General features: G+C 53.3%; 1 protein-coding gene and 1 pseudogene across 5 annotated transcripts; both read left to right on the forward strand.

Moving 5' to 3' along the window:
- The first annotated feature begins 22,808 nt into the window (after positions 1 to 22,808).
- GDPD5 (glycerophosphodiester phosphodiesterase domain containing 5) lies at positions 22,809 to 119,703 on the forward strand. Of its 5 annotated transcripts, none has more exons than XM_059930785.1 (17): positions 22,809 to 23,562; positions 58,286 to 58,368; positions 70,372 to 70,548; positions 84,177 to 84,280; positions 88,150 to 88,243; positions 88,893 to 88,952; positions 103,444 to 103,542; positions 103,849 to 103,942; positions 104,314 to 104,459; positions 108,343 to 108,425; positions 109,545 to 109,695; positions 110,249 to 110,467; positions 111,100 to 111,257; positions 111,497 to 111,644; positions 112,920 to 113,002; positions 115,810 to 115,922; positions 118,731 to 119,703. In XM_059930785.1, the coding sequence occupies exons 3-17, from the start codon at positions 70,432 to 70,434 to the stop codon at positions 118,877 to 118,879; spliced, it is 1,818 nt and encodes a 605-aa protein (XP_059786768.1). In that variant the 5' UTR covers positions 22,809 to 23,562; positions 58,286 to 58,368; positions 70,372 to 70,431; the 3' UTR covers positions 118,880 to 119,703. The 5 variants fall into 5 exon arrangements, with proteins under 5 accessions (XP_059786768.1, XP_059786771.1, XP_059786770.1 ...); XM_059930787.1 differs by lacking the exon at positions 22,809 to 23,562 and adding an exon at positions 39,037 to 39,100; XM_059930786.1 differs by lacking the exon at positions 22,809 to 23,562 and adding an exon at positions 57,876 to 57,938.
- On the forward strand, positions 67,436 to 68,381 carry LOC132370559 (protein SET-like; annotated as a pseudogene).
- Positions 119,704 to 125,149: the final 5,446 nt, after the last annotated feature.

Genomic DNA, 125,149 nt, shown 5'->3' on the forward strand with positions numbered 1-125,149 from the left:
TGAAAAAGAACTCAAGGCTTGGGAGCTGGAGGGGGAAGGGGATTACCAGGGGCACAGCTGACCAGTCTGGGCACCCAAAGTAGACACAGGGGAAAGGGAACGAGCATTTATTGATGCCCGCTTTGTACAGGGAGCGCTTTCATTCTCTGTTAACTCCCATATCCCTGCTGTGAGGCAGGCATTTTAATTCCCAATTTGCAGATCAAGAAACTGAGCCTCAAAAAGCCCAGGAATGATAGAGCCTGGATTTGAAGCCAGGTTTCCCTGCTTGGGGTCCGGGGTTCTGTCCGCTGCAGCCAACTGGGGAGTCTCACACTAGCATCACTGATGCCCAGGACCCAGAGTTGTCCAAATCTTGGGCACTGCCTACAAGTCTCTTCTTTGTTAACCCTGCCCAGACCCCAGTGTCAGGGCCACAAAGAAGGGGGATCTGGACAAGTGGTGGCCAGGTCTGACAGAGTCCCAGGATCTAAAGGGGGCGATCTCAAGGGATCAGTGTAGGCTGAAGCTCAGAGACCTGCGGGCACTCCCTCAAGCTCCTGACACAGGGACCCAGCCCTGGAAGACCGGCAGGAGTGGGGCTGAGTGTGAAAAAGGGTCTCAGCTGCAGATCTAGACAAGCCTGGTCCTGGGAACAGGACAGGAAGCCCCGTCATGGGAGCAAGACTGTGAGTCCCTGAGGCTAGGAGCCACCCAGCAGCTTAGTGCGGCGTGTACAGTGAGCGATGGGTCAGTGACAGGCCACAGGCAGGGGCAGCACAGCGCAGAGATGAGGCTGCCTTGATACCAAAGTCCTGACAGGGGGCCCTCTCTGCCTTCCTCCACACCCACAGCACTGGCCCGTCCCCGCGTCCTGCTGGAGGTCTGTCCTGCCACCTGGAGTGGGACTGGGTCTCCCACAGTGTCCTGGGGGAGGGGTGTGGGGGACAAGCAGGCCCAGTGCCCACAGAGCTGGCTCTGCCACCACTGGGCATTTCCAGGGGGTTTTACCAAGGTCCTTCTCGAGACAGAAGGACTTGACAAAGGCATCATGTTGACACAGAATTCCAGACGCTGGCAGGCCACTCATTTTCACTCGAAACCAACTCTTCCTGAGCAACTGTTTTGAGCCAGGCCCTGTCTTGGGAACACAGAAACAAACCAGATCCGCTCCCTGTCCTTAAGCAATGGAGCTCACACAGGGTGCTCAAGGCTGTGACAGAGGGGAGAAGGCAGAGGGCTGCCAGAGCCCATGCAGGGATGGGAGCAGGGAAGACTTCCTGGAGGAGGCTGCCTGGGGTGGAGAAGGAGCTCACCTCAAGCAGAGAAGGCTTGGGGAGCATGAGAAAAGGGAGGTGGCCTCCTCGGGTGCACAATCGATGGGAACACCAAAACCCACAGTAATGAAGATAAGTAATATTTTCATGCAATATTTTAAAAAATGAAAATCAATGCTAAAAAAATAGATGATGAACAAAATATCAACGTTTTAAGTAAAGACAGGATCAGGGCCAACTTCCTGGGCATGCAACCTGTGCAGTCTGACAGGGTGCCACACTTGGTTGCATGTTCTGCTGTTGCCATCTTGAAATTTGGAGTAATTTTTGAAGGAGGGGCCTCACACATCACGTAGCCAGTCCTGGACAAGAACAATAAAATAGTACTGTGTCAAGCCATGTTGGAGCCTGAGCCAAATGAAAAAAAAAAGTGTTTATTTAAAATTTTGATATTTTGTTCATCATGGATTTTTTTGGCATTAACTTTGATTTTTAAAAAATATTGCATGGAAAGGTTATTTCTTTTGATTACTGAGGTTTGGGGTGCCCCTTGTAATTTGCACCCAGGGTGAATGTCTCACTCTCCTCACCCTAGTCCCAGCCCTGAGAGAAGGCGAAGTGTGGAAGGGCATCCCAGGCAGACGGACAGAAGGGCTGTCCAGCAGCTGGAAGCCTGCGGGGCCTGGGGAAGTCTCGGGGGACAGGGCAGCCTCAGGCACGTCCCAGATCCCATGAGCCCTTGCCGGAGATGCACCTGGATATCTTCCCACTCTCAAGTCACTGAGTGCCTCAGTGCCCCATCTGCAAAGTGAGAACAATGGTTCCTTTCAACAGCCTGTCTTCCAGGTTGAGAGACAAAAGAAAAATAAAAGGTGCTGAGTTTGAAACCGGAGAGGCCTGTACGCTAGGAAGTCTGTGCAACAGTTCTGTGTTAGGTGCCGCTGTAGCTCCCACAGGCATGCAGAGGTCGGCTCCTCCAGCCTCCATGTCTCCCTCCTTCCGACCTCCAAGCTCCGAAGACCCCTTCTGCCCTCTCATAGCCTGGGAGGCTCCCCCAGCCAGCCACAGCTTCTCCCTTCCCTTGCCTTCAGTGCGCACAGGAGGGAGAGATCATACTAAGCCCTTTATTTATTCTATTTATTCCTTCTTTTATGCAACCAACATTCATCAAGGACTCACTATGTACCAGGCGCTATTCTGGGTGCAAAGAACACAGGAGGGAACAAACAGGGCCTTCGCTCTCAAGGAGCCTCACATGCGTCTGGAGGAGACAGGCTATACACTAAGAAACAGATCTGATAATTCCAGGTAATGGTAAGCGCTACGAAGAAACAAAAGCCGGTGGTTGGAGGTGGGGGGATGAGTACCTTACAGGGGGTATAACCTGAGAACTGAATGATGAGAGGCTGTACTGTTTTCCTATTGCTGCTGCAACAAATTACCATAAACTTAGTGGCTTAAAACAATACAAGTTTATCCTCCTATAGTTCTGGATGTCAGAAGACTAGAATGGGTCAGCAGGGCTGCGTTCCTTCTGGAAGCTCTGGGGCAAGTCTGTTTCCTTGCCCTTTCCAGGCTCTAGGGGGCTGCCTGCACTCCTTGACTCATGACCCCTTCCTCCATCCTCAATGCCAGCAGTGTAGCATCTTCGTAGCTGCCCCTCTCTCTGACCTCTGCTTCTGTCATCACATCTCTTTCTCTGACCCCCTTCCCCTCCTCCCTCATATAAGGAACCTTGTTGTTACATAGGGCCACCAGGTAATCTCTCTATCTCAAGATCCATAATTTAAGCACATCTGTAGGAGACTTCCCTGGTGGTCCAGTGGCTAAGACTCCTCACTCCCAATGCAGGGGGCCCAGGTTCAATCCCTGGTCAGGGAACTAGAGCCCATGTGCCATGACTAAGAGTTCACATGCCGCAACTAAAGATCTCTCAGCCTCATGCCGCAACTAAAAAAAAAAAAAAAAAAAAAAAATCACACACACCACAGCTAAAGATCCTGCACACGGCAATGAAAATCCCATGTGCTGTGACTAAGACCCGGCACAGCCAAATAAATAAATAAATATTTAATCACATCTGCAAAGTCCCCTTTACCATGTAAGCTAGCATATGCAGGGATTAGGACCTGGATGTCTTTGGGAGCCACTCTTCTGCCTACCAACGAAGCCAACCCCCTGAAAACTTTAGAGTGGAGGAGAGCAACCCAAACAGAGGGAACTATATATGCAAGGGCCCCAAGGCTGGAAAAAACTAAGCATGTTCTCAGAATAGCAAAAGGCCACCCTTCTAGAGAGTAGTGCTCTAGTTAATTTGATTTTTTTTTTTTTTTTTAATAATGTTTGTGACAGGTCTTTTTTTTTTTTTTTTTTTTTTAATTTTATTTATTTATTTTATTTATGGCTGTGTTGGGTCTTCGTTTCTGTGCGAGGGCTTTCTCTAGTTGTGGCAAGCGGGGGCCACTCTTCATTGCGGTGCGCGGGCCTCTCACTATCACGGCCTCTCTTGTTGTGGAGCACAGGCTCCAGACACGCAGGCTCAGTAGTTGTGGCTCACGGGCCCAGTTGCTCCGCGGCATGTGGGATCTTCCCAGACCAGGGCTCGAACCCGTGTCCCCTGCATTGGCAGGCAGATTCTCAACCACTGCGCCACCAGGGAAGCCCAGTTAATTTGATTTTAATTCACTTCATCCATGGGGCCAATCTCACCCCTGTAGATGAATGTAGTGTGTTCCAGGAACCCTGAGCAGCCAGGACAGCCTTTAGAGAGCATTCTCTTGGCACGTAAGGTCATCTCCTCTCTCCCCCTGCTTCTAGCTGGCCAACCCTTCACATGCTTAGAACGAGAGCCCTGCATGTTTGAGGAAGGTGCCAGCCCGGGTGCCCACCTGGATCTGGGGGCCAGATTGACTGTGGTCGAGGAGTGGCCCCAGCCCCTGGTACCTGCATATAATTCTGCTCTTTCTTCCCTGCTGAAGGCCAGGATTGTGTGGCTGAGGGAGGATGGGAGCAGGAAAGGCTGGACCTCGAGCAGTGGCAGCAAACTTCAATGGCCATATTGTTAGCTCTGGGCTGCAGTGGGGAGGGCGCCAAGGTCTGGCTGAATGAGGCATCTGTGCTTGCTAGGTCAGGATGCCCAGGTCAGGGGTTCTCCTGGGAGATGCCTCCCACCCCCACCTCTGCCCAGACCCTGCCATTTGGCTTCCTTAGGATCCCTTGTATTGATCCCTCAGGGACCACAGATATCACTGGCTGGCTAACTGTGCCATGGGCTGTTGGTTGGTGGCCTTTCCTGTTAGATTGTAAGGTCTCTGAGAAGGCCACCAAATCCCAGCATCCAGCCCATGGCTTAGATCAGAGAAGTTGTTCCATAAATGTGTGTAATGAGTGGATGGATGAATGAATGAGACTGTTGCCATTCTTGCTTTGTCTGGTCACCCCTTCCCTGGACCACTGTGCCAGTCTCCTCACTAGCTTCCCTGCCTCTGGTCTTTCCTCCTCCACACCGTTGCCTGGGGATCATTCTAACACACCATCAGTTAAAACCCTCCTGGGGCTCCCTGAGACCTTTAGGATCCAATCAAGCCCCCACCAGCCTTGCCAGGTATTCACCCACCAATTCTCTCCCCTGCCTCTGTGCTAGTCCTTGGTAACACCTGACATTTCCCAGCCTGCATGCCCTTGTACTTGTGCAGAATGCCCTTCCTCCTCTTCTCCCCACCTGGGTGACTCCTACTCATGGTTCAGGCCACAAGCTCCTCCAGGAAGCCTGCCTGACTACCCCCAGCCTTCTCTGGGTTCCCATGGAATCCCCACCCACTCTACTCTGTGCTTCCCAGCACCTCAGCACCAATTATAATTGCCAGTTAACACCTGTGTCTCCCTAACCAGACCCTGAACTCCTCAAGAGAAGGCACTGAGTCTGACTCATGTTTTCATCACAGCCGGGGCCCTGGACTTGGTCAGGCACAGAGCAATCGCTCAGCAGAGGGGTAAGCCCCGCCCCAAGACAGTGGGCTCCCTGTGAGGCCTGACTAGTGGGCCCCTCTGCCCTCTGGTGGTCACTTTGGGTCACTGCACTTTTCTGGGTCCTAGTCATGGGCTTCACTATGGTAATGGACGCTTGAACCTTGGTTCTCAGAATGTGGCCCAGGACCAAAAGCATCAGCATCACCTTGGAACTTGTTAGAAATGAAATTCTTGGGCTCCACCCAGACCTATGAGTCAGAAACTCTGGGGATGGAGCCCCGCAATCTGTTTTAACAAGCCCTCCAGGTGATTCTGATGCAGGCTGAAGTTTGAGTGTCCTTCTCCTAGAAGCCCCAGGTAATGGAGGAGATACCAGGATGCACCTAGTAGAGTTGCCAGCTAACGTACAGGACTCCCAGTTAAAGCTGAATTTCGGATGAACAACGAATTTTTTAGTATAAATACATCTGGTGCAATATTTGCAATTTTTATCTTGAAATTCTTAATTTTTGGACATGGAGCATGGTAGTTTTCACTTTGCACAGGTAGTTAGTCCTAGGAAGGACTCAGAGCTTAAAGGTGGGAGGGGTCAGGGCACAGCAGCTGAGCTGTGCCTCTAAGTTTTCCAGCTCCCCCATCTTTCACATCCCCCATTGCTTCCTTCCCAGAAGAAGTCAAACCTTCATCCCTTCTCCCCAGATTCCGTTACCTGTTTCCTCACTGTCTTGCTGCTTCATTCTCACCCCTTCTGTACCCCCTTCCGCAGAGTGAAATGAAGTCCCCAAAATGTCTGCCCTTGTCACCCTCCACTCAAAGCTTTCCTCTGGGTGTCTCCTTACCACTGCTTTTACGATAACAGCCATCTGCCATCTGGAGCACTGAGTTAGGCTCTTGATTTCATCAGCTCCTGTGTTCTGCGCAGTAATCCTGCCTCTGGCATATGCCCCAGGGTGGGGTGCTATGAGCAGGACCTGACTGCAGCCTTGGATGGAGGGCTGAGTATCAGCTCCAGCTGATGCCCAAAGAAGAGCTGCTGTCTGGGATGCAACAGAGGAGCAGGAGGAGGAGAGGCTCCAGAATGATTTATTAAGCACCTACTATGTGCCCGGCGCTGTTCTGAGTGGTGGGAACACATGATGCAAGAAGCAGGTATAAACCCTGCCTTCAGTGGAATGACTTAGTGGGTCCTGCCCACGTTGATCTCAGGTTTATGCCCTAGACCAGTGCCCTAATCAAACAGGGGAGGATGCTGACTTTTTTTATTTTTAATTTTTCAAAGGCGAGCAGGAGGTTGTTTTATTCTTTCTTGCAGATTTGATTCAAAATTACATTAGAGGGAGTGGGCCGAGGACACAGATTGAACAAGATTGACCTGACCTGACTAATGTTGAAGCTGAAGGATGGGTACATAGGAGATTCATTATACTAATCTCTCTAATTTCATATATGTTTGAAATCATCCACACATTTCTTTTTTAAAAATACAGTTCAAAGTAATATCAAACTTCCAAAATCTCTCCAGTCTAGAATGAGACCCTTCTTTCAGGCTGGGCTTACCTCAGAAACCAGAAACCTGGAGAGCGTGCCGACAAGTTCCTTCTCTCCCTCTATGACCATCTCTGGCTACTACTTGCGGCCGCTTCAGGGTGGAGTGCAGAGTGGGAGAGAGGGCAGAAAAAGCCCTCTTTGCCTGACACAGTTGTAATCTGGCTGGGGACCCTCTGGACATGGTTGATGTCTAAAGTTGATCTTTAACTCATGAGATCTCCTCACCTCCCCCAAAGGGGTCCTCAGGCAGCTGGCCACGGCCTTAGGCAGGCAGGCCCTCATCTGGCCAACAGGCAAGTCAGGCATCCTTTGTGTGGTCTAGCCGGCAGCGAGCCCTTCCCAGGGTAGCCCTGGCCTCCCGCACCCCATTCCGCCTCCCCACACAAACCGTGCTGTTAGACTCTGCAGTGTGTGAGAGGAGTTCCGGTCCCCGTGTCCCCCAGATTCTAGGTGCACATATCATGCTCTCCCAACAGTTCTCTGGCAGTCCTCCTCACTTACAGGAGGGAGGGGAAGCAGAGCAGACTGACAATTCTCCCTTAAAAAAACTGAGTTAACACGGATGGGTGATGGGCGGAGGCCGGCAGGACAGGTCTGGGAACACACCTCCTGCTGGTCCTACAGGATGGTCTGGTCCTACAGGATGGTCTGACCCTCCATTTAGGACGGGGTGGGGGAGGGGTGCTGGGGCCCTCTTGTCTGAAGCTTCTGGAGCCTCTGCAGAGACGCCAGCCAGCAGCACGAGCCTGGTTCCCACCCCACCCTTATTACAGGACAGGAGAACCCTAGACACAGTGAGTCGCAAGAGGCTCCTTCATCGCCTGGATCTGCCTGGCAAAAATCTGCTCCTCTGCAAGGCTCCACTCATGCTCTGCCCCCTCCAGGACGGACTTCCTCCGTGCCCCATGGGCCCCGTTGAGACTCTCCTCCTCCCTGGTGCTCCCACCACGCCTTGTTCACTCCTCCATTAGAACAGTTATTTTATTTTTGATAACTGTCTTGTGTCCTGTGTCCCTATCAGATTGTGATTTCCCTGGGGAGTCCCTGGATGTCTTCTGGTTTATCACTGGGGCCCTGGCATCCAGCACAAAGGCTCCCTGGCACAGAGGAGTGGTAACGCAACAACAGCTTTATGGGTGTTACCCATGTGTCAAGCTTCGCGGGGCATTATCTCATTAACCCCTGCCCCAGCCTAATGTGGTAGGTACTATTATCCCTGTTTTACAGATGAGAAAACTGAGGCTCAACAGGTGAAATCACTGGCCAAGTTCACTTGGGGAGAATGTAGGAGAGCCAGAATTTTACTGAATTTCACTCAGTCCTTCTGAGTGCAGAGCCCCTTGTGCTATTCTGAGTCAGGGCCCAGCCACGCTTGATGGGTGCCTGGGGGGCGACAGGAGTGGGTGGGCACCCTCGGGTCAGCCTGATTGCCTCAGACCACAGCAGGCTGGGACTCTGTGCTTTCTTGGTGGGAGGTGGGTGGGAGGGGGGTCGTTTACAGGATATGCGGAGAGTCAGGGGATTAAATAAAAGGTCAAGACAGGTGTGGAGGCTGCTGACTTCTGAGGCCAGTGCAAGGTCAAGTCAAGATGGAATTTGGACTGTTACTTCCTGCCAGGATGGACGAGCCCCATCTCCTTAATCCCTTAACCAAGGGGTCCCCAATCCCCGGGCCGTGGACCGGTACCGGTTCGTGAGCAGAAGGTGAGTGGCAGGCAAGGGAGCGAAGCTTCATCTGTATTTACAGCCACTCCCCATAGCTCGCATTACTGCCTGAGCCCCGCCTCCTGTCAGATCAGCCGCAGCATTACATTCTCATAGCAGCACAAACCCGACTGTGAACTGCGCATGCGAGGGATCTAGGTTGCATGCTCCTTATGAGAATCTAATGCCTGATCATCCTGAAACCTTCCCCTCTTCCTTGGAAAAAATTGTCTTCCGTGAAACCGGTCCCTGGTACCAAAAAGGTTGAGGACTGCTGCCTTAACCCCTGCCCCAGCCCCTCACCAGACCTCAGGGCCTCCCACCTAAGGCCCCAGCTCAGGAAGCTCCCAGGGCTCAGGGATGGGGAGGGAACAAATGCCTGGAAGTGGGTAGGTTGTAATGGCTCAGGGTCTGGGTATCCACAGGGCCAGCAATGGGTCCTGGCTGGACCAGAGCTCTAGGGTCACCACCTGTCCGGGTTTGCCCATGACCGAGGGATGTAGGACTCCTAGTGCTAAAAGAGGGACAGTCCAGGGCAAACCGGGGCAGTTGTCCCCCTGCAACATCTCTGACCCCAAGACAGCTCCTCCTGCTCATTAGATGATTCTGGGCCCTGGATAAAGGACGCTGGGAAACCCAGAAGGCGTTAGTGCACACAGGGAGGTCAGCCTGGGTGTGGCCCCAGGGGCTGGTGGAGAGAGCAGGGCCAGGAGTCGGAGTGCCCAGGGCTTGAGCCCACTTCAGCCTTGCACTGGCCACTTGCCGAAAATCCCTGAGCCCCCCTTCCTCTTCTCTAAAATGAGGCGGGTAACGTCCACTCGACAGGGCCATTGTCAGGATGAACACGAGATAACGCAGCCAACAGGAGGTATCATTGCAGGATTAAGCTCAACTGCAAATAACAGAATCATTCTGGCTTCAACAAGAGAGTTTGTTTCGGGCTTCCCTGGTGGTGCAGTGGTTGAGAATCTGCCTGCCAATGCAGGGGACACGGGTTCGAGCCCTGGTCTGGGAAGATCCCACATGCCGCGGAGCAACTGGGCCCGTGAGCCACAACTACTGAGCCTGCGCGTCTGGAGCCTGTGCTCTGCAACAAGAGAGGTCGCGATAGTGAGAGGCCCGCGCACCGCGATGAAGAGTGGCCCCCGCTCGCCGCAACTAGAGAAAGCCCTCACATAGAAACGAAGACCCCACACAGCTAAAAATAATAAATAAATAAATAAATAAATTTATAAAAAAAAAAAAGAGAAAAAAAGGAAAAAAAAAAAAAAAGGGAAAAAAAAAAAAAAAGAGAGTTTGTTTCTCTCTCACATAAAAGCTGGAAATAGATGGTTCAAGGGTGGTATGGAGGCTCTGCTTTGTTAAGTCCTCAGGTGTTCAGGCTCCTTCCAGCTCATGGCTCCTCCAACCCTAGGGCGTGACCTATGTCTTCAAAGACCAAGATGGTGGCTAGAGCCCCAACCATCACATCTATGGGAGCTGTAGGCACAGAGAAGGCATTTAAAGCCTTGCAATTGGATGAGCCTGACAAGCAAATGGTTCTGTTGGAGAAGAGAAGCCCAAAGACTGAGCTCCAGGGCTCTCACAACAGGAGAAGAGAAGGAACAAGCAACAGCTCCTGAGTTTCTGGACTTCTCCCAGCCTCCAGACTTCTAAACCCAACTGTATGCCTGACATCTCCACTTGGATGTCTAAGAGACACCTGAGAATTAGCATGTCCAAACTCAAATTCTGTTCCGTTTCCCAAATCTGCTCCTGCTGTCACCTTCCTCAGTGGCAGATCATGGCAGCACCATCCTTCTAGGTGTTCAGGCCAAAAACTTGGAGCCATACTTGACTCCTTTCTTTCTCTCACAACCTATGTTCAGTTCATCAGAAAATCCTGTGGTTCTACCTCCCAAGGACACCCCAGCATCTGATTACTTCACCATGCCTGCTGTTGCCCTGGTCTGAGACACCATCACCTCTCATCTGATGCCTCATTCTGCTCTCCCTGCTTCTACCCTCTCCCCCTTGGTCTGACTCATAAGGCAAATGACTTAGAAGTCTGCAGTGACTTTCCATTTCAATTGGAGTAAAAGTCAAATTCCTCACCATGGGCTCTAGGCCCTTCATGATCTGATCTCAGTGACCTTGTACACCATCCTTTACGTCCTTCCGCCCTGTCACTCCCTCCACTCCAGCCATGTTGGCCTCCTGGCATGAACAGACCAGGCACATCCCACCTCAGGGCCTTTGCACCTGTCATCTGCTTCAGGTTTTTACTTAAATGTCACCTTCCCTGACTACTCTGTTTAAAATGGTAACCCCCTCACCGATACTCCCTACTATCCTCTGTCTATGCTGTTCTTTCTTTTGTCCAAAGTGCGTGTCCTATCTAATATATACCATTCTCTCTCTCTTTTTTTTCTTATTGTCTACCTTCCTCTACCGGAAAGTAAATTTCATGAGGGCAGAGATTTTTGCTGCTGTGTTAGAATGTTACAACCATGCTGAGCACAAAGTAAACACTCAATACAAATGTATTTAAAGAGTGAAGAAAGGGATGGAGCAATGAATAAGTGAAGGAATTGCTCTCCCTGCCCAGGAGGGTTGGGCTGCCCAGAGAGGGCAGTAAAACAGGGGCAGTGATGACCACCATTGTGTCGCGATGTACCCGGCCCTGTGCCAGCTGCCAGGTGTGGCCTGGTGGAAGCAGACATCTAAGCTGACATTCACAGAAGCGGCTGGTAAATGAGAGGATGGAGGGAAGCCCTGGGGCCTGTGGGAGCCCAGAGGCGCTTCCATGAGGTGGTGACACCTGAGCCCTGCCTGAAGCCACACCTTGCCAATCTCCACCCCTCTATAGGCTAAGTCCAACTTGACTTTGAGGCAGCAGTGAGATTGAAGAGCACAGATGTGGAGGGAGAACTACCTGGGTCTGCATATTGGTTTACCAGCTGGATGACTTTGAGCAAATCACATCCTCTCTCCACGTCTCAGTTTCCTCATATGTAAAACGTGGCAGCTGCTGGCCTAGAGCTTGTTCTAAACTCCTACCAACTTTAGGCATCAGTCAAGCCTTGGAGGTGTATCGCTCAGCCCTCCCTTCAAGAGAGAGCTTGCAGGGCGGGGTGTTCTTAGCAACAGCCTCCTGCTGCAGCCCATTTGGGATCTAGGGCAGTGGTCGGGATGAGGTCACGTCCTTCCTGGGCTGCTCCAGCCAATGACTCGGAGCAGCGGGAGAGCAAGGGCCTGGCCATTTCTGCCCAATGGGCGTTTCCTCTAATAGGCAGTTTGTACTCTGGGCTCCCCACCGGGCTGGTGGGACTCTCTCAGAGCTGCCCTGTATTCGCTGAGGCTTTTCCTACTTAATTCTTCCTTCCCTCTCTCCATTCACAGACGGCAGACCTACCTCACAGTCTGAGGGAGGCTCCCTAGAGGAGGAGAAACTGGAGCTGGGTCTTCCAGGTTGGCCAAGGACAAAGGCATTCCATGTAGAGGGTCTAGCAGGGGCCAGGAATGGGGAGCCATGGAAGAGTTTTGTTGTTTTTTTTTTTTCAATCTTCATTTTTGTGTGTGTGTGATTTTTTTTTTAACATCTTTATTGGAGTATAATTGCTTTACAAGGGTGTGTTAGTTTCTGCTGTATAACAAAGTGAATCAGCTATACATATACATATATCCCCATACCTCCTCCCTCTTGCGTCTCCCTCCCACCCTCCCTATCCCACCCCTCTAGGTGGTTACAAAGCACCGAGCTGATCTCCCTGTGCTGTGCGGCTGCTTCCCTCCAGCCAACTATATTACATTCTGTAGTGTATATATGTCGATTCTACTCTCACTTCGCCCTTCCACCACATGTCCTCAAGTCCATTTTCTATGTCTACCTCTTTATTCCTGCCCTGCAACTAGGTTCATCAGTACCATTTTTTTTTTCTTTCATACAGAGTGAAGTAAGTCAGGAAGAGAAAAAAACAATAGTTTTTTAAAGAGTAAATGCTTGGACCAATACCTAGTACACAATACACACTCCAGAGCAGAACCTTTCGGGGGAGGTGGCGGTCTTCGAGGTCCAAACTCTCTTCATAATGATACTAAGGTGTCCTTTGTCTTTTTCACTGGGGTGACATTTCACAGATGATGCAAAAACAATGGTGGTAAAACTGCTGGCACCTCAGGACAAATCTGAGCAGCGGCTCCAAACTGTACTAGAAGTCATCGTATCCTCTGCCACCATGCCCTCACAGTAAATCACTGCCAGTATCACTCGAGAAAGTCATTGATGGGCATTGCCTGGTCGTCCAGTGGTTAGGACTCTGCGCTTTCACAGCCAAGGGCCTGGGTTCGATCCCTGGTCGGGGAACTAAGATCCTGCGTGCCGTGCAGTGCGGCCAAAAAAAAAAAAGAAAAAAGAAAAAAGGAAAGTCATTGATGAAGCGATGAAACATTTAATTCACTCTATATTGATATTTAAATGCACATCTTTTTAATATTCTGTGTGACAAAATGGTAGATACCATAAAGCACTTCTGCTGCAGACTCAAGCACAGTGGTTGTCTCCAGGAAAAGCATTTGTGCAATTATTTGAATTGTGAGCTAAACTAGCCACTTTTTTTATGGAACACCACTTTTACTTGAAAGAAATATTGACAGATATTATGGTTATGCAGACTTGAGTATCTGGCAGACATTTTTCTCAAAAATGAATAAAATCAGTCTGCCATTTCAAGGTAAACTGACAGTATTTGTTGCTAATGATAAAACTCAAGCTTTCTGGGACTTCCCTGGTGGCGCAGTGGTTAAGAATCTGCCTGCCAATGCAGGGGACACGCATTTGAGCCCTGGTCCGGGAAGATCCCACATGCTGCGGAGCAACTAATCCCGTGCACCACAGCTACTGAGCCTGCGCTCTAGAGCTCGTGAGTCACAACTACTGAGCCTGCGTGCCACAACTACTGAAGGCTGCATGCCTAGAGCCCGTGCTCCACAGCAAGAAAAGCCACCACAATAAGAAGCCCGCGCACCACAACGAAGAATAGGCCCCGCTCGATGCAAATAGAGAAAGCCCGCGTGCAGCAGTGAAGACCCAATGCAGCCAAAAAATTAATTAATTAAGTAAGTAATTTTAAAAAAACTCAAGCTTTCAAATGAAAATTAGAATTTTGGAAAACTTGTGTTCACCACTGTGAGCTTTACAGCTTCCAAAAACTTAAAAGACTTTTCTGATGAGATTGGTGGTTATATTAACAAATTTGATTTTTAATATTATATACTGAAATTTATCAATATTTGAAAGATCTGCATGACTCAGTGAACCACTTTTTCTCCCAAATGGCCAATGCATGCTTTTACAAAATCATCCATGGTAAAAGATACAAAGTGCAAAAGAGACCAATGGATTTTAATGTAACTAAGTAAGAAAATCTCATTGATATGGTTTCAGATTTTTTTTTTTATTTGGTTGCACTGGGTCTTATTTGCGGCAGGTGGACTCCTTAGTTGCAGCACGTGGGCTCCTTAGTTGTGGCAGGCAGGCTCCTTAATTGTGGTTCCAGGGCTCCTTAGTTGTGGCAATGCGAACTCTTAGTTGCGGCATGCCTGTGGGATCTAGTTTCCTGACCAGGGATCGAACCCGGGCCCCCTGCATTGGGAGCGCAGTGTCTTATCCACTGTGCCACAAGGGAAGTCCCATGGTTTCAGATTTTAATAGTAACTAAACTTCAAGAAATATTTCAAGATTAAGTTAGTATAAAATAATAGCCACAATTATTTGAAAAGGCCCATAAAATACTCCTCCCTTTTCTAACTCATATCAGTATAAGCCTGTATTTTCTTTGTAAACTTTAACCAAAACAATATATTGCATCTGACTGAATTCAGAAGCAGGTATGAGAATCCAACTGTCATTTATTAGGCCAGCCATTAACATTTTTTGTAAACATATTAAAAAAAATGCCTCTAATTTTTTTTTTAAAGAATGCTTTATTTTTTTCTTAATTAATTAATTAATTAATTTTGGCTGCTTGGGACTTCGTTGCTGCGCACGGGCTTTCTCTACTTGCAGTTAGTGGGGGCTACTCTTCGTTGTGGTGCGCGGGCTTCTCATTGCAGTGGCTTCTCTTGTTGCAGAGCACAGGCTCTAGGCTCACAGGCTTCAGAAGTTATGGCACATAGGCTCAGTAGTTGTGGCTTGTGGGCTCTAGAGCGCAGGCTCAGTAGTTGTGGTGCACGGGCTTAGTTGCTCTGCACCATGTGGGATCTTCCCAGGCCAGGGCTCAAACCCATATCCCCTGCATTGGCAGGCGGACTCTTAACCACTGCACCACCAGGGAAGCCCACCTGTAATTTGTTGTTTTGGAAAATGTAGGTGTTTTTCATTAAGCTACGTTAACATTTACTAAGATTGTTATAACTATTTTAAATTAATTACTTAAATATTTTAAATGTCTCTGTTTAAATTTATAATACTGTAAATACCGATACAAGCCATATAAATAGGAGTTCTTTGGGGTCCTCAGTAATTTTCAGGGTGTGAAAAACAGTCCTGAGACCAAAAAGTTTGAGAACCAGTGCTCTAGTGTTACCAATTAGGATTATTATTCTGCACCAATCAGGATCATACAGCAGGGGGCAGCAGAGGCAGCCAGATGAAGGCATCCCCTTTGCCTTTCTTTAGTGAAAGGTACTGGGCGTCTGCCTGTTGGGTATCCCTCATACCCTGTACTGGAGACACAGAAGTAAATCTGACAAGGAGTTCATGGTCCAGCAGGTAGCAGACCCTGGCAATTGACGGTGGTGGAGCCAGCCCAGACACCCCCCCTCGTGAGCATCAGGAGGTGCTGGTAAAGGTAAGCTTGGCGTTACTGGGATCACGAAAATTCCCATCTGCTGGTGGCAAGGCCTGGTGGGAGGGAGGAAGCCCACAGACTTTGGGGTCCGAGAAGCCCTGAAGCTCCCCGCCCTTTCAAGACTGGAGCCTGAGCAGGGATCCAGGAGAACGGGAAGGGGGGCCCGGTATCACTGACACAGGCATTCCCCGAAGCCGCCCCCAACCCCTCCACCAGGGGAAAGGAGCTGCCACAGATTCCCATCTCAGTCGGACTTTTTCCCTCCCCTTTCACTTTCCACAGCAAGGCTCCCAGCTTCAGGCCTCTGCCTCGGCTGCCCCACCTGGCCCTCCCCTGGCCTCCTGCTTCGCTGAGACCCCAGGCCTGATCTTTCTCACCTGCCCCACCCCCACTAGGGTCCCTCCCAGACCCTGAAGTGGAGGTGCTGCCTCTCTAGCCTTACCCGTTATCTCGTCCGTGCTCACGCTTTTTTTTTTTTTCAATGCTATTCTCGTCTGCTTACATTCTTTTTTTATTTATGTATGTATGTATGTATGTATGGCTGTGTTGGGTCTTCGTTTCTGTGCGAGGGCTTTCTCTAGTTGTGGCAAGCGGGGGCCACTCTTCATCGCGGTGCGTGGGCCTCTCACTATCGCGGCCTCTCGTTGCCGAGCACAGGCTCCAGACGCACAGGCTCAGTAATTGTGACTCACGGGCCGAGTTGCTCCGCGGCATGTGGGATCTTCCCAGACCAGGGCTCAAACCCGCGTCCCCTGCATTGGCAGGCAGATTCTCAACCACTGCGCCACCAGGGAAGTCCTGCTCACGGTTTTAAGTCCTCTCTAAAAGCCTCTACCTCTGCCTCCTCCTCCAGCTGCCACCCAAGCATGCACCCTTTGCAGTACCCTGGGGAGGGCACCCACACCAGCTCCAAGTGCACCCCTTCTCCTGCCTCCACCTCCCCCAGGCCACCCTCAGTCCCAGCCACTGACCCCAGGATGCTTCCATCCTGGCCGTGCTCACCTCTCCTTGCTGCTCACTCTTCGCTCAGTGTCTGATTTCCCCCTCTCTCCGCCTTCTCTGACCAGTCCTTCTCTGGCTCTTTCTGGGCCCCATCGCCTGCCCACCCCTGTCCCTGTGGATTTCCCACTCCCTCCCTGGGGCCGCTGACCCTCTCATCCCAAAGCCTGTCTCAGGCCGTGGCCTCGGGCCTGGTCCCTCTCCTGAGCTCCGCACCCAACTCACTCTCTCTCCCCCTTACCCCACAGAGACAACATCAGCGGCCTACCTCGCCCCCAACTCCGAAAGGTTCCTGACCTCCCACCCCTGCCCCACGGCCAGGGCCCAGTTCAGACCCTCATCTCTCCTTGTCACCTGGACTCTTAAAATAGGTGCCAGCCGGCCTCCCTGCCTGTCTCTTCTCCAGACGGTGATCAGGCTGAGCTCTGAAGAGCAAACCTGACCTTGTTACCGCCGCTTAGACCCTCCCAGGGGTCCCCTCTGCCCTCAGCAAAGAAGCCAAACTCAATGACAAAGACATGTGACACGTCCCCCTGCCACCTCTCCAGCTACGGATGCTCCTGGCCTTTCTGCCTCGGTGCCGTAGAATTGAGTTTGGTGTCAGCACATGCACCATGCTACCTCAGGCCTGGTGACGGAGCACTGCCTCTCCTTCCGTCCCCACCACCTTCAAGGGGCCACGCTTCTCATCTCCATTTTACTCACGGAGAAGCCGAGGCATAGAGGGGAGGTGCCTGGGCCAGGATGCTCGTCTGGCTCCCGAGCCCTCTGCATCAGGCCCCAAGTGTCCGATACCCAACTTCACCTTCAGTGCTGGCAGTTGACTTTCTCCCTCCACCCCCCATACATTCCCCACTGAACACACACTTGGATCCAATCCCACCATCCTTTCAGCCCAGCCAGGGCCTGGATGCTAGGCCCTGCCCATGTGCCTTGGTCCTCCTCGGTGCCCCTCCTTGACCTCCTTTGGCAATTAATCGGGCCATTAGTTTCCCCGGGTGTTCCGGGGTAGGGGTGGCCCCAGCCCCTACAGTCCCACTATACATCAATTGATGCCACAGGGCTACTGGGGGCACCGGAAGGCCAGGGAAGGGGAGAGGTGGGCAGGGCTGGGGGCCAGCAGGAGGCCCTCTGGGTGTTCATGGGCTGGGAGGAGCAAGGCTGGATCTAAGCCAAGCCGCCTCCTCCCCTTCACCCCTCCCCCTTTGTTAACACTCTGGTACCCTCTGGATATAAAGGCCAAACTCAAAGCCCCACCTAACATGGCCTGTGCAGTCCCCTCCAGCTCCATCCTGTTTATCAGACACTCACAGTGGGGCTTATCATGTACCAACACTGCCCTAAGCTTTTATAGAAATTAACTCATTTTATCCTTATAAATAGACTACAAAGTAGGTACTAGTATTATTCTCACTTTACAGATGGGGAGACCGAGGCACAGAGCAATGACAGAGTTAGTGATGGCAGAGCCGGGATTCAAGCCCAGGCCATGTGGGTCCAGAGTCTGTGCTCTAACTGCTCCCAGTGCGACCTCCATTTCTTCCTTCCTGTGTCATTCCCATTCCCCCAAACACACCGAACTTCTCACCCATCACCTGCCAGTTCCCACTTTCATGCCTTTGTGCTCAGCGTTCCCTCTGCCTCAAGTGCCACCTTCCCAGTGAAGCCGGCTCGACCCTGCCCCACCCTCCCCCTGCTGAATCAGGCAGCCTCCTCTGTGTTCGCGGCGCATTCTGTGTACACCGCCACTGCAGAGAGCCCTGGGACTGGGCTCCTTGATGTCAAGGGCGGCTCCTCTCTGATTGTCCCATCCCTGGATGCCCAATATTTGGTCTGGGACTTCATCCAGCCTAAGAATTCTTGGTAAATGTGGGATGAGCGGGGCGGGGTGGTGGGGTGGGGACAGAGAGAAACAAGACTGCATTCCTTGCTCTCTAGAAGCTCACACTCCGGTGGGAACACCAACCCAGAAAGAGCCCAACATCTAAGCAGAGCCCTAAGAGAGGCACAAAGAGCCACATCACCAGCTCCGTGGGACGATGCCGTGCTCCCCACTGGGGGAGTCAGGCAGGCTTCTCAGAGAGGTCAATTTGTGTACTGGGCCTTGAGGATGGAGAGAAGTCCAGTGGCCGGGTGGGGCGCATGCAGGCAGGAGAGTTGGGGAAAGGAATCCGGGCTGGCAGAGGCAGAGGCAGGAAAGCAGGATGTATTGTGAGGGCCAACAAGTTCAGCTGAGCCTATCAACCCCACACCAGACAGTGAGCTGCAGGAGGGCCACGTCTGCCTGCACCAAGCACAGTGCCTACACGTGGTGGGTGCATTGTAAGGATTTGTTGGAAGCAGATCTCACAGGGTGTGAAGCCTTACGCAATTCGGTGGCCCTATTTAAGAAAAAAAAATGTGAAATTGTTAATGTAAATGTAGGCATGAAAGTGAATGTTCATTTGTACTGAGATTGGGAAGGAGCTTGCAACAGAGCTGAAGCTGCAGAAGAAAGTAAGGTCAGAAGAATGTCAGGAGGGCGAAGGTTCTTGGAGCCCAGCACCAGGCTGACAAGGCTAGCATTTCCTGTCAGCCCCGAGGCCCAGGTTCAGAGCCGGCCTCTGAGCCCTCAATCACCCTCAGACAAGCTACCGTGACCATGCCTCTGTCACACTTTGTGAGCCTCTCTGGCCACAAAAAGGCCTGATTCTCCAGCGTCAGGAGACTTTCTCCCCCGGAAGGGTAGTCAGAGGGCAAATGTGGGCGTCTGAGAACTGTGTGCTGGTCACCTCCTGGTAACCTTGGGCACCTCTCTCCAGGGCCTCATGGGTCATGGAGGGTCTGTTCTGAAAGCCTCCTTTTCATGCAGGCATTCTGCTCATCTGACCTGCTTTGGGGGCTCTGTGAGAGCCTCATTCATCTCCCAGTGCTGAGGTCTCACAAGGGCACCAGGCTCTCTGCTGGTGATGGGTGCGGGACGCATAGCCACGGAGGTGCTCCTGGCCCAGTGAGTCCAACAAAACACGAAATGCCTGATTACAGAGCCTTCAAGACGAGAGATGCCAGACCAAAGACAGACTTTCTGGGGGAGTCCGGGAAGGCTTCTCAGAGAAGGAGACACTTGATTTGAGAGATGGAGCATTCATTCAACAATTATTTACTGAGCACCTACTACGTGCCAGACTGTGCTAGGCTCTGAGGATACAGCAAAGAGGAGGACAGACGGGCATTTGCCCCAAAGTTTCTTCCCTTCAGGCCAGCAGGGAAATAGGAATTAACTCAGGAGAAAAGGGGAACATGGTCCCCCAGACAAGCTAGAGCAACCACATGTAGGGGAGAGACTGTATCCTGCTTATGGGTGGAGTTGAGAGAAGTTTGATGTGAGGGGAAAGGGAAGCAATTGGGAGACGAAGCGCGTGGGGTTGGCAGAGAGCAGCAATGGAGGGGCTGGAATACCAGGCTAGGAACCTAGGACTTGATCACGCTGGCAACTGGGAGCCACAGAAGGTTCTGAGCAGAGGAAGAAGTCACAAGGCTTCTTAGCAAAATAGCTTGCAAGCCCTCCAGCTTGCACAGCCACCAGTGCAAGCTTCCTGGGCCAATCTCCCCACCCCCACCCCTGGGCTTGGCCAGGAGAGGGCATCCCTCCCCTCCCCCCACCCAGCTTGGACTTCAGCCTCCAGCTCACCCTCTTCCTTGTTCTCCCAACCAGACTCTAAGGCTGGTGCACTCTAAAGAGGGGATGGGGGGAATTCCCTGGTGGCGCAGTGGTTAAGAATCCGCCTGCCAATGCAGGGGACACGGGTTCGAGCCCTGGTCCGGGAAGATCCCACATGCCGCAGAGCAACTAAGCCCGTGCGCCACAACTGCTGAGCCCTCGTGCCACAACTACTGAAGCCCATGCGCCTAGAGCCCTGCTCCACAGCAAGAGAAGCCACCGCAATGAGAAGCCTGCACACCGCAACGAAGAGTAGCCCCCGTTCGCCACAACTAGAGAAAGTCCGCGCGCAGCAACGATGACCCAATGCAGCCAAAAATAAATAAATAAATTTATTTAAAAAATAAAAATAAAAAATAAAGAGGGGATGGGCAGAGCTCTGGGTCCAGGCCTCATGGAGGACTCCAACCCTTCACACCATTTGCCCCACACTATTTGCCTCTTGTGGGCTTTAAATGTTTTCATGCTACCTGGTTTCCCTACAAAGTGCTATCTTTCCCATAACAACGCCTAGCTTAAAAACTTCCCAGGGCGCCTCTCTGATAACCAGTGAGTCAAGACTCAGGGGCTTCCAGGCTGTGGCCTCAGCAAAACCCTACTGGGTTCAGGGTCATGAGCAAGACCCCAACAGAGTTCTTGGCCTTTAGAAAAAAGTCTGAACTCTCTCCTGTTTGGCTCTGCCTGCCTCTTCCCATCTGTTCTGCTGTCCCTTCTCTGGGAGCTCCAGCTACCCTGAACTTCTTGGGGATTCTTCAACAGGGCAGTGCTCTCCCCCACCTCCAGGGTTTTGCCCAGGCTGGCCTTTGCCCAGACAGAGCACTGTCCATTCCCTGAGGTTCCCTCCTAAGCTAACTAACCCCTACTTCTGGCCTGAGTCTGCCCTGAGGGAAGACTCTCCTAATCCCCCCCAGAATAGGCCAGGGGTCCCCAGAGGTGTTCTTTCAGACTCCATGCTTTTGCACATGCTATTTCCTCTGCCAGGAAGACCCTTCCCTCTACCCTCTGAAGCCTGGTGCCTGCCCAGTTCCTGCCAAGTAGCAACATCTTTATTTCCCTTTTACAGACGAGGAAACAGAGGCTCAGAGGGGTTGAGTAACCTGTTCAAAGCCACATAGCTTTGCCCTAGAATGTTAGTGGTTGTTTTCTTGGCCATGCTGCATGGCATGTGGGATCTTAGTTCCCCGACCAGGGATGGAACCTGCACCCCCTGCACTGGAAGCACGGAGTCTTTTTTAATTAATTAATTAATTTGTTTTTGGCTGTGTTGGGTCTTCGTTCCTGCGTGCGGGCTTTCTCTAGCTGCGGCGAGCGGGGGCTACTCCTCGTTGCGGTGCACGGGTTTCTCATGGCAGTGGCTTCTCTTGTTGTGGAGCACGGGCTCTAGGCGCGTGGGCTTCAGTAGTTGTGGCACACGGGCTCAGTAGTTGTGGCTCGCGGGCTCTAGAGTGCAGGCTCAGTTGTGGCACACGGGCTTAGTTGCTCTGCGGCATGTGAGGTCTTCCCGGACTAGGGCTCGAACCTGTGTCCCCTGCATTGGCAGGCGGATTCTTAACCACTGTGCCACCAGGGAAGCCCCCGGAAGCATGGAGTCTTAACCACTGGACCGCCAGGGAAGTCCCCTGACCTATAGATAGTGATAGTGATGAGTAGATGGAATCCTGTGCCAGCTATATGGTCTTGGGAACATCATTTGGCCTCTCTCTGCTTTGGTGGCCTCATCAGTGAAATGGAGTACCTACTGCATAAGGTTCGTGGTGAGGCTTACAGATAACCTGTCCTCTGCGGCCTCCATTCTTTCGCTCCCCAGACCAATTAGTGGCTTTCACATGGCTCCTGCAGGACATTCAACACTCATTCATTCATACATCAAAACCCTCCAAGACCAGCTCTGTGCCCCGCCCTGTGCTGGGTGCTTGGGACTCAGAGATAAATCAGACACAGCTCCAACCCCAAGGCTCTGGGGGGGGGGGGGGGGGGGGAGAGGGGAGGGGCAGGAGCTCGGAGCAGAACTCAGTACTCTTAGAGCTCGGAGCAGAACTCAGTACTCTTGATGGTGTGTGTGTGTGTGTGTGTGTGTGTGTGTGTGTGTGGTCCTCACACACCTCTGCTCTTAACTTCTTATTTTTAAAACTGACAACGACGCACCTCCCCGCGGATGGGCGCTGGGAAAGGCGAAATGTTGAAGGAAGATCCGCTCTTTATCTTCAGAAACTTGTTTTTCACTACTTCCTGAAACCCGAATATTTCACCGCATCCAAGCTCGCCTCCTCGCGCTGAGCCCTATTAGCTGGGAAGGAGGAGGGTACTGTGAGGGTGTGTCCCACCAGTCCCGAGGGCTCCACTATCCCTGGGGACTCCACTACCCCCGGATAACTCACCTAGCCTACCTCCTAATCCTTTTCCCACCCCGACCCCTGTTCCTACCCCATGACTCCCCCACCCCAGGTCCCAGACAAACCAGCCCTCCCCACCTCTCCCTCCATCCGGGTCCCCAGGTTACCCTCTCCTCTCGCTCAGCTCTTTAAACCATCCTCCCCCTCCATTGTCCTCTCTCGGGCGGCACCTCTCCACTTCTGCCCCGCCCTCTCCGAGGTAGAGTCCACGTTCCGCAGACCTCCGCTCTTTTCCCACTCTCCGATTGGCTCCCGCTGCCCGACGGCGAGGGACCGGGGGGAGGGGATCTGGAGCTCGCCCCGCCCCTTGCCGGTGGCCGGGGTGGGGCGGGGCCTCAGGCTGACCCCGCCCCCACTCGGGCGGGGCCGCGCTGGCAGGCGCTCCGGCGCTGTGCGGCGCTACCTAGGCTCTGCTGGGCTCCGGCTCGACTGTAGCTCCTGTGGGGGTGGGCGGCGCGGGTGGCAGCGGCTGCGGCGCGGGACCGAGCGAGCGGCTAGCGAGCCGGGGGAAGAGGAGGAAGTATAGCCGCGGCCCGGAGCTCTGCAGTCAGCTGCCGCGCCGGGGACCGCCCCATTTTGCAGAGCGAGCCGAATCCGAACCTAAGAAGACTTCCCCGCCGGGCTCCGCGCCTCCTCGCCGGCGCCCTGCCCTGCCCCGCCTGTCCCAGCCCCGGGTTCCGCCGGGACGCTCCCTGCCCCGCGGTCCGGGGCGTGTGGCCGGGACGCCCCGAGCCCCCGACCCTGATCCAGTGCACCGGAGAGGGACGCTCCTGGCCCACCATGCGGCTCTAGGGTTAAGGGCTCATTCCCAGCCTTTCTATAGTGTGTGTTGGAGCCCCCAGCCCTCCGACCGCGGTTAAGGCGGGGTGCCCCCAGCCCCCTGACTGAGTGCAAAGCAGCCCGGACGCCTCCAGACTCTGGTTCCCCGAAACCCGAACCTTCAGCTGCCTCCGATCCGGTGCTTCGGACTTGGGACCGTGCGAACATTCAGGAAACCCCGGCCCGAGTTCAGCGCCCCGTGAGGGGTCCAAGGCGGTCTGGATACTCGGACTGAACCAGACCGGGCTGGTGCTTCGAGTCGAAGCTGCCACCTTCCTGCCGCCCCAGGAGAGGGGCTGAGCGCTTGCCCCCAAGAGAACACAAGAGAGAGCCGAGAAGTGCAGGTGAGAGAGCCCCGGATGCCGGGCGGCCTCCGACCCCATCCCGGCAGCGCTGGGGCCACCTGCGGGTGTGCACTGGGTACTAGCTGAGGCTGGAACTGGCTAGGAGGGGGCGCGGGAAAGGGAGGAGGAAAAGGGAGAAAACGGGCACTTATTGAGCGCCCATTGTGTGCCGTTCCGCGCCCCACCCTTGCGCAAATGGCTCACTACTCCGTGTGATAGAAGGTGGTGTGTGCTGTTAAGAGCGCTTACAGATGGGGAAACTGAGGTTCAACGGGGTTGATTGACCCTGCTCCTTTTACTCTGGTGCTGAGACTGGGGAGGAGTGTTATGCTGGAGAGGGAAAGGAGCAGAGAATGGAGAGAAAAAGAAAGGAAGTGCAGAGCCGCATGGCAGGAGGTGGGGCGGGGGGGTCGAGGTGGGGACCACTGGGGCATCGGAGAGCTGATCCTGAGGCTGGGACGTGGCTTCTCCTAGCCTCTTTCCCTCCCACTCCATTGCCATGTCACCTCCCAGGAAAGGTGACCCAGAGTTGAGGGAAGAAGTGGGAAGCTTCCCAGTTCCACATCTTCCCTCCCTGACAGAGCAGCTGCCCCTGTACCCTGTGTGCCAGACTCCAGTGTCTCTAAGACGCTCCGGAGGTCCTGACACGCTGCTTATCTGATGGGAGAACACACTGTAGAGGTCCCTAAGTCACAGCCCATCAGAACTGCAGGAGATGCGGCCCCTCAGCACTCACCCAGCTCACATCCTTCACATTAGTAAGGGGGACTCTGAGGCCTGGGGACAGGGGGTGCCAATTGCTGAGGTCCTAAAGCAAGTGAGTAGTTGAGCCAGAAGTACACTTGAGAAAACCTTCCCAAACATCCTTCAAGGTGTCCACTCCCCTTCCCAAGTTAGCATCTTCTGGGTGACTGGCTGGGGTTTTCCCACCCCTGATGTGAGGTCTGGGTGACCCCGTATCAGGCTGTTGTGAGAATCTGTGTGCAAGGTGCTGGGACCTGAGGCAGATCAGCAGCCCCATAGCCTTTGGCCCCAACCTCAGGTCTGACCTCAGCCTCTCCTGGGCAAGGGAACCTGTAAGACACCTCTGGTCCAGGAGGGGCGCGGGTTGCACAAGGTCTCAGGGCTGGGGGCACAGTCTGAGGGTCTGGATTCCCAGGCAGGGTCTCCTTCTGCTGCCCCCCTGGGGCTGTGCAGGGAGAGGCGTGTTGTGAAAGAGTGCTTGGCATGGATTCTGTGGGCTCTTGTTCTGGGTGGGGAGGGGGAGGGGATGTGGCCTAGGTAGGAACCCCGGTGGCCTTGGCCGGGACTGGTTAACCCCTGCTGTGCCCAGCTTCCTGGAGTCAAGGGGAAACCACCTTGGAAAGCCCCTGGGAGGTGGGGGAGGGTGGAGAGGTCGGCTGGAGGCTGGAAGCTCAGTCCTGGGGGTGGAGTGTTTGGGGGAACTGGAAGAGAAAGTGACTGAGGGGCTTGGGATTCTCCAGCCTCACCTCCACCATCGTGGGGATTCAGATTCTCATAATAATCCCTGCATCTAAACAAAGCTGCTCTTTGATGAGATAATTTCACACCTGTGATCTCATTTCACGGTGGGGTGGAAAGGACCTGGAACTTGGAGTGAGGCAGAACGGGGCTGGGGAGCCACCTGGGACCTCTTGGATGCATCCAGGGCTCCAAGCCTCACCTGTAAAATGGGGTCAAGGCAGGCTGTTTGTTACCTGCTCAGATAATGGAGCCATCACATCCGGCACACTGTCAGGTGCTAGAGAATTTTTGGTGTTTGCCAAGACTGGGCTTGTTCCTAATGGCTACCTTGTGCAGGAAGCTGAGGGGCAGAGAGGTGAAACCTCCTGCACAGGGCCTTGGAGTTTGCTTCAGGAACTGAGTGCTGACTGCGTACCAGGTGCCCTGGAAGCTACCCAGATGGAAAAAGCATTGTGGTGACTAGCTCCCAATGGGGAGGGCTAAGCGGCACGGGCAGACGGCAGTGAGTCAGACAGACCAGGCGGCGTGAATCTGCTCTGATTCCTCCCACCAGCCGTGTGGTGTTGGGCAAGTCACTTCACTCCTTTGAGCCCCAGCTGCTTCTCTATAAATTAGAATTCCTCCTTTACAAGGTTGCTGTGAGCTTTAAATGAGATATAAATATACAGCACGTGGCCAGATAATTTATTTCCTTCCCTATAAGAAAAGGAAGCTTGGATTTTGACCAGGAAATCTAGAGAAATTCTCAGACTTGCCTTGGATTGGAATGGAGGCTACTGTTGCAGATTCACAGACCTGAGTTTGCTCAGCTGTATGGGTCAGGCTCCCCTATGCTACCTCCCTGGGCCCACAGCCCTCTGGAATCTGCTTGGGGACCCTGGCAAGGGGCTCTGGGTTCTGACCCCTCATCCCAGGGCTGCTGGCTTTCTTTGGGATTGTGGGGAGAGGGTGTTCATTCCCTCTGGCCTCCCTAGGCACAAGGGTGTGGTGAATAATTTATGGCTTCCCTCGCTGCGAGGTGGGCTCAGGGAAATTGATTGCTGTGTGCTCAGCTGAGCTTCTGAACCCCACCAGAGGAGGCAGGTAGTTCCCGTCAGTGCTAGACAAAGTCTCAGATACGGGGGAAAGGGGCGACAGGAAGAAAGTGACCTAATATCAAGCCCAGCTCTCTTACTGGGGTGCAAGGTGGACCCGCAGGAAACAGTGGAAACCAAGCTATAGATGAAGCAGGCTCAAGCTGTGGGCCTCCGATTCCAAATGGGTCAGGAGGGGTGGCAGGGAGAGGCTCTTGGGGACTGGAGTAACCCAGAAGGCTTTATCAAGGAGAAAGGGGTCTGGGCTAAGGCTAGAGGCAACTTGCCTTAGAGAGTAGGGGTCCCGACATCAGTTCAAGGTTGAATTCTGGCTGTGCCACTCACTCACTGTGAGACTGTGAGCAAGATACCTGACCCAGCCAGTCCTCTGCTCCCTCCTCTGTAAAATGAGGGTAGTTACGGGTGACTGTGAGGTCATATATGTAAAGCAGATGGCACGAAAGGTACTTAATGAAAGGGTGCTTCACTGTGAACGAGAACCGTGAGGTGGGCTAATGGTGGGGAAGATGGGATGGTGTAATAAGCAGGGAGGTGGGGAGAACTCTGGGGTGATGACGGTGGATCTGTGGGGTCAGAGAGGGGTGTGGAGAAGAGGGGTGGGTGAGTGACCCGACGGTGGAGGGACTTGAATGCCAGACAGAATTCATATTGCAGAAAGCATCATGGGGCCCCAATTGAGAACCCTCTGTGACTCCTTCTTACCAGTAAGATGGAGACCAGGCGTCTTTGTTGTGCATTTAAGGCCTTGCCCACTGCCGCCACTGCATGGACCCCTGGTCATTGCTCACCACTGTCTCCTAAACACATCATGTGTGGCCCCTTTGTTTATGGGGTTCCTCCGGTCATCCATACCATCCTCGGCTCTGCTCAATTCCACACTTCCACATCAGTCAAGGCCCAATTCAGGTCATAAATCCCCCCAGAAACATTCCTGGATTACCCAACCCTCTGGTCACACCCCCTCTGAATCTTTAACACTTCACAGTACTAGTAATAAACAATACCTACCATTGCATCACATTTTACAGTTTGTAAAATGCATCTACATGCTCATTTATTTTTTTATTTTTTTATTTTTTATAAATTTATTTATTTATTTTGGCTGCGTTGGGTCTTCGTTGCCGCACGCGGGCTTTCTCTAGTTGCATCGAGCAGGGGCTACTCTTTGTTGCGGGGCTTCTCATTGCGGTGGCTTCTCTTGTTGCGGAGCTCAGGCTCTAGGTGCACAGGCTTCAGTAGTTGTGGCACGCGGGCTAAGTAGTTGTGGCTCACAGGCTCTAGAGCGCAGGCCCAGTAGTTGAGGCGCACGGGCTTAGTTGCTCCGTGGCATGTGGGATCTTCCCGGACGAGGGCTTGAACCTGTTTCCCCGGCATTGGCAGACGGATTCTTAATCACTACGCCACCAGGGAAGCCCCTACATGCTCATTTAATAATATTGTGACGGTGATATGAGCAATTGCTAATGCTCTTGAGAACTTATTCTGAGCCAGACACTGTGTTAAGTGTTTTACAGATCCTCTCATTCACAACTCTGGGTGGTAGCTACTGTTACGCCCTGGAAGACGGGGCTCAGAAAGGTACATTGTCTTGCCCAAGGTCACACAGCTAGACAGTGGGGAGTGAGGAGTCAAGAGTGTGCTCTCATCTGTGACTGAACAGACAGCTCAATAGCTCTTAGATGTCCCACCTCTTCAACTCTACCCAGGTACCTCGAGAGCATGCTGCGCAGGTAAAAAGCCTGGAAATGAGCCTTCTTCTCAGGGCTAGGGAAGGGCAGTGCTGGGTTGAGAAGGGGGCCTTGGGCTCTGCACTGGCTGGCTGTGTGACTTGGGGTGAATCAGACCCATGCTGTGGTCCTGTTTCCCCAGGTCTGTGGTGAGGGGGATGGTGTCTGAGCTTCCAGAGCTCCAGCCTTCTGCAGTGTCCTCCGTGACCCTGGAAGGTAGGGGAGGAGACCACAGCCTCAGGGCCAGAGGATGTGGTGTGACGGGCAGCTGTGATTTTTGGCCCGGCCACTGTCTGGGCCAGCAGGCTCTGTAGTTAGCTGCTGCCTCCCCCGAAGGAGGGTGGCGGCCAGGGCTGCTGGCAGCATGGTCATTAGCTGGGCAGAGAAGACCCTGTGATTGGGAGCCAGCTGGGCCAGGCCAGGTTGGCAGGGCTGGAGGCAGGCTGGACCTGGCCACAGTGGGGTCATTGGCAGGGCAGCTGGCTGGGCAGCTGCTTCTCCCTTTGCAGCCTCCAGGGCAGTACCCGCAGGGCACCAGAGCTTTGTAGGCCAAGGCTTGCCCTTCTTCCTGTGGCGGTCATGGGAGTGCAGCAGTGAGGAATCTAGCCAGGCCTGAAGATGCCTCCTTCCAGAAGCTTCCAGGACTCCTCCCCTACAGATCCACAGCCCTCACTCGCCTACTGTGGTCTGTGGGTTGGACTTGTGTAGATGTGCTTCCTTTGCCAGCCAGTCAGAAATAGATTCTCTGCCACCCCAATTCTCCCCTCCGCCCCACAGAGTGCCTAGCAGGGTGCCTGGCACAAAGTGGCTGCCCCCACCCCTACCCAGGAGAGGCAACGCGAGCTGCCCCTTGGGCAAGTCGCTCAACCTTTGTACCTCTGCCTCCTTCTCTATAAAGTGGCACTGGCAACCACAGTGTTGTGAGGGTTAAATGAGACAACGGGCGGCAGGTGCCAGGCCTGACACATAGGCAGGTACTCTGTCAGCGTGAGTCCCCTTGCCGGTCCCTTCAGTAGCTTCGTGATCAAGTGACTCAGTAAGAAGCTGATGGAGGAGCCCATCCAGTGAGGCCGGGAGGGAGGATGTGCCAGGCAGCAAGGAGGGCTTCCCAGAGGAGGACACTTTGCCGCCTGGGGAGGACTCTGTCAGACGGGATTGGGAGAGCTGCCATTCCCACCACCTTCCCAGTGAGCAGGCCCCAAGCTAAGTTCAAGGCAGGGAGCAGGACCGGGATGTCCAGGGACCTGGTTCTTCTCAGGCCTTAGCGGCAGGAATGACCCAGTTGGGAGGAGCCGTCTGGGGTCCAGGTAGCAGATGCTGTGATTTGCTTGAAGATTACTTCAAGGGAAGCAGTGTTCATTTGGTCTCCCTCTCCCCCTGCATACACACATGATTACGTATTACAAAACGTAACATGATGGGAGATTTTGGTCTGCAGGGGAAATAGACATTCAACAAGTAAACACAGATACAAAACTTCCAAATTGTGAAGAGAGCTCCCAAGGCGGGGGCCGGTCCCATCGACGTCTGTAGATGGTGGTAGAGGGCAATGCTCAGATCACAGCCCGAGTGCACACTTACTAGCCATGTGACTTGGGCAAGTGATTTAACCTCTCTGGGCCTCAGTTTCCCCATCTGTAAAATGGGGACAGTTATAGTTGTGGTGAGGATTAAATTCATTATACATGTAAAACACTCAGAAAAATACCCAGCGCATAATAAGCACTCAATGCATATTAGCTGTTGTTGCCTGTATCTCCTAGCAGAGTCTGAAAGAACAGGTGCTCGGGAAGGGCATATGGAATGAATCCCAGGCACAGGGCAGCTGCTCTGTGTAATGAATGAATGAGCGACCTCATCAGGAGGGGAGAACGCAGAAGTAGTGACGACACTGAATGTGACAGAATGTGGCAGAGAAGTCCAGGGGCTGGGTTTGTCCAGTGCTGGGCGGGGAGGGAGTCAGGAAAGGCTTCCTGGAGGTGGTGCTCCTGGCGCTAAGTTGGAAAGTATCATTTAACACGCATCTGCGCACACGCACCCGGGCACCGCTGTGAGGTCAGCACGAGGCATGAGGTCAGAGAGGAGGCTCCTGTCCAGGGTGGCCAGCTAAGAGGAGCGTCTGGGCAGACCCCAGGTCTGCTGGACTCCACAGGCCTCCCTCTTCCCACCACCCCACGCTGTCTTGCCATCTGTGATATTCTGCTGGAGGGCACAAGGAAGGCAGGTGGGAGGAAGTGTGGGCCGAGGTCTGAGAGTCCCAGCTCTTCCCAGGCCTAGAACCAAATCTCCTACAGAAAAGAATAAACAGGCCTCACTCAGAGTTCTTTTATCTTCTTGCTCCCAAACACGCCCACCGGCGGAGGTGGTCTTCCAGCATTAATCCTACAGCTGTTTAGCTTTTGAATGAGTGAACTCTACTAAAGAAAAAATAAAAAGGCTGTGAAGAATTCGCCTCACCCTCCCACCCAGGAGGCTCAAAGGGAAAGTTTTCTTCCACTGACAAGGGAGCCAGGACCCCCCAAGTATCTTAAAGGAGTTCACCTCTGAAGTCAGGGTCCCCTCATGTTGCCTACACTCGTGGCTGGTGGTGGGGCTCCGAGAACACGACCTCGGCCCTTACGTTTTGCCTGTTTTTTGCCCCTCTCGTAAATGGGTCAGAGTAACAAAGCCCTTCTTTCCTTCAAGAGGTGTAGGGTGGGAGAGGTTGTAGTGGGCATCTGGGCCCACGGCTCTCAAATTTGCTGCACACATTAGAATCATCTAGGGAACTTTTAAAAGTTCGGGCAAGACCCAGGCATCAATAGTTTTTAAAGCTTTGCAGGTGATGTCAAAGCACAGCCAAGACTGAGAACCACCTGGCCACCTCCTGCAGCATGCCTCCTACAGCATCCCCAGACTATACCTGCACATCCCCAGGACAGGGAGCTCATTGCTTCCAGGCTGCTCCCTCCTCTGCGGTATTGCTCTCCCTGGAGAAACAGTGAAGTGGAAAGACTTTGCAATCCGATAAACCTGGGTTCCAACACCCCTCTGCTCCCTGCTTGGGTGTCTTCTCTGAGCCTTGGTGTCCTTGTCTGAAAACAGGAATAACAGTAATCTCTCTCTGAAATAACAATAATCTCTCATAGAGACCAAATGGGGCCGTGCGCAGAAAGCACCGGGGCAGTGCCGGACACGCCGGCAGTGTGCAGTAGAAGGTCACAGACAGTGGCAGAGCCTGCTGGACTCAGACCCTGGACCCCCCTGCAGTGCTCTCTCTAGTGCCCCAACCACCTGAGGCTGGCGGGGGAAGGATCAGCACCCAGTCTTGGGGCCCTTCCCATCCCCCTTCTCTCTAAGAGATAAGGCAGCAAGCATTTTGTCTTGCTTGGTTTTGTTTAAATGGCCAAAGAGTCAGGCTCTCCTTAACAATGAAGCCTTGTCTGGATCTGCTTGTTTTTCCAACCCAGACACCCAATTGCGCCACCCACTTGGGGCCCCCATCCCACCTGGGAGAACTGAAGAACGCCAGAGGTTTTTTTTCATCTTGGGGGAGGGTACTGGGGAGACACTGGAGACCTCTGTGTGGCCCTCACCAATAATTGACCCCATTTAACTCAGCTGCCTCTGTTGAAAGCCAATCCAATAAAATTATTTCAAGGTAGCTACCAGGATGGGTTTTGGATGCAGAGAAAGTTGAATTTGAGTCCTGGCTTTGTCACTTACTGGAAATATGACCCTGGGAGAGTCATTTCAGCTTTTGGAGCACCCGTTTCCTCTTCTGTAAAATGCACAAATAGGGCATACCTCCTTGGCCTCCTTGGGGTTTTTTGTTTGTTTGTTTGTTTTTAATTTATTTTATTTAATTTTTTTTTTTGGCTGCGTTGGGTCTTCGTTGCTGCACAGGGGCTTTCTCTAGTTGCGGTGAGCGGGGGCTACTCTTCGTTGCGCTGCATGGGCTTCTCATTGCGGTGGCTTCCCTTGTTGCGGAGCGCGGGCTCTAGGCATGCGGGCTTTAGTAGTTGTGGCGCACGGGCTCAGTAGTTGTGGCTCACGGGATCTAGAGCGCAGGCTCAGTAGTTGTGGCGCACGGGCTTAGTTGCTCCGCGGCATGTGGGATCTTCCCAGACCAGGGCTCGAACCCGTGTCCCCTGCATTGGCAGGCGGATTTTTAACCACTGCACCACCAGGGAAGTCCCCCTTGGGGGGGGGTTTTAAGAAGTGAATGAAGTGCTTGGTGTGTAGTGCACAGTGCCTACCATACAGTGAGCGCGCACACTGGCCGTGGCTGTCCTCACTGAACTCTGCCTCCTGCCCCTCCCTTCATGGCCTGCTGGGCCAGGCCAGGCTGAGACAGTGGAGGCCTGCACGCTTAGTAACGGGCACCCCTGCAAACCGCGATTCTGTAATCATTTGTTCCATGCACATTTAGAGGAGGCTCTGAGGGTGAGAAGGAGACTGTAGAAAGGGGCCACTGGCGATAGTACCTGGTCTCCTCTGCTCTGGCCCCACCAGAGAGGGTATATCGGCCCAGGGTGAGCTGCTCCGACAGTGGGGTGGAGCAAACCAACAAAGGGAGTGCAGCACCTGGGGGCAGTTACCGCCCAGGGCTGCAGTTGCCCTGGAGGAAGGTGTCAGCTGTGTGGACAGAGGCTGCGGCCAAGGGACCCTGTTAACCCAGGAGACCTGGCAGGGGGAATAAAACCTCCACTCTCTTTCTTCCTTCCTCCAGTCTCCCACTGGGGCTTCCCTCTGGGTGAACCTTCTGGAAGCCAACGACACATTAACCCAAGGCAGTCCGTTGAGATCAGCCTCTGGGGCCCCACGTAGAGAGGACTGGGCCCAGAGAGGCAAACGGAAGGCTTTCCTCAGTCAGTCAAAAGCCATGAGGTCCACTGGACTCACCCTCCTTGGGATGCAGTTTAAGGCTCATCTGTTGGTACTTGAGCTTATCCCTTGTAAAAGAGGTCTCAGCCCTCACCCCAGAGATGAACCAAAGCATCCCAACTGCCACATCCTCTCAGGGAGAGGAGTTCTGGGGGCACCCATCTTTCCGTTTCTGCCTCACCAGAGGTGCCTTAGCACCCCTTTGAGATTGGTGCCCAGGCCCCTGGCCACCACGCCCACCACTTGGCCCAGCTCTGCCGTCGCTGGTCCTCAGAGGACCTGGCTGTGAGTTTTTTCCAGCCCGTGTCTCTGTCCCTCTTTGTCTGGAAGCATGGAGTAGCAGTTAGAACACAGGCTCTGAAACCAGACTTTTTTCCTGAAATCCTGATTCTGCCTAATATGGCTGGGGAACTAAACAATGTGGCCCTTAATCTCTCTGTGCCTGGGTTTCCTCATCTTTGGAATGGGTATAACAGAGAGTACCTCATAGGGGTGTTGTGAAGACTGATGAATGAATGAACGGAAAATGCTTAGGACGGTGCCTGGCGAGCAGGAAGTGCCTGGTAAATGACAGCCTTTACCATGATCGCAAATAATACAGTGGGAGCCCAGAACCCACGGTGTGGCCAGACCTTTGATGAGAGGATGGGGACCGTCACCGCCTTCAGTCTAGACTCTGCCCCAGTGATGAGGCTGTGACAGTCCCCCACCGCCTGGCCCCATTATGGACACTCAGCTGTCAGCCATCCACCCCCTCCCCCCAGTCCTCTCCCGCAAACCATGTCCTGTGAGAAGTGGCCTCGCATTCTGTCAAGCTTCAGTGTCCCCATCTGTGAAAGAAAGCAGTTGGACAAGATGTCCCCAAGTTCTGCTGCCCAGTCTGTGCCGGGAGCTGGGGGGAAGAGGACTCGGGTGTCGCTGCCCTGGAGGAGCCCTGAGGCCGGGGGGGGCGGGCAGGGAGTGGCTGGGGCACAGGCCAGGTCTCTTCCTCACAGGGCAGGCCAGGCAGCTCCGAGCAGGAGACAAACGAAAACAGAGGAGGTCAGATGAGAATGAGAGAAATCAGGGGGGGCTTCATGGAGAAGGGGGCATTTGAAATGAGTCTTGAAGGTAGGCTGGGAACTCTACTGGCTCAGATTGGATGGGAAAGGCATCCTAGGATGGGGAAAGGGTGAGTATAAAGCATGGAGGTGTGGCCCTAGGGGCCGCAGCAAGCCGAGCAGCAGCTGCACTCAAAGGTAGAGTGATGTGCTGGCGAAACACTTGGACTCTGGAATCAGGCAGATGTGGGTTTGAATCCTGGCTCGGTTTCTTATTGAATTATTTCTTGTTCTTTGACTGTGGGCAAGTGGCTTGGCTGCTCTGACCCTCCGTTTCCCCAGCAGTGGAACAGGACTAAGCCCTCCAGGGCCGGGACGGTGACTCACAAAGCGCTGAGCGTGGCTGGAGGAGCCAGGCCTCCCCTCCACCCTGTTGCTGCAGAGCAGGCAGGGACCCCAGGGGCCCTCCTTGGCCCATGCCTCCTCCCGCAAATCAGGTGCAGGTAGCTTCCAGGGTGGCCTTGCTGGGGATAGCCTTATCTCCGGAGTGGGGCAAAGGCTACGGGGAGGCTGGTGTCGGGTGAGCTCAGGTGCACAGTCGGACAGAAGATGTCAGGCCACATCGCATGGAAAGCATCGGTGAGGCCCCTGGGGCGTGGCGTCTTGGGGGCAGCAGGGCAGGCCTGGGACGCAGAGCCCTTTCCTTATAGCTGGCCACCACTGAGCACTCCCTCTTCTCCCTGGCGGGAATGCTCGTGGCATCTCCGACAGCTCAGCCCTGGGTGTCTGAGGAGGAGCGGTGAGATGCCCATAGTGGGTGTGGTAGCGCTTTGATCTCGGAGGCCTTCCTGAGAAGGGAGGTGTGTGGGCTTCCGAGTCAGTCCTGGCTTTAAAGCCCAGCTCTACCTCTTTAGAGCAGAGCTTTGAAGACACTGCGCAAGTCACTTAAACTTTCTGAGCCTCAGTTGCCCACCTAGAAAATAAGGACAGCCACACTTACCTTCCAGGTCTGTTTTGAAGCTAAAAGGACATAATGGATGAGATAGCATCTTGTATTTTACAAGCGACTCCATAACCACCTTCATCCTGCTCCCTTTCTCTGTGCACTGTTCATTTCTAATGCTGCCTAAGGAAGTTCTTTCCTGTGTCTAATTTAAATCCACTATGCTGCAATTGGGACCTTCTTCTTCTTGTTGAGGACTCTGCAGAAGCACACTGAGCCCTTTCTCTATACAAATGTGCCCCATCAGTACCTGCAGTGAGTGAGGCAGGCAACAACAGAGCAACTGAGTGTTGGTTTTCAACTTGTGTCTTGGGGGCCCCGCTGTCAATGGCCAAGGCCTCCTGACCAGCATGACGTGGGAGTGGGTGCCTCATCTTGACTCTTTTCACTGTTCTTCCTCTCTGAGTCTTATCCATGCTCTAAAACTGGGACCCTGGGGCAGTGGAGAGAGCCCTGCGCTAGGCCTGGAAGGCCTGGGTCCCAGCACCCACTTGACTCCTGACTTGCTGTGTGGCCTGAAGCCAGTTAGCAACCTCTCTGGGCCACAGTAGGCCTGTGAGGATGTCTGTCCCCTGGGGCCCAGGTGTCTCCAGTAAAGATGAGTGCAGTTCATCTGAAGCCCCTTTTCCTCCATCTCACTTACCTGGGCCCCAGCCACCCTGGGAAGCCAGCAGATTAGGGTCCTGCTGGTGCCGGCGGTGGTAGGAGCTGAGTCCACCTCTCAGGCCAGGGCTCCCAAGGGCAGGTGGCGAGTTTAAGGTTAGATAGATGGGGGATTCCTGGTGGGTGGGGTAGCACCTGCCTCCTCAGCCAGGGATTTTTTTTTTTAATTTTTAATTAGTTAATTAATTAATTAATTTTTGGCTGTGTTGGGTCTTCGTTTCTGTGCGAGGGCTTTCTCTAGTTGCGGCAAGCGGGGGCCACTCTTCATCGCGGTGTGCAGGCCTCTCACTATCGCGGCCTCTCTTGTTGCAGAGCACAGGCTCCAGACGCGCAGGCTCAGTAGTTGTGGCTCACGGGCCCAGTTGCTCCACAGCATGTGGGCTCTGCCCAGACCAGGGCTCGAACCCGTGTCCCCTGCATTGGTAGGCAGACTCTCAACCACTGCGCCACCAGGGAAGCCCCAGCCAGGGATTTTGAGAGCCTGGATTTCCTCCGGCTCACCCAGTTAAACTCATCCAACCAAAGGTCAGTCATGTTTGTTGAGTCCCTCCTTGGAGTAGATCCTTTCCCATGTGAAGTCTCCTTTAATGCCCCACTTTGTGGGTGGGAATCCCAAGGCTCAGAGAGATGAGGCGACCGGCATGTAAGTAGGGCGAAGGAGCCTGGGCTCTTGATTCTGCACAGCCCCCAGGGCACCCGGGCCCAGCCATGCCCTCCGGGTCCTCAGCAGGGTGGAACACAAGGTGGTCAGGAGTGAGGCCGTTTCTGGTCTAGGAGGGGGCCCCATGGGCTGCGGGGGGTTAGCTGGGGCTCCTGGGACTGCCCTTTCCCTGGAAGAAGTTGGCCAAGGAGGTGCAGGGATCAGGAACCCAGGAGTTCTGGGCTGCGGCCAGTTCTGAATGCCCCTGTGAACTTTAGTGTTTGCTTTTGTGGAGGATCAAGACTGATTTCTTGTTGGCTCTGGACACATGATAGTTTACCTTTTATAAAGCACTTTGATATTCATGATGTCACCGAATCCTCCCGGCAATCTGTGAGAGGCGGTGTGGGACTTGTTTGGGAGGGCCGGAGAGGGTGAGCTTTGGAGTCAGACAAACCTAGGTTTAAATTCCAGCTCCCATCAACTCTCTGCCTTCAGACAGGTGAGTAACCAGCTGAGCCTCAGTTTGCTTATCTGTGAAAGGGACAATCGTTCCCTGCAACAAATAGTTAGCTGTCTTGCTGGTTGTGCACATTAGATAAGGTCTGTAACCACTGGTCCAGTGCCTGGTGCAATGTAGTAGTTTTTGTGATTTTTTATTTTTATTTTTTATCATCCACCCCACTTTATGGATGGGAATGTAGAAGCTCAGAGGGGGGAGGTGACTTGCCTGAGGTCACGTGGTGATTTAGCTTCATCCTCCAGACTTCCTGTCTGTGGCCTTTTTTCTCCAACACCTCCTTCTCTGTCCTCAAGTGACCCAGCACCTCATTGATCTATCCAGGTCTTTAATGTGTGACACTGAGGAGGCCTTGTGTCCCCTCCCCCCAGTGCCTAACAGCACTTGCCTGGCACACAGTAGGTACTTTAAAAATGTTTGTCCTGTGCCTGAATATGTTGATGAGTTGGTATAAAAATATAAGAAGTATTTTTTCAGGCAGCTAAGGCTTGTGTCCCTGAGGCTTCCTCTTGCTCCCTGTTCCCTTTAAAAACAACCCTTTAATAGTTTTGGTTGGAAACCTTTGTGAAAAGGAGTGATTGCTTCCTTTCCCTGCACGAGGCCCACATGGTTAAAGTCCCGGGATGGGCCCTGTGAACACTGACTGAGCTGCTGGGACAGCCGAGACCAGCTGGTCCCTGCACCCCGTGGCCCTGGGCTGCTCGCCTGTTCAGCAGCAGCTTCTGCCTTTGTAGGTTCCTGACTCTTCTCCCCCTGCACCTTCATTCTGCTGCCCACAGACCTGCCTCCAGCAGCCCGGCACCTCTTTTTCCTCCCCTCTTGCTCTTGTGTGTGTTTCCTAATTTGCTGCTTCTACCAGCTGGGGACTGAGAAATGGGACAATGGAGCTTATTAGAATTGGTTCATTGATTCATTCATTCATAACTATTCAACCAGCCATTGTTGACCCTGGGTCTTACTAGGGATTCCATCTATCCATCCATCCATCCATCCATCCATCCTGATTGAGGACCTCTGCAGTGGCTTGTGATCAATCAAGATGTGACCACACCCTCCTGGCAGCACACGCGGGGAAATCATGATGTACATAGCAAAGGCCAGCACAGGACTTTACAGTTTATAATCTGCCTCTGCCTGCAGTACCACACTGCATTTTCACAACAGCCCTGAGAACAGCATTATCCCTGTTTTGCAGACAATGAAAGCAGAGCTCAGCAGGAGAAGGTCTCTTGCCCAGTGGCCAGCAGTGAACACAGCATTGCAATGGGAACTCAGGTCTCCAGGCTGGCCTGTTACCTCTTCCCTCCTCTGGGCTCCGTTTGCAAGCCACGTGATGCCCCGTTCATTTACTGCTTCTGTCACAAAGGAGTGTTGTTGGTGGCTTGGGTGGGATCTTCCGCCTCTGGAATGGTCAGCACGGGGGAGTATGCGCTTGCCTCAAACACCCTTTAGTGCGCATACTTGTCCTGCGGTGGACGTGGGCATACCATCTAGTCCCCACTGCCCGGACTAGGGCTCTGGGGAGCCCTAGTTCCCTGGGATGGTTAGGGGTCCCAGGACGCATACAGATTTGGGAAATGTGAGGTCACATAAGTCAGAATGGGACTTCTCCCTTTAATGTGTTGATATGAATGAGGGATCCCTGACAGGTGGCACGGGTGCCACCAGCCTTTCCCAAGCTTGTCTGAACGTGCAGCTCCTTTGTCACAGAGCAGGGTCTGGGGCGGATAGCCTAGAGAAGACACTGGGCAGAGCTGGTCAGCGAACCCTCACTTTCCCATTTTGCACAGAAGCCTCCAGCTAGAGCTTGTTTCTTGCCCAGGGCAGCTTGCCTTTTGAGAGAGGATCCCAGGGAGCACCATTTTGCCCCAGGAAAGAATTGGTAATAATGGGGGAGTTTCAGGCAGCAAGGGGAAGTGGAAAGTGGAGATATTTTGATTCTTTCACCCACCAAACGCACATATCTCAGACATCTACTGTGTGCCAGGCACAGAGCCAGCGTTTGGAAATGCCAAGACGCGTCTGACTAAGAACCTTCCATTTCATTTCCCCGTGCACACTAAGGGTTTTTAAAGAAAGACAAATGCTAGCCTTAAAAGGAAGAAGTGATTTTTTTTCATTGTTCTGGGTCTTCATGGCAGGTGGGTGGGTGACGCAGTTACTTGATTCAGTGGCTCTTTAGTCCCGGGTCCTGAGGGGTGTAAAGGGAGATTGTTCCAGGAACAGTTACCCTGGGCAGGGAGTGCAGATATTGTCAGGAGTGTGGGGAAGCTCAGAAGAGGGAGGAAGGGAAAGAGGGAGGCGGGAGGGAGGGAAGCGGGGGGAGGGAGCACTTCCGGCTCCATCAGCCTGAGCTGGGGGGTGAGGGAGCTGGGGTGAGGCTCTACACAGAAGAACAGAGGTTACCTGGGGGTTGGAGGGGTGGGCAGGCTCTGGCCAGCCGGGGAGGACACTCTTGGAAAAGCAGCAGCCTGGAGCAAAGGTACAAAGGTGTCAACAGGTGGGTTGCACCTTCAGGGCACTGTGAGGAACCTGGGGTGATGGGGGCAAGAGGGAGGAAAGGGGGGACATTGGAGATGGGGCTGGAGAAGCTGGCTGGGGCGGCTCACGAGGGTCCGAACACCAGCTGAGTGGGTGCCTGCATGACTGGGAACACCTTGAGGGCCAGGCCATTCAGCCTAGTGTGCCCAGCACCTGGCTGCTGCCTGGTAGGTTTATGGACTGACTGGACTCTTCCGCTCTGGGATCTTGAACAAGTCCTTCCCTGCTCTGGACCTTGAGTTCCTCATGCTCATAGTCAGGCAAGGTCACCTAGCGTGTCCCTTCCAGCTCTGAAGGGCTCTCAGGAATTCTTGGCATGTATGCAGGGGAGGACCAGACTGTTTCTTCCCCAGCCTCGAGGTCTCCTGGGCTGCCCTAGCTGGGCAGGGGCCAGAGGCTCCCTGGTTGGGGGTCAGACGTTTGCTGGGGCGGAGGTCAGGCTGGCTCTGCTGGAGGAATTCGCTCCTCATTCTCTCTTTCTTTCAGCAGTTAGCCTGCTGAGCTCAGGATGAAGTGCCCTGATGTGCTCACTGATGGCTCTTCTAAGGCCCCAGACCGGGGCGGGGGGGGGGGGGGGGCGTTGAGCCAGGCTGGGGTTGAGGGTTGTGTGCATGAAGCAGCTTGGTGTAGGGTAGGAAGTTCTGCTTCTTCCTTCTGTGTGAAAATGGGTAAGTTACTTGAACTCTGAGCCTCAGTTTCCTCATCTGTAAAATGGGAACAATATTAACTCCCACACTGGGCTTTTGTGCCAATTCAATGAGATAAAATTTGTGAAAGCATATAGTAAACCAACACCCCCCCCCCCCCCCCCCCCCCGCCGCCGTAGTCCTCTAGCCCTCTGGCCCACTCACCCCTTTCCCGGAAGTGCTCCCTGGTGGCCACTCACTAATCTCCACGCGGACTTCTGTTGGGTACATTTTATCCAGGCCACAGCGATAGGAGCCCATGAATTATGTACATGTTGCACATGCAGGCCAGGCCTGCGTGTTTGCATTCCTGTGTCTGTGTGCCTTCCAACTGGAGGAGAAATGGCGCTGCCCCTCTGGTCTCCTGAGCCCTGGGACCAGACACCACCCCTCCCCAGCTGTACCCCAGAGGCCTGCAGAGAGTTGGGTCTGGCTTCTGGGGAAGGGTGAGGGGCATATGTCAGGAACTCCCCCTCCCCAACTTGTCTGTTCTGCTCACAGGCTGGGTCCAACAGGGCTTGTCTTATACAGGGGACTCTGACCTGTATCCCTGGGGGCAGAACAAGACTGTCACCCTCCATCCCTCCACTTCCCAGGAGGCATCAGTGGGAGCGACTCAGATCTCTGGTGTGGATGCTGCTTTATTTCAGCAGGGCCTGGGGTACCCCCTCTGGGAGGTCCGCAGCCTGTCACACAGAGTGTTTGGTCAAAGCCACCCTGCCCAGGATGGGGTGTAGGGCTGGGCTGTACCCAGCCTCCTTTCCCCAAGAGTTCTGAGGGTCTGTCTCAATGCCCTTGTTCCTGAGTGTCTCCCAGATGGTCTGGCCCCACCAGGGCTGCAGGTTGGAGGCAGACTGGGATAGGCTGGCCCCAGAGGTACCACAGATGCTCCCTTGGCTTCCGCTGGCATGGAGTTGGGGGCGAGGGAAGGGGCAGGCAAGGAGCAGGATACTAGTAGAGTAGCAACGCAAACTTAAACAGTTTATTGAAGAGCCCAGTGAACATAAAGGTCTATCCCCCTCGCCGACCTTAAAAAGCCCTGACACACCTGGATTCCTGTCCCAGCTCCACCCCGTGCCTGTGCAACCTTGGATTTGTGACATGACCAGTCTGAGACTCAGCCTAGGCTGAAGTTCACAAGGTTGGTGCGAGGTCAAATCAAACCACCCAGTGGGTAGGACACCTACTAGGGTGCCGGGCATGTAGTAGGCCACCTATTTGCAGAAAGGATTTAATTCCAGCCCAGAGCAAAGCAGTTGGGTTTTTAGATTACTTGACCTGTGATTTCTGTAAGCAGGAAAGAGGAAATTTCACTTAAGGCTCCATGAAGTGGTCAGTGCAGCTTAGATACATTCTCACACTCATGAGCCCAGCACAGGAGGCTCTAGTTCGCCGGGGCATTCGGGAACTCGTCTCTGGGACCAGGCAGCCCAGCAGCCCTGGGTGTGAGTCCTGATTCTGCGTGCTCGCCAGTGGCCTAGGGCGAGTCCCTGGTCTCCTTGTTCCTATAACAGGACACCGAACTCTCAGGGTTGTGAGATTCGGATGAGAAATTACCTGTAAAGTCTACTGGAAAACAAAAAGCACTACTGATGCGTAGTGGGTGCTTGGGGGAGGGTGGCCTGGGGTGCAGGCCAGTGGCTCAGGAAGCCGAGACTGTGTTTGTTCCCCGTTCTGGTGACCAGCAGGCTCTGTGACAGCCAGCTCAGTGGAGCCTCATTTGCTTTGCTTAATGGGACAGCTGGTTAATTAACCTCTGAGTATTCCTGACAAGTGCCCCTGTGAACTTCCCGACACGTGTCAGGGTCAGCCCTCTCCACACCTTGTCACCCTTGTGCTCAGCTGGCCAGCCTTGGGCATGAGGCTGTGACCCACCACCCCATCCCCTGATTCTCAGCTCATCCCTCAGATGACCCCGTGGAGCAGTTGCTGTGCTGGGGACCGAAGGAGCAGGAGACAGCTCTGCCCCAGGAGCCCGGTTCTGGGTGGGCAGAAAGGGAGGATCCAGAGAAGGATCAGTGACAGGCACCTGGTCAGGGGATGGGGGACAGTCAGTGGGAACAATTCTGCCTGGCTTGCTACCAATTCCCTGTGACCTTGAGCACCTGACCTTTCTCTCTCTGGGCCTCAGTTTTGCATCTAAAAGAGGATGTTGGGAGAGGTGATCCCAGGAAGCTGTGGGCTAACATGAAGCAGTGTGAGGTGAGGAATGATCTCTGAAGCCAGCCAGGCCTGGAGTTCTCACCCTGGCTCCTCCATGTCCCAGCCTTGACCTTGGACAGGTCACCCAGCCTCTCCAAGCCTGTCTGACGGGGGTATGCTGGCCCTGCTAGCACAGGGCAGACACTGATAGTGGATGCCCTGCCCAGCACTGTCTGGTGATGGTGGGCCTCAGGGCAGCTTCAGCCTGTCCCCTCCTCCTTTCCCAGTTTCTCCTGCAGTACCCAGAAGTTCCCCAAGAACTCTTGCCCCCAGCAGATCTGGGCGGCCGGGGAGCATTGTTGACCTCAGTGCTGAGTCCACCAGGGCTGTATGTGTCACTCGTGCCAGGCGCCCCAGGGTGAGGATGGAGCTGAGGATCCTCTGCCTCTTAAACGGAAGGGGAGGTGCACACACTAGAGCCAGCCTCCAATCTTCTTCGGCATCTTGGAAACTTGATCCTTTAGAACCACAGAATCTTTCCCAAATCTTGGAAGCATTGGATTATGGAACCTCGGAATCTTGGCTCTTTGAAATCAAGACTTTGAGAATCAGAAGTGACCTTAGGAGTCATCTGATCCAGATCTCCAACCAGTCTTATGTAGCCCCTCTGCAGACCCCTTGGACACCCCAGGGTCGGGGGCTTACTCTGCAGCCCCGTGGTGCTGGCCTCAGGCTTCAGTCAGGTCACAAGGCCTCCCTCCGCCTCCTTGTGGTCATGATTGACCCCCAGGCCCACACCTCCGGGGCTGGTAGCTCTGACAGGCAGCTGGGAGGGAGCTAGGGCTCTGCTCAGCTAAGAATAGAAGGCTTTGTGCCAGTTAAGTAGCAACATGATCATATCAGGCCTCCCAGCCAGGCCTCAGGGAGCTTATGAGGCAGGATCTGGGGTCACCGTGGGTCCTCCTGGGTGGTGGAGGGAGAGGATGGGTGAAGGGTGCTGGGACAGCCGCCGGGCTTCCCTAGGACTTGTCTCCCGTTTCCACATGATGATGATTTGACTTTTTCCATCAAGTAAAGCTCATTGCTCCTCCCTTCTCCTTCCTGGGGCTGGCTGGAGAGCATCACTCAGCGTTCCCCAGGAGTGCTGGGGAAAATCTCTTCTGGGAAGAATTCAAACAAACAAACCAGCCTCTGAGAGGAACGAACAGATCAATGAAAATGGCTTCGTCTTCAAAGAGAGAGCCAAGGATGGTGGCCATTTATTAAGCACCTACTGCATGCCAGACCTTGGGCTCAGCATTTTGTGCCCTTGCCTCCTCTAACCCTCACAGGGGAGGTATCCGTATCCCCAAAATGCAGACGAGGACACTGAGGCCCAGCTTGTGCTTGGCAGAGCTGGGATTGAAACCAAGGACTGTCCTACCTTGTTCTTTCTGGGGACAAAGGACTCCTGAGTCAGGGGAGAGGTGAGAGTGGGATTCTTGGCGAGAGCCCTGGGCACGGAGGACGCTGTCTCTCAGTGCAGTTGTGTTGCTACGGTACTGGATTGGAGGTTAGATTGTGATCCTGTCACAAACATAGTAGGTGCAGGCCCCTGTTTGTAGAGTTGGAATGAAACCAAATCCCTTGGGTCTCAGATTCCCACTCTGTGAAGTGAGCAGAGGCTGCCTGGGGGTTGAGGTTGCAGCTTCTGATTCCTGGGCTTTTGACCAGGAGTGTCCTGGTCCCCCTCTCGGCAGGTCACTGGTGTCTCCCACCTCCCCTCCCCCTCAGAGGTTATTCCCAGTGTGCGAATTGGAAGGAATTCCGGGTCACCTTCTGATTGTACAGACAGGAGGACTGAGGCCCCAGGAGGACAGGGACTGGCCCAAGGTCATGAAGTAAGTGGGCCTGAGAGCACATAGTAGGTGTTCAAGAAATCCCTTCTTCAATCCAGGCCGATGCTTGCTCCCCTGTGGGGTGCTGCTTCTGTGTGGAGATCTGGGGGGCCTGGGGTGGGCCAGGGGATGGAGTCAGCTGGATCCTGGCAGGCAGGGAGGCAAGGGCCAAAGGCCCGAGCCTCTGTCTGTAGTGCCCCAGACTCATCTATGCTTGCGCCAACCCTGCCCAACTTAAATGTCCCCTCTTCTGTGAAGCCTGCCTGGACTCTCCCCCACAAAACGTCTCCTAATCTCCCTCTCTACTCCAAGAGTGAGAATCTTTTTTTAACTGTGGGTTTTTTTTTTTAAAAAACCCACATAACTTAAAATTTACCATCTTAATCATTTTTAAGAGCATAGTTGATAGTCTTGACTATATTCACATTGTTGCACCACAGGTCTCAAGAACATTTTCATCTCAAACACCTGAAGCTCTGTACCCACTAAACAACAACTCCCCATCCTCCCACCAGACCTTGGCAACCGCCACTCTACTTTCTGTTTCTATGAATTTGACTCCTCTAAATACTTCATGTAAGTGGAATCATGCGGTGTTTGTCTCTTTGTGATTGGCTTATTTCACTTGGCATCATGTCCTCATGGTTCATCATGTTGTAGCACCTGATAAGAGTTCCTTCCTTTTCAAGGCCAAATAACATTCCATCATATGTATATACCACATTTTGTTTATCCATGTGTTCGTCAGTAGATACCTAGGTTGCTTCTGTCTCTTGCTGTTGTGGAAAGAGCAGAAGTTTTGAAGTTGAGTGGGCCTGGGTCAGATCCTGGTTTCCAGCATCACTTGAGTGGTAGGTCTGGGTCCTTTGTCACTTGCTGTTGTGCCTAATGAGGTTGCTGCAAGGATGCACGGAAAGGTGCCCCGCACACGGCGAGCTCCCGGTGAGCGGTAGGGGGATTCATTCTTGTTATCCACTTTCCTCCTAGCGTCAGATCCCTTCTGGGGTTTATAGGACCCACATACTGAAGCTCACCTTGACCCCCATCCACCAGGGCAGCTCAGCATCTGGTGAGTCTTAGAACAGTGTCACTGGAGAGCACCTGGGACCAGAGAGGGTCGGGGACTCACCCAGGTTCACACAGCCAGGCCTTGGCCATGCTGGGATGAGACCAAGGTCTCCAGCCTCCCAGGCTGGGAACCTTCCCGCTGCAGGCTCCAGGATCCGCAGGCCTTGTTCTTAGGAGGGACTGGCTCTCCAGGGGATAATTCTGCAGCATGCAGGGCTGAGGGAGGCAGGGAGCAGGGAGACGAGCGTCTCAGGCTTATCTGTGAAAGGCAGAGGTGGGTGGCATCTGCCAGGCTCCTCTGATCACCGCCTTCTCCAGGTGACAAGGGGCTCGTGTCAGACTCATTTCCATGGTTCGGGCTCATCTAAGGTCCTTGCCTTGCACCTGGGAGCTCACTCTGCTTTCGTTCACACTCATTCAGCTGTTCCTTTGCTTATCCCTTCCCTGGTTGTTTATTCAGCAACCACTCCCTGAGGCCTGCTGTGGGCCTGGAGACCAGTCAGACCTTGGAGGCATTTAGTATGGCATGGCAGTGAATAGTGTGGACTCTGGGGCTAAACTGCCTTGGCTCAAATCCTGGTTCTGCTGGTTACCAGCTCTGTGACCTTGGGCAAGTTGCTTAACCTCTCTGTGCCTCAGATTCTTCTTCTGTAAAGATGGGATAATGATGTTCCGGTTACTGCTGTTACATAACAAATCACCCCGAAACGTAGTGACTTTATGCAAGAACAATCACTTTAACCCCATGGTTTCTATAGGTCAGGATTTAAGATGGGCTCAGCCGAGCAGTTCTGGCTTATGCTTACTCACGTGGTCTCAGGGCTTTGTTTCTCTCTGCGAGCTCATCTGCACTTCCCCACAGTATGCATCACATTTGATGTCCTGGCCTTGGAAGTCTCGTAGTGTCACTTTAGCCATTAGTCCCAAGCCCTCCCAGATTCAAGTGCGGCGGGTGATAACATAGACCCCACCTCTCCATGGCAAGAGGGACAGAGTTATAAGGAGAGCGTGTGGGATGGGAGATACTGCTGCAGATGTCTTTGGAAATACAATCTGCCGGAGTTGTAAGAGTTAGATGAATCAAAACACAGGAAATATCTAGAACAATGCCTAGGCATCGTAAATAAATGATAGCTATATATAGTCAAGGGTGATTTTGACCGTATGCAATTTACTTGTGGTGTGCTGACTTTAGGACCTGATTCCCACTATAGAAGTCAGTTCATTAACCAGCAGCATTTCCCATTTGGGTACTGAGGGATCTATAGGAGGTCAACATTCCACGCAGAGGGAACCAACTGTGTAAAGGCTTGGAGCTGGAGAGTGGAGTCCCTGAGGCAGGGACTTAGCTCCAGTTGGCTGGGGCTCCCCTGTGTGCGAGGCCAGGAAGGTGAATTGAGGCCTAGTTGAGAAAAGCTTTGTATATGGGGTATGTTTGCTCCTATAGGTCCCAGGGAGCCCTTGGCTGAAGTATGCGGGGCTGGAGTGCCCTACTGGAGGAGCCACTTCTGAGGTGGAATCAGCAGGGCTGGGGCAGGGGTGGGAGAGAGGACAGGAATGATGGGGCTCATACCCAGGTGTTCGCCTGGGGCGTTTGCTTCAGCTTTGCATGTGCTGTGTGCATCCCCCTGGCTTGCTTTCCCACCCCTGCCAGTATATCGGATACTTTGCCATTTTTTCTCTGCTTTGATTAGCTCTCCTGCAGAGGGAGGTAGACGGTTACCACCCTCTGGGGGGGCGGTGACTGCCTTGGCAGCCAGCCCTGGGGCAGCCGGCAGGGCCAGAGAACACCCAGTGGCCACCTCCTCTGTCCCCACCCCATGTGGAGAACAGCCCCTGCACCCCTCGTGGTCTCCCCTTCCAACAGCCCTCCTCCTCTGCAACCTTGCAAGGTCCAGATGGAACTGACCCCAAGGGTCGTGGTATCCAGCCCCCCTCACATCACAGGTGGGGAAACTGAGACCCAGTGACTTGCTCCACATCCCGCAGCAAGTTAATCAAGGAGCCCGCCTTGGGCCCTTCGTGTGGCTGCAGCCACGTGTGGTGGTGCTCAGGACTCCTCCCCGCCAGGCCCTCCGCCCACCGCTCCCAGCCCCCCTCTAAGGCCACTGCTCCCTCCTGAGAGAGGTCATGGCTGGGAATATGATTTCAAGGAAAGAAAAGAAAGTCTTAGCAGTTGTGTAGCCCTGGGAAAGTCACCTTGTCTCTCTGAGCCACAGTTTTCTCATCTGTAAAAGGAGCGTGAGAACACCGACCCCAGCAGGGTTGTCCTGAGGATCAGATGAACCCACGAGTGCTGAGTTGTTAGCTCTCTGATGCTGGTGCCGAACCTGGAAAAGGAATTGCCAAGGGTTACTCGGAAGGGACATTTGAGCTGTGATTTGGAGGCAGGGCAGGACTAGGGCTGGGAAAGGAGGGGATCTTGATCCTAAAAGCTCTGAGCTGTGACTGGGCTGGTGCAGCCCTTCCCTTGTATAATATATGAGAAGGGGTCCAAGGGAAAGATGGGGGTGGGATCCAGGGAGCATCCCCCGTGCGGGCAGCCTCCTCCCCTAGCGCTGAGAGGAAGGGCGTGATGAGGGAGGGCTTCCTGGAGGAAGAGTTTGTGGAAACAGAGGGGAGGAAGGGCTGAGGCAGATAGAGGTCCTCCGGGGTCCGGCATTCCCCAGACCCTTGCACTGCATCCATGAGATCCAGCCCCAGCCAAGCCAACCTTGACTCCTGGAGCCCATGATGCCCAGGGAGGCTGGTGCCCCGAAGGAGGCATGCTACTTCCAGGAAGCTGTGTCTGTATGGGCCTGTCTGCACATCTGCACGTACTCCATGAGCCCGTGTGCTTGCACCGAGTAAGCATAAGTATTTGCCTGGGTCTGTCTGGGAATGTGCGCTTGGTGTATTTTTGTATGTCTACGTATATGCATTTGCAGGCCCTGTGCGACATCTTGTAAAGGCAGACAGGTTAGAATGCCTCTAAAAGGGGACTAAGTGCTCATGTGTTTTAGCAGAACAAAGAGATAGCCCTTGCCCCAGGGAGCCTGTGGGCTGTGGGGAGATCCAGACCTCACTGATGGGGCAAATTCAGCAGAAAGACAATTCCCAGATTTGGGAAACCTCTCCTGGGGCCCCTCTGCGCTGAGCTTGGCCTGGGTGCCGGGACCCAGAGTCAGACCAGGCCCTGGCCCTGCACTTCTGGAACCAGCCTGTGGCCATCACATGTGCAGCCAGTCACCAGCATGGCTGCTGAACTAGGGCTGTACAGGGCACACGGAAACAGAAGAAGGCCGGCTTGAGTCTGCCAGGAGAGTCAAGGAGGGCTTCCTGCAAGAGGAGCCTGAGCAGAGGGACGTGAGGGACGTTTGGTGGGAGGTGAGGGGACGGGGGCGGGGAGAGCAGAGCAGGGCTTGGTGTCGGGTGGGATTTGGGGGTGTGAGGAGCGGGGAGGTAGGGAGGGTAAGTCTGGTCTTCCAGGCCTGGAAGACTGCGAGGATGGAGGCACCTTGAGTTGGGAGAAAGGGGGAGGAGCAGGTTCAGGGGCATGTGACGAGTTCCCATTTGGCCACTGTGGGTGTGAGGTCCCTGTGGGGGGGAGGATCAGAGGGCCATTGGATACTTGGGCCTTGCGCTTGGTCCGGGCAGGGACGGGGTGTCTGAAGCCACGGGAGTGGTGGTATCGCCCTAGAAGAGTGTGCAGGGCAGGGCAGGAGGGAGGGGCTGGGCCAGGCAGAGAGGGAAGCCAGCTAAGGCGCAGGGGGGCAGCCGGAGGGGGAGGAGAGAAACCGGAGCGACTGGTGTCCTGGAAGCCAGGGAAGGAGGACGTTTCCAGAAGGAGGGCGAGGGCCAACGTGTCAGGGAGGACTGAACCATCCAGGCGGCTTCCTCACGTGGAGGGCATAGTTGAACTTGGTGGGAGCAGAGGGCGGTGGATCTAGAAACAGGTGGGAGGGAGGAAGTGGGGGCGTGGGTGTCGACAGGTCTTTCAGAAGTTTGGATGAGAAGGAAGGGACGAAGGGAGTGCTAGCTGGAAAGGGGTGGAGGGGAATGAACTGGGTGAGACTCCGCCTGTTTATTGCAGAGGGAGGAGGAGCCGGAGATGCGCACCTATAAACCCCTGCTGTGGTCCTCTGCACCCCGGAGGGTTGGCTGCAGAGAGCAGGGGCAGAGGAGGTGGCCAGGTGGCAGCCCTCCGTGCCACCCTGAGTTCTGCCAGCTCCAGGGCCTCCATCCACACTGGGTGTGGGTGTGAGGATCGGGGGCCCCCACTTTTGACCTCCTAGGAGGCAGAAACCCCACAAACTCAAAGCATCCTCATAAACCAGGTTCCAGGTCAGTGGTTGAAGCTCAGGGCTGGCGGAGTTGGCCTCCTGTGGTTTTGTCTTCAGTGCTCACCAAGGTGACTTCATAGATGCTTCAAACCAGTAAGGCCTGGGAAGGTCAGGACATCAATTCACCTGCTCCCAAAGAGGCCATGACCATGCCTGCCTGGGCCAGCTCCCAATTACTGGGAAGTTCTTCCTCTGGGTCTAGCCTAAGTCTTTCCTGCTGTGTGTTCCCTTCTGGTGAACTTGTTCAACCCTGCTCCGTGGAGCCAAGCTCATCAGCAGGCCGCTTTGAGTGGCGGCCAGTGTTTTTACAACTTGTTTTCGTGAAGTTGGTTTGAAGTCTCCCTGCATTCCCAGAATGTCAGACCCACCCTGATTCACAAGGATTGACCAAAACAGGATCTGAGCCAACGAGAGGAATCTAAGGACTTAGTCATCCCCCTTGGATCATCTACAGATTCTCCTGCTTTCCTTCCAATTAAAAAAAAAAGAAAGAAAAAGAAAGATTAGCTCAGATGGCCGGGAGGGGACGGCATTTGAGATGTAAACAGGCTCAGATGATACTGGCGGTGGACAAGAGGGGTCAGTGCTCAGGCTTTGTACGGGGCTGACCTCAATTCAAGCCTGTGTTCTGATGCCTGCCACGTGGGGGGTCTTTGACAACTTTGAGTCTCTCTCTGAGCCTCAGTTTCCTCATCTCTGAAATGGGAAAACTAATGGCACTTACCTCATAACTGTCTGAGGTTGGGGGATCTAGAAGCAGACCCTGAAATAAGGATTCGTGTGAGAGTGACTTACTAAGAAGTTTTCCAGGGGGAAGAAAACTGCTAAGGGGATAGGGAAAGTAGAACCAGAAAGAGAAGGAGAAGCAAGAGTGTGACTTCAAGCCAAGCCCCTCGGAGGGGATACTTGGCTCAGTCCCCAGAGCTGGCTGCCAGGGGCAAGGGTGCTGCAGCACTTAGACCTCGCCCAGGGGGTCCCTGGTAAAGGGGCCCTGGGCAACAGCCATGCCCACAGGCGAAGGGATTCAGGCAGCCTGACGGCAGCTCACCCACACGCCCCTGCAGTTCTTGGCTTTTGGAAGGGACAGTGCAACCTGGAATGACTCAGAATGGAGAGGGGGGGGTCCCAGGGGACGTGGGTGGAGACAACAGAGGCAGAGTTCTCCAGGCGGAACCCGGCTCAGAGGAAGCACCGATTAAGTGTCAGCTCTGCCCACCTGTTAGAAAGGGGGGGGTGCAGAATGGGTGCCCCAGGATCGTGTAGGCAGCAGCAGACAGGACCTTCTGAGAGCTGCCCTGAGCCCCCATTGTTCCCCCAGCCCCAGGCACTGTCACTGTCTCTCAGCTCCCAGAGGCAGAATCCCTCAGAGCTCCCCAGCCAGCGGACCTGGCCCCAGCCCCCAGGGTTCTTCCTGACTACTTGACGTCAGGCAGTCGATTCAGGCAGTCGATCCAGCCGTGCCAGAGCTGGTCTGATGCCCTGATATAGCCCCTTCCAGAGAAGTCTGCCTCTGTGCCACCACCCCCACCCAGCCCTGCCTGCACCGCCTAGCGGGGATTAGTGACGGTCAGGAGGTGGCACAGGGCCATAGAAACACTGAGGGCCACGGAGGAAACTGAGGCCCAGGGGCCTATCCCCCACCTGAATTGAATTTGGCTTTTCTTCCCAGCCCACCCCGCCCCACTGTGTCTACTGAGCTTTTTCTTTCTTTCTTTTTTTTAAATTTATTTATTTATTTATTTATTTATTTATTTATTTATTTATTTTGGGCTGCGTTGGGTCTTCGTTGCTGCGCGCGGGCTTTCTCTAGTTGCGGCGAGCGGGGGCTACTCTTCGTTGCGGTGCCGGGCTTCTCATTGCGGTGGCTTCTCTCGTTGCGGAGCACGGGCTCTGGGCACACGGGCTTCAGTAGTTGTGGAGTGCAGGCTCAGCTCTACGGGGCTTTTTCCATAGAAAGTGCTCAGGGATCGCTCATGGAGCTCGTGTTGGTCAGCGTGTCCCAGGAACAAATAAACAGAAGCTGTGCTTCCACGACTCTGACTATGATGACTTTAACTGGTGATGTCAGCCTGGGTCGGCCCTGATGGAACTTGTCCCAACCCCTCTCCTGCACCTGTGTTATCGCAAGGGATGTCACCCTAATCTGGCCTCTCCACCCTGACCTCTGGGAGTCTAGCCCCGCAGAGCATGACAGGCCTGGGTTCTAGTCCAGACTCTGTCACCTGCTTTGTAACCTTGGTCAAGTCACCTGCCTTCTCTGAGCCTCCGTGACCCGTGTTTCTGACCGAAGTTTTATATGCGCCCACCCAAAATCAGATGATTTCAATGTGGTGTTAATCCCAGCTTGACTCGTACCCCGAGAGGTAGAGTGATTTGCTTCTGTTCACATAGTGAAAGGGTGGAGGTGAGAGGGTCAGGACCCATTACCCCCACCCGCCTGTGACTGCTTATCTGAGCGCCTTACTCTTTACCAGCTCTGCTCTGGTCCCCACCAGCCTCAGTCTGATTCAGAACCTGAGCTAACCTCCCTGCAGTCAGGATGAACTGAGCCGGGTACCAGAGTGGTCAGTCACTACTGTTTAGTCATTAGCTCCTCTGCTCACCTACTGGGTAAGGGGTTGCATGCTCAGATGGGCAGGATCCTTCTTTCACCAGGCTTAATGTCTAGTCTGCTGCAAGGCTGCACCCTGTCCTGAAGCCTGGGGAATCTGCAGACCCTAGGGGTGAAGGTGGACATGAGGTAGGGGCCCCAGAGGAGGAGGTGGTCTGAAATGTCTAGGGCCCCGCTCCGCCCAGGAGCAGGCATGAGGGGCTGGCCAGGTGATGGGTGCAGGGGAAACAGGTTTGCTCACTCCTGGGTACCTGTTGCTGCCTGGGCTAGGCTGGGAGGTGGCTTTGATCCACCACCAAGGCCCTCCTGCACCCTTCCCCAGGCAGGATGCCTCCTTTGTTCACACGCCCTCTCCGCGCATCTGTCTGTACCGTAGACTGTGGGCTCCTCCAGCAGGTCTGTCCACCCAGCCTCAGGCCTCCCCTGGCACACCGGAGAGCTCAGGAAATGTGTGTTGGTGATTGAATTTATGTTGTCTAGCCTGGCTTGGGAGTCAGACAAAGTATGAATCCTGGCTTTGCCACTTGCTTAGTTGTGCCCTTGAGCATGGGACCCAAACTCCCTTGAGCCTCCGCTTTGGCATCTGTAGAATGTACTGTAGTGGGAGGCTAAGAGGGGTAAGTGAGAAGACAGACAGGGAATGTCAGCCTCGTACAAGGCTGTGGCCAGCCCTCCTTAAATGGTGGACGGTGTCTTAGTAGATCGACTCCACATGGGCCAGGCCGAGTAGGAAACACAAGAGATGCAGTGAGCCTCCATCACATGGTTCAGTACTTTACAGTTTCCAAAGCCCCATCAGGTCCTGCCCACTGGGTTATCCTGTTCATCCCATGAGGCATTCTGGGCCGGTTGCAGCATCCCCATCTGACAAGTGAAGACCCTGAGCCTAGAGATGACACCGGCCTGCCTTTCAGTGGCCAGGCCACACCCAGACCCAGGTCTCCTGGCTCTCAGTCTCCAACACCTCTACCCTGACCCCTTCCAGAACCCAGGTTCTGGAAGCTCTTTGTGAAAGAGGCTGGGAAGGTGGCAGGCAGGGAATGTGGAGATTTTTTTTTTTATATATAAATTTATTTGTTTATTTTTGGCTGCTTTGGGTCTTTGTTGCTGTGCGCGGGCTTTCTCTAGTTGTGGTGAGCGGGGGCTACTCTTCGTTGTGTGTGGGCTTCAGTAGTTGCAGTGCGTGGACTCAGCAGTTACGGCACGTGGGCTCAGCAGTTGTGGCTCGTGGGCTCTAGAGCGCAGGCTCTGTAGTAGTGGCACACGGGCTTAGTTGCTCCGCGGCATGTAGGATCTTCCCGGACCAGGGCTTGAACCCGTGTCCCCTGCACTGGCAGGCAGATTCATAACCACTGTGCCACCAGGGAAGTCCAGAATGTGGAGATTTGTCAGCCCAGATGTCATGGGGCTGAGGGTGCATTCTGGTGGCTTTAGCCCAAAGGGGGTCACTGTGACCGGTAGGCCCAGAGTAAGGGGGCAGGAGGGGGTCATGGGTAGAGGTGGACGGAGTGAGGGTGCAGAGGAGGAGAAAACCAGTTGTGGGGGCCATGGGCCATTCGCTCAGTCTGAGCCAATGGGGGCTACCAGCCTGGTGGACCACAGGCTGCTGGGCCCTCCCATCCGGGTCCCTTTGCTGATGGTGCTGGAATGTAAGGGACTTTAAGGAGCACCAGGTCTGTGGGAGATGGCAGTCAAGTCATGGCCATTGCCCTTGAAGGATATTCGAATCAGCTCTGGAAATAAGTCCCACATCTAAGCATGAGGACTTTTCATGTGAGGAGCACTTTCTAAAAGGCAGACTCAGGAACACAGGGCTGGCTCGACACCCAGCTGATCCTCAGCGAGGAGAGGCGACCAGCGCGGGTGGCCTGGGCCCCACCAAAGGGAGCTGGTGGGCAGGGAGTCGGCAGACAGGCACGGCCCAAAATTTGCAGGGCCCAGGACAAAAATACAAACAGAGGCCCATGCAGTATATGTTTGTCAGATATTGGAAGGTTACAAAACAAACCAAGAAAGTATTAAATAAGATAGTTTCATTTTTCCACCTTGTAAAGTTATGGTTTTATATAACTGAAAGGGACAAAATATCAAGGAAGACAATTTAATTATTATTACACATCTGGGTGTTTTGTTGGTGGGCTGGTGGCATTTGGATGAGTAATAAGACGTATTTCATAAAATATGTTTTATTGTCTTCATTTTAGCAAGATCACTATAATTGTTATAATCAAGATTTTTCACATCATTTGAAAATTGTGTATGGATGGTAATAATCTAAAGGATCAAAAATAAAATGCAGTTGTATTTAGAGTGTATAGAATTTGAATATATTTCCATCAAAAATGTAAATTGAATGTAAAGAAAGGAAAATTTATATTTTCAAAAGTTGTTTTTATTCCTTGAAATTATCTAGGAAATTAAAACTATAGACATCATAATTAATGAATATCCAATTTTAAAATAGTTATAGTAATTCAAATTTTTGAAGATTTTATAAAAATTAAACTATTCATAGTTGTGATTAATGTCCATCTAGTTGCCAGTGTAAAGAATTAGTACCACATTTCATGGGACTTCCCTGGTGGTGCAGTGGTTAAGAATCCGTCTGCCAATGCAGGGGACACAGGTTCGAGCCCTGGTCCGGGAAGATCCCACATGCCACAGAGCAACTAAGCCCGTGTACCACAACTACAGAGCCTGCGCTCCAGAGCCCACGAGCCACAGCTACTGAGCCCGCGTGCCACAGCTACTGAAGCTGGCACGCCTAGAGCCTGTGCTCGACAACAAGAGAAGCCACTGCAATGAGAAGCCCAGGCACCGCAACAAAGAGTAGCCCCGGTCGCCACAACTAGAGAAAGCCCACGCACAGCAACTAAGACCCAATGTAGCCAAAAACTAAATAAAATTAAAAAAAAAAAAGAATTAGTATCTCATTTCATGTTACATTAATCCAAGTAATATGAATTGTTAAATACTGTAAGATGTTCCTCAGCTGCCATGTGCATTTATTGTGAATACCACACTAATTCATGAGTACTTTTAGAACCACAAATTGGAACAGGGAGAAAAGCCAAAAAAAAAAAAAAAAAAAAAAGATGCTCAACATTACCGGGAAGCGGATACTTTGTTATGTAAGAAGTTGTTGCTCTCCGAAAGGATTTGACAAGTTTAATTTGTCTGCCCTGCTAAACATTCTTGCCACTTAGTGCCCTTCCTCCATCCCTCCCCTCACCCCCCAGTAGCATCCTGTTTCCCTCCCTTTCCCACCCCCCACCCCACCCTCGCCCCTGTCAGCCACTGTGCAACCCTCAGACCTTCATCTGGACACAATCACCTTTTGTTCTTCAAACCCAAGAAACGAAGAGTTTCTCAGGGGCCTGAGCTGTGTTAGGGGAGCAGATTAGGCTTGTGGGTCCCATGGATGTTGTGTGACAGAAGCTCCTGTATGTTCTGTAATATATTTATTTGTGAACGTGTGTTTGTGATGTGTGGGGCTCAGGACAGTAGCCCTTCTTCCCTGCACCTAAGGGTGATTCAGGGGATGTCTTCTTGCCCATGAGATAGATGTCTATCCTGCAGCTAACGAGAGATAAATGACGGTGCTTACGCTAGAGCTGGAGCTTAAATCTAGGTATCGGCATACACTCATTCATCTCTTTCACATATGCTTTTGTTCATTTATTTAAAACCTATATTCACGTCCTCCAATCCTTTATTTCATTGTAGAATGCCAGGCTGTAGCATTCTTGTAGTGCAGCCCCGTGATCCTACAGATGAGGGAATTGAGGCTCAGAGAGGGGTATTGATGTACACAAGATCATACAGCAGAGAGCCCTCCGGCCGGGTTTCACAATGCAGACGATGGGTGTTGCTTTTGAGTTTCAGGTAAAATCTGAATAGGTGTCGCTACGTCCCAATCAGCTTCCCTTCCTTCACCAGCCTCTGTCACCGAGGCACCTGCCCTGGGGAGCTCCTGGGCGTGGGGGTCAGGGGTTCTACCTGAAGAGCCATTTCCTGTTTGGGGCCAAGCACTTCCTTCAAGTGACTCATAGGCTCCCACTGGCCCCATGCTGGGAAACCAAGGTGGGGATGGAGATGGGCCCCGGCCGCATCCCGCCCTGCCTGGTACCGAGGCTGGGTGACCCTGAGACGGAGCAGTGCCACAGACTGGCTGTAGGAGCTGGGCCATGGAAGGAGGATGCTAGACTGTTCTCGCCCAGCCTGGCAGGCAGGGCTCTGAGAGTGCAGGGGAATTGGGGCCACGGTGGGCATGAGGGCAGCCTCTACATCCAGCCACTCCCACACACATCTGGTTTCCAGGGTAGCTGCTGCCCAGGTGGGGGCCGACAGCAGAGCTGGGTCCCCCTCAGGGGGAACTTGTGATGCTGTTTCTTCCTTGCAGGGCAGTGAGGTGTGATGGAAAGAGCAGTAGGCCGGGGGTCATGGACTTGAATTTCCGACACCAACTTTCTGGTGACCTTGTCAGTTCCCAGCCGCTCTCCGGGCTTCAGTATCCATGTCTGTCTAATGGCGGAGGGCTTGCTGGCTGTGACGTGTGGCAAGTTGTTATTGCAGGATTTCCATTAAGAGATTTGTGTTTGAATTCTGGCTCTGCCATCTTGCTGAGTGTGTCCATCTCTCAGAGCCGCCATTTAAAAATTTGAAATAATCGTCATCACTTTAAGCATTTTACATAATTTAATTCTCACTTCAACCCTATGGGGTAGGTTTTATTATTATGATTATTGTTTTATACATAAGGAGATTGAGGCACAGAGAGGTTAAGGAACTTGCCCAAGGTCACACAGTAAGAGCCAAGATCCTAACTTAGGCAGTTTGACCCCAGTGTCCATGCCGTTAACAACTATGTTCTTGCTACTCAAACTGTGGTCCCTGGACCTGCAGCAAGGTATCACCCAGTAGCTTGTAAAAAAATGTAGAATCTCAGACCCCAGCCTAGACCTACTGAGTTGGATTGCCTTTTAACAAGGTCTCTAGGTGATTTGTTTGAGAAGCCCTGCTCTATTTTTTTTTTTTTTTTAATTTTATTTATTTATTTATTTATTTTTGGCTGTGTTGCATCTTCGTTTCTGTGCGAGGGCTTTCTCTAGTTGCGGCAAGCGGGGGCCACTCTTCATTGCGATGCGCGGGCCTCTCGCTATCGCGGCCTCTCTTGTTGCGGAGCACAGGCTCCAGACGCGCAGGCTCAGCAGTTGTGGCTCACGGGCCTAGTTGCTCCGCGGCATGTGGGATCGTCCCAGACCAGGGCTCGAACCCGTGTCCCCTGCATTGGCAGGCAGATTCTCAACCACTGCGCCACCAGGGAAGCCCCCCTGCTCTATTTATATTCCCTCTGTCACTTAGGCCTTAGGATCGTTGTGGGAGATGAAGAAAATAAGTGTTTTATCAACTGTAAAGTGCAGTGCATTGAGGGCTCTGCGAGAAACCTGGGGACTGGAAGTGGAGGGAGGCAGGGCTGGGGGTGCCCCCGGAGCCCATCTCTCAGTAGCTGGATGTCATTTCCAAGCTTCTGTGCGTCCACCTCTGTCCCCCTCCCATCCAAGGCTGAGTCTTGTTTGTATTTCTTGCTGCTATGTGGCTCCAGGGTCCGATCAGATTGGAGAAAGTTCTCATGTCGGAATGGGATTGGGCTGGACACCAGGCCTGAGCCACCCACCCCTGCCCTGGGTCCCACCCTGGCTCTGACTCTCTGGGTGACATAGGCCCTGCCAGCCTCATTGTCCCCTAGTGGGCAATGTGGTGACATCCTCTGAAGCCTGCAGTGCTGACCCAGCACCCCCTTCCCTCTCCCCCTCTCCCCTTCTCCCCAAGGCCTGTCAGTACCATCTCTCCTCCCAGTTCCTGGGCAGGAGGGCTGCCCTGCCAGCTGGAGGAGCTGGTGATGGGGGAGGCGGGGCATGAGTCAGAAGTCAGCCACATAATTGCGGTGCCCCAGGTCCCTCCTCCAGCCCACCCAGCCCTCCCTCAGTGGCTGCTTTAGAACAGCTGGTTTGGCATCTGACTCCAAAGAAGCAGGTCCCTGGTCAGCACGGACGGGCCTCTGCCTCCCAGGAGCCAGGCATAGCCCCAGGTTTCACCCCAGGGTGGCTGGGCCTTGGATCATGTTTCTGTGGGTCCTGGTGGGGCAGGAGTGGTTCAGGCAGCAGGTTGTGCTGGGTTTGGGTTTGGGGCTGGTTTGGGGGCAGCATGTGTGGAGGTGCTTGTGTGGGGTCTCACAGCACACGACTGGATCACGTACGTCTCCTTGGCTCTCCCACCGGCTTGGCGGCTTCCCCAGGGCAGGGACTAGATGTGACCCATCCCTGGTCCCCATACCAAGCGCGGGGTGGGCACAGGGCGGGGGCTCACTCAGGGCCGGGTGGGAGGGGAGAAGGCAGGATGGACTGATGTGTAATCTGACTGGGTTTGTCCCCTCAGCTCTCCCACTGACGTGACATCACCACCTCTGTGGACAGGACCCCCCAGGAGCCCGGCTCACAGCCACTGGTGCCTTCTTCCAGGTAAAGGAAAAAGCAAGGAAGGAGGTGGGGGGAAAGGAGTTAGAGGGAAGCTGCAGAGAGCAGCCCACTGGGTTCTAGAATAATGTTCGCTCTCTCACGGGAGCTGTACTCTACAGTTCATGGGAAAAGGCAGAGGAAACAAGGATTGTTTTTCCATTTTACAAGCAAGAAAAAAACAAAAACAAAAACAGAAACTCTGAGTAGAGTTGTCTCTTGCTTTCTCCAGTGGACTCGGTACTTATCTAAAACACCTCACACATATTAGCTCATTCAATCCTCACAACAGCCCATGAGGTTGGTGCTATTATTATCCCCACTTTATAGATAAGGAGACTGAGGTCTAGAGGCATTAAGGAACCTGCTCAGTTAGTAAGTGGTAGAACTAGGTTTCAAACTTGGCAGGCTGGCTCTGGGTGCACATTCCTAACCCCTATGATTTACTGCCTCTCTAGAGCTAGGCATTAAACTAAGTTTCCTTGAACTTCAGTTTGGAGGTTCAATGGGCTCCCATTTCCAGGGGAGATTTGTATTTTAAGAGAGAATCCCAGAGTAAGTGATGCTTCAGCCAAAGGAATGAATGGTAAATGGTGGAATTAGAGGCCTTGAATCATGGACTGAGCATGAACCTTCAAGGTTTACTGGACCAGCCAACCCCTGGGACTTTCTTCCTCAGCATTCAGGCAAGGTCGGTTTTTAGAAAGGAAACCTGGAAATCTGAAAGAGGGGAAGAGAAGCTTAGGCCCCAGGTTCTCAGACTTGCCTGAGCGGCAGGGCTGCTGCTCGTCACAGAGCACTGTGATGAAGAGAGATGCAAGTGGCAGTGAGAAAGTCAGTATTCTGTGCTAAATCTGAGGTCATCTTGTACTAGACCTGGAACAGATATCAGAGGTTTCAAAAAATTGTGGGAGAAAATACTTGAGAGTTTTTTTAGTAATTAAATTTTTCCTGTAAATAGGGAAAAGGCTAATAATTATTCAGAGGCAGAGTTGGGAACAGGCTCCGAAATGGCCCTGCAATTGGGTGGTTTAAGAGGCTCTGATGGGTTCTTTCTTTCCTTCCTTTGCACATTTAACCAGCTTTTCTGACTGACATATAAATGGGCGCCTCCTTGGTGCTGGCCCAGGGCAGGAACACAGGTCCCCCGTCCAGTGATTCCTCTAGCAGGGACGGGGCCTGGGGTATCGCGTGTCCCTATCACCTGCAGGGTCGCAGATACTGTGGCTCTTCAGAAAAGCTGGGCCAAATGGATCTGAAGTCTCCGCCTGGGGAAGCTCCCAGCCTGGTGGGCAAGGCAGCTGCGGAAGCAGATAATTCCTGTGCACAGAGGCCTATGATCGTGTCTCAAGAGCTCTGCCTGGTGATTCGAGCACAAAGGGAAGAAGCAGTGGGCTTCTGCGGGGGGATCAGACCAAGCTTTGTCCAGGGTGCATTTGTTAAGATGGTTGGGATTTGGATTGGGGGGGTGGGGGGAGGGCTCTCGTGGCAGAGGGCCCAGCATGAGCAAAGGTACGCGGGAGGGGGGAGGCTGGGAGGTGCCATGTGCTTGGAGCCGCGTGAGGAGGGGCAGGTGAGGCTAGACAGGTAGGTGTGAGGGGAAGGAAGCAGAGAGATTCCTAAAATGGCAGGACCTGCTTCTCCTCCCATCCCCAGGGCCTGCCTGGGAAGCCTGTTTGTATAACAACTCTGCTCTTTTACATAAATAAATAACATAAATCATTGCTGTCCGTTCCCTCAGGGGCTAAAAACTGGGCAGAGGCGAGTTTGCTAAGTGCGTGTCTCTGCCGGACTCAGCTTCCTCCTCTCCTCCTCCCCTTCAGGGCCCCCTCCTTCCAGAGACCCAGGGAGAGGCATCGGAAAAAGCCAGCCGGGTTCCTGTGACTGAATCACTGGGTGCCTGGGAGGGGCTGGGGCGTCCACCAGGGGTGAGAGGATGGTGAAAGTCTCTCCCCTGACCAGGCCCCTGGCCTGGCGCTTTGCTCACTCCAGGGAGAACCTGTCCGTGCTGGTGGGCGGAGGGGGGCTGGGGGCAGGCCACCCCTCTTAGCGGGGCCTTCCTTCTGTCCCCGTTTAAAGAGGGAACCGCTTGGCCCTCCGGGGAGGGAGGGGCCTGTCAAGAGGCGTAGGCAAGCCCATGCAGGCCACTCTGGCGGGGAACCACCACTAGCGGCTGTGCAGAGGATTTCTGCAGGGAGGGGAGGCTGGATGGAATAGCTCCGGATCTTTCCTGGTGCTGACACTTGATGACTTTCATATTCTGAAATCCAGGGTTAGTTCTAAGATCCCTGTTGGATTGTGCCAGGATTCCATGATTGTAAGAGCCCTGGGGGGAGGTGATTCTAAGACTCTGGTTTAGAGAGTGTGCAGGCTGTTCCTGGTGAGTGCTCAGCCCAAGCTCATAGCCCTGACCTGGGGAAAGAGAGATCCAAAGAGAGGTCCTCTCTGTGCCAAGAGAACCCAAGGGCCCTGGGCAGGGTCCTGAGCCTGATCCTCGTTCAGCCTATGGCCCCAAACATGCAGGTCTGTCCCCCAAGGGCCTTAACCAAGGGTGCAGCTCAGCAAACCTGTCCTGCCCTCCACCAGCCTCAACCTCCTCATCCATAAAATGGGGATCCAGTACTTACCCGTGGAGTTGGGGCCACGCTTCAAGGAGACGATGTGTGTGGAGGCTCCTTGTACACTGCAAAGCGCTGTGAGTGTGGTTATAATTGTAGCTGCTGTTGCTGCGATGAGACTGTCTCCTTGAAAGGAAGGGCCACATCGGATTCTCGGTGAATCTCTCTCAGGTCCCAGCAGTGCCTGGCACATAGCAGAGGCTTCTCAAACATACACTGACTGAGTAAACTGGGTATGGAACAGATAGTACCAGAGGCCACGGTTCCGAGGAAGCCAGCCCTTCCCGAAGGAGAAGCAGGAAGTGCTCCCTACAGGAGGGCAGCCCGGAGGGACAGAAGGGGACCCACAACTGGGGTGAAGCAAGCCTGCTGGGAATTTCCCCAGAGGGAGAGCAATCAGAAGTCTTCTGGGACAGAAGTGTTGGGTAAACAGGAGGCCCTGGCACCACGGTGGAAAGAGATTAACAATGACCGTAATTATGGCATGATTGATTCTTTGACAGCTCCTGTTGAGCACCAGCCTAAACCACTGAGTAGCTTTTCCCCCAAAGAATGAGTGGCCATGACGGGGCCACTGGCCCACCAGGCCTCCTTCGGGGCACCTCCTCCCCCAGCCTCTCCCCACCGGCAGCTGCCTCAGTGACAGACTTCCTTCCTCCCTACATCTGCCTATCTTCTCTGCTGATTTCATTAGAATCTAGGGCTTTCTCTGAGGCCCAGAGAAGTGGAGTGACTTGCTCAGGGCCACACAGTGAGATGTAGCAGCCCACATCTCTCGGTTTAAGCCATCTGATGAGGCCCGTGCAGCGGGGAATGTAGTGACTCTTGGAGCGTTCCTCAAAAGCTAAGCCCCGGAGGCTGTGCTGGAGAGCGGTAGGGTGGGGCCTGGGATCGGATGGTCTGGGAGCGGGAGGTCCCAGAATCAGCTCTGTCCCCGCATCTCCAGCCCCAGCTCTGGGGCCAGGGATTTGTTTTGTGGATTTGGGTTTGGTCGATTATTTGGAGAAACAGCCCAGCCCAGCAAGTTGCCCGGGGGTGCCCTGCTGCCCCTGGGTCCCCAGCGGGCTGGGAGGCTACTGTTGGAGGGGACACCCCCGTCACAACCAGATGGAACCCACACGGGACTTAACTTGCTGCCGGAGCCCTCGGCCCTGGGAGAGGCCCTGCTCACCCCCCTGCCACCACGCTTTCCCTGTGCTGTCCGCTTACCTAGAGCCCCCTTCTCTCTCCCCCTTGTGCTACAAATTCTCCCTTATTTCTGAGTTCTGTTGACATCCACGCTCTCCAGGAAGCCGCCCTGCAGCGCGGCTAGGGGAAGCACAGGAGTTTGGGTCCAGAAGAGACCCTGACCCAGGCAGGGCTGAGTTCCTGGAGGAGGAGCTGCTGCGCTGAGGTGAGCAGGAGTTTTCCGGCCTCAAGGTGGACAGAGGAGCCCAGAGCTGAGGTGGTTTCACAGACGCACCTGCATTGGGAACAGGGGATGGGCATGCAGCGAGGAAGGACCACAGGGAGCCCTGGTCTTGCTCCAAGGCCATGTTCCCTGAGCACTGTGGGAAGGAGTCCCCACAGCCCTGTGCCTTTTACTCCTTGGGTTTCACTCTAAGTCAAGTTTGGGGTCATCACTGTGAGTTATCCAGGCCGTGACTACCTATACCTTGGTCCCTGTCAAAGATGGTAGAGGCACCTGGACAGGGGCAGAGCCCTGGCCTGGGGCTCAGGATGACCAGGCCTCTAACCTCGTCACAGGCCTTCCTGCAGGTTTCAACCTCGTCTTGACTGCTCTCCAGTCGGCGGCGGGCTCCTGACTTCCAACCATTGGTCCTGGGAATGGAGGGGGCTCTTCCCCGCCAGACCAGGCAGGGACTGTGGGATTTGTCCTTCCATCCTCCTTGAGCAATCCCACCTCTGCTTATCTCCCGAGGATGGGGAGAGAGCAGGTGGATAAAGGGTTTTTAGAAGCTGAGTGCCGAAAAGGCCCTTGGAGATCATCCGATGTTGTTCACACCGTCCCATGATACAGACGGGGAAGCTGAGACCAGAGGCTTGTGGAGGTCACCCAGCCTACTGGTGGCTGAGCTCAGCCTCAGCCCTCCAACCCCGGGTCTGGGCTGGGGTTGAGGCACAGTGAGGGCGGCCATGACCAAGGAGATGGGCCTGGGGGATGGGGGTGGGGAGAGGGTGTGGTTCCACCTCCACATGTGCGCCCTGCCCTCTTCCCTAGGCCCCGGGAAGGCTGCTGGAGGAGGTCAGGTCTCCGTCTCCCCCAGCCCTGCACCCACTGTATGTGGGAGGGTCCTTTTTCCTGCCCAGAGTTCTTGGTCGCACTCCATGCCCCTGCTGCCCTGGTGCCAACCAAAATATTGAACTTGGCCCTTGAAGGTGCAGTTTTCAGTGACACATGCTACAGCTGTCATAGACACGGAAGGCGGTAGAAACGTGGGCAGACGGACCCTCCATCTAGGGCTGGGGCTGTGGAAAGACTAGGCTTTAGAGTTGGCAGCCCTGGTTTCAAATCCTCTCTTCTCCATGCCATGGTTAGCTGTCTGGCCTCGGGTGAATCGTGTAATCTCTCAGGCCTAGATCTATTGATCCAGCTGTCTATTGATCAATTGATATAGATATTTAAATTAAATACATATGTATTTAATTAATAGATGATTTTTTTGGTGACAGTTTTAGAAAAATTGATCGGAAAATACAGAGTTCCTACATACTCTCCTTCCCCTACCCCACGGTTTTCCCTGTTACTAACGTCTTATCTTAGGGCTTACGCTTGCTGTAATTGATGAGCCAGTGTTGCTACAATATTATTAACTGAAGTCCATAGTCTCCATTAGGGTTCACTCTTTGTGTTATATGTTCTGTGGGGTTTGACAAATGTATAATGACATGTATCCATCATTACAGTATCATACAGAATAGTTTCACTGCCCTAAAAATCCCCTGTGCTCCCCACCTCCAACCCCTGGCCACCACTGATCTTTTTACCACTTCTTGGTTTTACCTTTTCCAGAATGTCATACGGTGAAATCATACAGTATGCAGCCTTTTCCCATTGGCTTCTGTCACTTAGCAATATGCTTTTGAGGTCCCTTCATGTATTTTTATGGCTTGATAGCTCATTTCTTTTTACTGCTGAGTAATATTCCATTGTCTGGATGGACCCGTTTGTTCCTCCATCCACCTGGGGACCATATTTCTAACCTGTAAAAGAAGACTGTCAAGCTCTGCTTTGGACAGCTGTCATCAGGCGATGACACAGGTGCAGTGCTCAGCATGGTGCCCCACAAGCTCCCACACCACCTTCTGTAACTAGCTTCCTTCACTTAGCATAATGTTTTCAAGAGTCGTTCACGTTGTAGCATGTGTCAGTGTTTTACTCCTTTTGATTGCAGCCTTGGGTCCTTTTTGTGTCGTTCCATCTAGTGCCCATTCCTCAGAGAGGTAAAAGATAAATCTCCAAGCTCACACACAGCAAGTCAGTTGAAGGAGACCAGGCTGCAATCCAGGCACTGACACCTGGCCTGAGACTCTTTCCACTCTCAGGAAAGAGAGCAGGCCTGGGACCTGAGGCAGCGGGGTCTGGGGGCAGTGAGGGCCGGGCAACCTGCCAGTCAAGGGAGGGACGAGGAGCCGGGAAGTGGGTGAGGTGTGTTCCCAGGGTGTAAGGATGGGCGAGGCCCCTGGAGGTGTATGCCCACCCCTAGCATCCTTCACCCACTCCATAGCGGACCCTCACTCCGTCTCCCTCCTGAGTCCCTCCTGACTCCCTCCTGAAACCCCTTCCCTGTGCAAACAGGAGGCTGTGGCGGTTGGGGGCAGGGACCAGGAATTGAGCCAGAAAATGAGACTTTGGGCTGAGGAGGGCCCTCAGACATCGAGCTAAGAGGTGAGGGCTTTCTCTTGTCCCAGAGCCAGCAGGGGCTCCAGGCTGGGGATTTCTTTGGAACTTGGCTGATATCAGCAGCTCTGGGAGGTGGCTTGGAGAAGTCAACTGATGCTAAGTGATGCCATTAGCCCTGGCAGGAGGGGGGCGGTTGGGGAGAATCTGGTCTCTGGGGGCTTGTCCTGACCGCTCAGGGTCTGGGCAGCAGGAACTTCCGGGCCTTCTCGGAAGTGTGGTCCAGGACGCCCCCAGGGCTGCCTCCCCTTGCTACCCCGTGCTGGCCACTGGGGAAGTGGGAATAACTCAGGCTGTCCCCTGCGGGAGCAGGCATGTCAGCGGTGCTCCCACAGGCTGCCCAGGAAGAAGGAGGGATGCCGGGAGCCCTCTAACCAAACCTGGGGCTCAGGGGAGGCTCCCGGAGGAGGTAGCATCTGAGCGGAGACTCGAAGGATCAGGAGGTGTTAGCCAGGTGAAGGGACAGCAGGTTCTGGAGCAGTGAGGCTAGAGGAGCCAGATCCTGGTCATTTGTCTGCTAAAAACTCACTCTGACTGCAGGTGAGACCTTGGATTGGCAGGGCAAGGCCCACCGCAGGGGTTCCCCATCCAGGGGAGAGGTGAGACTGGGCCACTGCCCTGGCAGTGGCCAAGCGGGTGCTGAGAAAAGGGTCTTGAGGGATGTTAGAGGCAGGTTGGGGGTGATGAGGAGGTCACTGTGCCCATGCTGGGTCTGGGTGACCCCCCTGGAGACAGCAAGGAGCCGCTGGCCATCTTGATGGCCCCAGGAGAACATGCAGAGGAAAGAAAAGAGGTTTGCCTCTCAAAGATGCCCCTGCAGTTCTGAACAGTGTGAAAATTCATGGTGGGGATGTGGGGGGAGGGGAATAGTTCCAAGAGCCACAGTCAGCTGAGTCCCGCCCGAGGCCTGGTGCAAGCAGCTCTACTTCCCTCTTTTCCAGATTTGAAATGGAAATTCCATTCCTGGGTGGGTTGTAATGCTCATTCATGGGGGGTGGGGGAGCAGGGGACACATGGGAATCAGTCCCAGGGTTGGGGGTCCTGGGAAAGGAATGGGAGGGCAGGGCCCCTGCCTGCAGAATGCCCACCTGCCGTGCCTCAGTCACTGCAGCCACGTGCCCTCCTGGCACCGCCGCCCCTCCCCCAACCCCCAGTCATCTGACCTTTTTTGGAAGTCAAGACAAAAGCTGAAACCAAGGCTCAGCAAAGAGCCCTGAGTGGCTCTGGCTACAGGGCAAGTCATTGGCCAAGGCAGGGTGAATCGAGGGCCCTTTCTACATGTTAGCTGCTTCCTCCCTTCCGGGGGAAGTAGGGGCAGGTGTTGTGGCCCACCTGACAGCAGAGACCCTCATCTGGGGGTGCACAGGGTGAGACGTGGTCCCTGGCTGTGGACTCTGGCCTTCTACCTCCTCTGGAAGGCTGTGAATGTGGCAGTACATATGTGAGCACACACTCCTTCCATTTTTTAATTTTAATTTTTTTTTTTTTGGCCACGCTGTTCAGCTTGTGGGATCTTAGTTCCCAGCTTAGCGATCGAACCCAGGCCCTTGGCCGTGAAAGCGCCAAGTCCTAACCACTGGACCACCAGGGAATTCCCCACACACTCCTCCCAGAGAGGAGTAAAGCTGAGAGGATCCCCTGCCTGCTGACCCCACCCCGACCTCCCCAACCGCATGGGTGCTAAGCTGACTGCCGCAGCATCCCCATCCTATACCGTCCCCCAGCCCTGGGCTCGGCTCGGCTCCGAGGGCCCCCAGCAGCCGCACCGTGTCCACATGCCTCCGCAGGCAGCCACGGGCACAGAGGCTGCACCAGACGATTCCCAGCAATTAGGAGGCTCCAGGTCGGTCAGTGTGCCCAGCAAGCTCCTGATGCGTCTCCGCACTCGGACAGGAGGCTGTAATCCCTGTGCTGAGGTTAGCACTTGGAGAGTGGGGGGGAGATAGGGGGTGTTGGGCAGAGGCCCTGAGCAAGGCCCAGACGTGGAAGTAGTTGGTGGGCCTGAAGCCCGGTGCCCCTATGGTGTGGCCTCTGGGGCGTTAGAGACGGGAGCTCATCCTACAGGCCTCAGCTCAGCACTGCCTCTGGGAAGCATGCCCTGACCCTCCCTGTACCTGTTAAGTGCCCACAGCACCCTTTCCCTTCTCAACCATATGCTGCACTAACAATACTGGTTCAGGAGCCATGGTGGCCCCGTGGTTGCAGGGTCAGTAGACTTTCCCTATAAAGGGCTGGGCAGTAAGTATTTTAGGCTTTGTGAGCCATATGGTCTCTGTCATAACTCTGCAGTTATACTTAAAGCAGCCATAGACAATACATAAATGAGTGAGTGGGCCTGCGTCCAATAAACCTTTATTTACAGACTCTGAAATTTGACTCTTGTATAATTTTCACGGATCAAAACATATTTTTGTTTTGGTTTTTCCCCCCAACTACTTAAAAAATGTAAAAACCATTCTTAGCTTGTGGGCTATATAAAAACACGTGGCTGGAGTTCTCAGAGCTCCTGGTACAAGCTTCTTCCCTTGGGTGGATTCTTGGCTTTTCTCCCAGCATGGCCCCCAAACACCAGTCTTCACTTCCACCCCAAGCAAAGAAACCGAGACTGACTCCTGCCTCCAGGCCAGAGGAAACGTCTGCTTCTCCGAACTTGCCGAAGGAAGAAAAAGAACAGCAAGAAGCAATTGAATATATTGATGAAGTACAAAATGAAACAGACAGACTTAACGAACAAGCCAGTGAGGAGATTTTGAAAGTAGAACAGAAATATAACAAACTCCGCCAACCATTTTTTCAGTAGAGGTCGGAACTGATTGCCAAAATCCCAGATTTTGGGGTAACAGCATTTGTTAACCATCCACAAGTGTCTGTACTCCTTGGGGAGGAGAATGAAGAGGTGCTGCATTATTTGACAAGAGTCGAAGTGACAGAATTTGAAGATATTAAATCAGGTTACAGAATAGATTTTTATTTTGATGAAAACCCTTCGAAAATAAAGTTCTCTCCAAAGAATTTCATCTGAATGAGAGTGGTGATCCATCTTCAAAGTCCACTCAAATCAAAAGGAAATCCGGAAAGGATTTGACAAAACGTTCAAGTCAAACGCAGCATAAAGCCAGCAGGAAGAGACAGCATGAGGCACCGGAAAGCTTCTTCACCTGGTTTACCGATCATTCTGATGCAGGTGCAGATGAGTTAGGAGAGGTCATCAAAGATGATATTTGGCCAAATCCATTACAGTACTACTTGATTCCGGACATGGATGATGAGGAAGGGGAAGGAGAAGAAGATGATGATGATGATGAAGAGGAAGAAGGATTGGAAGATATTGATGAAGAAGGGGATGAAGATGAAGGTGAAGAAGATGATGATGAGGGGGAGGAAGGAGAGGAAGATGAAGGAGAAGTTAACTAATGGAACACTGATGGATTCCAACCTTCCTTTTTTAATTTTCTCCAGTCCCTGGGAGCAAGTTGCAGTCTTTTTTTTTCTTTTTTCTCCTCCTCTTGTGCTCAGTCGCCCTGTTTTTGAGGTCTCTTTTCTCCTTTATACCATGGCTCACAACTTATTTTGGGGAGAAATACCTTGAGCAGAATTCAGTGGGAAAAGAATCTCTACCCCTTTCTGTTCCAAATTCATTTTTATCCCTTCCTGTCTCAAAAAAACTTTATGGAATCAACACCACCATGCTCTGTGGGAAAAAAGAAAAACCTTCTGCTCCCTTAGCTCTGCTGGAAGCTGGAGGGTGCTAGGCCCCTGTGTAGTAGTGCATAGAATTCTAGCTTTTTTCCTCCTTTCTCTGTATATTGGGCTCAGAGATTACACTGTGTCTCTATGTGAATATGGACAGTTAGCGTTTACCAACATGTATCTGTTTACTTTCTCTTGTTTAAAAAAAGAAAAAAAAAAAACTTAAAAAAATGAGGTTATAGAAGGTCAGCAAAGGGTGGGTTTGAGATGTTTGGGTGGGTTAAGTGGGCATTTTGACAACATGGCTTCTCCTTTGGCGTGTTTAATTGTGATGTTTAACAGACATCCTTGCAGTCTAAGATGACACTTTTAAAATAAAATTCTCTCCTAATGATGACTTGAGCCCTGCCACTCGATGGGAGAAGCAGCAGAACCTGTAGGATCTTATTTGCAATTGACATTCTCTATTGTAATTTTGTTCCTGTTTATTTTTAAATTTTTCTTTTTGTTTCACTGGAAAGGGAAGATGATGCTCAGTTTTAAACCTTAAAATTATACAAGTTGCTTTGTTACAATAAAACTAAATGTGTACACACACACACACACACACACACACACACACACACACACACAAAATATGTGGCTGGTTAGATTTGGCTATGAGTTATAGTTTGCCAACCCCTGGGTTAGAACAAGGAGCCAGACTGCCAGGCTCTGCTGTGTGACCTTTGACAAATGGCTAAACATTTCTGTGCTTCAGAATTCTCATCTGTAAAATGGGGATGATAATGATAACACTTGGAGAAAGTAAAATTGTACAACAGCTTTGGAAAACAGCTTTTGGCAGTTCTTCAAAAAGTTAGGGCTTCCCCGGTGGCGCAGTGGTTGAGAATCTGCCTGCCGATGCAGGGGACACGGGTTCGAGCCCTGGTCTGGGAAGATCCCACATGCCGCGGAGCAACTAGGCCCGTGAGCCACAATTACTGAGCCTGCGCGTCTGGAGCCTGTGCTCCGCAACAAGAGAGGCCGCGATAGTGAGAGGCCCGTGCACTGCGATGAAGAGTGGCCCCCGCTTGCCGCAACTAGAGAAAGCCCTCGCACAGAAACGAAGACCCAACACAGCCATAAATAAATAAATAAATAAATCCCATTTAAAAAAAAAAAAAACAAAACAAAAAGTTAAACATAGAGTTACCATATGACCCAGCAATCCCATCCCAAAGTATGTACTCAAGAGAAATGAAAATATACATTCACACAAAAACTTGTTCATAGCAGAGTTATTCATAACAACCAAAAAGTGGTAACAACCCAAGTGTCTACCAACTGATGAGTGGATAAAATGGTATATCTATACAATCAAATAATTTTCAGTCATAATAAGAAATGCAGTACTGATTCATGCTATAACATGGATGAACCTTGAAAACATTAAGTGAAAAAAGCAAGACGCGCAAGACCATATATCATATGATTCCATTTATGTGAAATGTCCAGAATGGGCAAATCCGTGGAGACAGAAAGTAGATTAGGTTGCTTGGGGCTGGGGGGTGGGAGTGAGGGAGTGACTGCTAATAGGTATGGGGATTTTTGTTGGATGATTAGGTCATGGGTGGGTGGCAGGGGACTGTCCTAGGGGACTTGCAAGGATGGGCCTCTGACTCCGAGAGAGACAAGGACCCACGGCAGGGCTCTGAGCAGAGGCTGACCCTCCCTGACCTAGACTGCAGTGACACCTGCTGTGCTGGGGCCAAGTCCCCACCCCTCCCCTGCCTCACAGTACTTTGTTTCCTCCCCCAGGACCAGCTGGGGGCCTCCATGGGCGCCTGAGAGCAGGGCGCCAGGGCCGCGGGCGCGAGCATGGTGAGACACCAGCCCCTGCAGTACTATGAGCCGCAGCTCTGCCTCTCCTGCCTCACGGGCATCTACGGCTGCCGCTGGAAGCGCTACCAGCGCTCTCACGATGACACCACACCGGTGAGCTGTGCTGGGATGGGGCCAAAGGACCCAGGGAGCCCCAGGGCCTGGGGGAGGGGTCTCAGCTCTGACACCCTGCTGTGTGGCTCTGGACAGGCCAATGCCCTTTCTGGGTTTCAGTTTCTCCTTCTGTAAAATGCGCCTATGGAAATTCCCGAATCTACCTGACTAGGTGGGCAAGGAACATGGGTGTAGCCAGCTGTTGACTCCCCTCTGACAGTGTGGGGTGTGGGCTGCTCTTGAGGTCTGGGCAGGGAGGGCTGCTCCAAGAGGGTGGGGTCCCCCAAGGTGAGCAGAAGTTCTCAGCTTCCTGGCAGATCCTGATGGGCAGGTAAGCAGACGGGTGGCTCTTCAAGGGGAGGGTGAAGGGCTGGGCCAGGCCATCCTGGAGCCTGGGAGCTGGCAGGGCCATGGCCTGGCACCAGGGCCCAGTCACCTGAGCCACAAGCCTGCCAGGGCTGGCAGCAGGTGCTCAGCTGGATAAAGAAAGCCTCCCTTAGTGTTCGGCTCCCCAAGCCAAACCCCACGCCACACTTCCGTCCCTGGGGCACCATCAGCCAGTGGATCCAGTTTCTTCTCTGAAGGAACCCAATTCCTTCAGGAGGGAACAGAGAGAGAGATAAATGGTGTTTATCTAAAAGCTTTGCTGCCTGGAAAACAACTTTCTCCTCCCTCCTGCTTGTCTGAACAAAGAGGCCAGCCTCCAAATTCAGCCAGCCCCAAAACAGGCTGGAGTGGCCAGGGCCGGAGGTCAGAGGCCAAGCATCACCAGACTATCTGGATGTGGAGGTTGGGGAAGCTTGTCCACCTCCCTGCCCTCCTTCTCTGCCTGTGCTGGTAGGGACAGAGGAACAGAGCACTCGACTGAGTCAGGAGCCTGTTCTCATGACCCCCAAATGGTAAGAAGCAGGTACCACCTGTGGGTACCTGGCCTGATTCATTGCCGTGTACCCACTCTAGCACACAGGAGGCAACATGCCCAACTGAGGCAAGGGAGAGGAGGGGCCTGCCCAGGGCAGCCTGTCCGTCCTATGTGCTGTGCTCCGAGCTCCATTCTCCCCTGAGACAGTGGAAGGAAGGCAGCAGGGCCTCCATGTGTCAGGAGGGCAGGAGCTCGCAGTCCGCTGGCACCCAGGTGTCTGTCTGTGTGCCGGGCGCTGAGCTGAGCGCTGACACGCGGCCACCCCTGTTGCTCCCAAGCCCGTGAGCTAGATGTCATTGCCACCGCTCCACATGCGGAAACAGAAGCCAAGGACGTCCGTGACCAGGACGAGGTCACGCAGCTAGAGAGAGACAGGGCTCGGATCTGACCCTGCATGGTGTCCAGCACTCTTGGTGGGGGTGGGATGGGAAGACAGCCGAGGCTGAGGAAGGGAGGAGAAGGATGGCTAAGCTCCCAAGCAGGAAGCCCTTGGCCGTCGGAAGAGACACTGGAGGAAGGCGGCTCTCTCCCAGGGTACCTCACACCTCTTGGTGGGCCCGGGGCCAGCCAGTCCCAGGCTGTGGAGTCAGGAAGTGATGGGTCTTGGCTGTGGCCTGCCCAGGTCCCAGGCTGGAGGAAGTGGTAGGCTGAGGCCAGTTTTGAGTTGACTGGGGGCCCAAGCGGCGTAGGCTCTGCAAATGCCAAGGCCTGAGGTGCCAGGTATGGGGCAATGGCCGGAGGCTGCAGGCCACAAGCCTGGGAGAGGCTGGGAGAGGGGAGAGGGTTTTGCAGCAACTCTGGGTGGCAGAGCCTCTGCAGAAAGGGCTGAGCTCACCTCAGGCAACCCACACCTCCCAGCTGAGGATGAGTGGGCCCGGCCCTTAACTCAGCTCCACTCCTGCTTCCCCTCCCACTTCCTGGGTTCCAGCCTCTGCCGGCTCACCCTTCTCTCCCTGGCTCTCCTCCCTTCTCTTTTCTCTCCCCAGTCCCTCCCCAGACAGCTGGGCCAGAATCATAATGGGGGCTGGGCTCCTGGCCTGACACAGTGAAGGCAACAGCAATCTGGTGTCTCAAAGTCAGGGCTGGTGCAGAGAAGCTGCTCTGTAAATTTTGCTGAACAAATAGAGGCCCAGAGTGAGCTCTGGGAGTGCAGCTTGGGGAGTGAAAGGAGAGCCCCTCGGGCCTGGAAGGTGGAGGAGAGGCTTCGGCCAGGGGGAGTGGGCCCAGCTTTGGGCCTGTGCCTTTCCTCATCCCCACCTTCCCCTCCTCCTTTGGGCATCCCCTTACCCCTCCACCCCCCCACCGCCCCCACCAGGCACTGCCTCCCCTCAAGACCTCTTGGGGGAACCTCTTGTGTCTCCCAAGTCAGGGAAGCCTAGGGTCAAGTTCTTCAGTGAAGCTGAACCTCTCTGGGCCTCTTGTGTGCAGTGAGGTGACACACAGGTGGTGAGTCACAGAAGCACTCATCCTCAGGCTGGGAATGAAGTGTGAGTGACAGTTAATGTTTATTGAGCACCTATTGTATGCAGGGAGCTTATGGCTTACAGGCATTGCCCTGCTGATTGTTCTAACACCCTTTTGGGACATGTTTAATTGTTATGCCCTGTTTATGGATGGGGAAATCAAGGCTTGAAGCCCCGTCTGTGATAGATTTGCAGCAAGAGCATCAGGAAGTTGGAGGCTGCCGGGAAGACAGGCGGGTTTTAAGTCTGGGTGTGTTTATTTATTTATTTATTTATTTTAAATTAATTAATTAATTTTTTTGGCGGCGTTGGGTCTTCGTTGCTGCGCGCGGGCCTTCTCTCATTGCGGCGAGCCAGGGCTACTCTTCGTTGCGGTGTGCAGGCTTCTCGTTGCGGTGGCTTCTCTTGTTGCGGAACATGGGCTCTAGGTGCGTGGGCTTCAGTAGTTGTGGCACGTGGGCTCAGTAGTTGTGGCTTGGGGGCTCTAGAGCACAGGCTCAATAGTTGTGGTGCACGGGCTTAGTTGCTCCGTGGCATGTTGGATCTTCCCAGGCCAGGGCTCAAACCCGTGTCCCCAGCATTGGCAGGTGGATTCTTAACCACTGAGCCACCAGGGAAGCCCCAAGTCTGGGTGTGCTTAAAGGAGAGCTTACAAGGAGAAGAAAGGCGGGACAGGGAGGAGGACTTGGGAAGTTGCCTGACAGAGAGAAAGAGCAGGGACCAGGAGCATTTGGGACAAGTTGGGGAATGGCTTGAATGCCAGGCTACGCACCCTCAGTGCTTCCCTGGTTAAGAGTTGGCCCCGCGGTACTGGACGGGGATCCTGGGGAGGGAAGAGGGGTGCAGGGAGCCTGGGAAGGAGCCCCCGCCCCGCCGCTCTCCATCCAGGCTGGCCTCCTTCCTTCCTGCCCCTCCCCGCCCCTCACATTCCCACCTCCTCCAACCCTCTGCTCACACTGTCCCCTCCCCCCAGGACACACACTTGACAAATAAGGAAACAGGAAACTGAGGACCAGAGAGATGAAATGACATCCTCTCCTGCCCCCCAACACCGAGGGAGTGGAGGAGGCTGGCAGCAGAAGGCTGGCTCACTCGACAGCTAGGAAGGGGAAGCAAAAGCTTTTTCTAACTGGGGATAATTAATTGGTTGTTGTCTGTGACTCATTACTCTAATATTGCCAATTAAGGATGGGGTAGGACAGAAGGCAGCTCTCAGGCCATCCCCACAGGGGCCCCTGAAGACTCTGCATCGGTGGGAGGCAGCACAGTGTCAAAACCAGCTTCTCTGTAGCAAGAGGGACATAGGTCGGATGCCTGGTGGAACTTCCAGCCCGAGACATTGAAGGAGACAGTCAACTCTCTTGCACTTCTATAGTATGTTTGCCTCTTGAAGGGTGTTTTAAGCTTCTTTTGACCCCCTTTATCTTACGGATGGGGCTTCAGGAAGAGGAAGTGATTTATTCAAGCCGAGGAGTTGAAGGCACGGCTTGCACTGCGCCTGCTTGCACCCCGAGTCCCGTGCCCTCTCCCCCGTTCCACACCAAACAGTCTTGTCTGGGATGCGTTGGTTACTTACTCAATCAACAAACCTGTCCTGATACCTGCCCTGAGTCCAGGGGTCACAGGTATATCAAACCTGGTTCCTCCCTCCCTTGAAGGGCTCCTAAGTGGGTGGGGAGCAGATCAGAACTGACATCCAGACCACCCAGGGTGATCACTGCCGGGGCCCAGGGACACCGCAGGCAGGAAAGCTTGCCTGAGCTGGTGTCCGAGAGAGTTAGCCCGTCATGTCATGCCAGAGTGGGGAAGGCAGGGGAGCTGCGTGTTACAAGAGTGTCTTGTGTTTGGGAACTGAAAGCGATTTGGCCCAGTGCAGCTCTGGTGTTAGGAGGGAGAGCGTGTGGCCAAGGGGACCTGAGCCAGAGGCTGTGCTGGCGAGCCTGCACTCCATCCTGGGAGGTGGGAGCCCAGTCGGATTCGGTCTGTGCAAGGACCACTCTGGTTCAATCGTGGAGAATGCGCTGAGGGGCCTTGAGTGGAGGCGGGGACGGCAGGGAGCTAGACAAGAAAGGCTGAGGCCTCAACTAGGGGGAGGGGTCTGCAAAGAAGTAGCAAAGGGAGGGATTCTAGAGGCACCTAGACGGTGCATTCAGCAGACTGGCTGCGGAAGAGAATTTTGATGATGCCTCCCGTCATCCCATGATTTCCACCTGGCTGGATGAGGCCATGCCTGGAGTCGGGAAACCATGCTGTGCCCAGGGGGTGTGTGAGAGGCGGTGCGGTCTCAGGAGTGTCCAGGAATAGCGCAGTGGGGGTGGGTGGAACACAGACAAAATAAGCCCCCCCTCCACCCCACCATTGCCTACATCTGTCGATGGGAGCCCCTCCCACCATGGCAGGAAGACACCTGCTGCTGGGAAATCCATCAGCACTCCTTCACCCTTCACCCTCCACACAGCCATCCCAGGATAACCTACCTCACCAGTTCACAGCACTGCCCTTCGCTCCGCTGTCCCCTCTGCCTGGAATGCCTTCTCTCTGGTCTCTGCCTCTCAAGGCTCATCGCAGATCTCTATTCCTCTAAGAAGTGTCCCCTTCAAACAAAAGAGTCAGGCCTCCTTCCCTTCCTCTCCCCTTCCCCTGGGCTCCCGCAGCACCTCGGGCCTGGGCTGCCCATGTGGGTCGTGACTTCCTGTTTCTCCCGCTGGACCGTGAGTGTGCTGAAGGCAGGGCCTGGCTCAGAGGAGGACCTCAGGCAAGGAGTGGGAGGATGACTGAGCCGGTGACTTGAGGAGCAAGTGAGGAAGCCAGTGAGGGTGGGGAGGCTGGACCCCCGATGAGCTCCCGGGTGAGCACCCCAAGGAGCATTGGGTGGTCTGGAGAGTAGTGGCGCATGCTGCATTCCAGTGCCCCTGGCTGTCGCTGACAGGGAGGGGTGCTGACTCAGCCGAGGGACCTCCCAGGCCACCCTTGGAGAATCAGGCTCTGCCAGTGGGAGGAGGAGGGCGTGAGTTTCCCAGCTGGCTCCCCACGTTCTTGTCCTATCAACACCACGTGGGCCTGTGACAGGGCTATGGGGCAGGGAAGAGTGGATCTCGCTCAGGAATCAAGGTGGGCTCCCTGGAGGAAGCAGCCTTTGGAATGGGCTCCAGGGTGTGACTGGAGTCAGCCAGACGTACCTGGCCATTCCTGGCTAAGGGAGCTGCGGCCTGGGCTCTACCCTGCCTCCTCCAGTGACTTAGTGTGTGGCCTTAGACAAGGCCAGACCCTTTCTGGGCCTCAGCTTGCTGTGGGTGAGGTGGAGGTACAAACCTACGCCCCAAGGGTCCAGTTAGATAACAGATACCAACGTGTCTCACGTCCTGAACAGGACAGACCACTGTTCCAACTTGGGGAAAACGTGTCCTCCCTACACACTTTCAAAGGGATGGCTGTTCCCTTCTCCGGTGCTTTGGGGGAAAGGGGCCCAGCCAGGTCAGAGAGGAGCCCTCTGAGCTTCAATTCTCCCACTTCTAAACTGGCGATGATAAGGGCCATTTTATCCTATAAACCTTGCAGGTTTGCCATGAGGATAAGAAAATGGTAGATGATATTATTGCATCCATGAGAGAGAGGAGAGGCTGGCAGAAGCTGTTGCAGCGCAGGGAGCTACGGATTTATTGCTGTAATAAAGCCAGGCCGTCGCTGGCTTTCGGGAACCCCCGCACCCCACCTCCTCCTCTCTGAACGGCACTGAGGGGGCCGGGCGTGGTCATGCCACGCTCAGGGGGAGACGAATAAGCTCTTGTTCATGACCTCTGTGATCACCTTGAGTGTCTGCTTAGGGAGCATGTATGGGGCAGGAGGTGATGGGCGTCAGCAAGAGGCTGTGGCCACTCCCCACCCTGTGGCCTTGGCCGGGCCCCCTGCAGGGCGCTGGGATAATCCCTCCTAAGGGCCCCCAGCTCTTCTGCTCCTGTCTCCCCAAGGGCAGATGCAAGCCACAGGATGGTCGGGGAAGGACGGGGTGCTCCAGGCTGAGCCTGGCTTCATCCTCCTGCCTAATGAGCCACTCTGAGTGCACCCTGGCAGAAGCAAGGGCAGACAGAGGCCTAATTGCCCAGCTCCCTGTAGCCCAGAAAAATAAATCCAGCCTCTTAGGCTGTCAGGAGCTGGCTGGGGGGTGGGGATTTTAATCCTTTTCCCTGCTCGGCCCTAATGCTGAGATCCATCTCAAACCTCCCTAGGCTGCCCCTCCCCCAGATCTCCTGGGTCAGAGCCAGAGTAATCCTGCCAGAGCTGCCCAGCTCTCTCTTCTGGGAGCTCCACGCACCGTTCCCAGCTGACATTCACCAGTCTCCCCGTTAGGAACTTGGCGAGGATGAAACAGGCGGATGATTGGAGGAGCCGGTGTGCCCGAGGTGCAGCCTGCAGGTGGACAGACTAAGCGGGGAGGCACCCCTCAATCGCTCTCCAGTCTCTGCAAGGCTGTGTGGTGCTGAGGGCACAGCTGGACTCTGGGGCCTCAAAGCAGAGCTGGGGCCCCAGGAGTGGCACAGGGAGCTGAGCTCAGCCACGTGGAAGGAGCTGTGCCAGGCAGAGCCAGCACGTGGGGAAGGGCTGCCTTGGGACAGACTAGAAAACCTAGAAACAACCCACACACATCTGAGAGTGTGCTGTGTGGTAGACAATCATGGAAATCATTGCAAATATCACAAACCGTACAGGGACAGCTGAAGTATCCATCTGGTAAAAGTAAAATTAGATCTCTGTCTCTTAACTCAAATCAAAAGAAATTCCAGGTCGATAAAATGTACTTTTTTCTTTTTTTAAGCTCCTTTTTTTCTGTTTAGGAAGCACACATTTGTTGAGAAAATTCAAACAACTCGGAAAGATGTAAAGTAAAAGAAATTCTAATCTTCATGCTTTAGAGGAAAGGCTTTAAAACCTCTCTCCATACACGTATACACACATATAGAGCTATAGATAGGTGGATTACAGATTCAAGTGTAAACAAAGAGAAATTATCAGTGTAAAATATGAGTTAAATATATGATCGTGGGCCACCTTCCTTAAACACGATACCAAAGGCAAAAACCCATAAAGGAAAAGAGGGGTAGATTTGACTGAGTAAAAATTTAAATATTTTAAACAAAAAGCATGAAAAACAAAATTAAAGTCAACTGATAAAATAAGAAAAAATAGACAATCTATATGAAAGTTACTACTCTGACATAGAGAAAGCTTTTATAAACCCATAAGAAGCCAGTTGTCCCAAACAAAAGCTGCCAGGCTCTGTGCATTTGCACCTTCCGCTCCCTCCCTCTGCCCTTACCTTGTAAGGTAAGCCCATTCCAGCAAGCCCATTCCTTTCAGCTTTGCTGCAAGCATCTCCTCCTCCAGGAAGCCCTCCAGACCATCCCTTCCCCCATAACTGGCAGTGTGCTCCTTGGTAGCCCTTGCTTGCCCCATTCACCACACTCGTTTCTAGGATTGGCGTTGCCTGCTGGCTGGTCAGTCTTCTGTGCAGGTTGCTCAGAGGAGAGTCCAAGCCTGATCTGTCTCCCAATGTCCAGGCTCAGCACACGTGTAGAATGACTGGAAGAGAGTGGTGGCGCGGATGTGGAGGGGAGATGCTGGAATTTAGTTTGGTGTGGGGTATGAAGTAGGGGTCTAATTATATATTTTTTTACCAAATGGATGTCCAGATGTCCCAGTACCATCTGTTGAATTCTCCATCCTTTCTGTACTAATTTACCTGGTATTAATCCTGTGTCCATCCTTCCAAGCCATTCCCTGTCTTTGGGTCTCAGTTTCTCCAGTTCTTAATTGGACCTTTAGAGGATGAGGCAAGATGATCTCTGAAATCTCTTCTAACTCTGAAATTCCAAGGTTCCTGCCCTGACACTGCCTGTGACTTGCTGTGTGACCTTGGGCAAGGCCTTGCCTCTCTGAGCCAGTTTCCTCCTTGGTCAGACAAGGATAATTACATGTCCTGCTTCTTGTTGCTTTGGGATAGTTGAAGAAGCTGGACGCGCCCAGAGCTGGGTGTGAATTCTGGCTCCATCATTATGTTTGCCCTTTGTGACCTTGGGCAGCTCACTTCCCCTCTCTGAGCCCTGGTTTCCTCCGACTATTCCGTCTGCTTTGCAGAGCTGTGGAGAGGGCGAGATGCGAAGGAGCAGGTAGAGGGCTCTTAGGACTGCCCCACCCCCAACTCTGCTAAGTGCTCACATAGGGCTCTGTCCTCCGTGGCCAGCGATGTGGGATCTTCTTCCTTCAGCCGTGCTGGCTCCTAGGACTGCAGCCTGCGGAGCTGGTCCTGACCTCTGCATCCCCCTGACCCTGTCACCGACCCTGGGCTGGGAGGAGGTGATCTCCTTGGCTGTCTTCATCAGCTGGGGAAATGTGATGTAGAGCTGGGGGCGGGGAAGACTTGATCACTGTCTTCACGTAATTAAAGGGCTGTCAGACACGAAATGATAATTACAGGAACGATCATGGATTTGGCAACGTACAGCTTACATCCGTAATCCCATTTGAGCCTGGCAGTCCTCCTGTGAGGTACGGGTGATGTCATCCTCACGAACAGAGGAGGAAGCTGAGGCTTGAGGTCCTGAGTGATTGGCCCGCAGCCAGGCGGCTAGTGGTAGAGGGCGGGGAATGAAAATCCAGCTCTTGATTGTATTCCCCCACGCCCTGGTCATTTGACCCCAGTGTTCTTGCCCTTTTGCTGGACTTGTTCTCTGTGGTGTCAGAGAACCAGCTGCAGGGTGGCAGCCGAGGAGGCAGAAATCAGCTGCACCTCAGGCAGGGATGGAGGCAAGGACAACAACTTCTGACACCCTGCTGTTGCCAGATACTTCTGTCCAACACTGCCGTCCCCATTTTACAGAGCAGGAAGCCGGCGCTCAGGGAGGATGAAGCAATGTCTTCTCCAAGGTCACCCATTTAGTAGGTGGCCAGTCACACCCAGTGTTCCTGGACTCCCAGACACAGCCTGCCTCTATCCAGCTGCTGTCTCAGAGGGAAGAATTTTCAGCCCAGAGGAGGGCCCGGCAGCACCCACAGGGAGAGTGCCCGTCTCTGGAGCTGTGGGAGCAGAAGCAGGGCAAGGTCCTGTCCTGGAGGCCGCAGAGGTGGTCTCTGCCCCGGAGGACACGCAGGGGACAGGAGTCCAGCGAGACAGCTCTGCCTCCACCGGTGAACCTGAGGTCATGCTGGCACCAAGGGCGGGGAGGCGGCTCACGCTCAGGGGCCATCCTGACGCAGATTTGAGTCTCCAGGGTCAATTCTGGGGACCCAGGGGAGGTGCTCCAGACCCCGGGGGGACCCCAGCAGCGTGAGCAGTGTCTGTGTGTGTTCTGGCCCAGGGCCACGGTCTGGGGTGGGCAGGGGCCCACAGCGGGCAGCACGCGGCAGCAGCGGGGCCTGCGCTCACGCGTCCTGTGCGGGGCTGGGGTTTGTGGCTGCAGCGCTCTGTGACCCCGTGAGCCCCAGCTGCTAATAGGCTCTCTGTCCACACACACATTCTCCTCTAAATGCAGAAGGCTGGGGGTGCGACAGAGACAAGAGGGGTGAGGAGAAGACGTGACAGCCAACGGGAGACAGTGAGCAGGAGAAACTGGCATACGGTTGCCCGGTGTGGGATGGAGGGTCTCGCCTTCCTGGAGGGTGGGGGCAAGAGTGGAGGAGACGGGATGGGGCCGGGCCTCTGGGATTCTCCGCCACAGTCACCCCTGTAACAGGGATGGAGCCCGCTGCCCCACCCGCAGCCAGGGCCCGTCCCCTTCCCCAGCTGCTCTCAGCCCTTCTTCCTTGCGCCTTGACCGTCATCCTGCTCCCAGGCAGCTGCAAGACTGGAAGGAAGGGGCTGTGGTGTCACAGTGGGAGCTCCTTCCCTTGGCTCCCTGGGGACCCCAGGCTTCGCCTGAGGATAAATCTGGGGTTGGATGATGTCCTTGTCCACTGGTGGCCCTGAGACCTCCCTGCATCCCCACCGCGTCCACACCTTCTTCTGTTCCTCACACCATGTCTGAGCACCGCCTTGTGATCCGAGCGATGTGGGCCCAGGGTGCACAGAGATACCTCAGCCATCCCTGCCCTGAAGGAGTCCATAGCCCAGTGAACTGTCCCTTAGTGTGCACCTACTGTGTGCTGCTTGACGTATATCACCTCACTGAACATCAACCCTCCACAGTAGGGGGTGTTATTCCAATTTTATAGGTGAGGAAACTGAGGCTCAGAGGGGTTAAGTAACTCACCCAAGTGGCAGAGCCAGGTCTGTCTCCCTCGCGAGCCTGAGCTCTTTCCACCGCCACAATTCAGAATGTGATTGACAGTCAAGTTGATGGGTACCAAGAGTCTGTGCAGAAGCAGTTAAGAAAGGGAGGTCCTGGGACTTCCCTGGTGGTCCAGTGGTTAAGACTTACACTTCCCCGCCGTACTTCCACTGCAGGGGACGTGGGTTCGATCCCTGGTAGGGGAACTAAGATCCCACATGCCACGCGGCATGGCCAAAAGAAAGTAAAGAAAAAAGAAAAGGAGGTCTTGGGAGCAGGAGGGATGGGAGAGCTTCCTGAAGGAGAAGAAGGCTTGGCCTAGGGTGTGGACTCCAGCAAGAGAGGATAAAGGACTCTCAGGGGGCTGAGCTGGGTCTGGGATTAACATGCCTGGGTCCCAGAGGGCAAGGGTGGGTTTTGGGAGAGCTGTGCGGGGCTGGTTCCCAAGGGGGCGGTAGAGGATTGCCTCCTGCCAGGGCACCTGCATTCAACCCCACCTCCACTGCTCTCCGACTTGGTCACCTTGTATGCATTGCTCAATCTCTGACTCACCTCCACTCATCCATATTTGCAAATTAGCAAAGAGTGCCCCTTCCCCAGGGATCTTGACTGTTATCTGCTAGAAAACTGTCATGACAAATAAGGACATCAATGGTGACCATGATGTGAGTGGCACTTCTTAGTGTTGGCACTTCTTGCTCAGCCATATGTGGTGGCCCTTCTCTGAGTCTTGGTGTCTTTGTTTGCTCTGAGTTGGGGATAAATACCCAGGCATTGTACAGACTGGGAGGTGATGGAGGGCCAGTGGCTCCCCGATCCCTGCCAGCATGGCCGTGGCCTCACAGCCTGCCTCTCTGGAGCAGGGCCAGGCTGGCTTGTTGGGGGGCGGAGCTGGCTCAGGCCCCTCTCCTGTAACACGCCCTGACAAGGACCATTAGTGCCATTTGGAGCCTCTTTGTCAGTGCAGCTGCTCCCCAGGCCACTTCCTCCCCCAGTTCCTGGCCTTTCCTCCCCTTTCTTCCAGCCCCTGCCATTCGGTTTTTCCTCTGATTGTTCTTAGAGTGACCTGCCCCCTCCATCCCTACTGTGGATGGGGCCTCTTCATCCCCATGTACAGGCTCCCTGTGGCCATGGGACCTCTGGCTTTCAGCTCCTGGGACTTTCATCCCTGGGTGGCCCCCAGCCCCAGCTCATGCCTGGTTCCAATAATGGGGGTCCTAGTTCTTTGTTGCGGTTCCCAGGGGTAGGGAGGGGCGGTAGCCCCTTATTCTTGCCCTGTCCTCCCTGCCCCACTCTCGGGATCCAGCCAAGTGAGGACCATGGCCCTTAGTGCACAGGACCCCTGTGTGCTGCGGGCCCTCCTGACACCTGCGGTCTTTCTGGCCACCTGTCAGAATTGCCCCTGGGTCCTGCATCACACATCACCATAGGACATTCCCCACCCCCCGGCACCTGTGGCGGGTTCTCTACCTGCCACTGTCCCTGCAGCTATTTCCCTGGTCCCACGGGACTCCATGCTGCTGGCCTGGGACAGGACCCATCATAGGCGGAGGCTTACCCCTCCCCCGGGCCCTTCTCAGAACCTTGTCCTGTGGCCAGAGGCCTCTCACCTGCTGAGGCAGAGTGAGCTCTGTGGACAGATGGCCACTCACTGCTGCTGACTCGGGGTTCACAAAAGACCAAGGGCTCCTCTATGGGGGTAGGGTGGTAAGCCCCCGGTGAAATCTCTCCTGGGTGGGCATACTCATGCCAGAGTAGGAGAGAGGATCTTTGCTCACCTGCCATCCCACTATCGAATCTTTCCTAAGTTGCCACCTACCCTGGGAATGTGAAGACCACCCAGATCTTCAAGGTGCCTACAGTGTAGCAGGGGGGACCGACATATAGAAGGACAGTTCTAGAACTGCAGGGTCTGTGCCTTAACCGACATGGGTGCAACAGTTATGGAAGCTCTGAGGAGATGGGATTAGCCCTGCTGGGACAGGGCAGGCCTCCGGGAGGAGGAGGGTTGCCCTATGGACCAGAGAGCGGTTGCTTTCTAGATGGAGGCATCAAGAGGTTAAACTGGGATTAGAACCGTAGCTCCAAGCTGGCTGTCCGGCACAGGAAGGATCAAAGAAGCCCGGAAAGCTGCGGGGAGCCCGGCAAGGGGCCCGGGAAGTGGCTGGGTGAGAGATGCTGAGCTCCTCCAAGCCCTCCAGCCCCTCAAGGTGGAGGGTGGTCTTGGTTGTCTCCTGCACTGACTTCCCCTCAAGGGCTGTTGTTTGTACTGATGATCTCAGCAGTTTCCCAGAGAGCAGGATGTTCCAAGCTTGTTGTGCTTCTGAGATAAGGGGACGGATGAAAGCAGAGATGAGCCCAAGGGCCCAGCGGAAGTGCCTGCAGACCTCTCGGGAAGCAGCAGAGGTGGCGTCAGCACCCCCCTGCCCACCCCCCCGCCAGGAGAGAGAGGCCACCCCTGCTGGGGGTTGTAGAACACCGCATTCCTTCAACTCTAGAGGCTGGGGCACTGCTCTGTAATCCTCTTCTAACTTGCTGTGTGACTTGGGCAAGTCACTTCACCTCTCTGGGCCTCCGTGTAGCAGGGGGCAGAGGTGAGGAAGAACACCTACTTTGCAGGCGTGTGTGAGGAGGGAAGGAGGTGAGGAATGTGACCCCTCAGACTGCGGCTCACCCTCCCAGTGTGAAGGCTTAGGCAGATATGGCCTTTGCTCCTGGAGACTGGTTCACACTGGAAGGGCCTCAGGCTGCAGCACAAAGGGCCCAGCTCTGGCTCCCCACTGTTTTGTGACTTCGGGCTCAGTGATGTTGGATAGGTCACTTCCCTCTCTGAGCCTCAGGTCCCCACCCGTGTGAAGAGGGCAGTAATCCCTGCCTGGCAGTTGGGCTACAAAGGGGGAGGGGTGGGAAGATTCTGGGTGGAGGTGGCCTGAGGGGCCATCCCTGCCCCGCTTGACCCCTTTCCTCGTTTGGCCCCTCCAGTGGGAGCGCCTCTGGTTCCTGCTCCTCACCTTCACCTTCGGCCTCACGCTCACCTGGCTGTACTTCTGGTGGGAAGTCCACAACGACTACGATGAATTCAACTGGTGAGTGGGTATCAGGGGGCGGGGGCCTGGGGCCTGGTCATCCGGCGGCTGAGACGGGGTGGGGGGAGGGCTTGGGTTTGAGTCTCTCTCCCAGGCTGGTCCTCAGGGCTCTGCCACCACTGGCCACCAAATCTCTGTATAGCCTTGGGGGCACAGTCCTCTGGAGAGAACAGAGGCTTAGCGAGGAGCTGAGACCAGCTGGGGAGAACAGGGAACTCCTTCCTCATGCTGCTCTCATGAAAATCGGAATGTAAGGTGGGGGCAGGGCTCAGCTGGGGGCTGGGACCTCTGGACCCCTTTGTAGACAAGGACTCCAAGGCCCAAAGAGACCAAGGCCTCAGCAGAGAAGGTGGCCCCAGACCCCAGGCCTCCTAGCTCCCTGAGCAGGGCCTTGGGCAGGGCTGGTAGGTGGTTCTAGGAAAGCTCAGGGTCCTTTGTGGACAGCAGCCTCGGGTCCAAGGGCAGAGCCGAGGCTGGTACCTGGGTGCACGAGGGCACCTGTTTCTTCCTCACCCCCACCCCCGCTCCCCCATTGTCTGCCTTTGTTAAACAGTGAAAGGCACAGAGGAGGGGACGTTCCCTCGGTTCTAGTGGGAACTCCCCCATTGACAGGTGTGGAAACTGAGGCCCACGTTCACACAACCAGCTGGGGGGCAGAGCTGGGGCTTGGCAGCCAGTGCTCCCTCTCCATCCAGTGCTGCCTTTTCCTTTTGGTTAGAAGTTCAGGGGCTTCCCTGGTGGCGCAGTGGTTAAGAATCCGCCTGCCAATGCAGGGGACATGGGTTCGAGCCCTGGTCCGGGAAGATCCCACATGCCGCGGAGCAACTAAGCCCATGCGCCACAACTACTGAGCCTGCGCTCTAGAACCCGCGAGCCACGACTACTGAGCCCGCCTCCCACAACTACTGAAGCCCACACGCCTAGAGCCTGTGCTCCGCAACAAGAGAAGCCACCGCAATGAGAAGCCTGCGCACCACAATGAAGCATAGCCCCCGCTCGCCACAGCTAGAGAAAGCCCGCGTGCAGCAACAAGGACCCAACACAGCCAAAAATAAATAAATAAATAAATAAATAAATTTAAAATAAATAAATTAAAAAAAAAAAAAGAAGTTCAGCTCAGTGTGACCATGGGCACATAAGTGTGAGTCCTCAATAACTGACCTCATCAGGTCTTCCTGAGGATGAAATAAGATGATGGACACGAGAGGGCTCCAAGCTCACCTAAACCCGAGGGCTGCTTCCTGGGAGGCCGAATCTCCAGCTGCCATTATGTTAGAATTTAGGACTTCTGGACTCTGGGCTTCTGCTGGGCTGTGGTTCTAGGATTTTGTGATGATCCTGATTCGGTTCATGGAGCCTGAGCATCCACTCCCCTCTGCGTGGCACTAGGCTGTGCTTCTGTTATTAATGAGCGCAATAAAGGACCGGCTGCCGTCCCGCCGCAGCCCAGCAAGATGAGCCGGAGCCCCAGCCGAGTCCCAGAGGTGGCCCCTGGCCTTTATTAAATGCCATAAATCAATTATTCATCCTTCAGGTATTCCAAAGCACAGGCACTGCTGTGGGCAAATGGGAACATTCTCTGCTGGCCCTCGACTGTAGACCTTGGACAGTTCTGCTGAACTGCAGGTCTTCTGCCCAGGTGATGGTCTACCCCCAACATGTACAGAAGGAGAAGCTAAGGCCCAGAGAGGGTTAGGACTCACCCAGGGCCACACAACCAGTTGGTGCCAAATGCACATACTGGGGACAGTCGAGGAGACTGAGGCTCAGAGAGGTTAAAAAGCCTTTCCAAAGTCACACAGCAAGATGCAGTCAGATCTGGGACAGGGACTTGAACCTCCCTGACTGTATCATGCTGTCCACGGAGCTACCCCACTCTGCCCAGAGAGTGAGCTCCCTGTCACTGGGCAGCTCAAGCAGAGGAGGGATGCCTGCCCTGTCGAGGAGGCTGCGGAGGGAAGGGCTGCCTGGGGCTTAGGGATGGCCTGAGGACCTGCAGCTCCCTCACCCTGTCACCTCAGTTTCCTGGAGTCGGTGCTGGGATTCAGGAGCCCCTGGCCTGGTCCTCAGGGTCTAGAGAGTCTCCGGGGATAGCTCATGAAGCAAGAGAAGGTGAGTGAGACCGAGGTGGTCAGGGCTAGACAGGGAAAGCCAGGAAGGGACCATCTGGGCTGTTGCCATCCCGGGGTGGGGGGCGCTCCCTGCCAAAAGGGAGAGACAAGTGGAGCCAGAACACTTTGCAGGAGTAGTCACCAGGGACGGGGCCTACCCTTCTTTGGGCCTCAGTTTCCCCAACAGATTTTCCACTGGGATCTGAGGGTGAGGGCCAGGGGAGGGCAGATGCCCCATAGTGTCCTCCTGGTGTCCCCTCCCAGCCCCCTGCCCAGGCCCAAGACGGCAGCAGGCCTGAAGCTGCCTGGCGCCGGCTCAGTTTCTCTGACGACCGTGTGCAAGTTGCTGCCTTCTCTGAGCTTCAGTTTCCCCAGTTGTACAGGGAGGATATGGGTGGTTCAGTCTTCCTGGAGAGCAACTAAACAGCATCTATCAGGAGCCTTAAAAAGTTCATTCCCTTTGGCCCTGTAATCCTATTTGTAGGAGTCTATCCTGAGGAAATAATTAATAATACAGAAAGGTATGTGCAAAAAAAACCACTGTTAATTTATGATAGTGAATAATTGGAAACTATTAATTGTCGTTAGTAGGAAGTTGGCTTCATATGGTACATTAATTCACTAGAAGACCACGTGACTATTAAAAAAATCACATTTCCTCAGGATTTTAGTGACTTCAGTAAATGCTTGTGTTAATAAGAAGCAGAGAATTGAGTACTTACCATGTTCCTCACCTCACTTCATCCTCAGGAAACACTATGAAGGGCACTTTGTTATCCCCATCCTGTAGGTGAGGAAACTAAGGCTCAGGGAAGTCAGGTATTACATTTTATCAATCCTAAGACCTCATCTTTTCACATGTTAACATTGAAATTGAGATGAATGTCACAATCAATGGCATCTTAGATTCAGGGGAGCCTGTCACCTCCACAGAGTCCTGCAAGCCAGGGGATTTGAATCTGCGTGTGCCTCCCTCTAAAGCCTGAACTCTGACTGCTGTGCTGTACGCAGCGGGGTCCCGGCTTTGCTGTTTACACAAATATATAAGCAGGGTTGGGGGGGGGGGCTTCCCTGGTGGCACAGTGGTTAAGAATCTGCCTGCCAATGCAGGGGACACGGGTTCCCTGCCCTGGTCCGGGAAGATCCCACATGCCGCGGAGCAACTAAGCCCGTGTGCCACAACTACTGTGCCTGCGCTCTAGAGCCCGCAAGCCACAACTACTGAGCCTGTGTGCTACAACTACTGAAGCCCGAGCGCCTAGAGCCCGTGCTCTGCAACAAGAGAAGCCACCACAATGAGAAGCTGCACACTGCAACAAAGAGTAGCCCCCGCTTGCCGCAACTAGAGAAAGCCTGCGTGCAGCAACGAAGACCCAATGCAGCCATAAATAAATAAATAAATAAACAAACAATAAATTTATAAAATAGCAGCCTTCTTAAAAAAAAAAATATATATATATATATATATAAGCAGAGGGGGGAACCCACTGGAAGGAGTCAGCAAAGTTTTGGTGATGGTTACTTCTGTGCAGTAGAATTAAGGGGAATTGTCTTCTTGTTCATGCTTCTTGGCATGCCCAGGTGTCCCCGTGAGCCATCCAGAGGCTGACCTATGACCAGGGAGACAATGACCTCCTCACCGAGCGGGCAGGGCCGGGTCACTGAGCGGGCCGCGTGAGAGCTGAGAGCTGGCCGGCCCGAGGGAGCGTCCTGGCTCCCTGGTGGAGGTGTGACCCTTGCCCCTTCTCCTCCTGGCAGGTACCTCTACAACCGCACGGGCTCCTGGAGCGACTGGTCCGTGCCCATCCTCATGACCACAGCAGCCGCCTTCACTTACGTCGCAGGCCTCCAGGTACGTGGGGCTGTCTCAGAGGGCAGGCGGCCCTGTGCCCAGGGGAAGGGAGACCTGGCCTGTGCTGGGCTGACGGAGGGGCCTGCCCTGGTCTGAGGAGGGCAGCTGGCTTTTCTCCTGGCTGCTGGGGCTTGGTTCCTTCAAGGTGGGAGGTCCTCTCGCTTTGCCCCATCCTGGCATGTTTTCCCCCGACCCCGTGGAGCACCCCACCGTTAGGCCCCACTGCAGACTTCCTCTTCCAGGAACTTCCGCTTTGGTTCCTGCTCCCAATATGCTACTCCCTCAGACTCAGGTTAGTCCCCAGGCTGGACTGGGGCATCCTGGGGGACAAGGCTGAAGTCTGCTTCAGAATCCTGGAGCCTGGAACTCCCAAAACATTAATTAGGCAGTCCAAGTGAAGCAGGGCCCAGTGACCTCTTGAGGGAAAAATCCTAGAGGAGGAGGAGCCTGGAGGCCTGGAATAATCTGGGAAGAGGCCAGGCTTGGGCTGGGCTGGGCAGGGCTGGGCATTCCCATCGCCTTCAGGGAGGTTTGCTGACTGGCTGCGCCGGGCCCAGAGAGCAGTGGGGAGCAGGGCGTCTGGGGAACTGGCAGAAACCTCCAGGTCACACCTGGTGCCTGACTCTAGCCCTGTGGGCCCCCTGTTCAGGTCCTGGCACTATGTCACATTGCCGTGGGGCAGCAGATGAACCTGCACTGGCTGCACAAGGTAAGGGCTGCCTCCGTGGGGGCTTAGGGAGGAGCGGGGAGGCCGGAGGCCGCAGCAGCGGAGGAGGAACCTGGACACATCTTCCCTCTCCTGCATCGTGATTATAATTGTTCTAGTAGCTAACACTGAGAACTCACTGTGTGCCCAGCACTGTTCTCACGGTCTAGACTGTATTAATTCATTTAACCCTCACAGCAGCCCTGCGACGTTAAGTACTGTTATGATCCCATTTTGCAGTTGGGAAAACTGAGGTACAAAGAGGTTAAGTAACTCACCCAAGGTCTCCCACTGAATAAGTGGAGGGTCCAGGATCTTAGCTCTGTAGACATGCACTTAACCAGCACAGGTCACAGCTCCGGCCCTCTGGCTGGCTCTGCCTTCAGTCTCACCCTCTCCTCCTTTTTAGTGAGCTCCTTTTAAAACTCTGATCCAGTGATATTTTCCCCAATTTAAAGCCCTTCCCACCACTTCCATTGCTCCCAGGGTGATCCAAACTCCCCCACCCGGCATTAAGGCTCTGCGTGACTTGGCCCCAGCTGAGGTCTCCCAACTGCTCTCATGGGACTGTCACCCTCAGCTTCTGCCACATGAGACATCTCAGGCCCTCCCAGCATGTCTGCCTCTTCTCTGCTTTACCCCTTCACTCCTCCCTTTCTCTCTCTTCTGGACCCTTCCTTGGTTCTCCTCCCCACCTACACAAGACTTCTCAGGCTCCCCCAGCCCCCTCAGGCTCCCCTGCCACAGTCCTGACATCTCATTGTCCATTTCCATCTGTCTCCCTGACCCCAGCCGTGCCTGGTCTGGGAGCTCCGTGCAGGCCAGAACTGACTTTCCATCTCCGTGTCCCTGGTGCCCCACGCAGGACTGGGCCCAAAGCAAAGAGGCTTCATACATTCCAGATCCTTGGCTCTCTTGCTTACTGTTCGTGGCACGCATGGTGCTGAATACATGTGGCTGATGCCTGCTCTTTCTGAGGGCCTAGCGGGCGCAGGGGTGGCGGTGGCACAGAGCTGACCAAAAGAGAGCCTCTCCCTCCCAGGAACACCTGGGCCTTGGAGGAAAGGACGGGCCACCTCTTTTCCTAGAGCCTGACTCAGAGTGAGCATGCCATTTAGGAAGGGGCAGAAATGTCCAGAAATAACCACGAGCCCATGAGATGGGTCCAGAGTGACTCTGAGGGGAGGCGCTCACTTCCAGCTAGAAAGATACGAAGCAGGAACCGGAAGAAGGACGTGGTGAGCTCCAGTTGGGCTTTGTGGAGCGGGAGGTGCCTGTGGGCATCCAGGGGGACCTCTGAGATCTGGAACTGAGGAGTTAGACCCGGGGGACTGAAATCTTGGAGGGATGAAGAGCAGTGAGCCACGGGACTTCCCTGGTGGTGCAGTGGGTGAGAATCCGCCTGCCAATGCAGGGGACACGGGTTCGATCCCTGGTCCGGGAAGATCCCACATGCTGCGGAGCAACTAAGCTCTTGCGCCACAACCACTGAGCCTGTGCTCTAGAGCCCGCGAGCCACAACTACTGAGCCCGCGTGCCATAGCTACTGAAGCCCACGCACCTAGAGCCCGTGCTCTGCAACAAAGAGTAGCCCCCACTCGCCAGAGAAAGCCCGCATGCAGCAACAGAGACCCAACGCAGCCAAAAAAAAAAAAGCAGTGAGCCACCTCTGGTCCCCTCCCACCTTCCTCCTGCTTGTCACTCTTTCCTAAGATCTCCTCTGGGCTTCTGAAGTCCCCACTGTGAGGAACTTTCTTCTCCCACCTACAAAGCTGACACTTTGAAAGAACTGCACCCGCTGGCACCCCAGGTGGGGCTGGCGCACACCGCAGCCACCTCCTCCGGGGCACGCCTGGCTCTCAGCAGGCCAGAGCGCACCTGCTTGATCCCAGTGGAGAGGCGTCCGGAGGCCCGAGCCAGCCAGGGCAGCAGATCAGTGCACGGAGTCTTCTCTTGGGGGAAGGGGGCTCAGGTCGCTTCATCTGCACTGGTGCCAGCTCCCAGGGTGCCGGTCCTGCCTCCCTCTCCCCTCTGATCCCTCCCAAGAGATGTCAGCACGAGGAAGGTCCTTCCAGGAGGAGCTGATCCATGGCTGGATCCACTGCACCTGGAGGGAGGGAGTTCCCTGGGGCTCAGTATTCAAACAGGGGCTGGAAATTCTACCCTTCTGTTTCCAAGATTCTATCATTTGATTCTAAGATTTTAAGGAATTCTTACTCTTTTTGGTTTTGTTTTAACCAACTTTTGACCATTAATACATTGACATGGTTCAAAGTTACAAAGGTACAAAGAAGTACAAAATGTAAATCTCCCTATTATCTTTCCAGAGATATTTTAAGTACATACAAATGTGTGTATATGTGTGCATATATATATATACACACACACACATTTCCTTTTTCTTTAAACACAAGTAGTAGCCTATTATACCCTCTATTTTGCACCTTAAGAAAAAAAATTGGGGGTAGTATTTTTTTTTTATTGAAGTGTAGTTGAGGTACAATATTATAGAAGTTACAGGTATACAATATAGTGATTCACAATTTTTTTAATTAATTTATTTTATTTTTATATTTATTTTTGGCTGCATTGGGTCTTCGTTGCTGTGTGCGGGCTCTCTAGTTGCCGGGAGCGTGAGCTACTCTTTGTTGTGGTGCGCGGGCTTCTCATTGGGCTCAGTAGTTGTGGCGCACGGGCTTAGCTGCCCCGCGGCATGTGGGATCTTCCCGGACCAGGGCTCGAACCCGTGTCCCCTGCATTGGCAGGCGGATTCTTCACCACTGCGCCACCAGGGAAGCCCCTGATTCACAATTTTTGAAGGTTATACTCCATTTATAGTTATTATAAAATATTGGCTACATTCCCTGTGTTGTACAATATATCATCATAGCTTATTTTATACATCATAGTTTGTACCTCTTAATCCCCTACCCCCATCGTGCCCCTCCCTGCTCTCTCTCCCCACAGAAAATTCTTGGAGCTCCCTCCCCTTCAGTACAATAAGAGCACTCCCATCGGTGTCCATCCCTTGCTCCTGTCCCACCATCTAATCCCTAGCTCCCGAGGTATCTGGCCAGTCCCCTGTTGATGGGCCTGATCAACATCCCAGTTAACTTTCAGTTCACTGGCTGCACAATGTGGCAGTGACCTGTGTGGGGAATTGCTGGGTAAAGAGTGTGTGCTTTTGTAATTTGGATAGTTCCTGCCAAACTGCCTCCTTGCCAGGTGCCAATTCATGCTCCCTCAGTAATGTATGATTGTGCCTATAAAATCACCCTTGCACATGAAGTGTTCAGGGATTTCCTGACTTTGCCAGTCCCAATGGGTGAAAATGGTACCTCAGTGTAGTGGTTTTTTTAAATTAATTTTTATTGGAGTGTAGTTGATTTACAGTGTTGTGTTAGTTTCTGCCGTACAGCAGAGTGATTTAGTCATACATATACATATATCCACTCTTTTAGATTCTTTTCCCGTATAGGTCATTACAGAGTATTGAGTAGAGTTCCCTGTACTGTACAGTAGGTTCTTATTAGTTATCTATTTCATATATGGTAGTGCGTATATGCCAATCCCAATCTCCCAATTTATCCCTCCGTGCCTTCCCCCCTTGGTAACCATAAGTTTGTTTTCTACATCTGTGACGCTTTTTTGTTTTGTAAATAAGTTCATTTGTGCCATTTTTTTAGATTCCACACATAAGCGGTATCATATGTCTGGCTTTCTCTTTCTGACTTACTTCACTCAGAGTGACAATCTCCAGGTCCATCTGTGTCACTGCAAATGGCATTATTTCATTCTTTTTAATGGCTAAGTAATATTCCATTGTATATATGTACCACATCTTCTTTATCCATTCATCCGTCAATGGACGTTTAGATTGCTTCCGTGTCTTGGCTATTGTAAATAGTGCTGCAATGAACGTTGGGGTGCATGTATCTTTTCAAATTATGGTTTTCTCCAGATATATGCCCAGGAGTGGGATTGCTGGATCATATGGTGACTCTAATTTTAGTTTTTTAAGAAATGTCCATACTGGGAGATTAACCAAGATGGCGGAGTAGAAGGACGTGCTGTCACTCCCTCTTGCGAGAGCACCAGAATCACAACTGGCTGCTGGACAATCATTGACAGGAAGACCCTGGACTTCACCAAGGAGGATACCCCACGTCCAAGGACAGAGGAGAAGCCACAGTGAGATGGTAGGAGGGGCGCAATCAGAGTAAAACCAAACCCCATAACTGCTGGGTGGGTGACTCACAGACTGGCGAACACTTATACCACAGAAGTCCACCCACTGGAGTAAAGGTTCTGAGCCCCACGTCAGGCTTCCCAACCTGGGGGTCAGGCAACGGGAGGAGGAATTCCTAGAGAATCAGACTTTGAAGCCTAGTGGGAATTGGATTGCAGGACTTTGACGGGACTGGGGGAAACAGAGATCCCACTCTTGGAGGGCACACACAAAGTAATGTGTGCATCAGGACCCAGGGGAAGGAGCAGTGAGCCTGGGGGAGACTGAACCAGACCTACCTGCTGGTGTTGGGGGGTCTCCTGCAGAGGCGAGTGGTGGCTCTGTTTCACCGTGGGGATAAGGACACTGGCAGCAGAGGTTCTGGGAAGTTCTCCTTGGCGTGAGCCCTCCCAGAGTCTGCCATTAACCCCACCAAAGAGCACGGGTAGGCTCCAGTGTTGGATTGCCTCAGGCAAAACAGCCAACAGGGAGGGAACCCAGCCCCACCCATCAACAGTCAAGTGGATTAAGGTTTTACTGAGCTCTGACCGCCACAGCAACAGGGAGGGAACCCAGCCCCACCCATCAACAGTCAAGTGGATTAAGGTTTTACTGAGCTCTGACCGCCACAGCAACAGTCAGCTCTACCCACCACCAGAGCCTCCCATCAAGCCTCTTAGATAGCCTCAACCACCAGAGGGCAGACAACAGAAGCAAGAAAAACTATAATCCTGCAGCCTGTGGACCAAAAACCACAGTTACAGAAAGATAGAGAAGATGAAAAGGCAGAGGGCTATGTCGCAGATGAAGGAACAAGATAAAACCCCAGAAAAACAACTAAATGAAGTGGAGATAGGCAACCTTCCAGAAAAAGAATTCAGAATAATGATAGTGAAGATGATCCAGGACCTTGGAATAAGAATGGAGGCAAAGATTGAGAAGATGCAAGAAATGATTAACAAAGACCTAGAAGAATTAAAGAACAAACAAACAGAGATGACCAATACAATAACTGAAATGAAAACTACACTAGAAGGAATCAATAGCAGAATAACTGAGGCAGAAGAACGGATAAGTGACCTGGAAGACAGAATGATGGAATTCACTGCCGCGGAACAGACTAAAGAAAAAAGAATGAAAAGAAATGAAGACAGCCTAAGAGACCTCTGGGACAACATTAAACGCAACAACATTCGCATTATAGGGGTCCCAGAAGGAGAAGAGAGAGAGAAAGGACCAGAGAAAATATTTGAAGAGATTATAGTCGAAAACTTCCCTAACATGGGAAAGGAAATAGCCACCCAAGTCCAGGAAGCGCAGAGAGTCCCATACAGGATAAACCCAAGGAGAAACACGCCGAGACACATAGTAATCAAAGTGGCAAAAATTAAAGACAAAGAAAAATTATTGAAAGCAGTAAGGGAAAAACGACAAATAACATACAAGGGAACTCCCATAAGGTTAACAGCTGATTTCTCAGCAGAAACTCTGCAAGCCAGAAGGGAGTGGCATGATATACTTAAAGTGATGAAAGGGAAGAACCTACAACCAAGATTACTCTACCCAGCAAGGATCTCATTTAGATTTGATGGAGAAATCAAAAGCTTTACAGACAAGCAAAAGCTAAGAGAATTCAGCACCACCAAACCAGCTCTACAACAAATGCTAAAGGAACTTCTCTAAGTGGGAAACACAAGAGAAGAAAAGGACCTACAAAAACAAACCCAAAACAATTAAGAAAATGGTCATAGGAACATACATATCGATTATTACCTTAAACGTGAATGGATTAAATGCCCCAACCAAAAGACATAGACTGGCTGAATGGATACAAAAACAAGACCCATATATATGCTGTCTACAAGAGACCCACTTTAGACCTAGGGACACATACAGACTGAAAGTGAGGGGATGGAAAAAGATATTCCATGCAAATGGAAATCAAAAGAAAGCTGGAGTAGCTATACTCATATCAGATAAAATAGACTTTAAAATAAAGAATGTTACAAGAGACAAGGAAGGACACTACATAATGATCCAGGGATCAATCCAAGAAGAAGATATAACAATTATAAATATATATGCACCCAACATAGGAGCACCTCAATACATAAGGCAACTGCTAACAGCTATAAAAGAGGAAATCGACAGTAACACAATAATAGTGGGGGACTTTAACACCTCACTTACACCAATGGACAGATCATCCAAAATGAAAATAAATAAGGAAACAGAAGCTTTAAATGACACAATAGACCAGATAGATTTAATTGATATATATCGGACATTCCATCCAAAAACAGCAGATTACACGTTCTTCTCAAGTGCGCACGGAACATTCTCCAAGATAGATCACATCTTGGGTCACAAATCAAGCCTCAGTAAATTTAAGAAAATTGAAATCATATCAAGCATCTTTTCTGACCACAACGCTATGAGATTAGAAATGAATTACAGGGAAAAAAACGTAAAAAGGACAAACACATGGAGGCTAAACAATACGTTACTAAATAACCAAGAGATCACTGAAGAAATCAAAGAGGAAATCAAAAAATACCTAGAGACAAATGACAATGAAAACACGACGACCCAAAACCTATGGGATGCAGCAAAAGCAGTTCTAAGAGGGAAGTTTATAGCTATACAAGCCTACCTAAAGAAACAAGAAAAAGCTCAAGTAAACAATCTAACCTTACACTTAAAGAAACTAGAGAAAGAAGAACAAACAAAACCCAAAGTTAGCAGAAGGAAAGAAATCATAAAGATCAGAGCAGAAATAAATGAAATAGAAACAAAGAAAACAATAGCAAAGATCAATAAAACTAAAAGTTGGTTCTTTGAGAAGATAAACAAAATTGATAAGCCATTAGCCAGGCTCATCAAGAAAAAGAGGGAGAGGACTCAAATCAATAAAATCAGAAATGAAAAAGGAGAAGTTACAACAGACACTGCAGAAATACAAAGCATCCTAAGAGACTACTACAAGCAACTTTATGCCAATAAAATGGACAACCTGGAAGAAATGGACAAATTCTTAGAAAGGTATAACCTTCCAAGACTGAACCAGGAAGAAATAGAAAATATGAACAGACCAATCACAAGTAATGAAATTGAAACTGTGATTAAAAATCTTCCAACAAACAAAAGTCCAGGACCAGACGGCTTCACAGGTGAATTCTATCAAACATTTAGAGAAGAGCTAACACCCATCCTTCTCAAACTCTTCCAAAAAATTGCAGAGGAAGGAACACTCCCAAACTCATTCTATGAGGCCACCATCACCCTGATACCAAAACCAGACAAAGACACTACAAAAAAAGAAAATTACAGACCAATATCACTGATGAATATAGATGCAAAAATCCTCAACAAAATACTAGCAAACAGAATCCAACAACACATTAAAAGGATCATACACCACGATCAAGTGGGATTTATCCCAGGGATGCAAGGATTCTTCAATATACGCAAATCAATCAATGTGATACACCATATTAACAAATTGAAGAATAAAAACCATATGATCATCTCAATAGATGCAGAAAAAGCTTTTGACAAAATTCAACACCCATTTCTGATAAAAACTCTCCAGAAAGTGGGCATAGAGGGAAGCTACCTCAACATAATAAAGGCCATATATGACAAACCCACAGCAAACATCATTCTCAATGGTGAAAAACTGAAAGCATTTCCTCTAAGATCAGGAACGAGACAAGGATGTCCACTCTCACCACTATTATTCAACATAGTTTTGGAAGTCCTAGCCACGGCAATCAGAGAAGAAAAAGAAATAAAAGGAATACAAATTGGAAAAGAAGAAGTAAAACTGTCACTGTTTGCGGATGACATGATACTATACATAGAGAATCCTAAAACTGCCACCAGAAAACTGCTAGAGCTAATTAATGAATATGGTAAAGTTGCAGGATACAAAATTAATGCACAGAAATCTCTTGCATTCCTATACACTAATGATGAAAAATCTGAAAGAGAAATTATGGAAACACTCCCATTTACCATTGCAACAAAAAGAATAAAATACCTAGGAATAAACCTACCTAGGGAGACAAAAGACCTGTATGCAGAAAACTATAAGACACTGATGAAAGAAATTAAAGATGATACCAACAGATGGAGAGATATACCATGTTCTTGGATTGGAAGAATCAACATTGTGAAAATGAGTATACTACCCAAAGCAATCTACAGATTCAATGCAATCCCTATCAAATTACCAATGGCATTTTTTACTGAGCTAGAACAAATCATCTTAAAATTTGTATGGAGACACAAAAGACCCCGAATAGGCAAAGCAGTCTTGAGGCAAAAAAATGGAGCTGGAGGAATCAGACTCCCTGACTTCAGACTATACTACAAAGCTACAGTAATCAAGACAATATGGTACTGGCACAAAAACAGAAACATAGATCAATGGAACAAGATAGAAAGCCCAGACATTAACCCACGCACCTATGGTCAACTAATCTATGACAAAGGAGGCAAAGATATACAATGGAGAAAAGACAGTCTCTTCAATAAGTGGTGCTGGGAAAACTGGACAGCTACATGTAAAAGAATGAAATTAGAATACTCCCTAACACCATACACAAAAATAAACTCAAAATGGATTAGAGACCTAAATATAAGACTGGACACTATAAAACTCTTAGAGGAAAACATAGGAAGAACACTCTTTGACATAAATCACAGCAAGATCTTTTTTGATCCACCTCCTAGAGTAATGGAAATAAAAACAAAAATAAACAAGTGGGACCTAATGAAACTTCAAAGCTTTTGCACAGCAAAGGAAACCATAAACAAGACGAAAAGACAACCCTCAGAATGGGAGAAAATATTTGCAAATGAATCAACGGACAAAGGATTAATCTCCAAAATATATAAACAGCTCATTCAGCTCAATATCAAAGAAACAAACACCCCAATCCAAAAATGGGCAGAAGACCTAAATAGACATTTCTCCAAAGAAGACATACAGATGGCCACGAAGCACATGAAAAGATGCTCAACATCACTAATTATTAGAGAAATGCAAATCAAAACTACAATGAGGTATCACCTCACTCCTGTTAGAATGGGCATCATCAGAAAATCTACAAACAACAAATGCTGGAGAGGGTGTGGTGAAAAGGGAACCCTCTTGCACTGTTGGTGGGAATGTAAATTGATACAGCCACTATGGAGAACAATATGGAGGTTCCTTAAAAAACTAAAAATAGAATTACCATATGACCCAGCAATCTCACTACTGGGCATATACCCAGGGAAAACCGTAATTCAAAAAGACACATGCACCCGAATGTTCATTGCAGCACTATTTACAATAGCCAGGTCATGGAAGCAACCTAAATGCCCATCAACAGACGAATGGATAAAGAAGATGTGGTACATATATACAATGGAATATTACTCAGCCATAAAAAGGAACGAAATTGAGTCATTTGTTGAGACGTGGATGGATCTAGAGACTGTCATACAGAGTGAAGTAAGTCAGAAAGAGAAAAACAAATATCGTATATTAATGCATGTATGCGGAACCTAGAAAAATGGTACAGATGAGCCAGTTTGCAGGGCAGAAGTTGAGACACAGATGTAGAGAATGGACATATGGACACCAAGGGGGGAAAACTGCGGTGGGGTGGGGATGGTGGTGTGCTGAATTGGGCGATTGGGATTGACATGTATACACTGATGTGTATAAAACTGATGCCTAATAAGAACCTGCAGTATAAAAAAACAAACAAAACAACTAATACTAAACTTTCATTGGGTTATTTGTATGGAAATATGTTAATATAAATGTTTCAGACATTACATGAAATTTCTAAAAATCTTATATTTGTATTTGTATGGAAATATGTATGGAAATATGTTAATATAAATGTTTCAGACATTACAAAAAAAAAAAAAAAAAAAAAAAAAAAAAAAAAAAAAAAAAAAGAAATGTCCATACTGTGTAGTTTTGGGGGGTTTTTTTGTTTGTTTTTTTAAAAAATTTATTTATTTTTGGCTGCGATGGGTCTCCGTTGCTGCACACCGGCTTTCTCTAGTTGTGGCGAGTGGGGGCTACTCTTCGTTGCGGTGTGCAGGCTTCTCATTGCGCTGGCTTCTCTTGTTGCAGAACACGGGCTCTAGGCACACGGGCTTCAGTAGTTGCAGCACGCAGGCTCAGTAGTTGTAGCTCACGGGCTCTAGAGTGCAGGCTCAGTAGTTGTGGTGCACGGGCTTAGTTGCTCTGCAGCATGTGGGATCTTCCCGGACCAGGGATTGAACCCGTGTCCCCTGCACCAGCAGGCGGATTCCTAACCATTGCGCCACCAGGGAAGTCCCAAATATTCGTTCATTCATTCATCTGGCTGCGCCGGGTCTTAGTTGCAGCATGCGGGATCTAGTCCCCTGACCAGGGATCAAATCTGGGCCCCCTGCATTGGGAGCGCAGAGTCTTAACCACTGGACCACCAGGGAAGTCCCTCCATACTGTGTAGTTTTAATTTGCATTTCCCTTATGATGAGTTAGGTTCAGCATCTTTCATCTGCTTAAGTCATTGACATTTCCTTTTCTATAAACTGTCTCTTCACATCTTTTGCCCTTTTTGCTGTGAGATTTGCTTTTTGCTTATTAATTTGCAGGATCTCTTTATAGATTTGGAAAATGAGGCCTTTGGCTGATGAACTGCAAATCATCCTTCCTAGTTGTCATTCATCTTTTGACTTTGCTTGTTGTATTTTTGCCACAGGAATTTTTTTATCCTTAAGGATTTTTTATGCTTAGGGATTCTGTCATCTCTTTTATGGCTCCTGGGTTTCGTGTCAGAAAAGTCTTTCCCACTCCAAGATGATAAAAAATTTCTCTGTGGTATCATTTGGTAATTATGTTTCTACTTTTTTTAACATTTAAATTTGTTGTCCTTTTGGAAGTTATTTTAGGGTACAATGTGATCTTACTTTGTGCTTTTTAGATGGCTTCTCAGTGTTCCCAGCTCTCTGTTGAGTAATCCATCCTTTCCACTCTAATTTGAGATGCCACTTTTATCATATACTAAATATTTTTATGTATTCAGATCCGTTTCTAAGCTTTTTATTTACTTTCATTTATCTCTCTGGTCCTATACCAGTACCATACTTAATGCTATATAGTTTATGCTATGTTTTCATCACAATCTTTATTCTGAGAGTCTCCAGTTCCCCCCGAGTCCTGAGGAGGGGAGGGCTGGAGGACAGAGGGCCTCTGGGCAGTGCAGGGAGGGAGCTATTTGCGGCAGGCTGGGTACTGTGAGTGGATCTGGATGTCTACTTGGGGCCCTTCCCCCTCCTCCCCAGTCCTCCCAAAGCTCCTATTTCCCAGAAACCCCTCCCAGGTGAGCCTCCAGGAGACGTCCAGGGGTCCAGGACGTGAAGAAGAAGGTGGAAGGGTACTTGGGGGCTTTGAAGTAAATAGGAGGTGGTCTCCCTGAGATACCCCCCCTCCTACCCCACCTACCACCCCAGCATCAGTTCAGGTGCCACTGCTGTGAGGGGCTTTGTTCACAGCTCCCACCTCCCTAGGCCATCCCCATCAGCACCCCCAGTGAATCCAGACTTCCTTCCAAACAACCGGCCCAGGCTCCACAGTTCTTCCTGGTGTCTAGCCTCTATCCCTCTAGTTGCGGTTTAGGAAGGCACATTCACATTCATCCTGTGTGTCAGGTACGGTGCCACAACCATCATTTATTGGGTTACATGTCAGGCGCTTTCCACACTGTATTTCATTTACTCCTTGAAATAATCCTGTTTATTTGATATTATGTCCACTTTTAAAAATTAAAAATTAATGCCACTAACATTTAGTAAGCACTTATTATTTTGGTGCCAGCCATGGTGCTGAGCATTTCTCTTGCATTTTCTCATTTATCTTTCCAAATCCCTTTCAGGTAGGCGCTCACTCTCCCCATTTCACAGCTCAGGAAACATGCTTTGAGAAGTTAACCACCCCCATTAGGCACAGTCACCGAGGGATGTGACATAAGTGGGTCCCTGAACCCTGGGCCAATCTGCCACTTGGACCACAGAACCCAGACTCCAGCTACCCCTGCAAGAGGCCAACCTGTTGGCAGAGCTGGTTTCCAGCTCCTCCGGGTCCCAGCACCCAGGCAAGGCTCACTGAATGAGCGGATGTAGCTCCTGTATCCTCCACCCCTCCCACCGTCGTCACAAACCACAGTGCCTCCAGCACAGAAAACCAGAGACCGCTTTCTCAGAGGCTTCCCCTGGGCCTTCTGGGTGGGATGTATCCTTTCCAGTCAGACTTGAGGAAGGGTGGTAGAGTTGTTGAGAGTCAGCGCTGTAATCGTGGCTTAAGGACACGGCGTGTGTGGGGAAATCCCACAGAACTTGACCACTGCGGTAATGCTGTGGAGCATAAGGTTGCCACTAGAGCCACTGCAGAATTCAGAGAGGATAAAATTTTTAATTGCATTAGGATCCTTGGAAATCAGTTTTATTACAAGTATTTCCACTAGCAGTTAAATACTGTAATAAAATGCTCAGAGGTGACCCTTCAGAGATGCTTGCTATGGCCTGGAGGGCAGCAGGGGGCAGGGAGCCTGCGTGTTGGGGTGGGGGGGTTGGGAGGATGCGCAGGGATGGTTAGGACACTCGTGGGCTCCCTCCACTGCAATGTGACATCCCAGAAAGAGCACGACCTCCGAGACGGGCAGAATGGGGTTTGCTTCTGAATCTGCCCCCCTTCAAAGCTACATGACCAAGCAAACCCTTAGGCTCTCTGAGCCCCATTTTCCTATGTGTAAAATGAAGATGATAACATCTCAGCTGGGATTTTACGAGGATAAACATGAGGAGCAAGCGGAGTGCCTCCCGCAGAGCCAGGCACGCTCGGGCCCTCCATGCACCTTCATGTCTCTCATTCCCGTGTCCTCTGGACCGGCATGTCACAGTCCGTAAGGGCTCCTATCCATTTCAGCCTTATTACTGCTTCTTATTGGAACATTTGTTTCCAGGCTGATGGGCTGGAACGACAAACCTCCAAAGGCAAACTTAATCCCAGACGGGGATGAATCTTCCCTGCCTGGCAGGGAACGAAGATGGATCAGCCTCTGTCTCTGCCCTGATGAGCTAGAAACTCAATTTAGAGCTTGTTTGGTCGTTAGAGGGCTCTCACAATGCTGCTGTCTCCAGGAAAGGCACTGTTAGAAGAAAAAGAAGGCGAGAGCCCTGCTGGCAAAGAGAGCAGCTGGGAGCAGGCAGTAGGAAGTCAGCAGGGCCGGATGTGGCGGTCTTGGCAGGCGCCTATGGAGAGAGGGGCTGCGGGTGGCTGCCGAAGGCTTCGGGGTAGAGGTGTGACCTGAGTTTTATGAGGCAGGCCTGGCGATGTGGAGAGGTTGGGCAGAGTGAGATCCAGGGCCCAAGGCAGGGACCCTGGGGGGCTGAGTAACCAGAAACCAGGCATTACTTAGTTTGGGGGAGCATCTTGTGTTACATGACGCATTTCAGATCCCATCTGTCCCCAAAGCTTTCCATCCCATGGAGGTTCCATCTGGTCTCCCATCAGAGCTGTGCTCCTCACTTCCTCTGGGAGGGCAGCTCCTGTAACACGTGAGAGGCTGGAAGCCAGGAGGCTGAGGCTGAGAGCAGGCCTTGGCAACGGGGCGTGTGGGGCAGACCCCTGCGTCACCTCCGCCCTCTCCAGCCTGAAGGCCGGGCTGGGTGTCAGCCTCCTGCAGAGGGCCTGCCTCCTCAGCCTGCCGCCCGGCAACCTGGGCAGGTCCCCCTTGGCCCCATCTCCTGGGGAGCCTTGGTTTCCTCACCTGTCACGCTGGATGAAAGGTGGCTGGGCAAGGCCCGGGACGAGACCTCCTGGGCTCAGGGAGGCCCCCCATTTGCCGAGTGTATTCCCTCCTCACACCCTGAGCCCTGGGGCCATGACCCCACCTTACCCCAGCTCCAGCCCACCCGTCTTCTCTCCACCCTCCCTTCTGTTTCTCCTGCGGTCCCTTCTTCACTGGGTCCACCTGCCTTCTCCTGCCTCTGCTTCTCTCACTGTCCTCTGCACGGCTGCCTCTGGCTTTCTTTCAGTGCCTGCCTCTGCCCTGCTTTGTCGGTCTCTCTTGTACTCTCTACTCTCCCCTTTCCGCCTCTCAGCCTCTCGCTCTGTCTCTCTACCTCTGCTCTCCCTCTCAGACACACTGGGGACCCTTGGGCCGATGGGGCTCTGATGCTGCCCTGACCCTCTGGTGGCTCTTCCCCTTCCAGATAGGGCTGGTGGTCATCCTGGTGGCTACAGTGGTGGCCATGTCAGCTGTGGCCCAGCTGTGGGAGGACGAGTGGGAGGTGCTGCTGATCTCCCTGCAGGTGAGTGGGGGTGGGGACGGGGTGGCTGCTTCCCCAGGACCCTCAAAACAAGACAGTGCCTTACGGTCACTCCCATTTCTCTAGATCAAGGTCCAGAGGAAGTAGGGAGGGGTCCACATCACATAGCAACTCAGAGGCAGGGAGGGTGCTACAATCCAGGGTACCTGGACTCCCAGTTTCCTCCACTGAAAAATGGAGACACTTGCCTGCCCCATGGATAGAGACAGGCCGTAAGGATGTTGGTAACCAGAGGGTCTGGGCACAGCTGGGAGCCAGCAGTCTCTCTTGCCCCTTCCTGCACACAAGGGCACAGCGCCATTCCTGCACATGGGGGCCCTGGTCGCCGTCACTGCGCTCTCCTGGATCGTGGCAGGACAGTTTGCCCGCGCAGAGCGATCCTGTAAGTATGACTGGGCAGGACCTACCCTCCGTGCGCTCCAAGTACCAAGGCCAGCTTGTCCTGCCTCCGCCTGGACGTTACCTAGGTAGCCTGGGGATACGGTGCTGCCCTTGCTGTCAGTGTGGGGAGTCCCGGCTCAGAGCGGCCTGCAGGTTCCACAGAGGTTGCAGCCTCGGCCTTGCATGTTTCTTCCTCTGTGTCTCTACATGTGTGTGTGAGTTAGAGGCCAGGTTCACCTTCCTAGCAAGAATGGGGGATCCTCTTGGTGCAGGGTCCCCTCAAAGCATCTGGGTCCTGACAAGTGGAGGGAGGAGGGATCCAGCATGCCCTCCCAAGCTGCCCGGGGCTCATGGTTGGGCCCATGTCTGCAGCCTCCCAGATGGCCATTCTCAGTACCTTCTTCACCGTGGTGTTTGCCCTCTACCTGGCCCCTCTCACCATCTCCTCTCCCTGCATCATGGAGAAAAAGGACCTGGGTCCCAAACCTGCCCTCATCGGCCACCGCGGGGCCCCCATGGTGAGTGCCACTTGTGGGCCCTAAAGACTGGGGTGAGGGGTGGGTGGAGCTGCCACTCCAGTGGGGAGACAGGCAAAAACCTATCTCCTTGTAGGGAGGAGCTTGCAGGGAAATGTATATAATACATGTAATGTAATAATAGCCACAATTTTTAGCCCTTTCTGGTGGTTGTGGTGTTGGGGGGGTGGGCGTGGGAGGGGTTTAATGGAAAGGATTGGTGAAAAGGCTGGAGAGTTTCAATGGGATCAAGTCCTGAAGAGCCTGAAGGCATCTTGCTTGAAAGATTTCACTTTCATCCTGAGGGCCCTGGAAAGATGCAGGAGGGTTTTAGGCCAGGGCCAGATACTGCCAGGTTGTAGGTTAGGAAGGCCCAGGAGAGAGAGAGATGCTGGTTGTGGGGAGGGGAGCAAGGCCCCGGGGGCTGGGACAAATCAGCAGAAAAACCCTCCAGGCTGTGCAGGCAAGAGAGCTGGGTGCATCTCTGAGCCCACTGCTAAAGGAAAACATGCACTGGGGTGAGATGGAGAGTGGAAGGAGTCAAAGTCAGCACCTGCTCCTTCTCTGCCACCCCTGTGACCCCGCAGTAGGACCTCCCCTCGAGGGAGTATGCTCCAGAGCCAGGCGTCCAGACCCCCTGGCAGCTGTGGGAGTCAGGGCCTATTCTATCTTCTCTGTGCCTAGTTTCCTCATCTTGTCCCCTGGGATGATGGGAGTGTCTGCACCGTATGGCCACAGGAAGCAAGAGTTAGCATGTGTGATGTGCCCAGGTATGAGCCTGGCTCACAGAAAGTAAGAGTTAAGCTTTACTGTTACCTCGGGCAAGCCCTCCTGCTTCTCTAGAGTGGGTTTCCTGACCTACGGAAGCCTTGAACTTTGGTTCTCAACAGATGCAGTACCACTCATCACCACCAGGGAGCACTTGAGGGCTCTATGAGAGCTTTTTCTTGGTTTTGGCAGTAATTGGGAGTTCCACGGTATCGCTGAATTTCAGGGTAGTCTAGGGGGCCTCACGAAGTAAGCATTTAAAGGAGGCGTCACGTCGGACAGGGCTGCAAATCACCATTATTGTGCCCATTTCCTAGATAAGGCTCAGAGACCTGCGCCCCTGAGCTGGAGGCTGGTGCCCTCCCATCACACCCCATGCTGCTCCCGGCACCTCTCGGAGGCAACCAGCTAGAAAGGCCATGGTTTTGGAGTCAGAGGATCTGGATTTGGGGTCCAGTTTTGCCACATGCTGCCCGTGTGTCTGGGGGGTTGCTGGTCCCCTCCAAGCCTCCCTGCTGCTGGCTTTTGTGAGGATAAATTAGGAGGAAAGCCTTCCAGGAGGCAGGGCCCCAGATTATAGCTGCTTTTCTTTCCATGACCCGTATTACCCACCCCACCTGCTCTGGAGGCCACAGGACAAGAGGGTGGGGTGTGCTGAGGCAGGAAGCGGGGGCAAAGGGAAGGAGTGAGGTGGCCCCATGTGGATTGTTGTTTTAGCAGAAAGACTTCAAACATTCACAGAAGGGGAATGAATAGTATAATGAATCCAATACCACCTTCACCATTTATCAACATTTTGCCATTCTTGTTTCATCTATCGCCCTGCTTTGTCTTTCCCCCTGCTTTAACATTTTAAAGCAAATCCCAGGTATTGTATCATTTTATCCATGCTGACTTCAGGATGTATCTTTAATGCATAAAGACTTTAAAATCAGAACCACGCCACACTGCCACTATTACACCTAACCAAATTAATAACCATTCCTTAATACTATCTAATACTGAATCAGTGTTCAGCTTTACTTCGTCTCAAAAATATCTTTTTATAGTTGAGTTGTGAAAAATCAGAATCCAAACAGGGTCCACGTGGTACAGCTGGCTGGGATGTCTTCTAAGTATCTTCTGGTCTATAATAATCTCCCTCCCTTTTTTTCCCCATATGCTGTTTATTTGTTGAAGAAACTGAGTCATTTGTCCTGTAGAATTTCTCCCATTGTGCATCTGGCTGATTGCATCCTGGTGGTGGTCCTTGAGGGGCTGGTGTGGGTGTCTGACACAAGTCCTCCCTGTGTCACTGTGAATGCATAAGTACCAGTGTCTACACCTGTATATGTCTGCCTGTGGGAGGTTTTGACTCTGGGTCCACACATCTGTGTGTGGTAAGCCCAAGTGCTCATCCCTGTCTTGGAGACGGTATCTGTGTGCCCTGGGCGGGGGTGTCCTTCCTATGTGGGTGGCCTGTGCGTGTGTGCATACTTTAATATTTGGTCAGACTGACTCCAAAGTTGGGCCTCTTAACCACAGTGGTCCACCACCATGAGTCTGTGACAACCACACCCACACATGCACACTTCTGACAATACAGCCCCATCTGCCTTTAGGCCTGAGGCAGTAGCAACCCTCTTTCTCAAGGAGGCCAGCACCTAACGCAGGGAGATCTGAGTTTACAAGCCTCCGGAAAAGAGATTTTGCCCCTCCCAAACACTTCCTCCTTCCCCCAAGGGTCTTCATACCCCCTGCTACGCTCTTTGTGTCTACCCACAGTCTACCTTCTGCCACGTGGGAGCGGGTGTTGGTACCTCTCTGGTGGTCACTTGTGGGACGCCTGGCCACAGGGCATTTAGAGGTGATTGAGCAGGAACCCCACCAAGTCCACACCTGGATGCCTCTGTGGGATCTCACCCAGCCCACTTGACCGGGAGACAAGGCAGCATATCCCCCAAGGCTGCTCTGCCCTGCAGAAAGGGGAAGAAAGGAACTCACATTTCAGAGACTGCTGACGTCTGTTACTTCATCTATGAGCTTGGTAATATTAGTCCATTTTATAGCTAAAGAAACCGAGGTCCAGAAGGTGAGGTGTGATGGCCCAGGTTGGTGACTGGGAAGGGGAATTGCTCCTTCTCAGCTTCAAAGCCCTTGCCATGCCAGGCCGCTTCCCAGAGGAGGGGAGTGTGTTTCGTGCTGGGGAACAGCATGGCCGGAGGAAGAGAAGATGGGAATGAGCATGTCTCGGTGAGAATGGGATGAGCCATGGGAGCCCTTTCCAACCATCCCTCACTGCCAGAAGTCTTCCCTGTCTTGCATCCCGCACTGCACATGGTCCTAGCCCAATCCTTGGTATGGTGCTGACCCCCAGTGGCAGCAACAGGTATGACAGGATCATCAGACCAAACAACTAGGGAGACTCGGAACCCCAACTCCCCCAACTGGAAGGACACTCAGAGAACAGTGTACATATACCGCCAAAGACCAAATGGGGAAACTGAGGCCCATAGGATAAAGAGATGCACCAAATGTCACAAAGCTAGTTAATGGCAGAGTCAGGACTAGAACTAGGCTTTTCTGATGTATATGCTATAGGGTAACAGTTGTCATTTATTAAGCACTTACTGTATATCAGGCAACGTGCTAGGGGCTTTTAATCCTTATAACAGTCTAGGAGATGGTCTTGTCATGTCTGTATAGATGAAGAAACCAGTCACCCCACTGAAACTCTGCCATGCTATCTACCCTGTCCTCTCCCTTGGGGATCTCCACCTGGACTCAAGGTGTAACCAGGAGAAAACTTGGCATTCAGCCCAGCCCAAGACTGCATAGAGGCAGAAGACTGTAAAAAAGGCCTCCACCCCCCACATTTAGATACATCAACACTAACCATCCCTGCTTCTCTCTCCCCTCCCCACCAAAAAAATCTATGAGGTAGGCATGATTTAACAGATGAGGAAACTGAGCTTCAGAGAAGCTGCGTGGATGCCCAGGGCTCCACAGCTACTGCTTAGAGGAGTGGGAATTAGAACCAGGTCCACCCCAGCCTCCCAACGTGGAAGATTTTCTGTGGGTTGGGGAGCGGCGCATGAGCTAAAGCTTGGCTCTCCCTCACCACCACCTTCCTCCCCAGCTGGCCCCAGAGCACACGCTGATGTCCTTCAGGAAGGCCCTAGAGCAGAAGCTGTATGGACTCCAGGCTGACGTCACCATCAGGTAAGCGTGGGGCTTGGGAGGACAGCGCCTCTTCTCCTCCTCCATGCAACCACACCCGGGTCTCTGCTGGAGACCTGTTTGGTCCCAGAGTCTTAGAGATGGGAGAGCAGAGGCTTGGACTGTCCACTGCAGGGCAGGCACCATGTTTATGCACATAGATTTTGTGCCATACTCCAGGATATAAAATAGAGAAAAAAACAGACACTTGATTCAAGCAGGGTGGAGGTAGGGACCTGGAGTCCTGCCACAGATCCACTTAATGGAAAGACTAGATCTATATGGCTCAGCAAGATGGAGCGCAAACACTCTGATGAGTGAAATCAGCAAGGTGCAGAGTGATACGTTCATGGTGATGTCAATTATATTTTTAAAGACCACATAAAAATGATCTATACAATTTCTACATGTAGATATATAAGTATGTGTTTGTATAAAGGGCAAGAAGTGTCCATACAGATCTGATAACATCATGTCTGAGAAGGGGAGGGGGGCAGGGTACTGAACAGGGGTACCACAGTGTGAGGATACCGTTCCCATTGTAGACATTATAGAATTGTGTATTTATCAAAGCTTTCTAGCAGATAGTAGAAAAATGCCTTGAGGAGGGGGAGCACAGGTGCCTTTTACTGTTTCACGCTAAGGCACCTTATGGGGATACTGGCAGCCCCAGCAGTGGGGTAGACCAGGATGATAGCAGGGTGGAACTTGTCAAAGGGGCCTGCATTTGCACTCTTCTCATTATGGCATCACAGGGACTGGGTTCTAAGCCAGGTTCCGCCACTTACTGGCTGGTAGGCCTTGAGTTTGATACTTCTGTCTCCAGCCTCAGTTTCCCCATTATCAAATGAGATAGCCTCTACCTCCCAGGGTTGCCGAGAGAACACACTCAGCCCTCCCTCCTCAGCAGTGCCCACCCCCATCTGACCCTCAGAGAGAACCGAGAGATTTGCCTACCGCCCACTGACTTCCCTATGCAGATGGGGAACCTGAGGCCCAAAGACGTGCAGAGCGGGCCTGGGTCCCTAGGTGGGCTGGTGTAAGTGGGTGGGGAGGAGCGTGTGGGAGGAGCGGGTGAGGGACCTGGGTGGGCACTGACTCCGTGGCCCCACCCTCCCACAGCCTGGACGGCGTGCCCTTCCTCATGCACGACGCCACCCTGCGCCGCACCACCAACGTGGAGGAGGAATTCCCGGAGCTCGCCCGCAGGCCCGCCTCCATGCTCAACTGGACCCTGCTGCAGAGGCTCAATGCTGGCCAGTGGTTCCTGAAGGTCTGGCAGCACCTGTCCCAGTCCTAGGCATGGAAAGCATGGTCAGGGACTCCATGGAGAGGGCCAGGGGCAGCCCTTAGCTCAGGTGACCTTCACACGCCGAGCTTCCTTGACTCACAGCCAGGCTGGTTGGCCGCCTCCTTGGGCTCCTGCCACTGCAGCCCAGATATCATGGCTGTCACTACTTGTTCTGGTTCTGCCTCCCCTACCAGAAGAAGTTGATTTTGATTATAATAGTTAATAGTTAAAATCGTTAACACTGTAAAACTCTAGAGGAAGTTGGTTCGCTGGTCTGAAACACTACTGAGAGAAAAATGGACTGGGGTCTGAGATATGTTCCAAGCAAATCATTCTTTTGGCAAGCAGACTGGGATAGAGAGGTTATGGTTGGGTTCTCCTAGAGGTCCCACAGGGCCCCAGCCTTCAATGTGCCTGACTTGCACACACCAGCCGACACTGGCAGCTCAGTCGTCTCCAAGTTCCATAGCCAGGAAGGCATGTGGAGGCTCCATAGGACTGGTGAGACAACCACGTGTGTCCCTGTCTCTGCCAGACGGACCCCTTCTGGACGGCCAGCTCCCTGTCACCGTCCGACCACAGGGAGGCCCAAAACCAGTCCATCTGCAGCCTAATGGAACTCTTGGAGCTGGCCAAGGGCAATGCCACACTGCTGCTCAACCTGCGTGACCCGCCGCGGGAGCACCCCTACCGCGGCAGCTTCCTCAACGTCACGCTGGAGGCCCTGCTGCGCTCGGGCTTCCCCCAGCACCAGGTGAGGCCCTGCAGCCCAGTCCCACCCAGCTCTGTCCCCAAGGCGCTGAGCTCCGCCCAGCCCTGCCCCACCCGCAGGGAGACCAGGCCTGCCTGGAGTCCCGCTCAAGAGGTAAACTCACTGTGTCCCCTCTCCAGACCTCAGGGTTCCACATTTGTGAAATGAGGGTAGCATGCCCCACGCCTCCCTGACAGGGTCATCATGGGGCCAAGAGGGAAACAAGAAAGTCGTTTAAAATGTACAAAGGAAAAAAAATAAAACGTTCAAAGGGCAGGAGCAGGGCCAGATTCTTCGGAACATGGTACTTCCATGAAGTGTTACCTACATGATACCTGGGGATCAGAAAAATACGATACCAACTACGACAGCACACTAGACGCTGGTGGCCACATGCACAGTAGTTGACATTTGGGGCGTTATCGGTCTTGTCCTGACTAGGGTCTGGAGGGGAAACTTCCTGAGGTGTTGCCAAAGCAATTCCCAGCCTTGGCCGGAGGTGATTACTACCTGAAAGCTTTCACTGCGTGCCAGGTCCCGCCTCTTTTAACCCCTCCAGGTGCTCCACGAGGGATAGACACCCTAACCCCATTTTACAGAAGGGAAATCAGAGGCTGCTCCTCTCCCGCCTGCAGGTCCTGTGGCTGCCTGACAGGCAGAGGCCCTTCGTGCAGAAGGTGGCTCCCGGCTTCCAGCAGACATCGGGCTCCAAGGAGGCAGCTGCCACCCTGCGGAGAGGCCACATCCAGCGGCTGAACCTGCGCTACACTCAGGTGTCCCGCCAGGAGCTCAGGTGCCCACCCCATCCTGCCAGGCTCACCCAGAGGACTGGACACAGAGGCTCAGGGTTCAAAGAGGAGAGGTTGAGAACATCAGGCAGACCTGGGTTTGTATGTGAGCTTGGCCCTCTGAGAGCGGAGTTTCCTTCCTCCAGGGACAGTTTTGAGGACGGCGTGAGGTTGTGAAGGGCCATGCTTTACAGGCTTCCCACACTGGCCAAAGGGCCGACCAGCCTCTGTCCCTGCCCCACAGGGACTATGCATCCTGGAACCTGAGCGTGAACCTCTACACGGTCAATGCCCCGTGGCTCTTCTCCCTGCTGTGGTGCGCGGGGGTCCCGTCTGTCACCTCTGACAACTCCCACACCTTATCCCAGGTGCCCTCCCCCCTCTGGATCATGGTGAGTTGGGGATTGTTGGGGGTCCAGAGAGCTGCCTATGGCTTCCAGGGCTGGGGGGCAGGCTCCACACCCGGGCTCTCTCTGGTGAGGTCTCAGGGGTGGGGGGAGCACCTGAGGGGACAGGCTTGAGGCATGAAGAGGACTCTCCTGACCTCTGGGGCCTGCACCAAGGTCTGGGGGGTAGGAGGAACCTTGGCCTGAGCCACATGGGGAAAAGCACCAAAGGCTCTAGACAGATAAACAACTACTTGGGTTTTTGGGGGGTTTGGAGATTATTATATTTTGTTTTAAAGGAAGGGAGGTCATTGGGAAAAGAGGGCAACGGGGCAAAAATAGGGAACATTAAAATCTGCTCAGAGATTACAGCCAACAAAACCAGTTTTCAGTTGGTTGACCGACTGAGCACCTGAAGACAGGCCTGCGTTCCAGTCCCAGCTCTGCCAACCAGGGGGCTTGCGGAGCCCTTGACCTCCCTCCTGTGCTCCCACTGCCACTTCCCTGAGGTCATGAAAGGCAGATGGAGGGTCTCATTATGGCTAAGATGATGCCGTGTCAGTGAATCAGATCTAGGTTTTGGGTGGTTATCTCCATCCACCCACCCATTGTCTTTTAAAACCTCTGAAGGCTCAGCTCGGAATGAGATGAAATAACAGACTGGCAGCAGTAGCTATGAGCACAGTCTGATTTTCAGGCCACAGGAACTGACCAACAGCAAAAAGTGCCTCTGGCCCACCCCTGCCCCTCCTCCCCAGTTTACCTGAGGTCAAGGGGGTGCGAGGCCTGGCTGCTCTGCAGGCTTTGTCCTGCTGGGCCCCCCTCTGTGGTCCCCTGGAGGGCAAGCTCCCACGCTGCACACCCTACAATGACATGTACTCTTACATGCACACGGATGCCACATGCCTCTTCACATACCCACCTGCGCACCTGCTTGTCACGTCACACCCTCTCATTCATCTATTTGTCTTTCATATTTTGGTTCTTGCATGAAGCCCCTTTAAGCACATACATCCTCTAGGTTTAAAACACACCACCTCTACAGTGAACACTGCACAGATCTCTTTTATCCTACACACATAGACACACACACACACACCCACCCCCAAACCCCAGGCCCACTCCTACAAAATATAACCTCAAGCCCCCAAGCCCCCTCCAGGTCCTCCTCTGCCCCTCCCTGATGGTGACGTGTGATCCTCCTGCCCATGGGCCCTTGGTCTGGAGCCCTGGTCTGGACCAGCCGTGACTGGAAGCTGGTCGTGGGCCATCTGTCCACAGCCCCCGGACGAGTACTGTCTCATGTGGGTCACCGCCGACCTGATCTCCTTCATCCTGATCGTTGGCATCTTCGTGCTCCAGAAGTGAGTAGGCCCTGACCACCTTCCGTGGCCTTCCCTGCCCGAGACAGGCCAGCTCCCACCCCAGCCAGGTGAACGTCCTGAGCCCTCGGCCGGGAGATGTCCTGACCAGACCACCCTGTTCTGGGGAGAAGGAGGCCTCCCTGTGGCCCCCAGCCCGTCCCCCTCAGCCAGAGCCCAGTGGCTTCTGGAATGGGCACCCAGCCGGGAGCCCAGAGCCAAGCTGGGCCAGGATTTGCTGTGTAGACTCTTTGGTGAGTTTTAGCTCCAGGGGGGCTCCTCTCTAGGCTTGTCTCCCCCCATGTCACCCAGGGCACAGGTTTCCACAGCACTCGTGCCGGGCTCAGGCCTCCCCACCCACCCTTCAGGACGACAGCTGGGGGTGGCGGTCGCAGCGGGAGTGGGTTGGTCCTGGGGAGGTTTTAGGGCCAGGCGGGGCCCCAACCCAGCCGTGAAGCAGCAGGCTGCAGTTTTACTCTTGACTGACGTTCTCTCTCTGTCCCATACTGCTCTGATCCGGCGCATGTCCCTCCTCTCTCTCCCCCCTCCCCACTCTCTGCTGCACTCTGGCATCTCACAGCTATCACTTGATCAGGTAATTCTGGTGTGGTCCTCCTCCTCCTGTTCCTCTTTCTCCCTCCTCCTCACCGCCCCCTCTCCACTTCCCTCTGAAAGCCTGCCTCTTGAGGAGCCCTAGGCCCAGGTCGCCCTCCCAGACACCTCCCCTGCCTGAAGCCTCCTCCCCGTCCTTGCTCCCGTCCTCTCCCCTGCAGTCCTCCCTTCTCTCTCCCCATCTTGCCGTGTGTGTCCCTCTGCTCTCTCCCCGCCCCGCAGACAGGGAACCAGCATTTCCTTGCAGGTTGCTGACCTGGCCTCTCTCAGCACCAGAGCGTCTCCCTCTGGGGAGGGGCTCTGCCTGGGCCACCCCCCACAGCCTGGCACTTTGGGCAAGGCCTTCCCCGGTGCCCGGCGCACAGCCTACCAAGTCCTGTTTCTCCCTGCCACCTGTGGCCCTCCCACTCCCAGTTTGCCTTTCCCATTGCTCACTCTGTTTATCTTTCTCTCCACCTCTCTTCTCTCTTTCTCTCTTTCACTTTCTGTCTCTGACTCCCACCCCACTGCTCTCCCCCCATGAGCACAGCCTCCCGCACTTTCCCCTGGGAAATACCCCCAGTGGTTGAGCTTCCTGTCCTAGATGTACCTCGCTGCAGAGACACGGGCCTGACACTTTCCTCCTGGGTTTAATGTTAATTTCCGAGACCTTGGTCTTGGAGATGCAAGTTCCCCTTGGTCAGGTGCCTTGGGCCCTCCTAGGTCAGGCATCTTCACTGACCAGCTTCTAGGAGGAGGAACTCTGTGCTCACTGACTGTAGGACTGAGCCCAGCAAAGGGCCATTTGCTTGGTCCCTCCACCATCCTCTCAGTCGGCAGATGTCCACATGTGCTGGCTGGTGCTGTGCTGGGCCTTCTTCCCCAGGGTGCTCCACAGACACGCTGGGCCACTCAAGATACAGCCAGGGCGGCATCATCGTCTTCCTGGGGGTCAGGCAAGGCCTGATGGAGGACAGGACCCTGGGGGAGAAGTTCATTTCCCTGTGGGCCTCATTCTTCCATTCATTCACTCAACAATACTTACAGCACCCACCACACAGCAGGCATTGGGGTTGGTGCCAGGCACGCAGCGATAAATAAGAGACCCTACTGCTGTTCTCAAGGATGCGTAGGGTGGCCAGCCCAGCCAGAGGTTGCCTTCCCCTCTGCCTCCTGCTTTCCCCTTGTCTGTCTGCTCTGTTCATCCACCTGTCTGCCTGTCCATCTGTCTGTCCATTTCTGCTGTGCTGATCCCATCTGGAAACAACTGACTTCTCGTGGAGTCTGGGCTCCCTCCACCAACTCCAGCAGGGCGTCGGGCCCTGGGGGGTTGGGTTTTTGTTTCCAAGCTGTTCCCCACTTCCCTGAGTGGGGTTGGGGGTCCGGTGAGTCCTTCTGTCTAGGTTGCAGGAAGAATCTAAGTTCAGAGGCCAGGGATTTGGGTCTAGTTCAGAGGAACTGTAACAGCAAAAACTGTGCCCTGGGCTGGACGAAGGAACCCAAGTCCTCCCGGCTCTGCCTGGTCCCTGCACGCCCTATGCAGCCCCACCTCTCAGCCCATTCAGTTTTGCTCCCACCTTGCCCCAGCCATCAAAGGGGTAACGCTCCGGCCTGTCCCTCTCCACCAGGGAATATGCACCCCACTCTTCCAGGGCTGTTGGAACAGAGCAGCAGCAGGCCCCACCCCAGGTCACTCCAGCACCCTTGCCTTGTGACCCCATAAGACAAGCTCCCCGCTGTCTCCCCTCCCCTCCCTGCTTTCCTTCACTTCCTCTCTGGGGTTCCTCACTGGCTTCACTCAGCCTGGTCCTGATGGTGGAGCTGTAGGCGACGTCACCTGGGACTCCCCTAGATTGGTTTGTACCCCAGGGTGGGTCATCAGTCATGCCTGCTAAGCCCCCACCCCCAAATTTGTCCAGGTGTATAACTGGGGGCACCTGACACATAATTAACCAACCCCTAACCATCCTCCTGGGCAAGGGGAGCAGATCTAGGGGTCTGGAGGTAAGAGGGCTGGAGAGCCCTGGCTGAGAGTCAGCAGACTCTGATTCAGGCCCCAGCTCTGCCCTACTCTGGGCCTCAGTTTCCCCGTCTGTACAGTCGGACAAGAGTCCTGCTGGTCTCTCAGGCCAAATCCAGAGAGTCTGTGGAAGTGGGCAGGATCCCTTCTCCAAGGAAAGGTGGGGAAGGACCTGATGCCCACGGGGCCATCTCTGCAGGTGGCGCCTGGGTGGCATACGGAGCTACAACCCCGAGCAGATCATGCTGAGTGCCGCGGTGCACCGGACCAGCCGGGACGTCAGCATCATGAAGGAGAAGCTCATCTTTTCAGGTGTGCAGCTCCGCAGACAGGTTGAGTCAGGCTCTGGGCTCTGTCCTCTGCACCTCACACATGCAGATGGGTGTGTGTGCACACATTTCACACACAGCACATACAGGTAGGGACACGGCACAGACATCAATATACCCACCTAGCTTCACACTCACACTGGTACAGGGGCACACGTACACATACACACACAGAAATGCACACCCCTCCACATGCAGCCATCAACTCCAGGTCCTGTGGCTCAGTGTCAGCCCCATGGGTAGTGGGCAAGGGTGACACGCAGGGGTGGGGGGAGGGCTGGAGGACCATCCTGCCATGCTGGTTCATACACAGACCCCACAAATGTTGATTTCACCCCTGCTTGCTGCCTGTTGACATTCCCAGATTGATGGAGGAGGCAGCTGTATAAACACATACATGGAAAATTAGGTGTCACTGAGCTGTAATAGATGGGGGTACTGAGCCAGAGTGGGGTGCAAGGAGGAGAGAGGGGTTCAGAGTTCCCTGGGGCAGTGAGGAAGGTTTTGGGGCCCACTTTGTGAGGAGGTGACGTAGCTGAAATGGGAAGGAAGGGTAGGAGGGTGATGGGTTTGAGGTGAGGGCTGGGCGAGCAGAGGGAAGGAAGGGCATTCAAGGCAGGAACAGCATGTGTTCAGAGGGAGTGAGGGAACACTCCTTGCCGGGCACCAAGAACTAAACATCATTCCACGCGGCTTGAAGGGAGGGCCTCTGGCTGACTCACCCCAAGATGGCACTGGGGAGGCACTTCGGCCTCAAGTGTGTGGTCAGGAGCTTGGGCTTTGTTCTGAAATAACAGGAAGGTCACAGACAGATTTGTCTTTGTTACAGTAGGGCTATAACAAAGTACCACAAACTGGGTGGCTTAAAAACAGAAATGTATTGTCTCACAGTTCTGAAAGCTAAGAGTCCATCATCGAGGTGTCAGCAGGGCTGTGAGGGAAAGATCTGGTCCTGGCCTCTCCCATTGCCTTGTAGATGCATCTCTGTGTCCGAAGTTCCCCTCTTTACAAGGACACCAGTCATTCTGGATTAGGGCCCACTCTAATGACCTCATATTAACTAATTACATCTGCAATGACCTTATTTCCAAAGAGGGTCACATTCTGAAATGCTGGGGTTAGGACTTCAATATACGAATTTGGAGGGAACACAATTCAATCCCTCTTTTTTTTTCTTTTTTGGTCGGCGCCACAGGGCTTGTGGGATGGGATCTTAGTTCCCTGACCGGGGATCGAACCTGTGTCCCCCTGCAGTGGAAGTGCAGAGTCCTAACCACTGAACTGCCAGGGAATTCCCCACAATTCAGTCTCTAACGAGTGTGGAGGGTGGGTTAGAAGGGGAAGCTGGAGGCAAGGAAACCAATAATTCAGATGGGAATTGTGGGCATGGAAACAGGAGAGGAGAGATTTGAGAGATATCTAGAAGCTGGATGGACCTGGATTCAAATCCCAGCTTATCCCCCGAGCTGTGTGAACAAGAGCATATTACCTAACCTCCCTCACCATCAGTCTCCTCCTCTGTAAAATGGGCTAGCTCCCCCTCACAGAGTACTTGTGAGGGTTGGTGCCACGCCTGGCCCAGATGGGTGCTTGGTAAATGCTGCCCGAGTGAACCAGAGCCCAGTGGGGGGTGCTTGTGGGTTTAGTGGGGCCAGCTCCAGCGACTGTGTGAACATCCACTCATCTATTCACTCCTTTGTTTATCCCTTCCTTCAACAGATGCATGCCAGGCCCTGTTATAGGTGCTGAGGATACACAGATTCTTGCCTTTGGGGTACTTAATTCCTCCTACCCTCGCTCAAAAACCCTCCCTCCTTCTCCTGGGAGCCTTCCCTGAGCACCGAAGCTGGGTTGGAGGGCCTCCCCCGGCCTCCCACAGCTCTCTGGCGACACTGGGGAGCTCCTGGAAGGAGGAGCCCGTCCAGGGCACCTTGAGTCCCCAGGCTCCTGCACTGTGCCTGGCCCAGGGAAGTCAGGAGGGGCGGGTAGCATGAATGGCAGGCAGGAGGCCAGCACTTGGGCCTGTCAGGTCCTGCACCTCCCCAAGCCCCGCCTCTCTGCAGTGCCAAAGGCCATTCATTCATCTAGCACCTTCTCATCACTGGCCCTGAGGAGTCGCCGCAGGCCTCACCCCCTGCCCACTCCTGGTTGAGAGGTCCTCTCCAGGGACCCTCAGCCCCACCAAGGTGCTCTGAGTCCCCTTGGGGTGTGCTTAGCTCCCCTCAGCAGACCTTTTCTAAGCCTCTGCTGTGTGTCCAGGACTGTACCAGCCACTGGGGACACTGATGCCCAGACCTCATCCCTGTCCTTTAAGTACTCCAGCCGATGGGGGCCATAGACGGTGACAATACAGGTGGGGCAGAGGGGAACAGGGTGGTCATGAGGAGGCCCCATCCCAGCCTGGGGGCAAAAACAGAAATGAGAAGAACTTAGCCAGATTTTAAGAAAAGGAAGTGTTATCGGGAGGTCACTCCCAGGAGACAGGCCAATATGTGCAAAGCCCTGAGGAGAGTAAACACATGCGTGCCAAGCTTAAGAGGGTGCAGATAGTTTTCTGTGGCTGGAAGGTGGAGTTCCAGGGAGAGGAGACTGAAGTGCAACCAGAGTGTTTGCAGAGACTGAGAAGGGCCTTGAATGCCAAGCTCGAGAGCACACCTGAAACCCGAGGTTTCATTCCTCCTAGTGGCTGACCAGGAGTGGCTCCAGGCCACCCCTTCCCACCGCATCTGCCAGCCATCTGTCCACCCCTCTCCTTCCTGCACTCACATTCTGCCTCCCTCTGGCCCAACAGAGATCAGCGACGGCATGGAGGTCTCCGATGAGCTCTCTGTATGTTCGGACAACAGTTATGACACATATGCCAACAGCACCACCTCCCCTATGGGCCCCCAAGGGAGCGGCAGCCACGCCACGACCCTCACAGACCAGAGTGGGCGTTAGCTGAAGACCCGTCTGTCCAGCCTGTACCTCATGTGGAGACAGGGGAAGCCCACAGAGCTGGCAGAAGCGTGCTCTGGGAGCTGGCGCCACAGTCTCCTTGTTGGCTCCAGCCCCTTGTCAGCCATGGCCTCTCTTGGAGGGGGCTCCCCTCGCCAGCCTCTCAGATGCCCCTGCGGGCCTGGGGCTCCTTTTTCTGGGAAGTTTGGGGCTCGGGGCCTGGTCCACTCCCGGAGGCCCTCCCTTGCATCCTGACCTGGAAGTTTGAAGGGTCACTGGGCCGTGCCATGCCCCCTGCGGCAGTGGAGGATGTGGAGCCTGCGTGTGCCCACGTGTGTCTGTCCTCCTGTCTGTGCTGTGAGGAAACCACCTTCTCCGTGGTTCTCCTGCCTCAAGGGCCTGCGCTAGGCCTCTGCCCCAGCACCTCTGCTCTTCCATCAGCCTCAAAGCACAAGGAAGCTTGGCCCAGGAGCAACGCCTGCTACAGTGGTGGAGACACTCCTCCCCTGCCAGCCTCCTGCTGCCGCTGGCCCTGCCCCGGGAGAGGGTCCGAGCCATATCCCCTAGGAGCAGCTGGAGATGGCAAGAGCAGGCTCGGGGCTGCTGGATCCACACCCAGGAGATGCACAGACTGACATGGCTGCTGGATCCACGCCCAGGAGATGCACAGACTGACATGACCTCAGGTTCCCACGTCAGTGGCCAAGGGCAGGGGCCACCTGGGAAAAGTGTTCAGGCATGGTCAGGGGTGGGTATATGGCCAAGGAGGCCTTCAGCGGAGGGAGCCTGAGGGGCCTTGGCCAAGATGATTAAAGCTGCCATCTTGACACGTGTCATCTCTGAATTGTCAGTGGGAGGGTGGGGACAGAGCTTGCCGGGTTTGGATTCGGGTCCCATGACTGAGGAAGAACCATTCTCAGAAATGAATGGGAGAGTGGCAGGGTGGTGGAGCCCCTCCCCTGCATCACATGGCACTGGGGCTTCCTTAACAGCACTGGGCTTGGGGGCAAGTGTCCTCATACTGTGGTGGAGGAGACAGTCTTGGAGAGGTAAAGTGACCATCCAGAGCCACACAGCTTAGAACTGGCAGAGCCAGAATCCCACTCAGGCTCTGTGTGCCTTCCGTAACCAGCCGGGAATGGTAAGGCAGATGGGGAGGACTCCCTGGTCCGACGTAGGACTGGGCAGTGGGACGAGCAGGTCCCTTCGTGGCCACATGGAGGCTTTCTGAGATCCCTGGCCTATGGAGGGACAGGCCCTCAGCCAGGAGATGCCTCTCCCCCATGGCGGAGGTTCAGCTTTGAAGAGGCCCATTCCCATTCCTGGCACAGTGGGGCACCTGGGCTGAAAGCCAAAATACAGCCCCTGGGACCACAGATGCCCCTGTCTTTCAGTCCTTGGACCTCTGCCCTCTGCCCTCCATGAGAAGGGGTCTGTAAATCCCATCTTTGTCATAAAAGTCTGCATGGTCTTGGGTGTGTCCTAGGGGAAAGGAGGGGGCTGAACCCCAGTTTCATCCTACATTAAATAAACATGGTGCTTCCTGGGAGCCAAGGGATGTATGTGTCTCTTCTCCAAACAGGGGCCTTCTGGATAGAGTTCTTGGGGTCTGGAGCCTTCATGGAGGAAAGGAAAAGAAACCCCTCCTAATGCTGGAACCCAGACTGGGCCCCCCACATTAACCTCTAGGACTGCCCCTCTGGGAACTATCAGGGGACTCGCCCTCCTTTCCCCCTTTCAGACACTTGCCAAGTGCTCCCTTCCTGGGGCAGAGGTCAGCTCCCGGCTCTCCCTGGGCATGAGGAAATGTATGTGAAACCTGACTGTCTGGGTCAGCAGTGGGGCACGCTGCCCTACCCAAATGCCCCAGTAACCTCCTCTCCAGTGTCTGGCAGGCCTGCCCAGGAAAACAGAACCAATCTTTCATGCTAGCCCCTCCCTGTTCAGTCAGTGCCCCTGGGTCCACTGGCTGCATGTCCTGGGCTCCTGGCCACACTTGGGCACCTTGAGTCATCCTAGAGTCTTTCAGAAGCAGGGAGAAGGGTTCTGAGTGGAGCAGCCTGTCAGCATCCCACGCTCACCAGGGCCCTACACTGCACCCCTCCAGTCCCCAGTGCAGAGGCAGTCCAGCGGTCTCCCCTCACCCCAAACAATGGAAGGAGGATGGAGGCCATCCCCCAGCTAGGCCGACAGCTGAGCCCTTCACCCTCAGCTGAGCCCACAGCCTGTGGTCAACCCTGGCTCCTGTCCCTTGACCTGAGGGGTTACTGAGAAGGCCACCTTCCCAATGCCCTCCTCGTGACCTCTCCCTGTCTACTGAGGACAGCCTGACTGCCCTTAACAGGGAAACCGGAGACAGGGCCTCTCCCTTACTGCCATCTCTACAGACCCACTCCTTGCTTCCTCCCTAGGACCTTAGCGGGTGAGGCCTCTCCAGGCTGAGGGCCCTCCCTGAACCCTCAGCCCCTCTGTTCCAGGTATTTAGGTGCCCATATCTCTCACATCCTTTAACACACAGCAATATATACAATCCATTTTTAGGGGGAAGCAGGATACACCATTCCCTGGAACAGTCCCCAGAACAGACCCTCCCCCAGGCCTCAGGACACATGCTTGGCCGTCATCACAGTGACCCCTCCCATCACGACTTTTCCACAAACTCGGCCTGCCTAAGCCTTGCTGGGGGCGGGGACGGGGCGGTTCCTACAGGATCCCAGCCTCACCGACTCCACAGGGCAGATGGCTTTCACTTACAAACCCCTCTTGAGTTCACAGCACCTCAGTAAGATAGGCAGAGCAGGAACAATGACTAGACTATTGCTCCTGCCAAGATGAAGAGCTGGAGCTAAGGGGTGGTTAGTGATCTGCCTGGAGCGGCACAGAATCCCGGCAGTGCCAGTACCAGCTCCCAGGTGCCCTGTGCCCATCCGGGCTCTCATCAAGGCAACCTCCTCCCAAACTGCTGCCCTCTTCCGTGAAAGCAAATTTCCTCATCTGCCCCACAGACACCAGGCCCTATGGCCCTTCGCAGAGGCAGCAAATGAACAGACACCAGCCTATGGTGCTGCCTCCCTCTGGCTCCAGGCCAGCCCAGAGCTGCCTCGTTCTCTCCCCACCCCCACCAGGCTGGCCCAGTACCACCACGCCCACTTCACTGTGCCCCCTCCAAGGTGGGTACATTGTCGAGTGAAAACCACCTCAACCATACCATACCACAGACCCAGGACCACACGCTGTCCACACACACAGTCCACAAGACACAGCCCCGTGTTGTGCGCAGACAGACCCCTGTCACACACAGAAATGATCATATAGAGATGCTGACACAAAGACAGGGACACACAATGCATATAACCAGATACACAAAGTCGCACAATGACATGTCTGCTGTCAAGCACGTACACAGATACAGCACAGAGTCACAAAGAGGCAGGAGGGATACCTAGACCTCCAAGCTGTGCAGTTACATTCTTAGTCACACCTACAGCTACTCAATCACACCCACCCCGATGCCACAGTCACCACGTCCCCATGCACTCCCACACTCACATACCGGTACCCTGGAATGCCTGCATGCACACACACACACCCTCACATCCATGTATCACTCAGGGGCACAACCAGCACCAGGTCACCCCCAATCCAGCCACACGGATCCCAGAGTTGCACACACAGTCAATCCCACGCCTACTCCCGGGTCCTCCCTTCTCCCCCTCCCAGGGCTGATCCAAGAGTAGAACAAAAGCCCTGTGTCCCCTCCTCCCCTTCCCCCTGAACTCTCCTCTCCCCCTCCCCCCCCCGCCCCCCCCGCCAGCGTCCATCCCCTTTGTCCTCCTGCAGTTGAGCCTGAGCGGGAGTCCAGGCAGGCAGAGCGGCAGGGACATTGCGCCCAGGCTGCCAGGGGTGCAGGGCGGCAGGACAAACAGGAGTGGTCAGTGCAGGAGCAGCCGCTGCAGAGAGCCTGGGAGAGGTCATGGCCAGGTAAGTGCCAGGTACCTCCGGGGACTTAGGATGCAGGACTCCCCTGGCTGTGTCATGTCTACAAGTCTGAGTGTGTGTTTGTGGGTGTAGGTGTGACTGTGAAAAAGAAACAGGGTGGCATGTCAACTTCTAGAGGCTGGGTACCTCAGTCTGTGTCAGCACCCTCGGCTTGAGGTGCCTAGACTCTTAGCTGGGATAAGAGAAAACTAGATCAAGCCCTGCCTGGGAATCCCTACCTTTCATGTTCCAATGGGGTGTCCTTCGGCCCCCAGACTGGAAATCCCTAGGGTGGAAACTGGGTCTGATGTCCCAGTGTGTCCACAGTGCCCAGTGCAGTAGACAGCAGGAGAATGAATGAAAAAGTACTGGCGCACTTCCCAGGAGGGGACTCCCTCCCTCTCCCCTGGCAGCCCCTTGTGCCGGGACATCTCTGCAGAGAGAAGTCCCACCTGACGCTGATGAGACCTGCCCTCTTGGATCTCAGCTCAGAGTGGGCTGCCTTCTCAGCCAGTGGAAAATAGAATGAAGGCAGCATGCTCCCAGGACCCCTATCAACTCCTTCCAGTGGTCCTGCGCTGCTCCTTGGGATACACCCCAACCTTGGCAAGTGAGGCTGAGCCGCTAGGCATGCAGAGTCTACAGCCAGGTGGGTTCAGGGCCCAGCCCCTCTACTTGGGCAAAGTAGTTAACTTCCTGGGACCCTGCCCATCAGGGAGCTCATTTCCTTTGATGCTAAGACAGGGGACCCACCACCCTGGATGGCCCAGGCATTAACAGTGAGAGCCAGACTGACTACTGGGCAAGATCTGACCTCCAGGGCAAAGCAGTCTCAGGGGAGGCAGAGCAGCTGGGATCAGGAGAATGGAGGGAGAAGCAAGGAGCAGAGAGCAAAGGTCTGCTGCCCTAGAGTAAGTTGCTACATAAAGGTGTGTGCGCTCCTTGTCCCTGGAAGTATGCAAGCAGAAGCTATATGTTCATAATGGCCAAACCATAACCAATCCGTCACAGCCCTTCAGGCTATAGAATGCTTTCACAAACACCCCTCCTTTGATCCTCACAGCAACCTCTGAAGGGCAGGTTCCATCTATGTGATTGTTTCCTCATGACAAACTTAGAAAAGAAGAGGGGAAGGAGTCTAAAGAAACTCTTCAGGTTTGTGAGGATCAAATGAAATTATGTACATAAAAGCAACTAACACATGGGGTGTGCTCCCTTCCTCTTGGGTAAAAACATGTTAAGGAAACATTTGTTGAGTTTGTATTGTATACCTAGCACTTTTCATACATTCCATTTAACAGTCACCAAGTCACAACAACCATGTGAGAGAGGCATTATGACCGCATTTTTAGATGAGGAACCTGAAGGGGAGTAACTTGAGCAGGTCACACGGCGAGCCAGTGGCAGAGGCAAGATTAGCACCCGGATCAGTCCTTAGAGCCAGCTCTTTCCACTCCCCCACAGGGCTTCCTTGAGAACAGAAAACTTACAAAAAAGGTCAACTTCCCTCTCAGCCTGGGCTCTAACCTCATGTCCTCTTTCCCTCTGGGCCTCTGCACAGGCTGTTCTCTCAGCTGGAGACTTCCTCCCTCCACTCCCTTCCCTTCACCTGGCTAATTCTACTTATCATTCTCAGTCTCCACTCAGGGATGCCTTCCCTGACTCCCTTCCAACTGGGTTCAGTGCCCCTTCTGAGCTCCCCTAATGCTCTGTACTTCCCCATGGGACCCTGCCACACTGCGAGCTCCAGGAAGGCAGGGACTGTATCTTGTTCATTGACTGGCACAGAAAAGGCTCTCAATAAATAGTAACTTAATGTATTCACTCGACCTTGAACAGGCACTAACTGAGCACCTACTATGGGCCAGATCCTGTACTCTTGGGGAGGGGCAGATATTAAATAGAATAATCAGGGTGTGGTCAATAGGGATCACCTGCCGGAGATCCCAAGTAGAGTGGACGGGGTGAGGAGATGGGGGTAGAGTTAAAGCCCCCCGCACATACTAGATCTCTGTGGGGTCGACTGAATTCCTTGACCAAAGGCTACAGCTCCTGTCAGAGGGCCCTCCTTATACGGATATTTTGTGCAGGTTCCAATAACCTCCCAGCCCTCCGCCTTTAGACCTTGGGGAGGTAACGTCTCCCTGCTGTTGGTAGCCATGTGGCACTGCTCTATCCCTTGTGGGAGTCCCAAAGCAGTCTATGCTTTTGTAAATCCTTCCTTTATTAGAATCTTCTTAAATTACCCCATCTGAGAGCATGCCATCTGTCTTCTGCCAATACTGATAGGAAAAA

The sequence above is a fragment of the Balaenoptera ricei genome, chromosome 8 (genome assembly GCF_028023285.1).
Source record: "Balaenoptera ricei isolate mBalRic1 chromosome 8, mBalRic1.hap2, whole genome shotgun sequence".
NCBI lineage: Eukaryota > Metazoa > Chordata > Mammalia > Artiodactyla > Balaenopteridae > Balaenoptera > Balaenoptera ricei.

Bases quoted from the DNA above. Each gene is read 5' to 3' on its own strand.
- GDPD5 (XM_059930785.1), top strand. From the start codon at position 70,432: ATGGTGAGACACCAGCCCCTGCAGTACTATGAGCCGCAGCTCTGCCTC. The intron at 70,549-84,176 runs GTGAGCTGTGCT...TGGCCCCTCCAG, and splicing joins CTCACGATGACACCACACCG to TGGGAGCGCCTCTGGTTCCT. The intron at 113,003-115,809 runs GTGAGTAGGCCC...CCATCTCTGCAG, and splicing joins GGCATCTTCGTGCTCCAGAA to GTGGCGCCTGGGTGGCATAC.